The following is a 117,458-nucleotide window of genomic DNA, read 5'->3' as shown; positions in this document are numbered from 1 at the left end:
GGAGGACGAGCAGTTGGGTGGAGATGATCTCTATGTGATTTCCACGGTTTAGCCTGAAGAAGCATGGATCCGGTACATTCATTGCCAAGTAGCCATATGGTTTTACCATGTAGAAGAAAGACGAAGAAGAAGAAGAAGAAGAAGAAGAAACAATGAAAAGCTTCATTTATAATATAGAAACAATGAAAAGCTTCATTTATAACAAAATAGAAAAACCATAACTTAGGAAGAAGACCAAAACACCCTAAATCATGACTCATGAGTAAACTATTTTGGCTTTAACAAAAGAAATGTTAATTATGTAATTACATTTCTATATTGTGTGGCTTTAACAAAACAAATCATATAAACATGAAATTAAGAGGAGAAAAACATTTTTTGACCACATTGGTTCCTATTGAAACTCTACCTCAGGTCTTCTATTATCAAATAAGTTTAAGAGAGAAAGAGAGACAGAGTGGGCATCAATTTATATGTCCAGTAGTAGCTGCAAGGTGTGAGAGTTGAATACTGTAAGCTTCTTCTAGTTCTGCCAATACTTCAGCCATTGTTGGCCTTTGTGATGCATCTCTCTCCACAGACCTTGAAGCTACAGAAGCTGCCTTTTTCATGCTCTCTGAAGCAAAAGTTCCCTTCAGACATTCATCCACAATCTCAAAAGCACCTGCTTGTAAATATGGCTTGGCCTGCAGTAGAGCACAGCAAGGTCAGTGCCAAAGCTTTGCACTTTCAATCAAGATAATCTTAAAAGTTAATATGTTTTGAGCTACCAAAGCAATAGCAACACCTCAAACTGATAGCCATTTGCCACTACCTTTTACTATACACTAAAAATCAACACTAATATTTTTATCATAGAATCCTTGGATCCAAATAAAAGGCAGAGCTATGACTTCCCTGTTTCCTCTTTAAGAATGAAAATGAACCCCTTCAAGGCTTCAATTACTACAGAGTATCCATTAAGTGCTTTTCCCTAATGAATCTATAAAATTTATTTCATTATGCACAGAAGATATTTGAAGGATGCAGATTTTGAACCAATAGAAGATGATGATCTGAGAAAAGGGAGTACCCATAACACTAAGTTATATGAATCTGGAGTGCCAACATGACTCAATGGTTCACGGCCACAGATGAGCTCCAAAAGCACAACGCCGAAGCTATAAACATCGCTTTTCTCGGTTAACTGCTGAGTGGAATAATACCTGCACAAATAAATGATGAATGAGAACAAGACTGTTATGACTTCATTGAAAACTGAGTAGAGGGTGACTTTCAAATAATTACTCAGGGTCAAGATAGCCAGCAGTGCCCTTGACAACAGTGGTCACATGAGTTGCATCTGACCGAAGTACTTGCTTGGAGAGACCAAAATCGCAGACCCTGGCATTCATCTCTGAATCCAAAAGAATGTTGCCACACTTGACATCACGATGTATGATTCGTGGATTGCTTCCATTGTGCAAATAATCCAATCCTTTAAGAGGGAAAAGTTGAGGAAACAATTCATTAATATTGTATATTAATTATATCAGCTTGCAATGGAAAGATTATAATAGTTTGATGATGGAAAATTGACAAACCTTTTGCAGCATCAACAGCAATTTTTAATCTGCGCACCCAACTTAACATTACCCTTTTCTTGTTTGGACCTGGTGAAAATTGCTTACTTAAGAATTATTCGAAGAAGTAAGGTTCAAAGAATGACTTTTGGGTAAAAGAGGAGATAAATCAAAATTTGTTTTCTACAGGATACCATATAGAGCTTCAGTCAATGATCCACCAGGTAAATATTCATAAACTAAGATTTGCTGCTTTGATTCATAACAAAATCCTTCCAAGGATACAAGATTTTGATGGCGAACTTGGGATAGAAGATGAACCTGCTCCCCAATGACACAGAAAATCATCATCAGACTTCGATCAAACAACAAAAATTTAGCTGAGGGAGATCCAATAGATGCTCGTACAATCTCAAAGGGTTCCATTTTGTCTACTGAACTGATATGAAACACAAAAAGGAAAAAGAAAGTGGACTCACTAATACTTCAAAAATTTCTAAACACAAAGATCAGGAAAAGATGAAGAAGCCATAGAATCCACTAAAAGAAGACCAGATAATTTCCACAAAGAACAGAAGGTCATGTGATTATTTCTTTAGACAGTATAAGGAATTAAAATTTCAAAACAAATATATACTTGTTTGACTTCTTAGTTCTCCCCATGGACAGGTTTGGCAAGCCTGTGATCAAAATCAACTCTATAAAGTCATATGAGGTAGAAGGACAAGAAAAGAATAACTCGGTATTCTACAATAACAAGAATTCCCCATCCCTAAACAAAAAGGAATGGACATATCTCTTTGGTGCAATGTATTAAAGATTAAGTCCAAATTCTTCATATAGTTTAGGGAGGCTTAACAACATTAGTCAATAGTCTAGCATAAGATGCCTGGTAAGTGGAATTTAGAAATGCAACGGCATAACAGAAATCGCATGATAGACTTTGATATTTGGCAAGCAACAAATAAAGTAGCATAATAAACCATAGTTAAAGAAACCACTGGAACAGCTTCGGAATATCTAAGTTTCCCTAATAGCAGTTCATATAATCCTAATGAACTAATTGCTGAAACTTCTCTCAGCTAACTTGAATATGTTATATACAGAGGTTGTAAGATTCTCAATATTTAATCCACAAAACCACTTTATTTACTTTAGATTTTAAATAAGGTATTCTTTAAGCACAGACAAGTATTAACCCATCAAACTCCAATCCAACTTCCCAAGAGAAATGGTATTTTATAAATAAAATTTTGATACATACCAGGATGGTCAGTTAATAAATATAAGTTGAGATGTTCATCCAAATTTTGTTATACGAGTGTATATTTCTGAATGTAATCAAAAAGTCATTTTTTTTCTTCTTTTTTATCCTTTTGCAGGGAGAAAGGAAGAAACCACAGATTGATTTAGTACCCAAAACTGTGAAGCACCAAGTTTCCTTTAATCAAACATATGCAAGCATAAATGGTGTTTTCATGTCGAAGACAAGGATGATGAACATCACCATTAATGGTTTTAACTGTTAGATAATGATATCATCGCATTCTAAAGAGCATGTTGGTATACCTCGTTAATAAAGGACTCGGCCCCTAGCTGAGATTGGTCAAACCGCACTTTCACGGCAACTACTTTTCCGTCTAGGAGTTTTCCAAGGTACACAGAACCAAAACTACCACGACCGATAACCTCCTTGAAGTTGTTTGTAGCTACTTTGATCTCTTTGTAAGATAAGATTTTTGTTGCATTCCAGTTCCACATTGCAGTTTCTGTCCCTAAAAGTTACAGGAAGCAATTTCATGAGAATGAAGACAAACTGTTAAAAAGGGGGGGGGGGGAACCATTTTTGTCAGCAGCAAATCTTGCATACTTCTCATAGCTGTGGCTTCTGTTTCATTTCTCCTCCTCCTGTACACGAATACTGATAGTGCAATAAAGACAGCAGCAAACAAGACACTTCCAATTGTACCCATTACTATTGCCCTTCGATTATGGCCAGTATGCCTCTTTGGATTGAAAATTGTAACCTGTGGGACTTCAACCGAAGTATTGCCAACACATGTCGATGATGAGAAGGAAAGACACAAATTACCTGATGTTCTGCACAAATAGATGCATAAAGGTGTTGGAGTTTTGTAGCTGGAAATGGTATCTTTCTGTAAATGAGAATGATAAAAGCAACAACACATACCTTACTTCCAAACTTCCTCTGTTTAATGACTGTGGGAGGGGACCCATAAGTTTATTGTTTTCTAGATTTCTGCATATAAGAGTTTGTATACATCAAACACAATTAATTAATCAGTTGGACTCAGAAAACAGGACCAGTGCATCACCAGCTGAATTTGATAGGCCAACTTACAGTAGATGAAGATTCTTCAAACTTCCTAAGCTCTCCGGAACAAAACCTTCTAATCTATTACTTTGCAAGTCCCTTACATACAGAACAAATATAAAGCAACATTAGTAGCAGGTTCCATATCCATCTGTGGGTCCAGCACAGACATTTTGAGGATGAAAGCTATTATTACATAGCCTGAATCTAATATGTATAAATGCAAGAACATTTTAAGCTAGCTTCCATGAGAACTTACAGAGTCTGAAGACTAAACAATGTGTCAAAATCAGAGCTGAAGGACGTCAGCTTATTGAAACTCAGGTTCCTGCAATATTTATTCCATGTAATCTCAAAACTCACAAACAATGGATTTGAATTATGTAAGTTATCCAAGAAGAACCTTACAATGTTTGAAGGTTTTGCAGGCTATCCAAATTTTGTATCTCTCCACCAAGTGATGTATTGTGCAAATCCCTGAAGCAAGATTGACAGGGGAAAGAAACAATATACACTTAGAAAAAAGTTCTTTATAATTACTCAGTAGAGCAGAAAAAAAGTTATTTATAATTGCTGATTAGAGTGTTCTAAAGATCCTACAATGTCTTGAGATCCAGCAGGTCGGCAAATGTTGGAGTGATTGCCCTCAAGTTAATATCTGAAAGCTCCCTGTAAGAGAAGAAGCACAATAAATCCATAATAGGATTACCTGGGACAAAAAGATGAATGTAAATCATTCTAAATCTTACACTCACAATGATACAACCGTGCTTCCATCGCATCCAATGTGTTTCCATTCTGTAGGAGAGCATGGATCATCTTCCCATCCTAGATCTAAGCCAGTGGACTGTTGGATTACCTGGAGGGCTGAAACTGCAGAATGTATTTTAACAGATTATGAGTGAACTTTTCACCAGTAAGATTGATAATGCTTCTGTTATGAGATGCAGTAGAGACAAAGAAACTGCCATTCATATTCAGTACTTAATGCACCTGTAGTTGAAGAAACCTCCATGGGAATTTGGACAATGTCAAACACTTCTATTGCATTTACTTGTGGATAGAAACTGATATTTTGAAAAGTTATGTTCAAGCTTGTGATGCCCCTCAGCACAAAGAAGAGAACACTGGCTTCCCAATTCTTCACAGTATAGTTAGAACTAACAACATCCCCATTGATTAATATATCAAATGAGGGTGATACAGGCAGAATCCCAGCAAAATAAAGGACAATGTAAAAATCTCCTTGCGTATTAAGAGGAAAGTTATAAACCAAATCAGTCTTTCGTGCTACAACCCTTGCAGACTGAAGAACAACAAGAGGTGGGCTTTCCTCAATTTCTGATATATTTAAAGGAAGCTTAATGTTGAATTCGGATGATAGATGAGAAGGAGAGAAACCCAGATCAGCATCCCAAATGCGATCATAAGAATCAACAGGGTACCTGGTTTTATAAAGACAAAGAAATGTTAACAAACAGAAGATTCAGAGAACCTAAAAAAGAACAACAATGATAACTAACAGGGTTTTCATTACCTTATCGATCCATTCACATAACCACAATTGATTCTATAGCGCTTCCTTAGTGACGTATTTGAGAAGTCCTCCATTCGACTAGTGTAAGCTCCCTTAGGGAGTGAGCGGACTTCAAGTGAGGATATAACTGGAGCTCCCCCATTAGGACTAGAAATTAAACAGAATGAGAGATTGCTGAGACTGTTTTCTTTGGTAAATGTAACTGGCCATATAAACTCTTCAACCCAGGGATCATTGATAGTAAGATTTATACTAGCAGTGATGGCTGTCCCAAGTGAAACCATAAAGGAGGGAGGCTTCCCTAGTCCATCATAGTTCTTGTAGTAAAACTGTGACCTAACAAGCACCATGGATGACAAGTTCTCTACAGGCAATCTGTAACACTTGCGCACTTTTTGATTATCTGGGAAGAACCGCAAAGGGACTTGAGATGAAAATGAACCTTCAGTGAAATCAACTGTAGTGACATTTCCTGCATTCACATAAATATCGTCTGGAACCCATGAAATGTTGGAAGAATCAACAAAATTCCTGCTTCCTCCGCAACTTAAACTCAAGAAACCTGGTAGTACAAAATGAATAAAACAATTGTCAATCCACAGGAGGAGGATGCAAAGTTCATCTAGAAAAAACGAATAGATGAGGGTTATAGATCAAATGAGGTATCAATCATCAACCATTGAAGTAGATGAAAAAAGATAATTTTATGAAAAGGGTGGAGGGAATTGAATGAATTTGTATACCTACCATAACTGATACCCTGGACATTTCATTAAATCCAATTAGAAAAACTGCTAAAGTTCCAGTAAAGGAAGTATCAACCATCAAGCAAAAATCCAGATTTTCCGGTATGGTAAACTATCAATAACACTGTAAGTGAGTTTTTTCATTTTCATATTTTGAGACAGAAATCAGCCCAACAGGAGTTGGAGCTAAAGCAGAGCATACCTTCTTGATCACAATGAACAGCTCTCCAGAACTCACAAATGAGAACAAACCCAATACAAAAATAACGGAAATCCATCAAAGTTCACGTTTGATGGAACCCAGTAGTCTTCTAATCTTTGCCTCCTTAGCTTGAAGCCCGAACCGAATCGATGGGAGAGAGAGAGAGAGAGAAGAATTGAAGTAAATGAAAAAGTGACTAACAAAGATAAATGGCCTAGAGAAAGATTTTTTTCTGGTTTAGTGACTGAGAAAGCGATTGTTGCAATGAGTGAAGAAGCTGGCTGGCTCTCCTGTTTATGTAAATGTAGCGAGAAAGAAGAAGGTGATGATGAGTGATGTTGGAAGCTAATGATGTCGAGTTGGTTACCGTTGAGTAATTCAAAAAGCAGGTGAAGGTGGAGCAACTCAAACTGAATTGAACTTGAAGAGCTCTCATGGCTCTCTCTCTAGTGTAGACTGGGTCAAGCATAGTCGAAAGTTGATAGACCACAATCCACGGCTAAGGTCTCTTGAATGCGACAAACACCATCTGCTACCAAACTGCCACAAAAAGGAAATCTAAGTTTTCACTTTTCAGAGAAAATGATGAACAGTTGTTACCTATAGCCTAAATAATCCATAAGATATCCGGTCATTGGTCGAACCAGGCGGTTGTTCAATGATATCATGAACCGGGTTCAATTATGCAGCATGAGGATTTACACTGGTTCAACTAGGACTAGGAGTGTAAGTTTGGCTCTATTGATCCAAACAAGAGTTCTGATCATAAGAATAAGTCAAGGTTGGACTATTTTAGTTATTTTAGGTCCAGATTGTGTCAAGCTCGCATTAAAAGTGACTCAATTTAGTTCGAAAGAATTATCGTTTGTTTCGTATTTAGCTTGTGATCAACATCAGGGTAGGCTAGGACATTTAAGGCTAAGATTTGAAATTTTAAAGAATCCGACCTAATCCAACCCTGTCACAACCTAATACTTTACTATCAATGAAAGATAGGTTACACTTAGGAGTCTGGATCACTTATTTTAGCCTTAATTTTGGGCTAAGACTGTGTCACGTTCGTATAGAGACCACGTTTAGTAGTATCCTTATATGAAAAGCGACTCAATTCATATCGAAAGAATTATCATTTGTTTCGTATTTAACATATGGTCAACATCAGAGCAGATTAGGACATTTAATGTTAAGATTCAAAAATTTTAAAGAATCTGGCTTAATCCAACACTGTCACAACCTAATACTTCACCATCAATGAAAGAAAGGTTACTCTCAAGAGTTTGGATCAACTCCTCATGGCCACACACAGGGAAGTGATCAGGTTACTCTTAGGAGTCTAGATCAACTCCTCATGGCCGCACACAGGAAAGTGATCCAGACTCTACACTCAACTTGTCTTATATAAAGATTTATCAGATTATCCACACAATCCTTGGAAAAATTTTGAACCTTCCACCCCCCAGCAGTTCAACTTCACCATGCATTCGAGTCAAAACTGATGAAATCCAGCTATCCGGTTCAACCGGATTAAGAGAATGGGTTGGTTGAACACTTGAACCACAATTGTAACTCTTGGATTCTAATGTTTAGAAAGAGAAGAAGACATCACACATTTCCGCTTTCAATGGGAAACATGGTGTAATTAAAAAAGTTGAAGCTTTTTCAACCTTTACGTTGAAGTATTGGTTTGTAAATTAGAAAAAAAAGAGGCCATAACCATAAGATGCTTTGCTTGATGGGTCCACCGGTCATCAACCGTTATGGAAATGATGTAAAAGGTTTTCAATTTTGCTTAGCCCAGTTGGCTTTCAATTAATCATTCTCTTTGATCAATGTGGAGAGTAAAAAGAGTCTCCTCGGAGTTAAATTTATGCCTAAGACCCATCATGAATCATTCTTTTAAATAAAAAATTCCGTATGGTAAGCTTAGCTTGTCATCTACGTTTTTGCTTGGTGGGCACAGACTCAATAAATTAACCAAGCTGGTAATAGTTTTAGAGTTGGGATCTCCTCCAATCCATGAAGGTAGAAGTTTGTGTACTCTTACTTTACCACTCATTTAAGAGTAAGGTACATTTTTAATCCAACTTATTAATATTTAGAGATAGATTTCCTTTACCAAAAAAAAAGAAGAAGATAGATTTCACTCTTAAATGAGTGATAAAAGAATGTGAGGGGCATAGTCGTTTATTCTTACAAGTAGAATATCGGGATTCGTAGTTGTGGTTGTAAAATGCTAGAAGAACAGCCTTCTCCGCAACATTGATGCTACCAACGCGACAACCGAAAGTCCGCCCTCGTGACGTGTTTTGTCTCGGCCCTCGTGGCGTGTTTTGTCTCCGCCCTTGCGGCATGTAGGTCTCCGCCTTTGTGGCGTGTATCCATCCCTTAGCTTGGATGACCCTGTCTATTGCATGTACAACAGTTTGGTCAATTTCCGCTCCTTGGTTCGGTCCGAACCTTGTGTTGTCATGCATCTGTTGTATTTTCTTTTCTTTATGTGTATCTGTACTTTTCTTAATTTCTGAATGAAGAGTTCCTCTTACCAAAAAAAAAAAAAAAAAAAAAAAAAAAAGCCTAAAAGAAGAACTATGGTAACATGTTAAAGTGGACAAAATATCCAAACATGAGTATAAATCTAGTGTCAAAACACTACACTTTTGCACAAGTAGAGTATGGGGGGAACAGTTTTCTTGTGTAACCTTACGACAATAATTTTTGCTAAGAGATTGTTTTGATCATGCAAATATAAGAGTAAACATTAGTATAAAAAGCATGCTTATACATCTACATAATATTTTTCTGAAAAATCATCTCTGGTGCTAAATTCCCTACCAAAATCTCAAATAGTGTCAATGTTAAGGAAGTTTTAGTTTTTAAATCTTTACCTACAAGTAGGGATGTCAACGGTGCGGTTTGGGGTTGGGCTTAACGGTTTTTGGCTCATAAACACCCAGCCCAAACATGCAGGTTTCAGTTTGTGCGGTTTGTGTTCAGGCTAACTAATAGTTTTGGCTAATGATTATATTCAAGTTGATTAACGGTTTAATAATTTATGGTATACAAGAAAAAGAACAAAAATAAATTGTTGAGCATCCTGCAACAAGAGCCAAAATTTTATGGAAACAAAATTACTATTGATCAATTTCCATTAAAAAATGAAAAGTCATTCCTCATTGTAGAAATCAAGAACATACAAAAAGTAAGTAGTAACATAGAATTTGCAACCTCATTCCTTAGGCTCCACTAGATAGTCCTCCTGAAATAAATCTTCAACTCATAAACCCTTTTAAATTCTAACTTGTGCTATGATTGATTGTCTTGAAATTGTGTACTTATTTTGTGATAATGTTGTTTTTTTTTCTTCTTCCTTCTATGAAATCCATCTCTTTTTTGGGTTGGAATTTATTTTGATATGCAAAAGAAATACTTCTGAATTGGATAAATATTTATTTAATTTAAACAAACTTGGTACATTCAATTGGGCATTCATACTTAATCCTTATAATTGTCCCTTACGAGTAGTAGAATGACTTTTGAATTCATGCTCAATTTTTCTAATAGTCTATACCAACTACCTACTGGTAATATGATAATTCAAAGAATATTTAATGTAAAACTATAAAACGGGTTATAACGGGTTGTGGTTTGGCTTCGAGTTGGTGCAGGCTCTGTCACCCTCAGCCTAAACACAACCCATTAAGGTTTGGTTCGGGCTGGTTTGCGCTATGACGGGCCAGTGTGGTTCGGTTTTAACGGTTCAGACTACAAATTGACACCCCTACCCACAAGAGAGAAACTTTTTGTGAAATCCTCTAACAATTTTTAAAACTAAAGCTTCCATTTAGTTTGAATCTTGAAACTTTTTATAAACTTTTTTTTTTGGTAGTATTGAAACTTTATAAACTTGATCAACCCATATCCTTTGGATGTCAGGTGCCTTGGAGTGTAATCTATTAAGTGGCTTAACCAAAGCAATATCAAGAATGTCAATTTGGCACAATACCAAATAAGTTTATCTCATATACAATTATGTTGTTTCATTGGCTGAGATTGCATATTTGTCATTGTTGGCAACTAAAATACAGTGTGTTCTAAGAGTACATGACTTGTATTGAAGTGAAGCTCCCATAAAAGACTTTGGGCATTTGTTATATATTTTAGAGGGTGATAAACACTATTACAACAGTTTTGAGTGTTTGTGAGAATATTTACGTGTTTTGGGTAAAGCGAAGATTACTTAGAATAGTGGATTTCACAAATCATTGCACAAGGGTCACATTGGATGAATTTTTGAGTAGTCATCCAGTTGTTTTCTGGGTTCGACTTAAACTGAAGAAACGTAGTTCATGAAGTCTTCTTTCCAACTTACTTTTCGGATTGTGATTTTGAAATCAAACACGGGAGTTATGAGGTTTCCCGTGAGAGTGTGCGATATGGAAACAAATTTGGGCATTGTAGAAGAAATATCAAATTTAGCTACTGTGATGTAATCTACTCTCAGGGGTTTGAAAATAAATTTTAAGAGTTCAGGGGTCTTTGTGAAATAAGTTTTACATCTCAAGGAGGAAAGTGTAATTTTAAGATTGAATGATACAATCTATTGGTCATTAGAAGGACGTGGATGAAGATCCAATTTTGAGGGTCAAGATTGATGCGTATGGTTTTCAAGTGTCCAAGACGTAAAAGATTCCATCACGTGCTTTTTGGTTGGTCGGGAGCATGATAATATAGTTCACTGCAAAGTATAATGATCAACATGATCCTGTGTATCGTAGCTTAAAGGTAAGATTAGAAAATATTCCATTTGAAATAATCTGGTGAAGGGTACTCTAATCTTACATCACTTAAAGGATATGACGGCCTAGATCTCACCCGCCTTTTTAAAGTGGATATCAACGGCTGTGGGATTAGATTCTCTTTGGGACTCATCTAGAAGATGAAATCCAACGGTTCTTGTGCATCAATGTTCATTCTCTTTAAAAGCTCGAATTTGAGCGAAACATAAAAGGGTTTTTGGTGTTTTTGGCTTGTGAAGACTAAGAAAACGTGGAGGAGAAGCCAAAAAGCAATATGGGTATAGAGAATAAGCTTGGATGCGTATTTTGGTGAAAACGTTGAAGAAGAAGAGTGGCGGTGCATTGTCTGGTAGACCCAGCCACATTGTGGTGTGTGGTGGACGTGCCCTTGCATAATTGATAATTACAGGATTATCTTGACCAACATTGTCTTGAGTTTAAAGAAGTGTCATATCAAAGAGAATTTTAGAAGACACTGATTCACCCCCCCTCTCAGTGTCAATCTGGGAATAACATGCAACAATTACAATACCATATATAAAATGGTACAGGCATGATACTATTACTGAACCCATGATACTATTACTGAACCATATATATTTGCAGACGATGCTCTCAAGAGGTTGAAGAGAGAATTTGATGACCATGATGTCATTCTTGGCAGTTCAAAATGAAACAATCGTCAGCAAAGAAGAGGTGTAAGATTGAAGGTGCTGACCTTACAATCTTAACATATTTGGATTTTGCTTTAGTGTTGCGCATTTAATGCGCAACATTGAGCTGCGAATAATAAAAATAGATTACAGGCGTTGATTTTAAACATGTGAAATTTTAGTCTTTTAAATAGGTAAAACGGTTCGGCTCAAAATATTTTCAAACCAAACCGGCTAAAAACTAAACCGAACCGATCAGTTCAAAAGTTTCAAATCGAGGGAAACTAGGTCGTCTTCTTCATTCTATTGAGAAGCAATATGAGAGGAGAGAGAAAGAGAGAACCCGAGAGAGAGTGATGTGCGATCGTCTCCTTCATTCTCTTCCAACATTGACTTCAACGGAAGGTTTAGGGATTGAACACAGAGAGGAAATCCAGAGAGGTGGGTTTTGAAGGGGTTCTTCCATTAACGAAGGGCTTCATCCAAAGGGAAAGCTATTTTTCTTCAGATTCGTGTCTTCTCCTAACCTGTCGAAGGGCTTCCTGCAGTGGTATGTATCGAAGGGTTTTGAAGGGGTTCTTTCGCGCAAGCTTACCTTGCACAAGTATTCTGGGAATTTCTTTGAATGTTGAAAATTCTAGTTTGACATAAGATGGAAATGGTTTGTCATTTCGAAAAGTAGATGCACCCTTCCAAAGGAATAAGGGATCACTTTTCACTTCCACAGAGAAATTTCCTTTTGTGCTAACCAAGATATGTAGTTTGCTGTGCTGAATCTTTCATATCAATCTTTCCTGATGACATTCGATTGGCCCGCACTGGTTTCACCAGTTCCATTGGTTGATGGTAATGTGTCTTTGTGGAATCTTTCGTTTTCCCACTCTTAACTCCATGCATGCATAAGTTTTTATCTCTCTAATGGCTTTTGTATCTTAATCTTTTGTTGATTTTTATGGTTTACAGGGACTTGTCTTATAATAATCTTAGCGGTCCAGTGCCTGGGTTCCTTGCAAGAACAGTCAAGTAAATAATTGTTCACTCTTGACTTTTTCCTGGCAATCCTTTTTCCTTTTTTTTTTCTTCCAATGATTCTGAACTTGTTCCTGTTCTGTATTATTTCCTTCTTTGAACAGCATTGTGGGAAACCCTCAAATTTGCGCAACCGGCTCGGAAAGAGATTGCTATGGAACAATACCGATGCCACTTAGAATCCTTCACAGGATATGGAATTTTAGAATGCTAGCATCTTTAAAAAAAATCCTTACTCCCTTCCTGCCATTTGTATTTTGAACTTGAATGCTGCCTTTGTGAACACCTTTTCTGATGTTATAATGAACCATTGGTTGCACACATATTTTTCAATATTCAATTTCCTTGACAGTTCTTTTGTTCTTAAGAAAAGTTTTGTTACCTATTTGCTTTTCATTTTCACATTACTTCCCCTTTCATTTCAAAATAAGGAAATGCTATGATGTGGTCTCCCTTTTCTGTATGCTTCCATCATAATAGAGTATGTTGAAAAATCAGGGAGACAACTCTTCTCCTTCATATGTTTGAAAACTCTTTCCATCTTCATCAAATCTTCTGCCTTTACACATGCAGAAATTATGGCATTATAGAATGGACCCATTTGATGAAATTGGTGAAGGGAAAGGGTTACGATTTAATCTGAATATACCTCTACCTAATGGAACTGGTGATCGGGGATATGAGTACGCCCTGAATGGATTGATTGTCTCTCTACTGTTCAGAAAAAAAAAACACAAAAAAAAAAAAAAAAAAAAAAAAAAAAAAAAAAAAAAAAAGGGACCCGTGGGTGCGATCCGTCACAGGATCCATGGTTTTAGTCTATCAATAATAATAAATACAAATACATGAATCAAGAGCAAGAATAGTACAATAATCAATAAAAAGGTTACGGGAGTTCAAATACTCCAATAAATATCCAAGAACGAACGAAAGAAGGAAGATCAAGAATCAAAAGTAATATCGAGATCAGCGGAAGCAAAAAGAATAACTAAATAATCTTCATCTTCGGGAGGCTTCATGCTCTGCAAGTTCATGTATCACTTGTCTGTGCCACATCAGCTTCATACGAGAAGGCTCTTTCATATGAATCATCTCCAACTTCCGACATTGTGCAACCATCTCATACAGTTTATATAATACATACAATGAAAGGAATGAGTTCCAACGAACTCAGATAAGGAACAAACAATTCTCATATATATGTCAATACAATCCACGAATGCACATATGAAATGATATGGATGATATGCGAAATATGAATGCTACTAAGATCTAACTATGCAAGTCTCTAATCGGTGACATGCTTTAAGATATACACCAGCCCTCCTTTGGGTAAGTCTCATCACTCCGATCCGGCAAGGACCGGTTACCTCTGTAGGGATCCTGGGCAAAGGGGTAAGTCCACACTGGCTCTCAAACCATGGCTGGGGGTTAAGTCAACACTCTCTCACCACGACCATTGGCAATGAGTGCGGCGCATGTCGGGGTTTCTAATCCAATGCAAGGTCATAATGGTAACATACTATATGGAGTCCAGATACTTCCCCTATGGCACCAACCAACTCGGTTCAAGTATCCTTCGCAACCTAGGAGTGAGAACCCTCACGGATCGGCTACCGCTGTTGGACTCCACTCCTTAACCCTATGGTCATCCACATATTATTGGGGCGGATGCTCTCATGACTCCTCACGACACCCGGTCTGTTCCTTGGACGTCCATGAGCCCAACCCTAACATATGCAACCCTACCATTACATGATTAATAGTGGACCACTGAGTCTCCGCACGGACTGGTTACCGCTGTTGGATGAAACATAGTCACGTCACCATTGTCACGGGTCACCCGGCTTCAATTCCCCTGCCGAAAGGGTAGTAGCATGTGGGGTACCTAGCCATGCAATTCTAGACACTCCTAAGTATGTCATCCAAGTAATCATGATAGTCTTTGGAGACATCGGCAGCATGTGTCCCATTCCTGACCTTCTAATATCCCAAGCTAATATATCCCAAAGGAATACCCCTTCCATCACAACTACACTACAATCACTCTTTATCATACCATGAACAGTTGTGCAATATCATAAAAGATGAAGTACATCAAAGAACACCACTAACAGCAAGTATACAATAAGATTCACATGCTTTATACAATTACAGCAAGTTACATGATCAAAGAATAGTAAATAGAACAATTTGAATCATCATGTATATGTAATTGCATATAAATAAGAATGCATGTCCTTACACTGTAATTTAGTAGAAGTCCTCTAACTTGCAATCCAAAAACTATTATAAGACTTTTATTTGAAACAGAGAACACCTAGGCATAGGGTTACAAGAATGTATAAGAGTCAAGAGTCAAAACAATTCAAAAATCAAACCTACACAGTTACTGGAAACCAGCCGGTTGCTTGTGGCGGTTGCTTAAGTTAAGCGACCTCCACAAGCGACCGCCCCTGTTTCAGACAGGTTTCCAACTCCGAAATCGGACTTTTTATCATCCGATTTCAATCCGTTTTGGGATGATCTTAGTCCGAATTTCAAGCTTAATAGGTCTAGAACAAGGGGGTAACAAGAAACCCTAAAATTAACAAAGATTTATTACCCAAATCATTCCCCTTGATGGGATTCATCCATTAAACAAATGCGGGGATTCGTTTCTGGACAGGATCTCATCAAGAACATTGAAAAGGGAGATACAACAAATCAATTGGGTAATCACTAATAAAATGGGGGTGGGTTCATATCAATCGAGAGGTTAAAAAGAAGAGAATAGAAGATGGAGATTCATTACCTTAATCGAATCACCAAGAATAGAAGGAAAAAGGTTCCGGATCATTAACAAACACTTCGCCCACCTTTTAGCACGTTTCCATCGCCGCCTAATCGCCCAAAATAGCAATCCCGAACATAATAATGCGTTAATAGGGTGAGGGATGCTATTTATAACGAATAGGGGGCAAAATAGGGCATTTTCCCGCAAGCAGAACCGGGCGGTCGCTTGGTTTAATCAACCGCCACTAGCAACCGCCCCCAAGTATATTGCTATACAAGGGTGCTTTGCTCAGGGGGTTGAAACCCAAACACAACCTAGCCCTAAACAACACATGGGGGATGTCTTACCTTCATTCCGGATATCTCCAAACACCATTTGCCTTCAACCAGAGATCCAACTTCCTAGTAAGGCAGATTCTTCAACAAGAGAATCCAGATCCATGGGTTCTGGATATGGATCATGGACTCCTACCTGGACACTCCACAAAATTAATCCGACTAGACCTTCGGGTTCTCAGACCTGCAATACGGATTCCGGGTTAGAAAATGGGGGTTGTTACACTTATGTAGGAAGAGAAGTCTGATCCATACATCTTTATCATCAAGAAAAAAGTGCTTGGCCTGGAGTCTTATCAAACCTAACAGCCTATGAAAATTGCTGCACAATGTCATGTTATTGCTGCAAGATTTGGATAAAAATAATTTAGAGAAGGGGGAGGTTGCATGATTTCTTCACAAGTAAAATCTTTACCGATATTTGATCTGGGGAACATTCATCACCTAGAATATTGTTAATTCTTTTTGGCAGGGATGGGAGTAGCCTATCTTGGTGGTTGGTTGAAGCTAGGTTGTTTCTTAATTTTCTAAACTAAAGAGTATTCGAAGGCTAGCTTTGTAACGTGTAATGTGAATAAATGGACTCAACCATTTTATTCATGTGAAGTGTCTAAAGTTGTTGGGAGCAATTGTAATTTGAAATTATGGACTGAATGATATTATTATGCCGGTTAATGATTCACTATGCTGATTAATGATTTACATGGTTGATTTATTGTCTGCATATTTGTTTTACTGATGAGAGTAACTATGCTTCCATGGATGGTGTCCTTTATTGTAGAGCTCAATTTGAGCATCTCTCGTCTTGCTAATTATATTTTGTTTTATGTTAATAGGAAATTTTGAGAAGCCTAGGAACTAGTAATACATGATTATTTCATTAAAAGTTTTTTCATGAAGTTCATAGGCTTGGAGTTTTCTTACAACAACTTCTTTTGAGTTGGCCTTGATCTAACTCTATCTCAAGAATGGAGTTGCTGTAGTGACATCAGTCACATAAGAATTGGCTTTGAGTTGGTGAATCCAAATCTATATAGTTGCCCACTTATGTTATTAATTATAAGACAAGTAGTGTAGCTAGGGGATTCTCAGTAGTTTGATTGATGTGGTAATCGTTGTTTTTTGAGTTGAATATTTTCATATGCTTATCATTTGACTATATTATTTTTTTCTTTTTTTGTTTTTCCTTTCTTACAGTGACAAGGAAACTATGGTCAAAGCTTTACAAGATCAAGTTGCATCCAGTCAGAGTTCTAGCTAATGAAACCATAAAGTAACTATGCCTGCTAGAGCTATTCCATTTTTCACATGTGTGAAAGCTTTGTTGTCTAATGTGTACTGGGTTGAGAATCATTCCATCTCAAACCCACCCCTCGGGGAAAATTCTTGTGTAACTGTTGAAAAGTTAATTTGAATGTGTGCAAATTTCAATTGTAAAATAAACATCCAAAAAGAAAACATTCTCTCATTTCCTTGTATAAACATCCAGTTTTACTTTTTAGTTAGATAGCACTCATTTCATAATAAACCGATTTAATGAAGGAGAAAATGAAAGCATGTCCTTTGAATTGGATAACTGAATGGATTGAGAGCATTATGCTTAAATTTTCTGATGAACAACATGATTGAACCATGCCCTTTTAAAATGATGGATGTTCCACCTATATGGCATGGGACAGTTTTGAAATGGAATGGGTCATTTGTTAAAATCAACCATGCCTTTTAATATGATGGATGTTCCACACTTCTACCTAGATACATGCTTAAATTACATTAGACTTTTGATACGTATTCCAAGGCTAATGTAAAATACCTCTCATTCATAACGGACAACAATTGGTTGATGTATTCATTGATTTAGCAGACTGCATGTAGTGGCAAGATGCAGAGGACCTCACTCATGGATTTAGGACATATCAGAAGAGACACAAATGTATACAGCTACACATCAAATCACTAAGCCTAGATTTCCATTTTTTTTTTTTACTTGTGGCTAGATTTTCTATTTTACTTGCTTCTGTGGAGTTTGTTCATTGTTGTAGTTCATTTATTCACTGTCAAAACTGTTATTTAGTAATGTTGTAATGGCATTCATTCCCTTCCTCCTAGTCCCAATTATTCCACTTCTGGGCTTCAAATAAATTCCTCAAACAAATTGGAGACTTAATAATCATGTACATTTAAGCCAACTCTATATATAGAGAGCAAAGATTTGCTTAACAAAACTATAGACTCGTCATTACTAAAATAGAAATTAGACTTTGTTGATTCATAAATACTCTTGTAAAATATATAGGAAAAAGAATGAAACTAAGAAGCCATATATGGTAAATTCAACAACTTAAAAACGCTTGTTTGACATTCATAGATCCACTAAACCAGATGAAGAATCAAACAAAATCCTAGGACTGAACTCCCTCATTTCAGGCAGCGGCATCAACATCAGCTGCAGTTAGTCCCACAACCAAATCAACAAAAGCACCAACAATTTGGTAGTTGATCTGTTTATTATACTCTATTAACTCCATCTTTATATCATCCGGATCAAGATTCCAAAAATCCACATCATCATATACTGTTCCTGAAGCTTCGTTACACCTGCCAGAGAAATATCCCTTTCTCCCAGACCTACTGACTTCAGTCTTGTCATCAGAATACTTGCAACTAGCACCATTACCACTCGAAACCCCAGCACCTCTGGAATAAGCCATTTCTTGAGCAGCCTAAATCTCTTTTGCTTGTCTTGCATTCTGCAAGGAGAGCTTGGTGACTTCACCAGCCAGGTTTTTTAGTTCAACAGCAGCAGCGGATGCCAATTCTTTCGCATAACAGGCTTTCTCTGCCAGCTTTTGGTTCTATACATGCAATCCACTGTTCTCCCCCCATAAGTTGATCATGTTCCAGTCTTAGTTTTTCATTCACAATCTCCTGCTTAGAAGAATTAATAAAGCTAACTCAGCAACAAAACTGAGTGACAGTTAATTTATTTCTTTAAATTTGGCAGGAGGCAAGTGAGATTATGCAAAACATAATGGAAACAAAGACTGATACACCAAGATGTGAATAGCCATGTCATATTCTCAGTTATCCCTTGTTTACTGAAAAATGTGTTTTAGTTAAAATATAATGAATTTTTTTTTTGGTGGCAAAAAGAAGTCTGTTATGTATTAAAAAGTAAACAACTTCCACTTTTTGTTGTTGAGGAACATCAAATGAATATAGCTTTTCTACTAACAAGGTTGCACAAGTAGATGAGGTAGACAGAAAGCATGAGAATGTCAATATAGTGAATAACTACCAATTAAAATCGGGTTGGCAGAAGAAAAAATAAGCAAGACACGTTAATTGGAAATTCCTAAAACCAACACCAACACCTGATAAACAATCAATGTCCAGAGAGTAAGCCCTTCAATGTAACATAGTTGAGGTAATGCAAGACTGATGAGGTTAGAAGTATATCACATGGCTGAGTATCATATCGATGCTCAACAGTGTTAATCTAACTGTAAGAAAACATGCTTCAACATAATCAACAAAAGCACTTATAGTTCTTAACTGCAGTAAATAGGGTTAAGGAATCCAGGAACTTAACAGTATGGATTTTGCAATTTTCACAAGTTCAAGAAGCAAAAAGGTGGGGGAAGGCCAGGAGCATCTGGTGGTCTTTAAATTGATTGAGCAAACACTTTCCAACTTTACACACATTCTACTCTTTCAACTACAAAATATTCGATTGGTTCAGACTTCCAAAATTTATGGCAGAAGCTCAATGGGAAAAGCCAACAATCATGTTCTAGCTGCACAAGTAATACATACAGACAATAAAGGGAAATATTACTATTGTGAATTAAAACATCAGATTACACTAGCAGCCAAATTTTAGAACATCAGCAAATCCCAATAATCACCTGAGACTGTATCTTCCTTGTCAACTCACTAATGTAGTCTTCAGAGATGCATTGCTCAGAGGATAGTGATGGTTTATCACCCATGATAGAGTTCAATTGCTGCTGCAGGAGTTGCACTTTTTCTTGCAAATCCTTGTTCTCTAAACACTACTCAAAAAAAAAATCAATTTATATCCATGACAAAGGACAAGAACTGGAGAGATGACCCAACCCATTAATAATGCAGTATAGTTCAGCTGTATCTCTTTGAGCTAAAAAGAGAGAAAAGATTGTGCTTGTGTGTGTATTTTGCCACTTTTTTCTTCTTTTTTTAGGGGATGGAGGAATGTAGGTATTACCTTTTCCTGTAGCTGTTCCTGAAGGACACGATTGTCTGCTGACTTTATTTGTATCCAGATTCCAACTGAATTACTAATCTGAACAATACCACTAGCGAAAGTTGCTCCCACACAGCAACACCAGACTTAAAAGACTAATAATCAAGGCAAAAAAAAGTTTGTTATGTATTAAAAAGGAAACAACTTCCACTTTCTGTTGTTGAGGAACATCAAATGAATATAGCTTCTCTACTAACAAGGTTGCACAAGTAGATGAAGTATACAGAAAGCATGAGAATGCCAATATAGTGAATAACTACCAATTAAAATTGGGTTGACAGAGAAGAAAAAATAAGCAAGACACTTTAGGAGATAGAAGAAATGGTACTCTTGAGGATCCTTCTAACTCTCTAAACCTTTAATGAAAAGAACTTTGCAGCCACAAAAACCTTTGAGGAACCTTCTAACTCTGTAGGATCAGTAAAGGAGTCTCTGAATTCTAACTCTGTAGGATCAATAGTTCTTCACATTGCCCTGCGCGTTGATATTTGTGAGGACTTGTCTCTAGTTAGTTGGATACCTCCAATTTAGAAGAGATGATTACCAAGAATTGATTGGCTTGTTAGATTGATGGGGCTTTAAAAGAAATTAGGTAGATTCATAGTGCACAGAAGAAGCAGCATCATGCACTCAGATCAAGAAAGAAAACATCATGCACAAGATATAGGGCAAGCATTGACTACACATATATAATACACCACCTAGTATCTACACCTAATAAAAACATACACAATACATAGATATGCATGCATGGTTGATCAAGGTGCCTATATCTATGATGAGGTGAAAGCCCTAAACATTATTTCCCTCTACATGGACCAGTAGCAAGGGAGAGCATGTTGTTTCCATATCTGTCAAGTTTCAGTTGTTGCTGTATGTGGTTTACTATTTTTCACATTCTAACTTCCCACAAGATAAAAATTGAAGTTGAACAACTAATATGATGATGCATAGCACAACTGCACAACTGCACAATAGCATACTATTTCAGTACTTATTGGCATATAAATCAGCCATGAATTATTAGTTATCGACAACTAATGCCCCTGTTTTCCCTTGCTCATGAGCTAAACACAGGGTCAGTTTTAAATTTAAGGTTCCTTTAGTTTCATAAAAATATAAAAGCCCTTGCTCATGAGCTAAACACAGGCAAGCATTCAAGGTTTTACAGCTTACCAAGGAAGCGAAATGCAGAATTTCGTTTGCAGGATGGAGTGAAGAAGAAGAACAAAGAAAAGCCCTGTTTTTTCCCTTGATTTTGCTTGTTTGCAGGCTCAGAAATTTCCCCTTCGCATCTCTCTCTCAGAAATCTCTCTCCGGAAGAACAAGCAAAACGAAGGTTAGGCTCGAGCGAGAATGAAACAGAAGAGGGTAAGTTTCGCTTAGGAATGTTGAGCTCGTCGTCGTCGGAAAAACAATATCGAAAGTTTCTCTTTCTGTTTCGCAGGCTCTCTCTTTCTCCTTAATTCGTTCGTTGGAAAAACCCTTGTCGTCGTCGGAAAATTCCTTGTCGCAGCTCACTCGGAGATCTCTCTTTCTCTCTCCTCTCAGATTGCTTTTCGAACAATGAAGAAGACGACCTAGTTTCCCTCGATTTGAAACTTTTGAATTGAGCGGTTCGGTTTAGTTTTTAGCCGAATTGGTTTTAAAATATTTTGAGCCGAACCGGTTTACCTAATTAAAACACTAAACCTTCACATGTTTAAAATCAACGCCTGTAATATATTTTTATTTTTTGGCTCAATCTGAGCCGTTCGCAGCTCAGTGTTGCGCATTAAATGCGCAACACTGAAGCAAAAGTGAACATATTTAGAGAGACCGTTTTTTTGTGCAGCCTCTAGCAACATGGATACTGAACAGGCTGAAGGAATTGAAATGTTCTTTTAACCAGAAAATCTCTGAAGCATTAATAGAATTTCAATCCTTTTGAGGACATAAAATGATATAATGATGCTGTCTGAAACTTGGAGATTTTCATACAAGGCAGAACTATATACAAGTTGTCATCACAATTATTTCATGAAAGAAAGTTAAACAATACAACAACAGCAGCAATCTTTTTCTCAACTAAGTGGGGTCGACTACATGAATTCTTACTTCTAATCAGCTCTAAAATTTTGGCACATGAAAACCCTTAAGGGGTAAGAACCTCCCTTTGATAGTGTTATCAAGCCAATCTATGTGTCAGTTCTTAAGAGATTCTAATTTCTTTATTTTGATCACATATTCTGGTGTTTGATCACAACAATCCTGATTTCCTAGAGGAGTCTTCCAGCTAGTTCTCTAGTAGCCTAACCCTAAATTAGATCCACAAACTGATTATGATCTGAAACCTTAAGAGGGTGCTTTCTCTTTGTCTAAATTATTCTCCCACTTAAGGCTGTAAAAAGGATTGGATGACTTTAACATCAAACCACAAAAAAGCAATCAATACCTAGCTTGGATTGTTGCAACCAAACCAATGAGTAACTCTTTGGTCTGTGGGGCAACTGTTGTCCCATGGATCTTCTTAGGGCATTTTTGGTATCAATTTTCATTCTCTATTTTACCTATCGAAAAGAAATAAATACAAGAATCTATTTTTGGTGAAAATAAAAAATAATTTCGTAACTTTTGTCCAAAATAAGTTTAGTATATAAAAATGAAAATTGATAAAAGATGATAGTAAAAATTGGAGCAGCTTGTCTGGGTTTGGGAGTGAGAAAGAAAAGAATAAATAATAGAATTTTCATTAAAAAAAAATACATGTTTACTATTATACCCTCAATTTGCATTTGTGTTTTAAGTGGCTTGCGTAAAAAATGAGCGTAAGGAGATTTTTTTTACCCTAAATTCATAATAGACAAATAATCTAGGGTAAATATCACTTACCTCCCTTTTTACCTGGCAAATATATCAAACACCTCCCCTCTGTTAATTTTATCGGTTAAATTTAACTTTTATTGTTAAATATTTTTCTAAAACTTCAACCTATCCTTAGCTAAAAATATTTTTTTTAATTTAAACCCTAAATTACCATAATCACCCTAATAGTTAAAATACTAAATTACCTTCAATTAAAATAATTATTAAAAACCAAAACATCATAGTTAAACCCAAATTATATTTAATTATTAAAAGTCCAACATACATTTTTTTTTAATTTTATTAAACAATTAAAAAAAAAACGTACTACTACCAAGTAAAATTAAAAAATGCAATAATAAAAAAAAACAAGTAAGTTGATAAAATTAAACACGTATTACTATTTTGGGTTTTTTTAATTGTTTGATAATTTAAAAAAAAAAAGAGAGGGTATATTGGGCTTTTAATAATTAAAGACAATTTGAATTTTAACTATGGTGTTTTAGTTTTTAATAATTATTTTAATTGAGGATAATTTAGTATTTTAACTGCTTGGGTGATTACGATAATTTAGGTTAAAAACATATATATTTTTAGCCAAGGGCAGTTTGGAGTTTTAGATAAATATTTAACGGTAAAAGTTAAATTTAACTGAGAAAGTTAATAGAGGGGAGGTATTTGATATATTTGTCAAGTAAGAGGGGAGGTAAGTGATATTATCCAACTAAGAGGGGGTGTAAGTGCCATTTGTTCAGCTAAAAGGGGAGGTAAATGATATTTATTTTCAGGGTTTATCTATTCTTATAAACATAAATAGGATTTAAAATGGATGCCACATGTAAAAAAAAAAATCAGAAAATGAGAATGAGAATTAACGCCAAAAAAGGCTCTTAGATAACAATACACCAAGCAACTTTTGGAAGAGAGACAGAAGTTGCTTAGATCCTTGTTTGGTTTATTGTTGTTCTATCCTGAGTTTGTCTTGATCTTGAGTTAACTTTCTCTAACAATGTGGAAATCTTTTTAAGAATACATCTTGGATCGTGTTCAAGGTAGTTTGGAGACTTTTCAATTCTGCATTGACACCCCATATCAGACCCACTTCTTGGGCAGCAGTGGAGGTCAGACTCTTTTAAGATTTCCTGTGTTCCAGAGAAAAGAATTGATTCAGAGACCAAGATCTTTTTTTTATTGCAAAGAAAAACAACTATTTCTCTCTCTAATAATTAGATAAATGAAATTGAACTTGGAAAACTCTTCTTGTGCAACCAAAGTATTTTTCTGTGATGGTGAACTATAAATATATATTCCAAAAGCCACTTGCCTTTTTTCTAGTAATGTAGTTGACTTACTTAGCCCGTACCCTTTTTCCCTTTGGGTTTTAGCCCATACCACCTAATCACCACTGGAATCTCTCTGGTCATTCGAGAGATTAAATCCCACAATGCTCTTCTCCCTATCCAATCCAAGAATTTGCAAAGCGATTCCATTATCTACTGCTGCAACAGAAGAAAATCCGTGCCTTACAAGCACTGATGTGGGCCGGCTGATATATCTTGGCAAACCCCCACTTGGTAAAGCTGGTTTTCTAGGCGGTGTGGAATAGACGACGCCCTCATCGGGCCACTCTAGGCAGCTCCACTCCGGCGGTGGGGTTTTTCCCCACTCCGGGTAGCCCTGCTCCTAGGTCGCCCCTCCCGAGTAAGCCATCCGACAGGTCGGACCAATGATACAACCTCAGTTCCACACCACCTTAAAAACCGACTTACCAAGTGGGGGTTTGCCAAGGTATGTCAGCCCACATCAATGCTTGTAAGGCATCTATGTGGGACTAACCGTAACAAAGTTGTTGAAAAAATGAGAGAGAAGAACCTATAAATATGATAACAAGAACATGCACAAATTTTCTCTAAGCTCAACCCACCCCGGTTAACCTTGATCGCTTAGGGTTGGCCTTGATTAATCTTAAGAAGGTTGTGTTGCCCTAATTTACTCTAATGCAATCCCTTCTTATTTAAAGCATTAATTTAATAACTCAATATGCTGGACTCATTCTCTTATTTACAAACAATGGGTTTGAATATCGTTAACCCATTGTACATTGTAAACAAACCCAACCAACAAAAGGTATGATTAGTCTAAATGAAAACCAACAATATATCGAAAGTTGTGATCATGCATCTAAAATTATGAACAGAGATGAGAAAGGATTGTTAGTAACACGTTATTTCAAGAAACATTGAGAGAAAATGAGGAAAAAAGATGAACATACGATACTAATATAATTTCAATTATTTTAGATTCACACAAGATAGGGTTAGGCAGGGTTGGCCTGAGGATAAACCTAAACTTGACTCGACCATTTTAGGGCTGATCAATTTGTAACACAAGCCCATTTTTTAGGTTGAAAAATCAGATTGGGATCAATCCAAGATCAAGGCGAGTTTAGGCTAGTTTAGACCAACAAGGTTTTATTGACCCCCCATATTCAACATATGTATAATATATAATGTACTTAAATTTTTTTACAAAAAAAAAAAAAAAACTTATATTTTTTCAGGAGATTTTTATATAATTAATAATTAGATTTCTGTTTAGAATTTTCGTTTAGTGGTTTTCTCTAACAATAACCTGCAAAATGCTAAAAAAACAAGAAACCAGCCATGGTGATTGGGGTGGATACATGACTGTTGGTGGAATGCAAGACGAGGAGGTACGAAGATATCTATTATGTTTTAGCCCTGAATTCCCGGTTTTGGTGTCACAGAGCCAATCGAGTTTATATTGATTTTTGGTTCAGTCGGTAGTTCGGGTTAAATCTTGACACACTTGGCAGACGGATATTCAGGTCACAATACTTGAATCAGGTAAATTTTTTATTTTTTTGATGTGCATGTACAACCGTGCACTTTTGTATCAAATGATTGATTGAGATTAAAATCTTAAATCGTGGTGCGGTCCAGCTGGCCTCATATAAAAAAAAAAAATCTCAATAGTTTTGTATGTATTTTGTTTTTTCAGCCAATTATTTAATATATATGTATACTATTTTGTACAGGAGATGAGAAGATGTGATTTTGGTTTCAGTTCAACGGTTCGAGCTAAAATTTTGACACACGTCACACACCTACCAGAGGGGTATCCTGGTCATTATGACTGACTCCGATATTCTGTAATGCTGATTAACACGACGCACGGTTCGGGGAGCAGAGTGTGTTGTAGTGTATTTACCTTCGTAGCAGCCGGCGATGGCGCTTCGCAGTGTGACTTGTAGAAGGCTTTCTCTGTTATTCTCTTTGAGTTCACCCAAAAGTACCAAACTTCATCTCTTCTCATCTCTCTAAACGCTTTTTTGTTTTTGTTTTTGTTTTTCTTTATTCGAATGTTATGTGGTGCTTCTGTTAATGAAGTTTTCTGTTCATAGCTTCATGGGAACACATCGGAAGCGCATCGGCAGCTTTGTTCTCGACTGACATTGTTGGTGATACGCCCATTCTTGTGAGTTTTTTCTCTGCAAATACCTTTCTGTTTCGTTGTCGGGTTTCAATTGATTATTTTTCGTTTTTTTCCCCCTCTTGAGTAATTCTCATTTGTTCCCTGTTTCGTCGTTGCAGGTTCGAGATTACATCCGTTCAGCATTGTATGACCCAAAACATGGGTATTTTTCTCAAAGATCGGGTTCAGTTGGAGTGCTCGAGAAGAGTATCAGGTTCAATCAGCTCGAAGGTACTCAAATAGAATAGCTAGTGTTCCCCGACCCCTGTTATCACTTATTAATTTAATCTTTGCTGAATTCTGTTGAGGGCACGCCCTGTACTGTGGGATTACAATCTGATTATCAAGTTATGATTCCAACTTTTGAGATTGAAATCCAGTTCAGTTTCAGGGTGTGACATGCTTAACTAGTTGAGGGTCAAATAGGGTAGATGTTGATGGACTAGAATTTTTGGTTTGGTTTGATACAATTTGTCGTATATTTAGGCTCAATAGGTTGGCGCTTATGAATGTGTAAACTATGATTTGAAAATGTTGAGTCAGACCAGCATACCTTATCGATTGGCGTTTGTTGGTCATGGAATGATACAAGCGCTAATGATTTATTAGACCTTGCCCAGTAGGCAGGTTTTCGACCACAATGTATTTAAATTGGACTAATATTGGGACTGATCATCTGTCCATTCTGTTTGTCACCCTGTTGATATTTAAATATTTCAGGTCGGAAGGCTTACATGCAGCACTTGGATAAAATTTACAAGCAGAATGACATCGCATGGTTTACTCCTGTGGAGCTTTTCAAGGTGGCATTTTGATTATATGTAGCTTCTTATTGAGATGGTCTACAACAACAAATTCAGCCTTGTCCCAACTTAATGGGGTCAACTACCCCAATCAAAAAAAAAAAAAAAAAAAAAAAAAGTAAGGAAAACTAGGAACCATATAAAGAGATGGGGGAAAAGAGAGATGTGAACTGATATGAGCAGTGAATACTGGAAAAATGGCAATTGGAATACCCATTTCACACTGGTGACCATGCCTTTATACATATCTTTAATTCAATCCACATATTTACTTGACTCCCCTCTTAGAATGAAAAGTTATCTTTTCCTGAGTATAATAGGGGAACATTTTTTTTCCTGCTTTTTGTAAAACCAAGTTTGTTATAGTGTCTGTTGACTGGTTGGACTTTAAATATAGCTCTCGTATTTGTAGTTGTTCTCCCATTTTTCTTTTTACCCTGTACTTCTTTCCTCCTTTAGTTTGTACAGTCACTTGCAGGTTGTAACTTCAGTTTAATGTAATCAAGTAGTGTCAGATTTAGCTCCTTGAAAACATAATAAATTAATTAGCTTTAAAATGAAGTCTACAAGTTTATGCGCAATGCAGTTTCTACAAGGTATGTTTTGTTGAATTTTGCGTATTCTCTCATCTTTATCAATTTCCTCTTTGTTGCTAAAAGAACAGAGTTTTGTTAGCCTTACAGTCATCATATGGGGATTGGCCTCACATACCGATCAACAAATCCAATGGCTCTGAGGCCCACATAGGCAATGGAGTAACAGGAATAAAATGAAATAAGATATATTTCTGAAAATATAATTTGCCTTTAGTTGATTCCCCTGCAATGACCACTGTTTTAGAATTTTTGCAGGGAGGGGGTTTCAAATTATCCAAATGCCTATTTAAGCTGCCATGATGAGTTTACAACATATTTACAACTAGTCTTATCCTAACTCACAACATATGTACTAAAGAAGTTAAAATATTATTTTTCTCTTGGTCAAGATGAGTTCTTGTTCCTTGCTAACATTATTCTCATGTTATGGAGGACTTTTTTTATTTTTATGCAGCCTTGGTACGCACATGGGATTGCTGAGGCCATAATGCGCACTGCTGACTTTTCAGTTCCTCTAGTAGTAAGACTTCTATTTCTTCCTTGGGGAAGTTCTATTCCTGTTGGATGAGTAGTTATCACTGGATTCTTACTGACTGTTGGTTTTCAGCTATGTTCATATGTGGTGTAGTTTTTCCATTTTGTAAAAGATTTCTTACTTTTTATTAGTTTTCCTCTTGTGAGTAATTAGGTAATTTTGATGTTCTTCAAATGTAGTTCTTATCATTTTAACCGAAGTTTCAGCATTTCAGTTTATTCACCCAAAAAGAGAAGGTTTCAGCTTATCCAATCTTTTTGCTTTTATAAAGTCATAATGTTTTGTTGTTTATACAATTCACAAGCTCCTGTATTTGATTGTGTTTGCCACTCAGATTCCCTGTTATTCTTCCCAAGATGAGCGGATCTCCCTATCCCTTCCAGGATGATTTGATGTTCCTTCTATTTCATTATCTTTGGAGGCTTTGGATTTTTTTTCAATGGATATTCTTTTTCATTCTCATTAATAACATTTGGCATTTGTGGCTAAAGAAAAATCATTTTTTATTTTTGGAATCAGATATATGAAATTGGTGGTGGATCTGGAACTTGTGCCAAGTGCATTATGGATTACATAATGTTGAATGCGCCTGAGAGAGTTTACAAAAATATGAGTTACACGTATGTGAGTTTTTAACTTTATGTATCTACTAAAGAATACTTACTTTCATATGTTTAATCAGGCACTTTCTTTTCTTGTCCACATTGATGAAGAAGCTAAACATTAAATATTGTTTTAAAAAACTGATTGACTTGGTATCGACTTAGGGCAACATCCGCATCAAGTTTTTATATTGTTAGTTGCATTCCACTTGGAAATGCAGCTAATATTGTTGGACTGCATCCTTTTTCAATTTCATTTTCCCTTGTTTTTTTATCCGTTGCTGTTTTCTTTCTTATGGTCATTTTAGCGATTCTCTCTCTCCCCCCCTCCTTAGAGTGGAATTTTTTTTTAACTATCTTGAATAATCAGCAGTATATGGGTCAATTCTAATAACTCATTTGCTAAAAGATTTGGGGATTTGTGGAGAGCTTAATTGATTAGCTTAAATGGTATTGGAAATGCTTTTTTCTTGAACAAAATATTCAATGTCAGCTGATGGAAATTTGAATTAATTCTAAACACATTTGCTGGAATTTTTGGAAATTTGAGGAGCCTAACTGATTAACTTAAATAGTATTGCAATCACTTGGGAAATAAAGGGCTGTTGTGGGTGTGGAGTTGAAGATGAGAATAGTATGCAATATGACATTGGAACGTCTCAAATTCTTTTCACTAGTTGGGAAAAATGAAAATCATGAAAACTGCATCTTTTATTAGTTCAATCATAGTATATCAGGTAATAAGGAGTGGGCTATGGTGCAATGGTCGGTGGACTGCTACATCTTTTCGTGGAGGTTGTTTTATTTTGGAAGTGGTGGTATGAAATAACCATTGGCAGTAGGGTGCATCAATTACCTTAAACTTGTTGAGTAATTGTATTACAAATTACAACCACAAGAAATGAAATTGTAATACAATTGGAATTCAAGATCCTTGCCTGATTTAGAGAACTTAATGTTTGCTAGATAATTGTATTGCAAATTCTTACAATCACAAGAAACAAAATTGTAGTACAATTGGAATTTGAAGATCCTTAGTTGATTTGGAGAACTTGATGATGTAATTGAGCAAACCACCAATAAATGAGGTTGAGTCACACCTTGAGTGCTGTCTTTAAGGTAATTTATACACCCTATTGCACAGGGTTGTTTTGCACCACCACCTCCAAGATAAACAACCTCTTCTAGAAGATGTAGTAGTTTTTCTAATCCCTCTGAAAAGCCAAAAGTTACAGACACAATTAAAATAAACTCAAGAAAGAGAAGAAACTTTTGTAAGAAAGTAAGTAAACAAGAATACCGTGTGTGTTGTTGTATTCTAGTATGCAAGGAATCAAGTTGGATTTGTATAGGCTCAGGACCAAACTTTACACCCCTTGAGTTCCTTATGGTAATGAATTGGGGAAATCAATTATCTTGACCCACTTCCCCTGCTAAGTGGAGAATTGGTTGTCTTTAATTGGGCCAATTGATTTTTTTGATCCACTGCCCCCCCCCCCAACTAAGTGGAGAATCACTAATATTGTCTCACCTTCTCCACTAATGGGGAATCAATTACCTTGATCCAACTTCCTTACTATGTGGAGAATTAATTACCTTATTCACCTATGGTTATGAGTTGAAGCTAATCCATTCAATTGCTTTAACCTCCCCTGATGGTAATAGCCATGAATTCGAGCAAATTCCATCCAATAAACAAGGCCACCCCCATCACCCATGATCAAGACCATGAATGGTCTTTAGGGCTCCTATATTAATTTCAATTGATATTCATAATCCACCTGACCACTCATGATCAAACTTGCAAAGGGCCTAATTACCATTCCTAACTCATGGATCCCACATAGAAGCAAAGCAATTAAAATGAAGAAAAATGAAAAAAAGTAATTTTAAAATTTAATATAAAATTTGATTTTATTAATTTTGGATGCATTATCTAATGGTTTATACCATGTGTATGGTTCATTATTGTATGCATTTAAGATCCGATTCTTGCATTGGTAGTCTACCAAGCCACCCTTTTGCCTTTCTTTACAGGATCGTCATTTTTTTTCTTCTTTCTAACATGGGCTTAGTCATGGCAAATGCCACCCTGATTTGGGCTAGAGAAAACAACACCACTTGCCTCCACCTTTGAAGTTTTGACCTCCAAACTACTCAATTTTGTCAAACTCGCTGACAATTCTCATCTTACCCAAGTCTAGGATAAGATCTGTCACTGTCGGGACAATATTTGAGGGGTTTGTGATGTAACGCGGGGTCTGGGTTAGCCTTCCAGCATGCTCTCAATTAGAACCAGCAGCAAATTAGGGTTTAAAACCTTGCTGTTTGGGTTGAAACATCAATGGACAGCAGCTGTTTTTACTCAAAATACCATGCGGATGAGGCTAACTCCTTGCTGTACTTCAGTTTCAGATCTGGGAATGGGATTAAATTTAGGTATAAGGGGGCTTAGGGCTTGAGAGTGGTGATACCAAGGTGCTGCTACTGCTGTCTTGGAATTCCGGAGGTGAATATATATAAGTTAGGGCTTAAAAAGATACTGCTGTAGGGTTTCAATTGGGCTTGGGAAGGGGCTGTTGTTAGATGTTTTGTAATTTCAGGTCAAGTCCAATAAGTTTAGGTCAGTCCTAGATGGATATGTATCAGGATGTGTATGAAGCGTGCTAAAGGGTTTGGGTTCTTGGATTTGATTGGTACTAGGATTGAGTGTAGATTAAGGGGTGGGGATGCTAATCCTAAAAAGGTTTAGGTTTTGGTTGAGGGATTTGGAAGTTATGAGGGTTTCAGTGGAATTAGGGTTAGGGTTAGTCTAGGGTTTGAGTTGGTCCGATCAGGCTGAAACTGGGAGGGAAGGTCACTAGGGTTAGGGGAATGATGTTCCTAAAGTTTGGGACAGATCTAATGGTTAGATAGCTGTAGATCTGACCTTGAATTTTAGGTGTAGGAAAAAGTCCGAAATTTTAGAAAAATTCCAGAAAAGTAGAAAAGCGGTTATAAGGGATTTGGATTATGGCTTTAGAGTTGGGAGGGATGGGAGGGTAGGGAAGGGGATGGGGTTGTAGTTACTTGATCGGAAGGACACTTGAAGGCTGCTGGAAAATTTGAAAGTTATTGGACTGCCGCAAGTTTGAAAAGAAAAAGATGAAGATAATTGCCAAAAACTCTCAAATTCTGCCTGGCCCTCCCACGAAGACCATGACTCCATTACCTCAAATTCAGATTCTTTATTCAATTCAACGTACTCAATAATTGGGGAGGGGTGAGCTTTTATAGCTTTACAAGTTAAGCAATTTGACTAACGCTCAAACTAGGAACCTCATCCATAAAGGATTCCTATTGTAAAGGACATATCTACTCAATAACAAAAGGACTCAACTGATTAATAACAAAGGACTCTTAAAGAAACCCTAATTGGACGCTTACGTAAAGCCCCTTTAAGGAACCAAATTACTAACTTTGAGAAGGAGTCCTTTGTGCAAGTTGGGCTCTCACTCAGAGTCTTATCTAGATTGGGACTCTAGCATAATTCACAAAATACTAACCCCCCCCCCCCCCCCAAAAAAAAAAAAAAAAGGATCCATGATCCTTGGATCAAGGGGTTCCAACCTGACCTTCTTGAGCCTCAAAAGGGCTGAAAAATGACCAAAATACCCTTGGGTTATTTGACCAGCTTTGGATTGGGCCTTTTAGGTCTGGTTTTTGGCCCAATTTTTTTTTTTTTTTTTTGGGGGGGGGGGGGTTTCATCCTTGTTTGCATTAATTCTCCCCTTCTTGAAATCTTTCATCGCTTGATGAAGATGTTGACTATGTGCCCCTGGATCAATCCTTTGTAGGTCCATGGTGTATACTCGCCCTCCCATATTATAGTGGGGAGGTGGTAGCATATTTGTGGCTGCTTGCACCTTTCCTGGATAGAACTCTGGTGGGATAGGCTGCTGAGGATGAAGTCTGCAATTTTAGGGACCTTCTTGTCAAAAACCCAAGGAGGAAAGATGAAGTCAATGGGGATACTCTTGAAGTCTTTCCTTGTCACCACCTCTGCTTGTACCATAGCTATAGCCTTGAGAATCCTCGTAGTATCTCCTTCAAGAGAACTTTGAGACCTAAGGGAGGACCAATTTCACAAGGAATAGGGGCCTTGATGTCTGTGGGCAGCATCATTCAAACCTTAGTGTCATAGGGAATCTCCAATGGGGTGGGTACCTCATCAATTACATCTTTGATTGGTGTTGCTGATTTGGCCATGTCTCTGCTATGTCTCTGCATTGCGTGGGGGCTCCTTTGTCAATTGTTATGTCCTTGACATCAAGGACTTAAACCTCCGTCTTGTCTTCCACTATTTTAGCCTTAGGGTCATCATCAAACTCTGCTAGCATGGCTGTAGTTGGCATGGACAGCAGCTTAGTTCCTTTTGTCATCTCACTAAGACCTTGGCATTGGTCCAAGTGTGCTACCTTATCCATGGGATCTTCTAAGGCTGCCTCTAGATGTGGCCATGGGGCCTCTTTGTGAGTTGTTGGTTGGTGAATGGGTATACAACAACTTTTTCTTTGTGGTGCTCTCTAGCTAATTGATCTTTATCAAAGCAATCTTCTGGCTTGGTGGAGAAAGGTCTATCATTTGGATGAGGGAGTTTGGCCATGCCTGTGTGATCACTAATGGTGCTGTCCTCTAGTTGTGAAACCTCTTGGGTTGAATCTTTTGGCTTTGACTTCCCTGGAATGGAAGGGGCGTGTCTTCAGGCTAATTTTATGGAGTGAGTCCTTCGATTTCTTTGGATGTAGGGTTAGGACTATGTTGACATGCTTGGCTGGCCCATATCTTCTTGATCTCTACTAGTAGGTTTAATGGTAATAAGACATTTACATAATCATTGTGTACAAACTTATAGACATTCTCTCTCTCCCCATGATGGCTACATCATTGTCAGACAACCAAGGTCTCCCCAATACAATGTCATTTACCCTCATGGAAATTACATCACACCAAATCTCATCATAGTAAGCATGAAGATTGATTAGATCTAAACATCTATGAGAAGCTTCTGTCTTATCATCATTCAAAAGAGAGACACTATAGGGGTGGGGATGCTCTTCTAACAACATATTGTAAGAACATGCAGTTTCTCTAACAACATTGGCCTGTTCATGAGTTTTATCTTGAAGTGTTGGGCACATATATTGTAAGAATGATTTGTTGTGAAGCAAAGACCACAAGCCTTGTTGGATATTACCTACAACCTATTTTTCCACAAGAGTCGTTAGATTATCCTAGCATTGGTCAATTGAAGAAACACTTGCCTCATTAACCCTTCTAAGTGGATCATCCAGTTTAGTGCCAAATTGTTGAGTGTTGGCAGCCATATTAGAGATTAAAGTCCTCGCCTCTGTAGGAGTCTTGTGCACCAACGCACCTCTACTAGCAACATGAATCATATTCTTATCTATGGATAGCCCTTCGTAAAAAAATTGGATTGGAAGCTGCTTGGAAATTTGATGTTGGGGAGAACTAGCACACAACCGCTTGAATCTTTCCCAATAATCATGAAGAGTTTCTCTGTGATATTGTTGAATCCCACGTCTTTCCTTATAATGGAAGCACGCGAGGCAAGGAAAAACTTCTTAAGAAATTGCATGTTCATATTGAACTAGAAGGTAAGTAGTACAACCAATCCTTTTAGCCTATCAAGCAAAGAAAATGGTAAGGCTTATAACTTGATTTGTTCATCAGTCACACCTTGTGGCTTCATTACTGAATGTGCCACGTGGAACTCCTTGAGATGTGTATGAGGGTCTTCACCTGCAAGACCACGAAAGGTGGGAGTAAGTGAATCAAACCAGATTTTAATTCAAAAGCAACATTATTGTTTGGATATTCAATGCATGGTGGTTGTTGATTCAAAATTTCAAATTTGACATTGTTAGATCTTTTAAATTCCTTTCATTCAAATTATTATTAGCCATGGTTTCTCCTTTAGGCTCAAATAACTCAATTAAATCTAGTCTAGGAGATGAAGGAGATTATACTCCTTAAGAATGTTGTTTGGTTTCCTTCTTCAATCTACGGGATGTCATCTCAATCTCAATATTAAGTTGAAGTTCACCTGTACGAGTGGATCGAGGCATAAAAAGACAATCAAGAAGTTAATAAAAAAATAAAATGAAAGAAATATATCTAAAAGAACCAATCCTTTGCAACGTTGCCAAAATTTGGTGGGGTTTCAAATCTACCAAAAATAATTCTTCTCTGAACTGGAATTTGTGATAGTAGTGAATAGGGCCAAAAGCGTAGAGATTTGTGAAGATTTATTCCTAAGTAGAAATTGGTCGGTTTTGGTGTTGAGATACTAGAGAATTAATCAAGGAGCAAATTAAGTAACTAACCAGAAAATTTGGGAGAAAACCAATATGGTAAAACTTCCAATCAAGAACTAATTTTTGCATTGATTCCTTAAATTAATCATTGACTCAAAAGATGAATACTTTATTTTCGGGTAGATTGGTTATAGTCATTGAGGATCAATCCTCTAACAACCAATCTTGATTTATTACCCAACAAAGACACTAAGTTGATGCTACTACAGCTATCAGGTATTAATGAGTACCTTGCCTATACAGTTACATGATTTAACTCTGGTATAGAAAGGGCAACTTCTCTTCCAATCTTCCTCTTTAATGTCAGTCATAAGGAGTTTTGAGATAAGGTTTACAGAAGGGTTGTAGTCGATGCATCCTCCATCATATAGATCCTCTAGTTCCATTCCTTTGTTTTATCCTACTGTAGACTCATACAAAACTCTGGGAGTTGCTGGTTCTTCTAGCTCTGATACCAATTAATGTAACCCAGGGTCTGGGTTTGCCTTCTAGGATCGTCCCAACTAGAACCAGCAGAAACTTAGGGTTTAAGCCCTTGCTATTTGGGTTGAAACCTCAGTGGACAGCAGCTGTTTTTACTCAAAATATCCTGTGGATGTGGCTAACTCCTTGCTGTACTTCAGTTTCAGATCTTGGAATGGGTTTAGGTTTAGGTATAAGGGGGTTTAGGGCTTGGGAGGGGTGATACCAAGGTTTGGATGCTGCTGTTTTGGAATTCCAGAGCTGAATATATATGTTAGGGCCTAAAGAATGCAACTGCAGGGTTTCAATTGGACTTGGGAAGGGGCTGTTGTTAGATGTTTTATAATTTCATGTCATGTCTAACAAGTTTATGTCAGTCCTAGGTGGATTAGGATGTGTTTGAAGAGTCCTAAAGGGTTTGGGATTCTTCGATTTGATTGGGACTGATAAAGAGTTTAAGTAGAATAAGAGAAGATCATCTATATAAATAACCAACTTGAATTAGCATCTACCACAACCCTGCACGTATGACTAAGTTATCCAAAATGAAATGAATAGAAGGTTTGCTTCCTTACTCACCATCAATAGAAGATATCTTTTCTTTTCCTTTTTCTAGACAAATCTCTTAATACTTTATTTTTTTTAATGTAATTAAAGAATTTTAAACTACTATTTCTTGAACCTAAAATCCTAAATTTTTGCTTGAATTAGTTTTATTCTCTTTGCCCGCTGCCTTCTGTTGCAGGGGTCAAACCAAAGAATGTTGAATCCTGGGCAGTGCTACATTGCATGTGCCATGGTGCACTGCCAGTTTTGAAAGAACTGTAACCCTGATCTTTTCCCTTATTAGTCCTCAAAAAGGTTCAGTTTGTTGCAGAAATGCTAGACGTGCTTTTTAGCTATTAAAGTAATATTTTTCATTCTACCCTTGTTGCCATTTTTGATCAATGAGTTCTGTATTTCTTCAACATGTAGGTAAGTGAATTCTTATGGTCAATTTTCCTGTTCATTTTGAAGTGCTAGGAGATTCATTTATTTATTATTAATTTTTTTTTTTGGGGGGGGGGGGGGAAAGGAGGGTTGGTTGGGTTGGATTACATAGTAGTGGTGTTTCCACCAAAAGCTATATGTCATAGAGATCTATTACATTTATGATGGTTTCCAGAAAAAAATTCAAATTTTCTAACCAAGTGTTTACTAATTGTAGCTCAGTAGAAATTAGTTCTTCACTGGCAAAGAAACAGATGGAAACTGTTGGTGAAGTACGCAGTCACTTATCAAGGTATAGAGTTGAATGTCGTGATGCTACCGACCGAAATGGATGGGGTATGCTGACTTGAACTTTGTGCTTTCTCTTTTAGCTCTCCAAATCTATAATTGTTAATTATATAAACTTGAGCTTGCACCATTGAAAAGTTCTCAAACTTTCTCATCTTAGCTAATCAGATGCTTAGGATTAATCTAGTTCACCGAAGCTGAAAGTAAATCATGGGCTTACATTAGCTTTAAAGAATGGCAGGATCAAATCTTTTTGTTCTTTTGTTATGCCTCTTTTTTTTTTTTTGGGTTGTTTTTCAATATCAATTGATTTATTATTTTTTTCGTGATATAACATTTCTACCAATGAAGAAGACTGAGTGGACAAACCCTTTAGGAAAACTTTTTTTCCTTCTCTCTAACATTGTTGTTGAGGCGTCACCACGGAGTCCAAACTCATTGATCGCCTTGGGAACCTAGATGGCCGCCTTGCCATCTTGTTACAGTCCCTTCTCTTTTTACCCTCTCCAACACTGTGGTTGCCTGGTGTTCTCTACCTACTCCCTTCCCAACACCATTCTTGTGCATTTGTCCATATGCATTCAGGATCCCCTTTTTAGGCTCTGTTCTCCGTGGCCTTGCTTTGCTTCGAAGAAAGGGTGCCTATTGGCATTGGCCACTGGAAGCCTGGTGGAATACTGCAAACTTGTATAGTGGAGCATTGGCCTTCTCCTTTCTTTGTTGGACAAAGGCTATCATTTTGGAAAACCCAAAATGCCTTTTTTTGGTGAGTTCATTTATCTCATAATTGGATATGGATAATTAGAAGACCTTTGTTGGTCAGTTCCTTGATATGATCCCTAAAGTGGAATATTTCACGTCTACTCTAGAGGAAGCAGGTCTCCAGTTGGTGGTTTTGTCTATTTGGGTATTCTGATTTTTTAAGTTGACAACCTCATGCCTATTGGCCTCGAGGAAACAGGTGGTTCATTTGTGGTTTTGCTTGTTCAGATAGTCTGGAAAATGTTGACCATCTGCTTCTCAATTATGAGTCCACAATGGGCTTGTTCTCTCTTTTATGAATCTACTTGGCATCCTTTGCATCATGTTTTAAGTGATTTTCTTATGGCCACTCTGGCTTTCTTTCCTTAGGTTTGCACCATTGCAAAAGAAGGGGATTTCTTTTTCCATTTTGTTTTTGGGGTGGGGTGGGGGGTGGGGATTGACAGAAGAGATTCTCTAGATACTTCAATGATGTTAACTGTGTGAGCTGAATAATATTGAATAGCAGATTTTGCCCTTGCCCGAATCTACTTTTTGATTCTGGCAGAATTTTAAGCTCCAATAATGTTAATTGTGAGCTAAATAATATTGAATGGCAGATTTTTCCTTTGCCAGAATCTACTTTGTGATTCTAGCATCAAATTTTACATTTGGTTATTTGCTTGTCGTATTTTTAAAGTATTGGGTCACTGTATTTTAGTTTCAATGATTGCTTCCATTATTTCATCTTGAGCTTGGAAAGATTTCCAGTGTACAGTTCATAAAGTTCTCTGTGCACTTACTTAATAATTATTTAAATTTTAAAAATAATGGACCCCATGAATTATAGAAAGGGGGAAAAAAAAATCCTCTAGTCAGTACTGGAATTCCTACTGATCTAGGCTAGTTCATTCATGTTCGTGATATTTTTTTTCAAGTTCTTGGTCTTTTTTCATTAGATTATCAATTTAAACAAGTTTTGTTGCAAGTCTTTATTGATCTTATGACAGGCTGATTGCTCCTGTTGATCATGACAATTGCCCTTTAAAAATCAATCTTACCAGCCCCTAGATTTTGGGAGTATCTGACGTTTTCTCAAAAGTTCCCCATTATCCGGGCTCTTATCCCATTTTTAAAGTCAATTTCTGTTATTTGGACTTACTGTTTTGTCTCTGCTCCCCATTTGTTTAATTTTGTGATTTCATTCTTAGCCTAACTTCTCTATACCTTGAACATTTGAATCCTATGCACATCAATAAGGTTGATCCTTTCACGGCCTCACCTGCAGTGTGTTGTTTCTTGATGCATCCTGCCTTAAATGCCTAGTGGGTGCTTGACAATGTTACCGTGCCAAAACTCTCCTTATTTGTTCTCTGCTTGTTCAACTAATATCCTTTGTGGCCATTGAGTGGGACAACTGGTGGAATTATGAGCAATCAACACTAAAATCTGTGATAGATTCATGTAGAAAATTCGTTTATATTATTGTTTGACTTTTGAGGAGAAGTGTGATGTTATTTTGACTTTTGATATTGAGGCTTTTCATCGCATGCAAATTTTCTCTTCTCTGTAGCCTTATTTTGCTACATTTGATGTGTATGTGTTTATTTCGTGAATTATGCTGCAGTTCTTGTTTGTTATCCATTCATTATCTCAGAAACTGACAATGTGCTCATACTTCCGATTTTTAAACAGAAGATGTGAACCCACAGCCATGTTGGGTCATCATGCTCGAGGTACATGCTATGACCATTTATCTTCTTGTCTATCATAAGATGATTTTTCTTGTTCAAGCTTCCCCTCCATATAAGAAATTTCAATTTTATAACCCATTTGCCTATCTTTCGTGAACATCTGAAATATTTAGATACCAGTTGCAGGAGCCTTAAGCACTGGGTTGCTTCTTTTTCTCAACCCCACCCCCGCCCCTTTTATTTTTCCTACTTTTCTTACTTAAGCTAAATATCAGTAAGCTCTTTGGAATTGATTTGCATTCTTTCAACATGGCCTGTTGATATGGTTCTTATACTAAGATCAGAGGAAAAATAAATCTTGAAGCACATGGGTGCATGCCATTTCGTTGAATTAGCAGGCAAGCATTGGTGTTACCATTAGGTTGTGCCATTGCAACCTGTTAGTTGTGGGTTCAAAACTTGGAAACAGCCTGTCCTGTGAAACAGGGAGTTAAGGCTGAGGTCGTGCATATTTCCCGCCGGGGGGGGGGGGGGGGCTGCATTCAAGAACACTGAAGTGCCACTGCAAGAAGTTCTATGGTATATTACTTTGCAAGGTTACAATTTACAAAGCAGGCTTTGTCTGCTTAACTAGAGGAACACCATAGGCTTAGGTCTGCAATGGATGAGTAACAAAGCTTATGCTTTTTGTCTGCTTCAGTAGGGTAGCCCACCAAGATGCCATAGAAATGTATGCCTTATTGAAGGAGTGGCAGGGCAAGGGGCATTTCCTGTATCTGAGATGGAAGGCATATGCCTAAGTTATACGATTTAAATAGCAGTGCAATAGATCTATGTTGAAAGATGATTACTGCTGCTGGAAAGAAGAGTTTTACTGTAATGTACATTAAATTTTCCTTACTTCCATAAACCACTTTCTATTGCCTTAAATTTTCCTTACTTCCATAAGCCACTTTCTATTGCCCCTGGCTGATAAGGGATCCTTCCCAAGCGTAGCTTTATGTGCCAGGGCAGGAGCTATTTTGATCCAAAGGCCATGGCAAAAAAATAAAAGGTGACTTGTTACCAGAAACTGTTATGCTCTAGGAAAGCAGATAGATCAACTAGGCAGGGAACAGAAAAAGCAGCATAGGAAAGGCTTCACCCCTGGAGTAAAAAAAGAATCAGTTAGTAGTTATATCTAGTTCTCGGAGTCTTGGTGAAGCAGCAACTTGGTGGAGATCCATAATCAAAAGTTGAAGCAGAATGAATAACCAGCAGTAACCATTATCCAGAAATCTATAATTTTCAAATGAAAATCATGAGTGTAAGCAGAACATATACGACTGATTTATCAGGCCATCCTTGAGTAAGGTTTGAAATCTTGGTTTTGGCCAGCCTAGAAACAGAGATGAGGCTGAAATTTTGGCCATCTCGGCCAAAACCTTTTGCTAGAAAGTTTCAGTGGCCAGTTTCAGCCCTATTTAGATTTTTTTGGCATGTATGCTATTTAAAGCATAATTAACACAATGGAAGAGGTATTTTGCATAAAAAGTCAATGAAAGGTACTCATTTCATATCCTTCTAATTGAGACTTGAGAGACGTGCATCCATTCCAACAAATACAAAGAGTTGTTACTTGTAATGGAAGTAGTTTAAATGTTTCATATAGTCAAATGTAATGTTAAGCAACATGACAACCACAGACTAAAAAACCAAAAAGAAACATGTGCCAAGAATCCGAGACCTCCACTTGTACTAATATTTCAGTGTTTAAGTATAAAATAAAAAATAATTGGTATTTTATTTTATCAAATTTTAAATAGTTACAGCAAGTACTGAATAATTTGTTAGATGATTTAAATAGGAGTCTTTTACAGGGCACCCACTATTATTGGGGTGAAGCTAGTGTCCACCCTCTATTATGGCCAAAATTACATGGCACCCACTTGCTGAATTGCAAGTTACACACTGTTAGGCTTTTAACCTAGATTTTATCAAGTGAGGTGTGAAATGACCATAAGCCCTCTGGGTTTAAAATGACATAACTACTCCCAAGATGGAATTGAATCACCAAAAAAGTTGCAGACAGAACTAAGTCCTGTTATTCTAAGGTTATAGTCATCCATGCGTTAGGGTTTATCTTCTCGATGATGTAGCTTTTCAAAATTAGGGTTTCAACTTCCCTTCTCTCTATCGATCGATCAAATTTTATTCTCTTTCTTTTTCAGTTTTTCTAGTTCGTCAAAGAGCATCTCTATGATGCACTTGAGCTCTCACCCTTACCAAAATAAAATCATAAGTAAATCCTGAATGGAGGCGGAAACCTGAAACTTGAAGAACCTCGAGCTTACTCGTTGAATCTTTTCTTCGATTGTAGTCAGATATCAAGGGCTAAGGTCATGAACTCAGGATTGAGAGGAGGCCCCTAAGATCTCATATGATGCACTTGAGCTCTCAGCCTCTCACCAATGTACCTTCTACCGAAGCAAAAAACAACTTTTAATCCAGATTTAATGTTAGTGTTTCACTAGGAAAGGGGATAATCATAGAAAACTTCTTTCAATTGGAAGCCTACAAAATTTTCTTTGTTCTTATGTTTTGCTTTGTATATCCTATCATGAATCATTAACCCTAACTATAGTATGTTAATAAGAATAGGGGAGATGAGTAGAATTTCAGAAATCATTGAATTGAATGGGGGAATCCGATGATTTGTGTCCCAGGTACTCAGGATCAATCCTGATGCTTTTTCTGCAGATGTACATCTCTACCAAAACCCTCTGTTCAGTAGTCTCAGGGAAACTGGAAAATTTTAACGGAAAAGAAACGAAATTGGAATTGAAAATGGAAAAGTAAAGAAAAGAATTCTTTTTGTAGTTTAGGAAGAGAACCACGATCGATGTGGTGGGTTTTGAATTGCGACCTAGTCTTTTTTCCCCTCTTCTGTTGTTCTCAATTTCCAAAACCCAGAAGGAAATTGAACATTCATAGCCATTGCGTCGGTGGCAGAAAGAGGGAGGTGTTGTGAAACTCTTTAACTTTTTTCCCTTGTGAATTAATTGATTCGAAAGCCAAAAAGAAGATAAAGAAAGCAGAGATTGAATTTTCTGCAAGTTAACTGGCGGTGCTTTCTTGTTTCAATATTGGTTGAAGGACTCTCAAGTGTGATTTCCAACGGTTTAGGTGCCGGTTCAGGTTGCCAATTTTTGGCAGATAAAGGTGGGGGCGGTGGTCGTCGGGAGGAGGAGGGGGTGGGGTGCTTTCTGGCGGCAGCGGCAGCTGCCAGTTTCCGGCAAGGTGTGGGTTAGAAGCCCTTCACCCACCTAAGGGTTGGATATGGAGGGTATTAAATGGGGGTAGTTATGTCATTTTAAACCTAGAGGGCATTATGGCCATTTCACACCTCACTTAACATAATCTATGTTAATAGGCTAACAGTGGGTAACTTGTAATTTAGCAAGTGGGTGCCATGTAATTTAGGCCATAATAGTTTGTGGACACTAGTTTCACCCCAATAATAGTGGGTGCTGTGTAAAAAACTCTTTAAATAAATATTTAACTATAGAAAAATAAACTTGGCACCATCACACCTTAGATTGAGTATGGTGTCTCACATAGCTTAAATTCAATGCCATCTATCATGTGTAAATACTACTATTTTTTTTCCAGAGTACACCATATGGAAATTAATTTTTAAAACCAGAATATAAAAAAAAAATAGTAACACTAAAAAAAATAAAAAATAACAGCATACATACATAGTTCTTAGACTAAACATGTATTGATTTGAAAAGAATCAATCATGTTTTAAGCCATCAACAATAATAAAAAAAAAAAAAATAAATAAATAAAAATTGGGATGAATTCCCAATTACAGTTGGGTTACATCAAGGATAAATTTTAAGTTCATATTTATTCACACTTGTAATGGATAAATTAACCAAAGGCATTCAAGAAGAGGTCCCTTAGTGTATGCATTTTGCTAATGATATTGTGTTGATAGATGAGACTCAAGCGGGGATTAATACCAAGTTAGAATCATGGAGAGTAACTTTGGAATCAAGAGGCTTTAAATTAAGTAGAACGAAGACATAATATGTACTTTGTAACTTAAGTCATGATCAGGTAGACGATGAGGTGGTGAAACTTGACGATAAAGATATTCTTCAGGGTGACTCTTTTAGGTACCTAGGTTCAATGATAAATAAAAGGGGTGATATAGAGGATGATGTTTCCCAAATTAAAATAGGGTGGATGAAGTGGAGAGTTGCGTCTGTGGTCTTGTATGATCAACGTATTCCATTAAAGCTTAAAGGAGAATTCTATAGGACCGTTGTTCGACCAACTTTGATGTACGGTGCAGAGTGTTGGGCTGTTAAAAAGAATCATATATATAAACTCAGGGTAACAGAAATGAGGATGCTAAGATGGGTGAGTAGTAAAACTAGGAATGATTATATTAGAGTTGGTCTGGGAGTTGCTCCCATAAGTGATAAGCTTCGGGAAAGTCATTTGAGGTGGCACGGCGATGTTCAACGTAGACCTATAAATGCCTCGTACGGAGAAGTGATATAATCCAGATTAAAGGAACTAGAAGAGCTAGGGGTAGACCAAAGATAACCTTAAGAGAAGTGGTGAGAAAGAATATGCATAGCTTAGGCCTTATATCTAGCATGACCTCAAACAGAATTGATTGGAAGGCCTGATTGGAAGGCAAGAATCCATGTAGCTGACCTCATTTAGTAGGGACAAGGCTTATTGTTGTTGTTTAATCCCCAACAATCCAATAAAGGATATTTTTGTTGATAGAGGAGTTTAGTGATTTAAGAGAGAAATAAGGATTTGAAGCCAATTTTTTTTTTTAAAAAAAAGGGGTAGAAATTGACGAAACAAAAAGAGGTGGATTGAGACGGAATCTAGGAAACCTGCAGTTCTCGTCAAAACCAGCCCCTTTTAAGTTAGAAATGGACCGAAACTGGTCAAAATGGTCACATGGTTCCATCTCGGTTGAAATTAGAGATGGAGCTAGACCTAATGTTTTTCTTTGTAGCCCCAAATTTTGTCTCGGTTTTCCCCAGGCCTGAAATTTCGGCAAAATTTGTATAGTGTCCTTGAGAAATCAATACGTCAGAATTGTGTTGGAAATTGACGAGTCTTCAGAGCAGCAGCATCAGACAACTATACTGGGCAATCTATTGACAAGAGTAGTATATTTCACAATTGATGCAGCATTAGGTAGCTGCATACTGCAAGGTGATAACTGAAAGAAAAATACCAGAAAAAGGATAAAAAAACTGTGAAATTGATTACAGTCGGTTTACAGGTTAGAGAGGAAAAAGAAGAGGAAGAAACAAGTTATCCTAGAAGTGGAACAACCTGCGGCAAGCGAGTTCAAGACTCTACGCAGGCTCTCCCCTTATGTTTATAATATCTCTTCACTAGGATAAAGAAGGATACAAGGACAATAATACCTGCGGTAGGAGAGTTCAATACTTTGCCGCAAGTTCTCCCCTTATATCTATGATATCATCATTCTAGAATATAGAAGGATACAAAGCTAATAATGCTGCTGTACCCATGACACTTTACTAAACCCAGCCTCTGAGGCTGAATGGATAGAATACACCTAGAACTTAACAGTTAGCTAAGAGCAGGTTTCCTTTTTGTTACTTCTTCTAATTTGTAATATTTCTACAAGAAAGATCTTAAGTATAGGAGTAGTTTCTATTTTTGAAAATTTCAATTTTGTTATAGTTGCTTACTATTTGATAAGAAAGGGCTGGACAAAGGACATCTTTTGAATTTTTAGAATATATAACATGGCTTGTGCTTTGTTTGTTGTGCAAGAGTTGCTCTGTGAGAGAGTACCGCGAGATGTCATTCATGAGAGACCAAAATATGGTGAGTATGCCAATCTAAAGGAGGTTTGGGCATCCGCCGCATCCGTGATGTTAATTTAGACTGTCTCCTCAAACTCATCTGGAAAATTGCTTGTAAGCACAATTCCATATGGGTCTCCTGAATCTACTCTTATCTTCTCAAATCTAACTCCATCTAAACTACCCCGATCCATTCCACCTCTTCCTGGATCTAGGGAAAGCTTCTACCCCTTCGACCTTGGGCCCTTTCCGCAATCTCTATCCATATCTCTTTTGGATCCTCCACTTCTTTTTGGCTTGATCCCTGGCATCCGATGGGTATATTGTTCTCTCTTCTTGGTCTTGTGCTGTTTATGACTCCTACATCCCTATGGATATCCCTCTCTCTTCATTTATCACTAATGGCTCTTGGTCCGCTCCTCCCCATCCTAGTCTCACACAAGTCTGGAACTCCCCCCCCTTGTCCTCTACTTGTGACATTACCATTTGGAGCCCCTCCCATACCAAAGCCTTCACAATTGCCTCTGCTTGGAACCTCCTTAGGTCCTCGCCCCCCTCTATCCCATGGGCCCCTGTGGTTTGGTTCAAAAGCCATATCCCCGGCCACTCTCTTACCCTTTGGAGAGCTCTTAACCTTGCTCTACCAACCCAATCATTTCTCATTAGCCGCCACATCCCTGCTCACCCCAACTGCATCCTTTGTTGGAATGATATCGAGGACCTTGACCACCTTTTTTTCTCCTGCCCCTTCTCTTGCTCTATCTGGAGCTTGGCCCTTGCATCCATTTGGCCTAGATCAAGATGTTCCTTTGGTTTTGTTCGAGATTGGAATTGGCTCCTGAGAAACTTCTTTGGCTCCTTGATTTTTGACCTTGTGGGTAAGCTCGTTTTTGCCGCTACCGTTCATCATTTATGGTGGGAATAGAACATGAGAAGATGGACTTCCAAATCCAAATCCAATCCCGATCCCGAGATCTGATTTGGAATGCCATCTATTTGATGTTTCTTCTAGGCTTATATCTATCCCCCATCCCTAGTTATTGACTCTTCGAGGAAATAGGTTGATTGTTAGTTCCTGGAATCTAGTCTCCTCTTTCCAGTCACCCTCTTGACTGGTTGCTGCCCCCCCTCTTTTATATTCTCTCTCTCCCCCCTGTTGTCTCTTTTGCTTCTTGTTGGTCCATTTTAATATAATTATTTATTCATCCAAAAAAAAAAAAAATGGTGAGAAGCCGTCGGTCCAAGACCTTCCCTATCCTTGATGCTTTTGTCTTTAACTTGCTATCCTGTCCAGTAAAGGATCAGCATTCATCTATCATTGTCACATGCCATTTTTGGTTAATATCTTTCATTGCTGTGATGCTTGATCAACTGAATCCTCCTGTACTTCAATATGCCAATCTGTTCTTGAGTTTTCCAGTTGCAACAAGTTAGTTTGATAGCATCATCAAATATTTTCATCCTTTTGTTTTTAGGAGACCTAACAATCAGATGATGTTAATATTCAGTTATATTGCTCATCTCTTTTTCTGCACCCTTCAGTCAGTCTGGAGTTGTCCTATCCGTTGATTGGAAACTGCATCTAGTTTTGTCTTCCTTTTTTTGGGTGAATAAAAACCTAGTTTCGTGTTACTTTCTATTTTCTGTTCCTAATTATTTCTCTTGATCTTGCCATTGGTTGATTTTATTTTCTTCTGCATGTGATCCGCATATCAGAACCTTGCTTCATTGCTCCTACTTTGACATCACCCCATCTAGTGGTTAAATTTTAAGTAATTAATCCTGTCACTGTGTGTTTGCTTTCGTTGTGATCCTGATTTTTAGTAACATTTCTTACTTGAAGCAGGGAAAGTGCTTTGAACCTGGGCATTGCCTTGTGGAATTTGCAAGCGCCTATGGTTTTGTGCTTCTTTGTTTTGCTCCTTTATCGATTATCATTATAGATGTTAATAAGTGTATCCTGATAGTTCAAAAACAGCATATAAATTCTTGAATGCATAGGTAATTACTATTGTTTAATTGCCATTTTCTAGTTTCCAATTCATGGTGTAATATATGTTATATGATTCTTTTAATGCTTCTTGTTGATCTACGTTTATGCTTTCTTTCTTTTGATAAAAGTAGGCGAGGCACAAGATCTAAATGAAATCACAATATTAGTATGGAAGAGATAAGGAACCTACGAGCTAGCTTGACTGACCAAGTTGTTTAGTAAGATTATGATAGATGAATGGAGAAGCATCTTGGTCCCAATTCACAAAGATAAACGAGATACTCAAAGCTGTAATAACTATAGAAGAATAAAACTGATCAGTTGTACTATGAGATTAAGGTTAAGAGTAATTGAAACCCATTTGACAGGAAACCACTATTATGGAGAACCACTTTGGTTTTATGCTAGGAAGATCTATGATGGAAGCTATTTACCTTATTAGGAAGCTTATAGAAAAATATAGAGAGTGTAAGAAAGATCTTCATATGGTCGTTATTGACCTAGAAAAAACTTGTAATAGAATTCTTAGAGAGTTAATTTAGCAAATACCAGAGAAAGGAAATGTTTGACATGATAAAGGATATGCATGATGGTTTGGTGACAAGTGTAAGAATGATGGAGAATGGTGGGAGCACAAGGTGATGAATTCTTGATACAATTTGGTTACACCAAGGATCAACTTTAAACCTATATTTATTTTCACTTGTAATGGATGATTTAACCAAAAACATCCAGGATGAGGATCTTTGGTGTATACTTTTTGCTGATGATATTGTTTTGGTACATGAGACACAAGTAGGAATTTTACCGAGTTAGAACTATGGAGAACAGTTTTGGAGTGAAAAGTTTAAACTATGTTGAACAAAGACCAAAATATGTGGTTTGTAACTATGGTTGTCATCGCATGGATAACAAAGTGGTGATACTTGATGAGAAGTAGGTTCCATAGGCAATTGTTTTAGGTATCTCGGCCCAATCATAAGCAAAGGAGGTGATATAGAGGATGTTCCCCAAAGAATAAAAATAGGGTGGGTGAAATGGAGAGGTGCATCCGAGTTTGTTATGGACATGTTGCTTTAAAGCTCAAAGGAAAATTCTGTAGGGCTGTTGTACGACCAGGTATGATGTACGGTGTAGAGTGTTAAGAATCATATTGATAAATTCAGTGTAGTAGAAATGAGGATGCTAAGATGAAAAGTGGCAAATCCAGGAAGAATAAAGTAAGGACTGATCATATTAGAGCTGATCTAGGAGTAGCTTTGATAAACGATAAGCTACAAGAAAGTCATTTGAGGTGGCACGGATACATTCAAACGAGACATTTAATTGGCCCTATACAGAGGAGTGATTTAATCCAGATGAAAGTAACTATAACAGCTAGGGCCTAGGGGCAAACCTAAAACAATCCTAGAAGTGGTGAGAAAGGATGTGTGACTTAGGCTTTGTGTCTTGCATGACCTCAAATAGAGCTGATTGAAAGGCAAGGATCCATGTACCCCGTTTAGTTGGGATAGGGCTTGTTTTTATTGTTGTTATTATTTCATACTCGTATCTATAATTAGTCTTCTCATATCAGGTCAAAGGGCGTAACCCAGTGCCGAAGCTCCCACACTGTGGGGTCTGGGGAAGGACTTTCTAGGCAGCCTTACCCCTGCTGTTTTTTTTTGCAGAGAGGCTGATTCGAAATTATAACCTACTTCATTGATATGAACTCTCTCTCTATGCTTCCAGTTTTATTACTGGATCTTGGTTGCAATGATAAAAATGAACAGACGTGGATGCTAGCTGCAGGAGAAGCCCATTTGAACCCCAGTTAGCAAATTAGAGAAGAATGACAGAGGATCTTTTGATCATCCTGTTCTCTAGTCAACGGAAAAACCATTTTCTTCTCATAAAATATTCTGCAAGTCCCCACTTAACATTGTCTAACCCTTTGAAGAATTTCAACTTCGCTTGATGCCTGATACCTGACTGGAGCCTGGAGTTGGTATATCCATTATCTGCATTCAGTACTGCTACCACGAGGAGCACTTTAGAGTGGTTTTATTTTTTTTTGGGTGGGTGGGTGTGGGGGGCAAGGCAATTCGATATTACAATCAGCAGGTCTAGGACCTTTCCTAGTCTTACTGCCAGTAGCTTTCAAATAATCATATGTTGGATGCTTGATAAACTGATTGGTTAATATTCTCTTGATTCGCCAGCTCTTTCCTTCTTTCTGTACAGATTTGGTACTTATATGCATTGTAGACTAACTGCTTTCTCTCTCCTTAGGTGCTTGATAATCTTCCACATGACCTTGTATATTCCCAAGATCAAGTTTCTCCATGGATGGAAGTCTGGCTTGAGAAGCAACAAGATAGGTATGCAGTAATGTAATCAACATGACTGCTTTTGTTCTTTATAGTTTATTCCTTTCCTCCCCTGGATGTTAGATGTGCATGATGTTTGACTTTGCTACAAATTCTTTGAATTGCTTTTGTTTGTCTGCAAAATACTAAGATCAACTCAATGATGCAAGGCTTGAGATGATGCAATCGAACCTTGGATACTTCTTGAATTGAGTGTGCCAAAAGCTGATATTGCACTTTGACTTGGCTGATCCACTTTGCATATAGGTGTACTCTGTACCCAGTGTAAAAATCTACTGCTACCATCCTAGTTTGTAAAATTATGTTGTAGAAGTTTCATCAGACTCAAATTTTGCCAAAAAATTGCATTTTTATCCGACTTTTGCTAAGCCATTTTGGGTGTAGAACACTCAAAAGACATATAATTGAAATATCAACAAAAAGAGTGCATTTATAAAATCAAAATTTTGAAATGTGATTCTGTGAATTTTGATTTTTTTTTCTTTCATTTTGAAGTGTTGTCGCCTTCTGGTCATGAAAAAATTTCATTGAATTTTTGAACAATGGGGGCTGTATGGTCTAGGCTTTGGGGAGAGAGTTTTGTACACAACCTTACCCCTGCTTCACAGAGAGGCTGTTTCCTGATTCAATTTCATGCCACAGGTTGCAGTAGAGAAACCTTACCTATATGACAATGTCCACCTTTCCTTAAAAGAAGCTTTTAAAGATTCATGCTGTTTTAGGTTAAAAGGGGTTTTAGTGGAGCCTTTCTAGGGAAATTACAAACTTGGGGAAGTTATCCCATGCAGCTCAAACCAACTTGTGGTTACGGGGAAGTTCTGTTTAATTAGGCTTAGATGATGGGAACTGTTGCCAGAGGTGAGAGACATTTGTTGGGTCTTTGGCACTCTTTTTTAATCTATAGCTTTGAATTGTCTCCCTTCCTTGCAGGTTTCCTTCACTTTTTTTTTATTACTTATATGCTCCTAAAGTTTTTGGTTTTGAGGCTGGTTTCGACCTGGCCAAAAACCGAAATCTCGAGGTTTCGACCGAAATTTCTGTTGAAATCTGGTACTTTTCGAGCAAGGTTTCAACCCTGTGTTTCGGGGCTTATATGGCCTCCATTTCATCTGATTTCCTGCCTGGTACCTATTCAAGCATAATAAACATAATGGAAGTGGTAGTTTCCCCAAAAAACCACTGAAAAGTCATCATTCAAGTATGCTAACAAATGATTGATTCCAAGAAGTACAAATTGTATTGCATACAAGTATAAAATCATCAGCATACATGAATTGTTTGGTAGAATGTTTACATATACAACAAGTCAACAAAATACAATGCCAACTAGATCAAGTGATGGTGTCTCACATATATTAAGTTCTAGCCCATACACATGTATACATATGCATTTTTTTCAAATTACATAATTCGGTAAATAATTTTAAAATCAGATAATTTAAAAATTAGTAGCAATTAAAAAAAAAAGTTTAATAACAAACAAGCACAAATCATAGACCAAACATATATTAATTGCAGAGCAATTTAAGATCATCTAAGGCACAAACAAAACAAAATAAAAAAGTGGAAGTTTGGAATTGTTGGGTATGACTCATGCTTCACATTCTATTGCCGACGGACACAAGGGCCAGTAGAGGTGTTATATCACCTTGGGCCTATGAATAGCTGTTATGGCTTAAGAGGTGTTTGAAGGCAAATGAGAAGCAAAAGAGGTGTTTTTGAGGGCAAAGTGGTTGTGGAAATAGAGTGAAAATGTGGGTAGAAATCACCAATTACAAGAGAAATCAGCAAATATAGGTTGAAAGCTGCAAATCCAGGACCAAGATAGATGGTTTTATAAGGAACAATCAGTTTTGGTCAAAATTTTGAAAGTTTCAACAGAAACATTGTATTTCTCTGAAATCCTGCAGGTTTCATTTTGGTTTTGGAAAAATCCGTCAACCATTTTGATCGTAATTAGTACCATGTATGGTTCTAAAATTTAGTGGAGCCCTATTCATTTTTGTTTCCTATTGGAAAGCAAGGTTATTAAAGCGGCAAAGTGTCCAAAGCGATTAGGGCTCCTTCTTGGCAATTAGGCGACTAAGCGGCGCTTAGGCGGCAATAAAGTGACCAAAGTGGTTTAGTCAATATTTTTAATATAACTACTTTTTAATACAAATATTTTTTATAATAAACTAAAGTACTAAACAAACATTCAACAATCACATTCATAAAAATAAAAATAAAAAAAACATTCAAGAATCACAATTATGAAAAATTATCCAAAAAAAGATTAAAAACATAACTTCATCTCATCAAGCATCATTAGATTCATAACAATAATTATAAAGTATGTACTATATCAGTAATCAATGTGAAAAATGAAAATGAAAGTAGTAAATTTACATTCTTACTTACCTCTATGATAGTGTGACGCTAAATAAGTGTCTTGTACTCTTGTGCATAGATCAATAATCAGAATTGATGTATCAATTTTTCCCTTTTTTTAACCAAACAGTGCCGACATGATAAATTAATAGATCTCATTATTCCGATTTCCAAGTCATTGTTTATTTAATGATTCATTGATTATCAATGTTGAATATGGCTCATGCTTCACATTCTGTTGTCGATAGGCACTTTGGGCCTCGAAGTTCATTTGCAAATTGGGACTCGATTCCGAAATGGCTCACATATTTAAATTTATATACAGCATTGTAGAAAAAATTATGATTAAAAAATAATAATAATAATAATATGCACAAATTACAAAATGTAAAAAAAGCGGTTACTTTAGCATTTAGGCGGTAATATGACGCAAAATGGGCAAAACAGTAGTTCCTAAGCAAAAAAGCGGCAAGAAATCAGCCCGTTAGTTAAGCGGCAACAATTTAAGCGGTTCAAAAACCACTTTGCCGCCTAGGCGGCCGCTTTGATAACCATGCTGGAAAGAAAATTTCCAATAGGATGCTTTCTTTCAAGTGAAAGTGATTGACACAAGTAATGTAAGGGGTTCTGTACTTCTTTAATTTTCTTATTAGGGTATCTATACATATTGACTAAGGAATTATTATAGATTAGAAAAGAAACTTCCCTCATTTTTAAATTTCAATTTTCACATATAGCAACCACAGGGTCAATAAAAAAAATAAAATGAAGAGATGACTTCTGAACCTCTCCCCTATGTGATCTGTGACATCTATCATATTTATTGATCTCCTGGTAAAATTTTAATAGTCGGTGGGTCCTATCTAGAGCTAGTTTTGGTGAGACCAATCCAGTCCATACCTCATAGAGAATTAGTTGATCCACTTTACCCTCATCAAAACGATATTACTTCAAGCAATCTGAATTCCATAGCTGATACTTAAGTCCTTTTGATAAGTATTAAAGAAATTTACTAAGATGGAGAAACCATGAAAGCAGAACTCTGTTCTTTATATAGACCTAATTTCCTTTCCTTGATAGTCTACAGATCTCAGAAATATATAAGTCACTGGAAGATCCCCTAATTAAGCGTTGTGTTGAGATCATTGGCTTGGATGAGGACAAGCCTTCAGCTGCAAGAAGCATTTGGTCAAAAGTTTTCCCAAAACCACGACGATCTTGGTTACCAACTGGGTGCTTGGTATCGAATTTTAATTTAATTCATCAAGTTTTATATGATATCTTTTCATGTACTAATGATAGTCAATCTCCCATTTAATTTGCAGCGTCTACTGGAGGTCCTCAATTGGGCCTTACCAAAGATGTCCCTTATTGCCTCTGACTTCAGTTACCTACCTGATGTGAAAATAGATGGTCAAAGAGCTCCATTGGTTACTTCAAAGGTGTGCTTGTTGTGTTTTCGTTTTTATCATTGTAGCTTTATGGTTCTCAACCTTGTCTTTTTATTTATTTTTGGTGATAAAACTAAAGGCAGGAATTAAATGTACCTATGATGGGGAGGACTGAAGAGAGAAGAGGTTCACAGTGGGAGAGAAACTGTTCTCTACCATGAGTAGTATGTTTATTGATTGGAGGTGAAAAATCATACAGGTAACCCTGAAAAGTAAATGAGCAAATAATGTAATAGACTTAAATTTAACCCTATGGTAGATACTTCAGGCAATAGAAAGTGGGAATAGCAACATTATACTCCCTTCAAGTTGGAGCATAGACATTGCTCGATGCTCATACTCAGCTTGTAACAGCCTTGAAGAAACACAATTTGGAACAATGCCGTAAACAAATCACTTGGCTGATCAGCAGAGCCAACAATAGGAGTGGATATTAATTTCTTCATCATAACATCACACACAAATTGTAAGTGAACCTCAATATGCCTTGAGTGTCCATAATAACTTAATTATCAGCTAGGTTTATGGTGGCTGGATTATCACAATACATATTAATGGTTTCTGTAACCAGAAGGCTAAGCCCCTGGGCTTGTGCCCATTTAGTTTATAGCCCAATGAAGCATCTATTGTCTGGGCTGGCTGGGCTTACACACATCCTGATGCATGTCCAGTCAGCCATAGGGATGTGGGCGGCACTGCCCTGCTATGGGATGTCTCATTGGACACTCATTGGGCATTGCCCTCCAAGGAGAGTGATGTAAACCACAATTCTAGGGTTAGCCTTTGGGATCAATTCAAGTGAATCAGCAGTATATTTAGGGTTTTATAACCATGTGGTTTAGGTGAAGGGTTCGTTTGAATTGGTTTTTTGGTTTAGGAAGGAGGTCTATATTTTCTGGTATGACTTAGGGTCTGGGGTTTAGTGAATTCCAGATCTGAACCTTGCTGTAAATTAAAATTCAGAACTGAACTTTAATCTTAGGGTTAAAGAGAATTAAGGTTTCTGGGGGTGGCTGGTTGGGGTTAAGGTCGAAGGTAAAGGGAGGGTAGGGGATGGTAATTTCAAAAGAGAATGAGTTTTGGTTGAAGGATTTGAAAGATATGAATAAAAGGGGGTTAGGGTTCTCTAGGGTTTAGGTGAAGAAGATGAAGTGTAGGATTTTCTAAGGGTTTGGTTGAATGAAGGAGGCCGAAGTTAGGGTGGAAGGTGAAGGGAGGGGAAGGGTGTTGAATCCTAAAGGAGCTGGAAATTAGGTGAGGGGTTTGGGAGAAATAAGATTTGGTTTCAGGAAGAAGGTGGGGGAAAACTAGGGAAGCAATGCTGCCACAAGAGAGAAGAGAGGGGAAAAGGAAGAAAAGGGGCTGTGAATGATGAACTAGGGTTGGGGAATAGGAGGGGATTGGGAGAATAGGGGGAGGGGAGGTGGGATGAAGCTGCCGCAGGGGTAGGGAAAGGGGGATTTGCAATCAGAAGGAATTGGGGTTGGGTTGAAGGGAATTGTGTTTTGGGAGGGGAGCAGGCAAGAGAGATGGGGATGAAGAATAGATGAATAGGGGCTGGGTGGGGGATGCGAAACCCATGACTCCACTATGTCACCTTCTATCTCAAGTTTATTTTTTTTTTTTTTTTTTTTTTTGATATTGAATAAAAAACTTAATATTACTTAGGATTGCAAATACATATAGTAGTAGTATCTATTACAACTAGTGTCTTTTGATATCTAAGGAGGATGCATATGCTATATAAGTGAGCCATTGTTGGAGTGTGGTTTGAGTAAACTCCTTAAGGTTAGTATTCTTACTATTACAGATTATATTTACCAAAATTGGGACATAAGCTATCGGCCATTTATTGTGATTCAGTGGTGAGAGTAAATCAAGCAGTTCCTTTTCATTGCACCAAATCTCTTCTATTTGAATGTTGTAGAGTTGTGCTTGTCCATCCCATCCTTCATCCCATGTAAGAGAGCCTCAATTATCTTTCCCTTCCTAAGTCCTCCTGTACTGACATACTTCAGCTGTCCTTTCCAAAATAGTCCCACACTCCATCCTACACTGTTTAGTACTGTGTTATGTACCCCTACACACATCAACATTGGTAAAAGGCTTAAGTTAGTCACACTTTTACAAAAACGATTATTTGGTTTAGGAATCATTATTTGTGTCCCACTATGTGAGGCTCCTAGGAGCTCATTTGTGTTGCCGTTGAGGTTAGATCTCGGATCCAGCTTGAAATATTATTCAACACTCTTTTGGGGTTGGGGGTAAGCTTATTAAAGATTTTGTTGTTCTGTTCTTTCCAAACAAAATAGCAAGTGATTATAAAGACAAACACCATCCATCTTTTAGTTGACTTGTCAAACCTGAACTCTGACATGAAAGCTTTGCAAAGATCACTGATGGATGTATGTGTCAATCCTTCCGTCCTTAGGCCTAAAGGACCCGCTGCCCAAATTCGTTTCGTCCAGTCACATGACAGAAAAACATGCTGAAGAGATTCCACACACTTCCCACAAATCTCTCATATTGGAGACATCGGTGTCCATTGAGCGAGTGTTTCCTTGACTGGTAATCCTGCATTTATGAGTCACCAAAAGAATATCTTAAATTTGTGGTGTAGGGGTAATTTCCAAAAGAACTTCCACCGGGATGTGAGTGTATTAGGATGTGGTATCGCTCTTATTTGTGATAGAGCTTTTCCTACCAGTTTGACAAAAAAATCTCCATTACTTGAAATAAGGGATATCCATGTATCGGTTTCATTAGAAAGATTTAAGTTGGAAAGGTAAAAAAGTTGAGAGTTTTGAGGAAGAGGTAACTCCCTGTTGAGGTGATTGATTGAGGTTGTCACTTGTCACTTGAGCTATTGTTGAATTTCTCGCCCACATCCCAGTATCAGGCAGTTGATAATTTCGGTGTTTTGGATTTTTAATCCATGGGCCAAACCAAATTGATGTAGTCCTTCCATTTCCTACCTTCCTCCACACCATTTTTTCAATTTATGGTAATATTCCGCAAATGTTGTTCCATGCAAGGTTTGACATGTCGCTCCGTGTCGCCGTGTCGGACCGTGGTGACACGGGCGACACAGGCGACATGGGCGACATGTTGCCCGATTTTTGTAACTCATTTCTTCAGCTTCAGCCTTCAGGTCTCGGTGTAGTTCTGGAGTTATCAAACACATCAAAGCTCCTGTTCATCTCGTAAGATCTCCCTCTTTGTCTTAAACCCTCTTTCTCTCAAATCAAGATCGGTTATTCTTGCTTAAATAGAGGTGGTTTCAGGATATTTGCGGCTTCAATTCTATTTCTGAAGCTTCAGGATCAGTTCGTCGGAGATTAGGTTGTAGGCTGTAGCTTTCCTTTCTCCCGGACATCTTCGAACGAAATTTTTGGTTCAAAACTTCAGATCTGATTATTGTAGGCTTTGCAGCTCGATCTACTTTGGATGATCAAATACAACAATTGATTCTGCCTTTCTTTTACAGGTCTTCTTGATTTTCATCTCTGTACCTCCCAAAAACCAAAAAAGCGGAGGAAGGAAGAAAGGAAGGTGGGGTTTCGCAGCAGCGTTTCAGAGTCTGCAACTTTGCATGCTTGAGACTTGAGACTTGCGAGCAAGCAGTGGAAGAGAAAGAAAACGAGCGATTTCTCCAGATGCGGTTTCGACTTTCGATCCCTCTCTCTCTCTCTCTCTCTCTCTCGCCTGCGCGCGACTGCAAATCAAAGCTCTGCTTCACAGATGGGGTTTCGATCTCAAATCGCCTCTCTCTCTCTCGACTGCAATTCTGCAAAACTCTTCATAAATGGAGTTTCGATCTGGCTTGGGTGCCGAAGGTGGGGGTGGAGGTGGCTCTGGATTGGGTACCGGAGGTGGGGGTGGAGGTGGTTCTTGCCTGGGTTCCGGAGGTGGGGGGAGTCGTCGAAAAAGTTGACTATCGGCGACATATCGCCGACTTTTGGTAAAGTCGGTGTCGTTGGGGGTTTCAGTGTTGCCCCCTAGCGACACAACGAAAAATCGCCCTGTGTAGGCGATTTATCGCCGACACAAGGTACCATGGTTCCATGTCCATGACCCCTTTCTTGTCATAACCTTTGGATCGAACAGTGAAATGTTTGGGAAATATTTTGCTTTCAGAGTTTGTACCCACAAAGTTTCTGGATTCTTGAGCATTCTCCATGCCTGCTTGAGCAAAAGAGCCTTGCTGATATCCTCCATTTTCTTAAAGCCCAACCCTCCATTTTCTTTTTGTTGCCAACATCGTTCCGATGGGATCAGTGTAAGCTGTTTTTTCCTTGGTCGGATTCCCTAGCCAAAATTTTTGGCATAGCAAATCAATTTTTTTACACAGCATACTTGGGAATTTGAAACACAGCATGTGGTACAAGGATTGTGTTTGAAGAACGGATTGTAGCAAGACTCCTCTTTCTACAAATGATAAACTTGACACCTTCCACTTAGCCATTTTTTGCTTCATTTTGTTTATTATGAACTGAAGATTCTTTGCTTTAGATTGGCCATGAATCAGCTTGGTGCCTAGGTAAATTGAGTCATTTCTCATCTCATTGATTCCCAATGTTGATAAGATCACATTCTTTTCTTCAGAGAGTACATTTCTACAAGGTAGGGGCTATATTTATAGGCTCACATGAATGGACTCATACTAAGACTCAACAATAGGAGGTGGTTCAGAATAGGGGTTCTTCTTGGACGCAAATTGGAAAGCAAAACAAACTAGATCTCTTAACAAAGTACAAACATATAAGGACTTCTAATATAAGAAGGAATCTTTTTTAGGTTAGGACTCCAACTTAGAAACCAAAGCTCCAAAGCAAAGAAGAACTTCTACTCTACTTGGACTCCTACTCCACTAAGTATTCTTTACTTCACTCATCCTAGGATGAGTCAAATTACAAAATATGAGTAGGACTAGTCTCCAAGTAGGAATTGGACTACAATATAAGGAATCCATCTCTTAGGAGGACTCCTTACTAGGATTTTTTCATAACTTAACAAAGATTAACTCAAATAAAAAAATAAGATTAGAACGAATAAAAATTCTGGTTCTAATGGATCAAGTAGGGTTGGACCAGGGGCACCCAAAATGACCAAAAATACCCCTGTACTGGCCAAATTTTCCTGGGCTGTTGGCAGGGCTGCAGGGTACTTGCAACCTCCCTGGGCCTTCTCTGGATGGTCTTGGATCCGGTTCACGTTAGAAAGGAACCGGATCACTTGAATAATGGACTCTTTAACTAAAAAAATTTGGTTGCAATATATGTTATAGGTCAAGCCACTGTAGTCTATTTCTTACTCTGCCAAATTGCAAGGTTACTGTTGACAAAAATATGGTACCCAGTAGTTGATCATGATGACAGCTATCACAATATGCATCTGTTAGAGTTACTTTATTTTGTTTAGTGGTCCATGGATCTCTGTACCATGGTGTAGGATTCTACTAGGAGTCCAATTAGAGTTTGTATAGGAGTTAAATTAGAGTTTGTATTTATGTAAAAATTCTATTCCTTGTAATAGTCTACTTTCCACTTAATTATAAATAGAGGGCTTGAGATCATGGATCAATAAGCCATTCTACCAACATAGTGTTTCTCAACATGGCATCAGAGCCTAAGTTCGATTAGTGAAGAGAAAGAAAAAAAAAGAAGACCTACCTCAGCTGCTGCAACTGCTCCATCGAAACCCATCTTCTTCTGATTTTTTTCTGTCTTTCTTCTTCTTCTTAAAACCATCGCAGAAAGAAGACCTACCTCAGCCGTTGCAACTGCTCCATCGAAACCCATCTTCTTCTAATTTTTTTCTAGTCTTTCTTCTTCTTCTTAAAACCATCGCAGAAAGACGACCTACCTCAGCTGCTGCAACTGCTCCATCGAAACCCATCTTCTTCTGATTTTTTCTGTCTTTCTTCTTAAACCATCAAAACCGACTCTTCTCTTCCTTCCGCCTTCTACTTCTGAAGTTCCGCCATCGAAGTTCCGCTACAGTCACCTTCAGCCAAGATGTCTTCGATTTTTTCAGGTGTGAGGAGAAGATATCGATTGGTTATTGATTTATTTGGTTGGTTTTTGGGTTCAACTTTTGGTTCGGGTTTTTAGTTTGGTTAAGTTCTTGGTTCATTGTCCAAAATAGACTAGACCAGAACCATATTTTTCCTTTTTTGTCTCTGGTTCTATTAGCCAAAAACCAGTAGACCAAACCAGATTTTTTCTCTGGTTCTATTAGCCAAAAAAAAAAAGGGTATTTATAACATTTTTTTAGCTGGTTTGGCTATTGCATTTTGCGACGTTTTAGTTATTTTTCAAAAGGTGAAGACTGAAGAACTGCAGACAATTTTTTCAACATGGCAACTATCGATGGTACTACTGCTCCCATCAGCCCTGAACATTACCCCACTCTTCATCCTCTTTCGGTAAGATTTGATGGGACAAATTATTTGATTTGGTCCTAATCTGCTTACTTGACTATTGCTGGAAGAGGACTTGTTGGATACATTACGAGCACCACTATCAAACCTACTACCACAGGCGTTTCACAGGATAAATGGATTTTGAATGACTCTTATTATGTCATTTCTCTTGAATTCCATGATTCCAAATATTGCCCGTGGATATCATTTCTGTTGAATTCCATTATTCCAAATATTGCTCGTGGATATCTATTACTTGATACTGCTGCCCAAATCTGGAAGGCTACTACTGAAGCATATGGACGGTTGGGGAATGATGCACAGGTTTATGAGCTACGAAAGAAGCTTCATGAGACTACCCAAAAGGAACTGACTGTGGCCCACTATTATGCTAAGTTGCGATCTCTTTGGCAAGAGTTGGATCATTATGGGGATTATTACCCCACTAATCTAGATGATGTGGCGACTTATAAGAAGCACATTGATAAGATTCGAGTATATGAGTTCTTGGCAGGTTTGAACGTGGAGTAAGATCAGATCAGAGTGCAAGTCTTAAGTCGTTCTCCCTTTCCTACCCTAGAACAGTCTTATGCTCTTGTTCAGTGTGAGGAAAGTCGTCGATTAGCCATGCTTCATACTCCTATTATGGAAAAATCAGCTTTACAGTCTGTTCGCACTAAATCTGATCCGGTTAAGGAGATTGTCAAGTGTGAGCATTGTCACAAACCATATCATACCAAAGCAAATTGTTGGAAATTGCATGCAAAGCCTGCTGACTTTGAGCAAAAACGAGCACAAAAGAAGGGAAAACCAAAGGCTAATCTTTCAGAGACAGTTTCCACCACTCCCTCTGCAGACGTTGGTTTTTCACAGGAGGAGTTCGCTACTCTGCGACGTATTCTGTATTCTTCTGCTGCCGGTACAGCCTCAACCATTGCTTCCTCTACTACCCATACCAACTCCTACCTTGCTACTTCAGGTAAAACTCTTACAAGCTTTCAAGCTTCTTCAGTTTCTACTCCTTGGATCATTGATACAGGAGCCACAGATCATATGACAGGTTTATCCTCCTCTTTCTTACAATACTCTCCAACTTCTGGAAAGGATAAAGTTTGAATTGCTGATGGCTCCTATTCTTCCATTGCTGGAAAAGGGACCATTCAACACTCTCCATCACTATCTTTGTCTAAAGTTTTACATGTTCCCTCTTTCTCTATGAACTTGCTCTCTTTCAGTAGTCTTACACATGACTTGAATTGTGAAGTGAATTTTTTCCCATCTTACTGTGTCTTCCAGGATCTGGTCACGGGGAAGGAGATTGGACGTGGTAAACTAGACAATGGACTTTATTTGCTTGAGCCGATTGGAAAATCTGCATCTGCTTTGACTACATCTTCTAATCCGGTCCATTCAGTAATATCAAACCTTCATCAGTGGCACCGTAGGCTAGGTCACCCCCGTCTAGGAACTCTTAAGAAAATATTTTCTGATTTGGTTTCTTCTTGTAATGAGGATAATTTTTTTTGTGAAGCCTGCATTTTTGCAAAGCAGACTCGTTCTACTTATTTACCTTCTCTTCATAATAGAAAACCTATTCCTTTTATGCTAATTCAGACTAATGTGTGGGGTCCTTCCCGACGTGTGTCTATTACTGGCCATAGGTACTTTGTTACTTTTATTGATTGTCACTTTTATATTTTAAAAACAAAAAAATGAAGTTTTCCGATGTTTTCGTGATTTTCATAATATGATTAAAACTCAGTTCAATGCCACTATAAAGATCCTTCGCAGTGACAATGGCACAGAGTATATTGATGGTGAATTTCAAAGATATCTCTCTGACTCTGGCATAATACATCAGACCAGTTGCGTTGATATGGCTGCCCAAAATGGGGTTGCCGAAAGGAAAAATCAGCATCTCTTAGAGATAGCCCGTTCCATTATGATTGTTATGAATGTACCTGACCAGTACTGGAGTGATGCTATACTCACTGCTTCTTACCTTATGAATAGGATGCCCAGTAGGATACTTGGTTTTAAATGTCCTAATGAGATTCTTCAGGGAGCCTCTTCTTTTTTTATTTCCCCAAAGATTTTTGGACGTGTGTTATGCCAGAATCACAGCCCACCAGAGCAAGTTGGTTCTATGCGGCCTACGCTGCATATTTTGGGGTATTCGCTACCCCAGAAAGGGTACAAATGTTATCATCCTCCTTCTAGAAAAACCATTGTATCCATGGATGTATTTTTTCATGAGTTTTGCCCTTACTATACACCTCTCCAAGGGGAGAGTCCTAGAGGAGAGGTGTTCTTTCCGACTCTAGATCTTCTTATCACACACCAACACAACTTAAGAGTCCCAGAAGAGTTTTCTGACCAGGGAGAGACTTCGGACAGTATACCTGAGGACTCTAATCCTCCCCCTTCGATTTCTGAACCATGTGAAGAACCTAGCCAGGGGAAGACCACTCCTGTGAGACACACTGTTGGGGTCTTTCAAAACCAGATTGACCAGAATAAGGAGGTGCAAACTTATCAGAGGAAGAAATACAACCGGCTAAAGCAGGTGGAGAAAGGTGATACGCCACTTCAGTCTCCTGCTCCAGAATCAGATTCTACTGAGATATCTTCTTCTGATCTTCCTATTGCTGTTAGAAAAGGGTCAGATCTTGTACTCAACATCTCATAGCTAAATATGTTTCTTATAACTCTTTGTCTAACTCCTACCGTGCTTTTATATCCTCTCTGTCATCTGTGTTTGTTCCTAAAAGTTGGCAGGAAGCCTATGCTGATAAGAGATGGAAGACAACTATGGTAGAGGAAATGCAGGCAATAAAGAAAAATGACACTTGGGAGCTGGTTACACTTCCTCCAGGAAAAAAACCAGTGGGCTGCAAATGGGTATTTGTGGTTAAACAAAATATGGATGGATCAGTCAACAAGTTGAAAGCTAGATTAGTTGCAAAGGGGTTTACCCAGACCTATGAGATTGATTATCAGGAGACCTTTGCCCCTGTTGCGAAACTAAATACTGTCAGAGTTCTGTTGTCTGTAGTTGTGAACAAACACTGGAACTTGCACCAACTAGACGTAAAGAATGCCTTCTTACATGGGGAGTTAGCAAAAGAGGTCTATATGGAAATCCCACATGGTTTCTCCGATGACAATACTGCAGGGAAGTCTGTCGGTAGAAGAGGTCAATTTATGGGTTAAAACAGTCTCCTAGATGCTGGTTTAGATGCCTTCTGAAGGCAATGACTTCTATTGGGTACAAGCAAAGCAATGCTGATCATACATTGTTTGTCAAGAAGTCAGGTACTAACATCACACTTCTCATTGTTTATGTAGACGATATTGTCATCACAGGGAATGATGGTGCAGAAATTCAAAAGTTGAAAGACTTTCTTGGCAAAGAGTTTGAAATTAAAGATCTAGGGAAGTTACAAGTATTTTTAGGGATTGAGGTGGCTCGATCAAAGAAAGGTATATTCCTATCCCAAAGAAAGTATGTCTTAGATCTATTATCAGAAGTGGGAATGTTGGGGTGTAAAGCAGTTGATACCCCTATTGAAGCTGGAGCTAAACTTAAAGAAAAAGAGGGAGAACCAATGGACAAAGGGAGATACCAAAGGCTGGTAGGGAAGCTTATTTACATGTCCCACACCAGGTCAGACATCGCTTATGCTGTAGGGATAGTGAGCCAATTCATGCATGATCCAAATCCATATGAAGGCTGTTACCAGAATACTACAGTATTTGAAGGGAACTCCTGGAAAAGAAATACTTCTGTCACCCACTGATAATTTAAAAGTATAAACATACACTAATGCAGATTGGGCTGGATCTCCAGATAGGAAGTCAATTTCAGGTTATTGTACCTTTGTTGGAGGTAATCTATGGTTTGTGGAGTTTGTGAGCTACTATGGTTGAAAGGCTTGTTGCAAGATATTGGAGTTCAAGTTCCAAACCCTATGATGTTATATTGTGGCAACAAGGCTGCTATTAGTATTGTTAATAATCCAATGCAACATGATTGAACTAAGCACATTGAAATTGACAGGTTTTTTGTCAAAGGAAAGTTGGAACAATGGCTTATCTGCATGCCTTTTGTAAGATCTGGAGACCAAGTAGTAGATGTTTTCACTAAGGGTTTGAAAGAAAGAGATTTCCTTTCTATTGTAGGCAAGTTGGGTATGACTAATATCTATGCCTCAACTTGAGGGGGAGTGTAGGATTCTACTAGGAGTCCAATTAGAGTTTGTATAAGAGTTAAATTAGAGCTTGTATTCATGTAAAATTCTATTCCTTGTAATAGTCTACTTTCCACTTAATTATAAATAGAGGGCTTGAGATCATGGATCAATAAGCCATTCTACCAACATAGTGTTTCTCAACCATAGTTGTCAAGGCGTCGCCTAGGCGACGCCTTGGCGTCCTGACCGGATTATAAGGCCTGAGGCGATGGTCGCCTCAGGCAATGTGCATAAGGTGGGTGCCTCAGAGGTGAGGCGTCTCTGAGTCACGCCTCAGACGACTCGGACGCCATATTGCACTGGGCGATCGCCTTATTGGGTTTTAAAATTGTAAATTTTTTGATTCCAAATCAAAGGTGAAATTTAATTTGAAACGTAGATTCTGATTGGAAAGAATCTAATGGGTGAGTTGTTATATAGGTGTTACGTATTATTACATATTATCATTTGTAACATTAAATTAATTAAAAAAAAAAAAAAAAATAAAAAAAGGAAAAACGAGATTGAAATCAATCGAATCGGTCTCAAGACTCTCAACCCTATCTCGCTTTCTCTCTCAGTCTCTCTCTCGCTCTCTGCTACTCTCCCTCTGCAACTTTCTTCATCTCCGACTCCGACAGCGACCCCCGGCGACACCAGTGACACCGGCAACAACAAGCGTCATCACCGGCGACAGCCAGCGTCACCGGTTCCGACCTTTGAAGAGGATTTGGACTCTTGGACTCGTGCGACTCAGACTCTGTTTCTTCTTCTTTCTTCTGCAAGACTATAACTCCATCGTATCTCAGGCTCTCTGCCTTCTTCTTTCTTCTGCAACTCCTCCGGCGGTTGCAGGCTTGCAGCGGTCACTCTGGTCTCCATCTTAGGCGACGGTAAGTCGCCGAATACTTTTTTTTTTTTTTTTTTTCTTACTTCTGGTCACTCGATTCTTACTTCTGCTACTTTTTTTTTTTTTCTTTTTCCCCTCCTCATAGGCTCATACAAAGGCCACTTTAGTTGCAGCGATCAAATTGCAGCGGCTACATCACCATCTCAGGCGACGGTATGTCGCCGGAAATTTTTTTTTTCCTGCGATTGTAAGATTGTTACAGCTTGCTTTTTTCTTCCTTTTTTTTGGTTTGGTTGTTGCTTACTGCCTTGGTGTATGAGTGATTGACTGTATTATCACTGTATGATGTTTTTTTTCTTCTTTTTTCCTGCGATTGGCTCCCAAGCATGAATTTTTCAGAAGCTTGGTTGATGCACCATGTGCAAACCATTTGTTTTCAGCATCAAACAGTTGAGAATTTGAGATTGATGCTTTGTTTCCATCAGCTTTGCTTCGGTCAGTAAACCTTCTTGGCTTCTTCTTTATAGGCTCCCCTGGTTCACCCTTGCATGATTGCTTCTGCTTTACCTGAAACCCAAAACAAAAACACAAATTAACTTCCAGATTAATTCATACCAACATTTCTAAACATTTATAATTTGATGATCACAATAGAAACTAACCTCTGCAACAGGCTCCCCTGGTTCACTCAATATCCTGTTCCTGTATTCTGAATTTCTGATTTGCTTGTGATGGATCCTTCTATTAACAATTGCATCGGCTGATCAGCTTCATCACCATGTAGTAATTTTTTTAGTCATCATCTTCATCTTATATTTTCTGATTTTTCAGAATAGAAGCTTGGTATCATTATCAATTTCATTATTGTTTTTAATTTTGGCTAATTATATGTGTATCATGTTTATTTGTTGTAGATTTTACTAGTTATTTAAAATGACCTCAAGGCCCTCAAGTGATAATCAAGCGGCTGCTCTTAGTCAGCCTATTCCTAGTGGGGGTGAAGCCTATGATCCCTCAAAAGACCCAAAGAGAAAGGCCAAGTCAAATGACCCAGGGTGGAAATATGGGTATTGGCCAGATGTTGCTGACAGGAATACAGTCAGATGTAGTTTGTGCAACAAAAACTTTAAAGAAGGAATTAAAAGATTGAAGCAACATCTAGTGGGTGGATATGGGGATGTTGTGAAGTGCACCAAGACCACTGCAGCAATTGCCCAAGAGATGAATGCAGTGTTGGTGAAAAATAAAAAGAGAGCTATTGTTACTTTTGGATAATGAGGAGTATGATGACATTCAAATTGGAGAAGAACATCCTATTCCTGCCTCTAGGCCCTCTAGTGGAGGAACTACATTACCTAGTGTGGGGTCTGAGGTTGAGGTGTGCTCCAAGATACCAAGCTCTGGGACTGCATCAAAGAGACTGAAAAGTGCCCTTAATAAGGCACCAGTAAGGGGTCCCATTGATATGCATGTTAGACGCACTCCTGAAGAACTTGTTGAAGAAAAGAGGGCTAAGGGTGCTACTCAAACAACCATCTTGAATAGAATGAGATCCCCTGAAGAAAAGAAGCGAGTGGATAACCACATTGCTGATTGGATGTATCAGTGTGGCATTCCATTCAATGCAGTTAAAGCTAAAAGCTTTGAGGTGATGGTTGAGTCTATTGCACAATATGGTTCTGGGTATAAGCCCCCAAGTTACCATGAAATCAGGGTGCCTTTGTTGAAGAGTGCAAAAGAAAGAACAATGGAGATAAGGAAAAAGTATGAAAAGTATTGGAGGAAGTATGGATGCACACTCATGTCTGATGGGTGGACTGACAAAAAGGGTAGGCATCTCATCAATTTTCTTGTCAATTGTCCAGAGGGAACATTCTTCCTTGGTTCTGTGGATGCATCTAGCCAGGTGCAAGATGCAAACATGCTCTTTCAGTTATTGGATAGCAAAGTTGAAGAAATTGGGGAAGACCATGTACTTCAAGTGGTGACTGATAATGCCTCAAATTACAAAGCAGCAGGGGTATTATTAATGGAGAAGAGGACTAGATTATATTGGACTCCTTGTGCAGCCCATTGTCTTGATTTGATGCTAGAGGACATTGGAAATTTGAAACAATATAAGAAAGTGATAATTCAGGGGAAGAGAATTACCACTTTCATTTATAGGCACACAAGATTGCTGGAGGCCTTGAGACAGAAGACAAATGGCAGAGATCTTGTGAGGGCTGCAGTGACTAGGTTTGCCACTTCATTCTTGACATTGCAAAGCTTGTTGAAACACAAGGATGATTTAAGGCACTTATTCATTTCTGAGGAGTGGACAAATTCCAATTTGTCCAAGACAGAAGCAGGGAAGAAAGTAGCTGAAACAACTTTTTCTACAGCATTTTGGCATGGTGTGGAGGATTGTATTAGAGCATCACAACCTCTTATGATTGTATTGAGGATTGTGGATGTTGATGAAAGACCCGCACTGCCTGAAGTGTTTGTAGCCATGCAAGAGGCCAAGAAAAAAATAAAGGACAATTTTGGAGGCAAAGAACGACTTTGGAAGAAAGTCATACAAATCATTGATAGGCGATGGGAGTGCCAGATGGAGAGACCTCTATATGGTGCAGCCTATTTCTTGAATCCTGGGAAGTTCTACAACTTAGATGATGTAGATGATTATGGGTTGATCACTTCTCTCCAAACTTCTTTCAATGAAGTTGTTGGAAGAATAGTGCCTGATGCATATCAACAAGATAAGATATTGTCCCAGGTAAATGACTACAAGGAAGCTAGAGGTCCTTTCTCCATAGCTATGGCTATCGAGAGCGTACAACTATGAGTCCTCGTAAGTTTTTACTTGTATATTTTATTTTTAGGTATACTTATTTGGTTTGTAACTCTACCTATTATGTTAATCTTTTTTTTTTTTTTTTTTTAATACTATAGTTACATGGTGGGATACACATGGAGGAATTGTTCTTGAGCTTACAAAGATTGCACGGAGGATACTAAGCCTTTGTTGTTCTTCCTCTGGTTGTGAAAGGAATTGGAGCACATTTGAGTTTGTAAGTATTAAATGATTCAAGTATTTAAAACACTTTTAAATTTAAATTTAGAAGAATGACTTGGGATTCTTTTCAATTGCTTATGAATTCAGATTCACACCAAGAAGAGGAATAGGCTGGAACATGAAAGGTTGAATGATCTAGCTTTTGTTCAGTACAATCGTCGTCTTCAAGAAAGGTTCGATGAAAGGCGATTAAAGATTAGAAATTATGATCCACTACTCCTTGATGAGCTTGACTGGAGCAGTGAGTGGATGGTTAATCAGCCTGATGATTTAGTCCATCCTAAGGGTGATCTTACTTGGAGCACTATTGATAGAGCTATAGGGGCATCTTCATCACTTGAGGGCCAAAATAGACCGAGGAGAGGTCAACCAAGTGGATCAACATCTGGTGGAGACTGTGGAGTTAATATATGTTATTCACGTCGCAACCGCAGGTCTTTGGAGAGGGTGGTTGAGGAAGAGGAACATGACTTTGAGTCTGATGGAGACACGGAAGAAGAGGAAGACTTGCATGATGATGAGAACATTGCAGATGATTTTGGTTTGAGGTCTACCTCTTTGGAGCAACAACAAGTTCGAGAAGATCTCCCACTTGCTACCAATTTAATTGATGATGATTATGACTAGCTGACTTATACTTTTCTATTGGGAATTTTGGATATGAATTATGGATTTTTATTGGGAATTTTGGATATGGGTGTGTTGGTACATTTGGGCTTTGGATTTTAGATTTTAGATATAAGTGGGACTGTTTGCTTAAATATTTAAAACTTTCTATTTAGATATAATATGCTTTGTTTCATTTTCTTCTTTTACTTGTGAGGATATTTGGCTACAGCTCAACAATGTAGAAGAGGTGGAGTTGTAGGTGATGGTGGAGGTGGAGCCATGGAGTTGTAGGTGGTGCTAGTGTTGGTGACATTTAATGAAGGTATGTTGTCTAGTGTTTATTTGTTTTGTTCATGCATCTATGTGTTTACTATTTAGTATTTAGTTACATTTTATCGTATCTTGATTCTTGTTAATGATAGTATGATACTTGAAATTTATTTAGGACCTACTATGTGTTGTTTGTAGTATGTTGGATGACTTGAGGTAGGCTAAATGGTTAATATTAGTTTTTTTATTATATATAAGATATGTTTATAATGAATTAGTGTATGAGATGTACATTAAAACGCCTCGACCGCCTCAAAAGCGCCTCGGAGGGCGCCTCATCGACTCATCGCCCCAACTAGCTAAAACCGCCTCGCATCGCCTTGTCGCCGTGACAACTATGTTCTCAACACATGGCATTGTATTGTCTAAGTAGTTTGAATGATCGTTATTTTCTCCTTTGGCTTTATTCTTCTATCATGTTTATTGTATGGTCTGATTATCTAATCATCCTGCACTAATATAGATAAAATTGGCTGGGGCAATGGATAAATTTTCATTTACTCACCTCCGCCTTCATATCTATTAACTTTTTAACATATTCCTTTTATTTGGTTTGTGCTCCCAAGTTCTGATTTATTACATGGTATCAGAGCTGTCATAATAACTTAGTGGTCTTCCATCATCCTGCTTTTGATTGGTCCTTGCTGTCAATCTCTTCTCTGGCGTGCAGCCACCTTTTGCTGCAGTTTTTTCTGTGCAGAGCCTGTTAACATCATGAGAGCTGGATCTGATCATGCTGTTTCTACATATGACTACCATATGCTGTTGGTTTCTCTGCCTGGATCAATGTATTTTCCATACTAGACTAGGATATTGATTTCTGGATGGTCAGGGAAAGGCTCGGTTGGTAGTATATCCAACCAACAGCCTTGTGATTCCCGCTACTGCTATTCCATTCTTGGATTTGTTCTCAAGTTCTTAAATCTGTCATACTCTGTACCTGCATTGACTCTGGGTTTGCCCATGTAATAATGCTATTCTCATACTAGAATTGCTGGATTCGAGGTGATCTAGAGGTCTGATTCAAGTTCTGATCTTGTAAAACCACTAAAGATATTCTATCATCACTATGGTATCAGTTTCTGAATCTGCTTTGTGAATGATGCAATTCTATCCCAAGTGACATTTGGTTATTGCTATGCATGAGGCTAGTCAATCACCGTTACTTACATATTGTTAAACCTGAAACCAATAGCATAGATTAGGCTTCTATTGAATATGTTAAATCTGTTGATCATTCATTCCATTCCAAGTTTTGACTAATTTTGGGTTCCTAGTTTCACTAGGAGTTGTCCATGTAGCAGATCCAGCAACTGGATTTAGCTGAGATTTCAGCAACATTATACCATTAAAAGGGGCACTTGTCCAGTGTTTCTTGCTTTATGATTTGTTGGCTTGATCTATTGCAACTTTTCTTGAACCTGGAATTTTATTCTCGGTATCTGATCTTGAAGGTAGTGGCTTGGTGCTCTTTATTCTCTGCATCTGATTTGGTGCTCATTAAGGACTCAATGTCTCTGTATTATCTTCTCGGCAAGCTTCTTATTTCGGAAATATATTAAATGAAACTGCGCTGAAAGGAATGACTCACCCTGGCTTACTTATTACCATTCAACTTTCTTATTCCATTTGTTACCTGCTTGCACTTTTCCTTTCTGTTTTCAATTTAACTAGGTATTTGCTTAAACAACTACATCATCTCAGTAGTTTATTTGAATGCAGAGGGTGAAGTTATGACCCGGATAATGAGCTAGCACATCCTGATGTAATTACATAAATTGGAGTAGTTTATTAGTCTCAGCTGCTACTTTAAATTAAGACTACTAGCAAGATATGGTAAACATTGTTAAAGTGCACATACATACAGGAATGTCATAGTTTAGATTATCCCAACTTTATTTAGTCAAATATCTCCCTACTTATTTAACCAAATATCAGCTCAAGGAAAACCCACAATGATAAAGGTCGTTTTTACCTCTTCTTTTTAGTTTTGTTAAGATTTAGTCTCATGTTTCATTCATCACATCTCTTCTTTATGCTGCAGAAAGGTGGCAGCAGTCTAGACCATAGCAGCTACCTGGATGCTAAGGTATGAATTTTCTTTTGAAGACCAGTAATGCAGAAAATTTCTGATCCAGTTAACATCCCTCTGTTTGATTGTCCATCATTAAAACAAATTTAAAATTTAGATGCTTTACCAAGTTCCAGTGTAGTTCTTATTGTCTCTGATTATCAATTCATTTTCTTCATTGCGTCTTGTGGTTAATCTTGGTATTGGATGTGCATTAGATAGGGGCATAAGTCATGAAAGCAGAGGAAAATTCTTCATTCATCAGATCTTATTATCAAGCTTCTAATTTATCACGCATTTGGATTGTCCCACATATCCAGTTATACAGTCATTCAAGTTTGTCTATACTATGAACTTCACTGCTAGTAGCATCAATTATATTTGTTACACTTTTTGTCATGAGCTATAACTCCTGTTGCCCTTTTTTCAGCAGTTAGTATGCCATGTCACAATCAGTGTACACATTGTTGTTGCTTCAATTCCTGCCAAAGGCCAAAGATTTATAGCTTTGCTTTGTTTAACAATCTTTTTTTTTTCCGAGTTTTTCTGCATATCAAATTTAAAAATACATGATCTGAACACAGAGTTCAACGTCCTTTACCTGATGCTTTTCTAGACTTCGTCATTTCTACTGGAACGGTGGTTACTGATTTTGTCGATAGGTCATTTTTCTTCTTTGACCAAGACTGAAGAACAGGGGGCTCCTTTTTATTCCCCTCCCCAGTTAGTGTGCCATGTCACAATCAATATACAAACATGACTGGTTTACGTTTAGTCAAAAAGCTCTTTTTTCTATTAGAAAATTACATTAATGCAACAATCTGATTTCAATTGGTAATAAAAATGGCAACTGCAATTTGATAACTATATTTTTCAAGGTTGGTCTTATACCTTCGTAGAAACATGGCACATTTTGAGTACATAATATTCTTGCAGGAGTGGCCTCTAAGATGTCCATGTTGATTCCCTTGCAGGGTGATGCTGACATCTTCTTCCCCACAGACTTCTATATCTTGGAGCAAATTGACCACTACTGCTCTGGATGGAAGAGTTTGCACAAGGATGACTCATCCAAGAACAAGAAAGGGAGGAAAAGACGGACAATCACAGTGAGTTTTATCCTCATTCATTAATTTTTCTGGTTGACCTTTCTAAGACATGCTGAAAGGCCCAGATTTTTGTGTCAATATAAATTTGACATGTCACTTTGGTGCATCAATGAGGTGTAGTATCAATTCATCCAGTATTCCAGTGTACAAAGTGCCAACTGTCAGAGTAGAAAAAAAAAAAAAAAAAAAAAATTGGATATTGATCATCTGACTTCAACTCCCTAGTTCCTCACACCAATTATGTCATCCACTCATTTCACTGACATGAATCTTGTATTTTCGTCCAGTGAGTTAAGTTCTCGTGGCTTTTCACTTTGAATGAAACCCTTGTGGCCACCCATATTTGTTTTGTATCTTTCCAATGTCTCTGTGGCACTACATCTTATGGTGCAGTGAAGAGCCGTCATTTCAAATCATCATGCAGTCCTAATCAATGTCATCTAATCTTATCACTTTTTTGGGTTGCACTTTATGGTTTACATTAATGCATTAGTTTCCAAAATTTTTTTCTTACTGTTCCAGAGTGCAACCCATCCATGGTGCTCTCTTTTGGAACAGATCCATGGGGTCTCGTGTGCAGCTAAATCTTAACTATGCTTTGAATCCTTCTCTTTTGGAATGTGTGGCGCTAGTAGAACTTTTCTTCTTGCTATCTGCAGTCTTCAGGAAGAAATTTTCTTTACTCAGTATATTCTGTGTAATTGTTCAAATTGATCTCCCTTGTGCAGCTCAATACAGATGCATTCATGGAAGAATTTGGTCTGCCTTCAAAGACAAGGACTAAGGATGGGTACAACCCACTACTTGATGACTTCAAGAATACCAAGTTCTACTTGAGTGTGCCAACACATAATACCAAATAGAGATCAGATTATTGACACCCCAGAGCATTATTATGTTGTCCACAACCAATGAATTATGGAGAAGCAGGTTAAAAAGGTTATGGTTTACAGAGATAATTGAGCTTACAAGTGAAATGGCGATCTTATTACTTGTCAGACCTTGCTTATTGCGGCCTACAAATTTTGTTGTATTTATTTCATGTATCATTTAGAACCACAGAATGACCTGCCAACTTTTGTAGGAAGATCATTGGCTTTTCTTCCAATTCAGAGTGCAGATTTAGAAGGCTTATACATCATGAAGCTTCAGCAATGATGAATTTTGCAAAGAACATTTTTTTTCTTCTTTCAATAAATTGGAAATGCCAAATCAGGATTCGATTTGTGAGCGTGAACATGTATGAATACAAGCATACTTAACAAGGAGTTATTATTGTTATTGTGATTATTTTTCTTTCACATTTTACTCTTTCACATGTTATGGTGGATTTTGGGGGGGGGGGGGGGTGTTGAGGGGAGCAAGGGGCGTGAAAGGAGATAAGAGTCCGGATCAGCTCCCTGCTAGGAGAACAATGTGCTTCCCAGATGAAAACAATGTATTTCCCCAATGCTTCACCATCATACAATAATGGTGGGGGGTCGTGTAAGACTTTTTTTTTTTTTTTTTTTTTTCACTTTTTATTCTTTTACATGTTATGGTGGATTTTGGGGATAGGGGGTGTTGTGGGGAAACAAGCGGTGTGAAAGGAGAGTCTAAATCAGCTCCTTGCCAAAGAGAACAATGTGTTTTCACGATGCTTTCCCATCATAAAAAAGTGGTGGGGCCATGTGGGACCCACTAGGGTCTCACATATGGTTTATTTTATTAATATTTATGTGTCGATCTCACTACTATTATGTGGTGAGGAAAGTGTGAGGTAACTACAATGTTCTTCTCTAACAAGGAGGTGATCCAAACAAACAAGAGATGGTGGTTCATATTATATATAATCGGCTATAAGGCACTAATTTTGTTTTTTGGTTTTTTCCCCCTTCTTTGATAGCATGTTTATTATTATATTTTTTTTTTTGTAACAAAGGCGCTTTATATATAGGGAAATTGGGGATGAGAATATTATATATGCCACCGACAAGGGTTAAACCCACAACTTATACAATGAGAGGTGAAGTTCTCAACCACTCCACTAACCCTTCATTGGCTTAATAGCATGTTCTGATTCAATAATGAAGTGGGAAGCCTCTCAATTGTATTAATTCGATGCAGAATTTGATAAATGGAACACCTGCTCCAGTGGTAGAGTACCTGTTGGGGGAGTTTTGGAAACTTTAGTGCAGCTAGGGCACTCAAATTCTTGAAACCGGGGAGGAGCACCCCCGGGAATTTATTAAGTGAAAGGAACTGCAGAATACTAACCTGACCCATTGCAATTCGAGCATTACACCAGAATGGCTCATCTCGGTACACATGTCCTGGTAGGGGTGTCAATTTGCAGCCCAAATTGAACCTTAATGGGTTGTGTTTGGGCTGACGGTGGTAGAGCCCACACCAATTTGAACCCAAACCACAACCCGTTATATAGTTTAACATTAAATATTGTTTGAATCATCATATTACCACTAGGTAGTTGGTATAGACTATCAGAAAAATTGAGCATGAATTTAAAGATCAAATAGTCATTCTACTACTTATAAGAGACCATTAGAAAAGTATGAATGTTCAATTGAATGTACAAAGTTTCTTTAAATTAAGTAAATATTTATCAAATATGAAAACGTTGATTAAGTATGATTATATTTATCGAGAGGTATTTCTTTAGCATATCAACTAAATACCAACCCAAAAAAGAGGGATTTCATAGAAGGGAAAAATAAAAAAAGAATCAACATTCTCACAAAACAAGAACTCAATTTCAAGACAATCAATTATAGAACAAGTTACAATTTAAAAGGGTTTTTTGTTTAAAGATTTGTTTCATGACTATCTGATGGAGCCTAAGAAATGAGCTTGTAGTTTCTATGTTACTACTTATTATTTGAATTCTTGATTTCTATAAGGTGAATGAGATTTTTATAACATAAATTGACTTTTTATTTTTTAATGAAAATTGATCAATAACAATTTTGTTTTCCATAGAATTTGACTCTTGTTATAAGATGTTCGACTATTTATTTTTATTATTTTTCTTGTATATTATAAATCATTAGCCCAAACCGTTTGTCAACCCGAGTAAAAACCGTCAAACCGTTAATTAGTCCGAACCCAAACCGCACCAAACCAAAACCGGCCCAAAACAGTTATTTTACTAACAAGTCTGTTTGAGCCGGAGTGTTTTTGAGCCCCAAACCATTAAACCCAGCCCGAAACCGTATTAACATCCCCATGTCTTGGTGTCTACTATCGGTGAACAGAATGGCCTATCTAGTCTCGTTTGAACTACTAGTTTTCAAAAAGCCTTATTAGTGTATAGGAAAGAAGAAGCCGGACCTTTGTTCATAGCAAGAGTTCGTGTAGATGGCTATACTTGCCCATTCCCAATGCATGGAGGCAGGAAATTTTGAAATTAAACGATGGGTCAGTGGACACAACTACCATCTTCTATGCATGACTCCCATACATAGGAATCTACATATTTAAGAATGTGTGCACATGAATCTGACCCTCTTTGAGGTTGTACGTCAAGTGCTTCGAGGAGTAGAGCCAGACTAAATACAAACGGCTGCAACAAATCTAAAACATTTCATCATGAAGCAACATGAAGTGGCTATGTCGTTGCATCCACCGAGAACTTACAGGGAAAATTTTCACTCAAAGAGATCAAATAAACCATCTAGCTCTCGTTCATGTAAAGGACACTGAAGATGCTTACCACAAAAAGACAGTGAAGATTGAAAAATTCTGAAACGCATCTTATCTTAATACCAAAAAGCATCAAAATATCATGACATTCTACCGAAGCATAGTGCCAAAACTTAACATAAAATTCAATAACATCCCAAATACTCTGCAAAATTCTCATGTGAAAACACTTAATATTTAACGGAAGCAAGAACATCTAATTGAGCTCCGAGCTTCTCTTCAACCGCCTTCTCAGCCTTGACCCTCAATTTTGTCAACTGCTTCCTCCTTTCGTATGCTACTTGGGCTCTCTCCTTTCTCTTCTTCTCGAGATCCTGAAAGCAACAAGAATCACAAACGATGAAGAAACAACATTGTGCTTAAGATGTTTATCTTAAAATTATTAATTTTAATTGCATAGTGCTACAAACTTTTAAGAAACCATAAAAATTTAGCCAGGACACATTTAACAGATCAGCACGTTCAATTTGCTCTGCTTTCTAATTATGCAGGATCCCAATCTTGTTTGAAATGATAATTCACCAAGCATAGAAGGAACACCATTCAGATTTACTAAATCATGGGGCAATTTCAAGAAAAATAAGAAAACCCTGTTCAAATTGGAATAATGATTTTCCTGCCATGGAAGAAGAACTGAGAACTTTAAAAATTACTCAAAAATATTTTGGAACTATGAACTTCAAATTGTACAAAAAAAAGCCCAAAAGAGGTCATTGGGATATACGTCCAAACAACGAGACCATGCCTTATTCAAGTAGGCAAATGGATAAAGAGGAAAACATTAACAGTTAACCCACAGCACTACAAACTTCTAAGAAACCATAAAAATTTAGCCACGACACATTTAACAGATCAGCAGGTTCAACTTGCTCTGCTCTCTAATTATGCAGGATCCCAATCTTGTTTGAAATGATAATTCACCAAGCATCGAAGGAAACACCATTCAGGTTTACTAAATCATGGGGCAATTTCAAGAAAAATAGGAAACCCTGTTCACATTGGAATAATGATTTTCCTTCCATGAAAGAAGAACTGAGAACTTTAAAAATTACTCAAAAATATTTTGGAACTATGAACTTCAAATTGTACAAAAAAAAAAGAAGCCCAAAAGAGGTCATTGGGATACACGTCCAAACAACGAGACCATGCTTTATTCAAGTAGGCAAATGGATAAAGAGGAAAACATTAACAGTTAACCCACAGCAATAGAAAAAGTTCATAACACACAAATGACTTATCTGAAAACCTAACTACATAGAATAAAGGACAGGAATTATCTAAGCCAAGAAGACCAATAAAAAAATTGAATAACAAGAACAGCAAAAAATAAAAATAACCAAAACCGTGCCAACTTGCAGAGTTTTAACTACTTGCAACAAAACATTTTGCTAAGTAAAAAAGTATTTACTGAAAGGTGGGCCATAATGGCTCAATTTGTAACACAAAACATGCCAATTTGAACCCATACTCACAACCTCAAAGCAAATGCAACCAGGCTTGAACATGGTGGGAACAAATACTAAATGGGTTGGACATACTAAGACAAGCCACGAATCTAAAACCTTATAGGGTAACCAGTAGGGAAAAAAACCCATGGAAGGGTTCAAAGCAAGACTTGCTTATAGAGATTAACAGAAACTACTCAATCAAACCTTTGATATATCACTGCATATCCATTTAGGTCACTAGATCTGCTACTGCACTTCCTGACTTAGATAAGCTATATATGTTTCACAATGATAAAACGAAAACTTCAAATCATGAATAATCATTCATCCAACTCAAAACTGACCATGAGAAAAAGAATCATTTTCTTTCTCTCTCTTTTTTTTTTTTGGGGGGGGGGGGGGTGTTACCGTAGCCATAATAAGAACGCTGATGCAATGCCATCTTAGATTATTTAATACAGTCCAATTGAAGTATCAAAAAAAACACACACAAAAGAGCAGCTAAAACGAACCTTAATAGTGTCATAATGGTTCCATCCAACCTCAGACGACAGGCGACCCATCAAACAGTATTTGTGGCCAGGCTGGAGCCTCAAAACCCTGATTTTACAAAAACCAATTGTGATCTACCCAGACTATGAAAATAAAACTCAATCGAATCAACCAAAAACAATAAAGCAAACAATGAGTAAACTCACTTGAGAGCGTCGGGGATAACCATCCTCTTAATCTTGTCATAAGGAGGGGGAACACCCTCATATGCCTTCAAACGAGCAAGGGCTGCAGCTCCACGCTTGGTTTTGTGAGGAATCATCCTACGTCAAACCAAATAGAATGAGAAAACAGAGACGAAAGGAAAAACGATTTTTTTATGGGAATTTGGACATCGAATGAAGAAAAGAAACAAATGAGAGCATACCCACGAATGGTCCTCCAGAGAATCTTAGAAGGAGCACGGAAATGAATAGGGCCATGAGAAGGCTTGGTGTTCATCCTCTTCCTGAGGAAACGAAGATATTTCATCTTCTGACGAACGAGACCGCCTGAAAGGCAGATCTCTTCGCAGCGGACAACTACTACCTTCTGGCCATTGAGAAGCTCCTTTGCGAGGATCGAAGCTAGGCGACCAAGCATGTGGTGGCGAGCATCCACCACCACTCTTCGAGCGCAGATCCCTGAGCCTGAGACCATCTTGTTCCTCTTCCTCTGTCACTGGTTTCTCTTTCTCTCCCTCCCTCTCAATTCGGCACTTCAGAGAGATTGGCTTACTAGGGTTTATTTGTTTATATTCTGGTTCGTTTTTCCAGTTTAGATCTGTTTTTCGAATATATTACATCTATGCCATTTTGCTAGGGTTTCGCAACAGGGTTTGGCAGCCGCAAAGCCACGCCTGGCTAACCCGACTCCAGCAGTATTTTGGCCGGTTCAGAACTAAAAGGAACCAATGTGGTCTTTTTATTAACACACTAATAGTCTCCAACATCAAAAGAGGCAATGCCACATATTTTGTGTGGGACCCACTGGTGGTTTATCTTCAGTTTTTTTTTTTTATATTCAAATGTGGATCCCATATAAAATGTGTAACAAAAAAGTGTCAAGTGCTCTTCTTGCCCCGGGGATGGAGCTTCAGTGATGTGCAATTAATACGTAACACTGAACTACGTACAGGTCAAGAGATGGCTGGAGATTGTGTCTTGCAAGGTTTACCCTCGTCTCGCTGTTGACACTCCTATTTGGTTGCCTTCCACTGATAGTGTGTTCTCCCTTAGCAGTGCGTATGAAAAGCCATTCGGCGATGTGGTGAGAAAGTTTCTTGGAACAACATTGTTTGGTTTTCCTCAGCTCAACTTAGGTTTGCCTTTGAGCCTTTCGGCGATGGTCTAGATCAACGTCTTCCTTCCACAACATCCCTCCCCCCTCTTACATACACTTCAACTGTACTAATGTTGGGAACTCGTCTTGCGGCGATTAATTTCCCCTCTGCCCCTATGACCGAGTAGACCCCTTTCCTGGGGGGATGGCTTTCGGGGTTGCCTTGTGCTGTCTGTCGTAAGGGAGTGACTGAAGGATCTCTCATCTAGGGCCCAAATGCTGCTACGTTGCTTGCTCCAGCCCAGGTTGGTTCCAAGGAAAATATGAGTTATTAACCCACCAACTGCCCACTGTTTGAGCAGTGAGTGATTTAATTCCCACTTACCATTTCTTCTCTAGTCTTGTCTCACTTTATTACCATTTTAAAATCTATATTGAGACTGTCTCCCACGAACTGAATTTATCCCCAACCATCACCTTACATCTTTTTGGCTTCATCCATACTTTAACTTTGGTTGTGCTTTGCTACTAAAAAAGCGACCGTAACTTTCCTTTTTTGGTTACTTTACTTTGTTTTTGACTCTGCTCAACTCTTTCGTCCCTGTCAATCAACTTTGAGCCTTTCACCTCTGTGCGTGTTAGTATCATGCAGGGTTGAAGCCGCTCTTCCCCCAGAACTCCGGCAAGCAGATACTCACAGCCTGGCCCCGGCGCCCCTGTTGGGTTTGGTCAGGGCACCTTGTCTAAAGCTGGAGGTCAAGGATCGGCTTCTGGATGGAAACCAATCAGAGGACACTCTGAACCACGTTTTCGTGAGGCTCTAGCTGACACCCCCATCGATAGAATCCTTTACGGATATGCCATCGGTTCCCCTCCTCTTACTGGTGCGACATTGGGAGGAAGCATTTCAGAACTTTGGAGAGATCTGGGTGCTCTATCGGTCATTCCTTCTGGACGTGATAACATCAAGATAATCTTCTCCTCCACTGAAGCTTGCAGCAAAATCATCACTTTAGCTCCATGGTGGGTAGGTGACTACCTTATTCACCTCTCCATGGCCCCATTCCTAGACAATCGGAAGAAATCTAAACTCCCACCTATTGCGGTTTGGGCTCAACTCGAGACATCCAACCTTGACTGCATGTATGTAGACCAGCTCTTCAACGTAGCGTCCAAGCTTGGCTGTGTTTTGGATGCTCAACTCAATTACTCTAAACTTGGGCTTCCGCCTAACTCTGCTCGACTGAAGATCCATTGGAACATCAACTCTCCCGTTAAACTCACGGTGCCGATTAAAACTTGAATGGTGAAAGTTTCACTCTCAATGTTCTGTATGAAGTCTTGTTTATCTGTTCAAGTTGTGGGAAGATTTCTCATGAAGCTGAATTCTGTTCTCTTTATGAAAACTATGGCTGTACACCACCACCTTCTAGCCTAGGGCTTGTCCCACCCGAACTATATTTCCAAGCTCTTACAAACCCAATCAGAAGCTTCATGAAAAGTGTGTCGAAAGCTTTCAACAACAACAACAATGGCACCTCCTCATCCAATAAGCTCACCCCTAATAGCCCTGACTGGATGCATACTGCTTTTGAAGGAGTTCCCACGTTAATGTCGGATGACGACCTTCTCAAAAATCTCCTCAATAGCCCCACCAAAAGCCTTGATTCCTTCCAACAAGAGCTAAGAAATTTGTGTCACATGTATGATACACCACATCACATGGCCCCACCAAATACCCAGCTTTCTAACCACTTGGCTCCCACTACAAACCAATTGTCCACTTTGGTACCCAATAACTTTGACTATGTTCAAGAAAACCAAACTACTAACCCTGGTAAGGTTAAGCCACTGTTAAATAGATCTGTTTCTAGTCTAGAAAGGCACAACCCCCTCTCTCTCAAAGGGATGAACCACCAAATGAAGCAACCTGCTACTGAAAATGAAGGAAGTGTCTCTGAAAAATGTCTTCAAAAGGCAGCAGTGGTTTAACCAGCTTTGGGAAACAGTAGCCATGTTGCTGTTGTTCAAGGGCTGAGTGGTAATGCTTCTGAAAAAATTGTGGCAACCACCCTCTTGATTTCCCCTACAAGTGAAGAAGAAACCCGGCACTTGGTTATGTAACACGCATCTGTGGAAAACATGACTTCTGAGGTGCATGCAAAAAGTGCGCAACAAGGTAAAGAAAAAGGCAAGAAGGTGGTTGAGGGAGACGATTTTTTGACAAAAATCAACAAGACTAAAAATGCTAGAAAATCCTCTACCACTGAGGCAAATTCTACTGAGAATCGGGCACCAGATGCTCTAATGAATGGCTCGGCCTTCCACTCTGAATTGGAATGCATTAATCTCCTAAAGGATCTGGCAGTTCTGTCCTTATTGAAACAACTGAAAGAGAAAGGGTCTGAAAACAAATTGGGGCAGCAGGTCTTCAACATACAATCTGTCAAAATTTTCAATGGGCGAATTGAAGCCAAAGCTTCCGATGAACCGGCTGGCGATGCACTGCCTAATAAGGACTCCGGGACAGGCAATGGAGGATCTGATGCAGTAGTTGAAGGGGAAGAGCGTTGCTGGCCAAGCGGGAAACGAACCCGCCAATCCCCACCTGAAGCTGACCAAGCCACACCACGGGACTCATTTCGGTTTGCTCTTTACTCTCTGCTTGTTAGAACTTCTAAACCAATAGCCCACTTTGCCATATTCTGGGAAGAAATGAAAGCATGTTACATCAGCATATTTGGGCAGCCTATGAATGATCCTTTTTTTCCTCCTACAAGACAGACATAAAATGTGACATCGGCGCCAAACGCCCCCCAAGTCTTCCCCTACCACCACTATAGTCATTTCTTTGATCTTTGCATAGTTTATTTTATTTCTATTTGGGCCGTTATTTTCCTTTGGTACAATAAACTATCTACAAAACCTAGGAACCGATTCTCAACATAAATTTAATTTTGCTTTCTTGTCTGAGTAATGGTTAAGGTCTTGACTATTCTGTTTCATCTATTATGGAGTTTCTATATCTATTGGAAGTTATTTAAATCAGCTTGTTCATCTTTTTGTAACCATTACTAGTGCTTATTTCTGCCCCCCATTATCAAGCCAAAACCGTCTCCTTTCTTAGGCCCTTCTTCAAAATGAACTTCCTATCCTAGAACATTAGGGGTGTCAATGGAAAATTCTCGCTTCAAAGTCTGAAGAAAACTTTGGTCAAAATAAAACCACAGATTGCGTTCATTTGTGATACTAAATGCAGCAATCACCAAAACCTGATAGAATCAAACAACTCTATTTTTAAGGACTTCTCCCTCGTCGGGTACTCAAATAGTACTGGATCTAAAGGACTTAAGTGAGGAATCATGGTGATTGCACAAAAAAGCATATCTGTTTCACTTGTAAATGTGGATGCTCACATTTTGGCCATCTCAGGAGATAGCCCCTCTCCCTGGGTTGGGATTTTTGTCTATGCACTACCTACTTACCTTGAAAGGGTAGTGTTCTGGGAAAACCTTGACCTCTTCCTTGTCACCCTTGACAAGCCGTTCTTCATTGCTGGCGACTACAATGAGGTGATCAATGTGGGGAACAAATTCGGAGGATCTTTCAAGCATACCCTAGCTCGAGCATCTTTCCTAAAAATGATCAACTCCCACTCCCTGCTAGAGATTAAGGCACCATGATCCTATTTCACTTGGACTAATTGCCAAAAACCCCCTAACCTCATCAAGGAAAAATTAGACCATTTGTTTTCTAGCCCCAGTTGGGTAGCACTCTTTCCATCAACCCATATCCAAAGACTCCCAATTGCCTACTCTGACCATAATCCTCTGGTCTTAAAGGCAATGAAGTACAAACCTGGTGGGAGAAAGCTATTCCACTACCAAATAGCCTGGCATCTACATCCCAATTTCTCAAAGGAGGTCACTGACAATTGGAGTGCTAACAGTGGTCAACCTTTGGTAGGGAACCTGGCAAACCTTTCTAGATACCTGTCATTCTAGAACACCTCTTCTTTTGGGAAGGTCAACGAGCTCTTTGATTGTCTGACCACGGAAATTGATGTTTTAGAGCCTGCCCTTTCCCTGATCAAAATATGACCAGAGAAAAAAGAGAACTCCTGTCCTGGGCCCTTGATGCTGAGGAATTTTTCTGGTTTCAAAAATCAAGAAGCAACTACATTGAGGCTGGGGATAGGAACACCAGGTACTACCATCTCAACTCAAAAATTAACAACCATGTTAGAAAGATTGTCTCTATCTGCCATGATGGAATCATCTTAACCGACCCTAACCTTGTTGCATTGGCCTTTGCCAAACACATGAAAACCTTGTTCTCCACATCCAAACCACTAGATACCTCCTTCATCCAATGCCTTTTCCCCCCCTCGCCGACACCAGGAATGTTAAGTCACCTAACCAGGGCCCCTCCCTTGATGAGATAAAAAAGGTAGTGTTCTCCCTTGGCCCTTACAAGGCCCCCGGATGTGATGGCTTTAATGCATTCTTCTTTTAAAAACACTGGGACATTGTCAACCAAGACTTGCTCCACTTTGTGAACTAGTTCTTCTATGATGGGACCCTACATCAAGGCACAAACCATACCCTGCTGTGCTTCATCCCGAAGAAAGAGAATGCACAAGATGTCTCGGATTTCAGACCTATAAGTTTATGCAATGTCACTTACAAAATCCTTGCTATAACCCTAGCCATGAGATTGAAACCCATCCTCAAACACATCATCTCCCCTTTACAAGGAGCCTTTGTACAAAAAAGACAAATTACAGAGAATATTTTCCTTGCCCAAGAAATCTTTCATTTCATGAAAAAGACCAGGGGTAAGAACGGATATGTGGCTCTAAAGTTGGACATGTCAAAGGCTTATGACTGGGTCAAATGGAATGTCATTAGTAAGCTTTTCTCTTTCCTGGGGTTTAACCAAAGCTGGTGTGATTTGGTCTCAAAACTCATGACCTCGGCAACATTCTCTGTGAAACTCAATGGTTGCCCCTACAGCTGGTTCTCCAGCACGAGGGGAATTAGACAAGGGTGCCCCCTCAGCCCCTACTTATGCCTACTTATTATGGAAATTCTGTCCAGAATCCTTAATGAGTATCGAACCCTCAACATGTTCAAAGGGATCAAGATCACAAGAGAAGCCCCAGAAATCTCCCACTTGTTCTTTGCAGACGATACCTTCTTATTCTGTAGAGCAGAGAAAGAAGATGTACTAACCCTTAAGGTAACACTGGAACTATTCACTGACATCACAGGACAAGAGATCAATCTGGAAAAGAGCGGAGCCTTCTTTAGCAGAAATGTGTCTCATGACAAGAAAACCCAAATCCTCTCTATCCTGGGAATCAAGGAAATGAGCAAGGAAGCTACCTATTTAGGAACAAACTTGTTCCTAGGAAAATATAAGAATGAAAATCTTAATTTCATTCTTACCAAGATCAGGGGCCATTTCTCATCTTGGAAAGCTTCTACCCTCTCGTTTACAGGAAGGGAAGTTCTCATAAAGTCTGTGCTGCAACCTCTCTCCATCTATCACATGCAATGCTTTAGATTCCCGAAAGCAATTTGCAAACAAATTGACTCCCTATGCCAAAAATTCTGACTGGGGAACCCAACAAAAAATAAGCAGCTGACCCTAATTTCTTGGGACAAATGTTGCAAGCCAAAGCATCTTGGGGGTATGGGTTTCAAAAAATCTGAAGACATCAACAAAGCTCTACTCCTAAAGCAAGGCTGGAAACTCCTCAAAGAACCATCCTCACTCTGGGCCATCACTCTGAAGGCGAAGTACTTTCCCAAAACAAGTTTGTTCACCCCCAAGATAAAACATCGAAGTGGCTCTTGGCCATGGCAAAGCATCCACAAGTATCATCCCAGAATTGAAGGAAATGGTTACCAGAAAAGTAGGGAATGGGGTTAACACTTCTTTCTGGTATGACCCCTGGCTCCCAGATGCTAGGATTGTCAATGAAAAGTATCCTCAATCCAATATCTGGATGCATAACACCACTGTGGCACAAATGGCACAATACATCTCAATAAACAGGGGTATCTCTCAAACTTCAATCTCCCTCTCTCCCCACTCTAGCACTTTACTCTCAATTTGTCACAGGATGGCTGGGCATCTCGCATTTCCACCAACGGTGATTTTACATCCAAACTAGCAGGGAAGGAATTAGTGAAGCTCAAATATGCCACAATGAACAATGAATTTACAAATTGGCTGAAATTTTTCTGGAAGCTGCCAATGCATCCGAAACTCAAAACATTCTTTTGGCGTCTCCTGAATGCAGGGCTACCAGTTAGAGCTACACTTTCTCAATGGACAGAAATGTACGACATTTGTGAACTGTGTAGCGATAAGACGGAGACTCTTTGGCACACCTTCATCTAGTGTGAATGGACTAAGAGAGTTTGGGCAGCGGGACCGCTAGGATTGCGTACGGAACATCTAACTCAAAGATCCATCTTGCACTTGTGCAATGAACTCCTTGCGAGTTTTCAACATGATGCAAATAAAAAACAGTGTTTCTTTTCAGCCTATGGACAGAAAGAAACAAGGCAACCATGAAAAAATTAAAACCCAACCCCCTGAGATTAATTAAGAATGTTGATAATTGGCTCCTTGATATGAAAATATCACCGTTCATGGCTGAAGACCAAGAAAATATAGGCCAAACGAATAAAATTGGGTGCTTAAAACCACATTCTAATTTCGTTATTCTTCTTTGTGCAGGGATATATAACAAATCACTAGACATAGCAGGTTGGAGCGCGGGAATTAAGGAACAAGGAAAGATCTTGGTTGCAATGACAGGGTACCTGAAAAAGAGCAACTCGGAGGAAGCAATAATAAAGGCAATAAGGGAAGGCATGGAACACACAAATCATATCCAGGAATGTTGGGTTAACGAGGAGGCAACTCGTTCCCTATTCCATAATCCTCCCCAAAGACAATGGCCTATACATTTAATCTCTGATTTGGTAGAAATTAAAACTAGACTGGCTAATGTAGTTGTTTGTAACCATAAGTCCACATCCCTGCTAGATTCCTTTAACTATCTTGCAAATAGATCTATTGATACTCATGACACGTACAATACAAGTAAAATGAGACTCATACCAGATGAGGATCTTTGTAACTTGATTATTCAGTAATGCAACGTGTTTTTATTTGACCAAAAAAAAAAAGGTTTGCCTTTATCACCTTGCTGGATTTCCTTGAGAGATTTACCATAAAAAACTGCATGGTTGCATGGGGTGGCGTCATTGATTCTTCATGTTCTTTCTGTGGTATTCATGAAGAAAGCCATGACCATTTATTCTTTAAATTCCCATATACGATGCACCTATGGTGTGATTTCCTTACTCTAAATGGTCTTAGATTTCATGGGCGGATTTCTGGCCAGGAGGAGCGCAATTGGATAATTTCCAAATTCAAAGGGAATTCTCTCATACAGCAGGTTCAGAAATTCAGCTTGAGTGCTTTGATTTATTGGGTTTGGGAAGAGAGAAACTCGAGGATATTCAATGGAACCACTGTATGTCCTAAGAAAGTGCTGCATCAAGTGGTTGCCGATACCAGAAAAAAGATTCTCTTTTCCACAACGGTCGATTCTTGATGATGCCATCTCTAGAAGCTTCTTCCATCGATGGAAAATCAAGGTTAGTTTTAATTTTAAAAAGGCTCTTGCAATGTCTTGGAAGAAGCCGCCTCTTGGGTGGACATCAATTTGTTGTGATAGTCCCGTGAAGAATGAGATGGGCGGCTATGGCACTATAGGCAGAGATTCGCAAGGTCGATGTATTTTTCCTATTTCCGGTTGCTTGGTGGAGGGTAGGGGTGTCAACGGTGCGGTTTGGAGTGGTTTCGGTTTGGTGCGATTTAAAAGATAACAATTTCGGTGCGGTTTCGGTTTGGGTTGACTAACAGTTTGGCCTAATGGTTTGGATTCAGTTTGGCTAATGGTTTGGACTAAATTAAAAATCAATATTGAAATTTATTTTTATTTTTTCCTCAACTTCAAATCCTAGTTTCTCACACACAAAACTACGAAAGATAGAGGATGAAGACTCCAAATAGATCCAATGATAAGTGATGGCATTAGCTTGATCCAAACCACTTAAGAGTTTTTTTTTCTTGGTAAAGACTTAAGAGTTAAGAGTTATCAATTAAGACTTTTAAATTTTAAAATAATAAAACTAAATGAAATTTGAAAATTAAAAAGTTAACGATTAAGATTAAGAATTAAGAGTTCTCAATTAAGACTTTTAAATTTTAAAATAATAAAACTAAATGAAATTTGAAAATTAAAAAGTTAACAATTAAGATTAAGACTTAAGAGTCAAGAGTTATCAATTAAGACTTTTAAATTTTAAAATAATAAAACTAAATGAAATTTGAAAATTAAAAAGTTAAAAGTTAAAACTTAAACCCTTAAAGGTGTTAACACTCAACTTTCAACTACTCAAACTCGAGTCTCAACGTCTCAAACACCGAAATTCATGGATCATTAATTACATTTAAACAATACAAAAAAAATTAATTACATTTAATATTTTAATTTTATTTATGTAAAAGACTAACGGGCTGATGGGCCGCACACGGGCTGAGCCGGGCCAGCCCGAAACCGTTCAGGCTGAGGACCCTCAGCCCAATTACGGTCCATTAAGGATTGTTCGGGCCAGTTCGGGTTATAACAGGCCGGTTCGGTCCGGTTTTAACGGTTCGGGTTGAAAATTGACACCCCTAGTGGAGGGTGATATTCTTTTGATGGAGCTATAGGCTATCAGAAAGGGGCTTCTACAAGCTATCCAGCTACACATTCCCCGTGTGATTATCTGTTCAGACTCTGCTACAGCAGTGGCGATGGTGTTGAGGAAGTCCTCAGTTCCGTGGAAGGCGGTAGACATTGTGGAAGACATCAGAGTGATGGCGTTGCAATTTCAAGGGTGTTCATTCAAGCATAATTTTCGGGAGGTCAATACTTGTGCTAATTTTTTGGCTGGATTTCTTTCCATGCGGGGGGAGGTGGTCTTTGATTGTAACCTTCTTTCGCCTAGGTTGGCTAAGCTTGTTTATAGTAACGCCTCTGGCAGAACTTATTACCGTCTGTAATCTCATGTATAGTCTCTTTTTTTATTAATATTATCAGCTACTTCAAAAAAAAGAAAGAAGAAAACTATACCTACCTATAACAAAAATGATGGTCGAGATTTCGACTTCAACCACTCGGTTCGATCTTGGCCATACACATTTTAGTGTTGCACATTAAATGCGCAGCACTGAAGTTGAACCTCCCAATAGGGAGTGCTGTAGACTTAAATATCAAATGGTTTCAAGTTCAAGAAGAGAGGAAGCTATTGGATTTCTTTTTTTTATTTCTTTATTTTAACTGATGTTTGTGTGCTCCTCGACTTCCTTAAGGGTACGGGGTCTCACCCTAATCCTAAGGAGATTTAAACTCTTGACTTCATACTTTGAATTGAAGCCTTTACCAACTAAGTTAACTGCTTGAGCTGATGAATATTTTCAACATGGCACTTGAACAAATTAAAATGGCTAAAAATAAAACTTTAACACTTTCTTCTTTTTTTATTTTATTTTTGGTACATAAAACTTAACATTGAGTTATAAACTCCATTCAACTTTTTATTTTTTATATGTAAAACTCCTTCAACTTAAGGCGTCAACGTTGCCAACCTGAACTTCACCTAAAGCCTAAAGGTTAACCCCAATCCATCTTTAAGGTTGAAAATCTTGTCCAAAGCCTACTAGACTTCGAACTACTAGCTAGGGCCCAAAATTTTGCCGCTAACTAAATGTTAACTAAATTTTGTTGATGTATAAATGGACCAAGCACCAGGGTGCAAGTTTAGTCCTAGTGGCTCTGACTTGCATTGGCCCATCTTGAGCTTGAACAAGGCTACAACTCAAGATTTTAGTCTAAAGGACAAGTCAAGGCCAAAGACTGGCTTCGAATTAGGGTTTGTCCCACCTGAACCATTCCTAATTTTGGCCTCAATCCCAAATAGGCACAAAATTAACTTTCAAAGAGATGGAAGAATGAATTGTAGCCAAAATATTATTTTGTTTTTAAGTTAATGCTATTTACACTTGTATTATTATTGACCCTAATATTATTCACCTCTCTTTGTGAGAGTACCTATCCAGCTCAACTCTCTTAAAAAAGGACCTATCCAGCTGACATTCTTAAAGGAAAGTGCCTCTCTAATGGCATCTCCACGATTTCACCTAGCAGTCCCAAGTCATATAGAATTATTAATATTAATTAATACATATCTATATAACCATGATTGGGTCACAACAAGGTTTAGGCTTGATTCAAGTCGTACAAGGTTCGATCATTAATCCAAAGTAATATTGCATAGGTCCTTACTATATATAAACGATACAATTAGCTTCTCTCGACCCGATGTGGGGACTAAATAAAAACCATAGGATAAAAGACACGATTAAAACATATATTTATATAAAAATATAAAATAATATTAATTAAGTTTTGAACATATTTACAATAGAAGACATCCCTAGGCAGCTTTCCACTTCATTTGCCCCTTTTTGATGGTTGTATGGTCAAATTCTAGTCCCTCTCTTTTCTTTTGTTGGAACATAAGGCAAATGCTGACATCAAGAATTATTTTCTTCATTTTTCAAGATTCATATGCGACAACCCTTAGTAGAGCTAATGACATAGTTAGCATATACATATGATTCATTAATAGAATAAAATTATTTGAAAAGTAAAATATCATAATCTATTAGGAATTGTATTACAAATTCTATAGATACAATAACGGAATTACAATATAATTGAAAATTGAAGATTCTTAGTGATATGGAGGAAATGTGATCGAACCCGGTTCATACTTGGTTTGACCCTCGACCCCGGTTGAGATGGAGGGAATCGACTCGCTTCCAAGCGAGCCGGGTCCAGGAGATAGCTTGCTGAGGAAGAAAACTAAATCAGCCACAGGCACGCCCTAATCCGACTAATGGATTAGGTTAATTACCCCAATGATGGCAGACTCAACTTGGCGGCTGTCACTTATCGCTATTGAAGGGATAATCATCGGATAACCGTGAGGTTGTCTCAGGAGTCCTCTACTAGTTTAAACTAGTAGAAGTCTATCGCTCAACGGATCTAACTGTTAGAATCCAACGACTATCCGAAGAAGGCTCAAATGCATCCAACGAAGAAGATTCGAAGGTACACTCTATATAAACCTTACTTACCTACGAGGTAAAGGAGGAACCCAGATCCATACACACACTTGTGGACGTAAACACTCATATGCTTACGATCTAGATCATATTCCATTTATTCATTCCTTAGCTCTGTGCGTCTAGCAGAGCCGTTTGTGATTAAGTTCATCGACTGACTTAGCCTTCGGAGGTGGACTCCTGACCCCAGCGGTCGGGCCACATCTGACGCTTTCGTTTTGCAGGTCAATTTAAGGAGATCTAAGGGCTGAGCAGATTTTGGACGCATCATTTGGATCCGTCTGTGGGAAAGATTTAGAAAGCTATGGTGACTAGATCGGCAGCAGCCGCAGCAGCAGCCGCTGCACAACGTGATACTGGTGTTCAAATTCCTGGAGAAAATAATCCAGATATTCCCTAGGGAAGTTTACCACCTCTTGAAGTAGATGGTGGTCAAGGAGGGCACGATCCTCCGGAGACATTCCAAGATCAATTGAATCAAGTAAAGATTCAACTTTTGGAGGTAAGTCAAGCACTTCGCGTGCTAACCAGACGGGTGGTATTACCACAAGAACCTGATCATCGCGATTCAGGGAGGCGTGTATTACCACGGGATCAAAGATTGACTGAAGATTGGAATATCGATCAGAACTTTCACGAAGGTGACCGAGGGCCTAGGAGAGTTGAAGATCTACTTAGGCGGGACGATCGGTTTGACAGACCACAGGAAAGTACAACCGATTCAAATACAAGGTTGGATACGGGGGTGAAGACTCACTCACCAACTGTTAGACGAACCGTTCATGATGATCGAGCAGTTCGCGATGAGCGGAATGTTTGTGACGAGCGGGCAGTTCGTGATGATCGAATAGCTCGTGGTGATCGAGTTGTTTGAGGTCGTGATCGTGTTGCAGAAGATCATTCAACTCATATTGGTCAGGAATTGGCCAATATCAATTAGAAACTAGGACAAGTGGCTAGAGGAAGGATAACTGATGATATTTATTCGTTTATTCGAAAGACCCCTTTTGCCGAGCCAATTGCGGGAAGGCTCTTGAGCCAAAGCAGAAGCCAAAGCAGAATGTTCGAGATCGAGTTGGAAAGCCTTAGGCATGGCGGCAGAGATCTCTCGGTAAAAGTGAGTATACTCCATTAAATACTCCTCGGGCTGATATTTTGAATGTCATTAAGAAGCGAAATATTTTGAAGTGGCCACCAAAAATTCCTTTAAAGCCTGGAGAGCAGCAGGATCGAGAAAAATATTATCGTTTCCACAAGGATTACGGTCATTATACTAATGATTGTCGTTATTTAAAGGCAGATATTGAGAGATTGATATCTCAGGGACATTTGTCCAATTTTGTTAATAAGAGAAGAGAGGAGCCACATGAAGTTGGCCCCAAAAGGAATCGTTCGGTTAGTTCAGAACGACCGAGGGAGGCTCCGAAGTCTAAAAAAGGAAAGGAGGTGATTGATGCTATTCGGTCACCGATCCTTACAATTTTCGGAGGCCCAGAACCCGAATCACTCCGGAGGTTAAAGACAAAATCTAAATTTGTTGGGACCGGAGAGACGCAGAAGCGTAAGAGGCCACATGGTGAAGATACTATCACCTTTGACGAGGAGGATGAAAGAGGCGTTTGTCTACCTCATGATGATGCCATAGTCATCAAGGTAGAGATCGCGCGCCGGGAGGTACATAGAGTTTTAGTTGATACAGGGTTTGCAGCTGACCTAATATCTTATGAAGTGTATCAAAAGCTAAAGGTGGATGAAGACTTGATGGAGCCATCATCCACACATTTATATGGTTTTGCAAGATCGTCTGCAATAGCAGAAGGATCTGTCTAGTTGTATTTATCTATTGGGAGTTTTCCCAAGGAGACTACCGTCCGAATCAATTTTTTGGTGGTTCGGGAACTTCCAGCTTACAATGTTATCCTGGGACGACCATCTTTGTCCAAGTTAGGTGCTATTGTTTCAACGAAGCACCTGAAGATAAAATTCCCGACTGACATGGGAATTGGTCAAGTTTCCTCTGACCAGAGGATCTCTCGGCAATGTTATGTTGCCTATTTGAAGGACAAGGAGGGCCCGAAGAAAGTGACTGCCCTACCAATAGAAGTTCGAGATGATCGGGAAGAAGTAGAAATGCAAAGGCCCGAACCGGTAGAAAAGCTGGAGCAAATCCAGTTGTTCACAGATAATACAGAAAGGATTACCTATATCGGATCTGAACAATTGAGGAGTTCAAAGAAGAGTTGAAGTTTTTTCTTCAACAAAATAGTGATGTATTCGCATGGTCTGCCGAAGACATGCCAGGAATCGATCGGACTGTCGCAGAGCATAAACTCTGGATAGATCCAAAGGTGAAACCAGTTATTTAGAAAAGGAGAAATTTCTCCATTGAAAAGTACGAAGCTGTTCGGGGAGAAGTCGAAAAACTGAAGAGTTCTGGTTTCATAGAACCAATTGAATGCCCAATCTGGTTGGCCAACGTAGTGATGGTCAAAAAGTCGAATGGGAAGTGGAGGATGTGTACAGACTACACAGACCTCAACAAGGCTTGCCCTAAAGATTGCTATCCGTTGCCACGGATTGACCTCTTGATGGATGCGAGTGCAGGATATGAAACTTTGAGTTTCATGGATGCCTACTCAGGGTATAATCAGATCCTCATGAATAAGGAGGATGAGAAGTTTACAGCTTTCATGACTGATCGTGAAAGCTTCTATTATAAAGTCATGCCATTTGGCCTGAAAAATGCAGGAGCTACATATCAGAGGGCCGTCAACAAGATATTCAAAGACCTAATCGGAAAGATTGTTGAGGCTTATGTTGGAGACATGTTGGTAAAGAGCATTACAAGGGCAAATCATATCGCAGATTTAACAGAGGTATTTTCAGTATTACGAAAATACCAGATGAAGCTGAATCCGGAGAAGTGTGCCTTTGGAGTCTCGTCAGGCAAATTTTTGGGCTTCATGGTATCACAAAGGGGTATTGAGGCTAATCCAGCCAAAATACAGGCTCTAATTGACATGGAAGCTCCAAAAACTATTCGAGATGTACAATGCTTAACGGGGAGAATTGCCGTTCTAAATCGTTTCATCTCAAAATCTGGAGAAAAGTGTCTACCATTTTTCAAAGCACTCAAAGATCTGAGGGGCATAAAGGAAGCAAATTGGACTGAAGAGTGCCAGAAGGCTTTCGAGGAATTGAAGGAAACACTGGGATAGCCACCACTTTTGTCCCGACCAGAGAAGGGGGAAATCTTACAGCTATATTTAGCAGCATCCCTTTCAGCGGTCAGTGCAGTACTTGTTCGGGAGAAGGATAAGAAATAGTGGCTGATTTATTATGTTAGCCACGTGTTACTTGATGCGGAGACACGATATTCACAGATTGAGAAGCAGGCTTTAGCTCTCATGACGGCAGCCAGGAAGCTACGTCTGTACTTTCAGGCTCATTCAATAGAGGTATTTACAACTTTCCCTCTTAGTAAAGTTCTTTATAAACCTGATTTATCTGGAAGAATGGTGGCCTGGTCGGTTGAACTCAGTGAGTTCCAAGTAAGCTTTAAGCCCAGAACGGCAATCAAAGCTCAGGCGTTAGTCGATTTTGTAGTAGAGACTACTGCACCAGTGGAGAACATTGTTGAAGATCCCATTATACCAACCATTTGGGAGGCATATGTGGACTGTTCGAGCAATAAGGACGGAGCAGGAGCTGGAATTCTTTTGAAAAGTCCAGCGGGATTTGTCATTCGATATGCACTGAGATTTGCGTTTGAAGCAAGCAATAATGAGGCAGAATATGAAGCCCTGATAGCTGGACTTAGGTTGTCAAAAGCATTGGCAATTACAGATGTAACTATTTATAGTGACTCTCAACTTATTGTCAACCAAGTTCAGGGGGAGTATGGTATAAAAGATCTCGCTTGTAGAAGTACCAAGAGATTGTGCAGGCATTTCAAAAAGAATTCAGGAATTTGAAGGTATGTCAGATTCCAAGGATAGAAAACACAGTGGCAGATGAGCTATCTCGATTAGCTAATGCCAAAGAAAAAAATTTAGACCCATCGGTCTACATTGAAGAGATAACATTTCCAAGTTATCTTGAGAAAGAAGTTTCTTATATTGAAGCAGAGCGTTGCTGGATGGATCCAATAGTTGAATATCTGAGAGGTGATAAACTACTAGAAGATCCGAAAGAAGCCAGATTGGTCAAAATACGATCAGCGAGATTCATTATGCAAAATGGAAGGTTGTACAAAAGATCTTATTCTGGACCCCTTCTGAGGTGTTTGGGTCCCGAAGGAGCGGAGTCGGCTCTAGCCAAAGTACATGAAGGAATTTGTGGGGCTCACATGGGCGGACGAGCCCTAGCACACAAGATTCTAAGACTTGGGTTATATTGGCCTAAGATCCAACAGGCTTCTATGGAGTATGTTCGTCAGTGTAGTAATTGTCAGATCCATGCTACAATATCAAAATGCCCAGCGGAAGCCATGACTTCAATTCTAGATCCCATCCCTTTTGCGATGTGGGGAATTGATATAATGGGCAAATTCACTAAGGCATCGAGCGGACGGGAATATCTGATAGTAGCAATTGACTACTTCACAAAATGGGTTGAGGCCAGTGCCCTGGCAACAATCACTGAGAAAAAAGTGGAGAAATTTGTGCTTGAGCCAATCATATATCGCTTTGGGATTCCAAAGATAATCATCACTGATCACGGCACTCAATTTGATTGCCCACAATTTGAGCAATTTTGTGGAACTTACATGATCTAGCATCGTATGTCCTCAGTGGCATACCCCCAGAGCAATGGACAAGTAGAAGTTACTAACCGAACGCTGCTTGAGGGGATAAAGAGAAGACTTGAGGCTGATAAAGGCTTATGGGTCGAAGAGCTGCATAATGTACTATGGGCCTACCGAACTACGGTTCGAACACCCACAGGAGAAACTCCATTTAGGTTAGCCTATGGATCCGAAGCATTGGCACCTGTGGAGATAATGGCGGGAACATTGCGGGACAGAGAGTTCGAAGAAAAAGCGAACGAGCAAGGACTGCTTGATAGCCTTGATTTGTTGGACGAGGTTCGTGCAAAGGCAATAGCACGAACTCAACATTATCAACGAAGGATAGCGTTACACTACAATACCCGAGTAAAGAATCGTCGCTATTTAGCAAGAGATTTGGTGTTAAGAAATACCTTAGCTTAAGATCCACGCCATCAAAGAAAATTGGACCCTTCCTGGGAAGGACCTTATATGGTTGTAAAACCAGTCGGTTCAGGAGCGTACAAGCTGAAGAACATCACCACCCATAAAGAGTTGGATCGTTCGTGGAATGCCAGGCATCTCAAGAAATTTTATCCTTGATGATTTCAATTTTGTTCGTGATGTAATCAATTTCAACTCAATCAATGCAATTATTGGTTTCCAACAATTATCTTTTGATTGGGGGACATCATACACCACATTCAAGAACAGATCCAACTACAAGGCATCGGTTTAAAACCCGAGTGAGTTCCTTCTCAAACTTATTGTATTTCTCCGGAAATCCTTAAGTAAAGGCACCGGATGAAAATCCATGTGGGTCCTTCAACACTTATTGAATTTTTTCGGAATTTCTTAAGTCAAGGCATCGGTTTAAAACCCGAGTGAGTTCCTTCTCAGACTTATTGTATTTCTCCGGAAATCTTTAAGTAAAGGCATTGTTCTGAACAACTAATACCTAGTACAACAACGACTCAAGTGACTGGCAAAGTTCAAGATGAAGTTAATTTCTTATTTCTTCAAAAGACCGGAAGGAGCCAACCTTTACATCAAACATACACATGAGATTACAAGAGTTGGGATGCAATCTTCGGTCAAAAAAGAAAGTCATCATCGGTGATCATTAAGAAATCAAACAAGATCAGAACAGCTTTGCCAGAACAAACACAAGAGTCGAGCAGCAACACGGATTCAAGAAGAAAAGAGGAGGAACGGGGATTACAAAAGCATTACAGTATGAACAAAATCCTCCGCAATTTCATACTCTTTGTCTAGCTTGACCAGAAGAAGTATGGTCCTCGATCAAACTTGCATTCAGGCCGAGCTCTTCATAACTGAGTCCTTCCAGGGGAGAATAAACAGGAGAATCCTCGAGATAATGCATAATATCCGGATCAGAAGGCGAAGGGTCGATCTTATCTTTGGTCCAGTCAGGAAAAGGAAGACCCAGATTGGCAAACACTTCAGGATGACAAACAGCGCTGTAGGGAGTCGTATCAAAATGAGGATCTTTCTTTAGTATTGATTCCCATACTTCGTTCTTGCCATCCCGGTACGTCTACAAGTTATAAGCATTCAGCATGTCAACAAAGGGCTTACTGTGTAAATACTTGAAGATGCAGGCTCTGCGAACGTCAGTTGGAAGGGATTCGGGCAAAGGAATGACAGCTTGCCTTTGAGGTAACGCTTCAGAACCCTGAGCCCCTGACTTTCCCGCTTCTCGCTCCAGTCGCCGAATCTTCTCCCTGGCATCATCCAAGTATGAACGGAGACGCTAGATCACCGAGTTCTTTTCTCCTGCAACCTCCCAAGCTAATTTCCTAAGGCGAGCAATCTCAGCGTCTTTGGCTTCGGAGTCTTCCCGAAGCCTGGAAACTTCATTACTCAGTTTACTGAGTCTAGAGGCTGCTTCCACTTGGTTGTGGAAGTTCCCAGTAAGACTCCTGCAAACAACTTCTGAGTTTGTTAGGAGCAAAAGAATAATCTTCTGCATCAAAAGGAAACGGAAGAGAAACTTACATCACCAGTGACTTCATAAAGTCATCGTTTGGAAGTTTGGAAAGAACTCTGCTCTGGCTAGACATTTGAGCAATAGTGCACCACTCCAACGCTTTGTTAAACTCGTTTGACACTAATTTAGACCTCCTCGAAGGAGGAGAAGGATGAACTACATCAAGAGAAGGGTGAGTTGCATCCTCCACCAACCGACGACGCTTCCTAGTGGCAAAATCCTCCGGCTCCAAAGAAGGAGAGGAAGAGGATGCCAAACAAGCTCTAGAGTTGGAAATAGAAGCAACACCTGCTAGGGCCGCGCCTTCATCAGATGCCAACATAGTTGCCTCTGATGTCCGAAGAGTCTCCTTCGGAGAAGCCCGACTGGTATCTCCGGCAGGGACATCAGCAGCACCATCAGCAACGGAGTGATCAAGATCTTCCTGGGAAGACTGAGCGATCTCTTCAGGTGGAGGGAGCATAGGAGAGGCATCAGTAGAAACTGTGGGAATCTGACCTGAAGATTCACCAACAGCAGTCTCCTTACGCTTAGAGGATTCACTAGATGAAATCACCTTATTGGCCAAAACCCCCGTCGATGCTGGAACAGTTTTCTTGCAGGACTTCGTTCTAATAAAGTTCGGATGGATTCTGGGAGGCACTGCAAGTACAAAAAAAGCCGTATTAGTACGAAAATCCAACAACATAAGGAAAAAGGGAAAACCCTAGTCCTCTGTCAGATATGAACTACTCAAAATACCCATTAAGTAAACCCCAAGTATTACTATTGTGGAGTTTACTCAGGGGGAAGGAGAGGGCAAAAAAAGCTCACTTGTTCAGAAAATATTGTTGGAGTACGAGGAATATGGATGCAGAGCAGGAAGACGGAATGTCGTTTTTGCAAATCTAACTTGCAGATAGCAGGATAAAGGGAGAGTACCCTCGAAGGACTTAAATAGCCTCAGGAAGTAAGATGATGGTTGAGAGCCTAAGGCAACCAAAGGCCCAGATCAAAGAAATGCTTTGAATTCCTCAACAAGCAAGATCAATGGTCAAAAGGAAGCCACATGGAAATAGACACCTGATACGAGAATACCTCCAACCGTCGCACCACCATTTAAATAATGGTTGCGTTACCAATTCATTGAAAAAAGTGAATGGTATATAAATGAAGGGAAACGTGTGGACTTTGCAATAAATGAAGGAGTAATGGGGAATAGAGGCTAAAGCATCTTTCCCGAACGTCTCTTCATGATATCTTTACAAAGATCATCCCCTGTCAAGGTATACGAAGTTAAGTGATAAGTTTTACCATTTATATTTGATTTTCAAAACAAGCTTTCGGATAGGAGATGAGGAAATATTGAGGCAAACATGGAAAAAGTCTCTATTCATTAATGAGGAGGATCAATCTTTACAAAAAAAAAGAGAGTAACTCCCTACGCTTCTTCCTCATTATTGCCCGAAGAGTCCTGCACAGGAGAGCCTTTCTCAGGATCGTCATTCTCAGGGTCCTTTGAAGAGCCTTCCTCAGGATTGTCGTTATCAGGGTCCTTTTCAACGGCAACCTGTGACTTTTCTTCTTGGAGGGGTGGTTCGTTAGCAAGATATTCCTCATATTTTGGGTCGGCTGGAAAAGGATCATCCTCTTCCAAAGACAAGTTAGGGAAGTCCAATTTAAGCTTCTTGAAGACCTCTCTATGACACACCTCACGAAAGGGAGTTGTATCGAACAAAGGGATAGATTTGAGGATCTTTTCCCAAATGTCATTCTGCCCCAAGCGGTAAGCTTGGATGTTGAAGGCACCCAGCAGGTTAGAGAAAGGTACGCTGTTCAGGTACTTCCGAACACAATCCTTTCGAAGCTCCGGCTTGATATGCTCGGGTTTGCTAGGGACTGTCATCTTCAGTATATTTTCGTTCTCTATGGACTTGAGCTCAAGTTTGTCACCGAACAACGTGGCAGCTGCTTTCTGCTTCTTAGCCTCGTGCTCGGCAGCAACATCGCGGGCCTTTGAAGAGTCGAGGGCCTTTTTCAAGGAGCTCATCTCCTCATCATGCTTCATCTGCAGCTGTAACAACCCCCATATTTCTAACCCGAGATCCGTATTCCAGGTCCGAGAACCCGAAGGTCTAGTCGGGTGAACTTGTGGAGTGTCCAGATTGAAGTCCATGATCCATACCCTGAACCCATGGATCTCGATCCTTTATCTGAAGAGCCTGCCTTGGTTGGATTTTGGAATTCTGGAAGTCAAGTGCTGTTCGGAGATGTTCGGAATGAAGGTAAGATCTCCCCCATCTCTTCTTTAGGGCTAGGCTGGCCTTGGGTATCGACCCCCTAGCAAAAGCACCCTTGTATGGCAAATTACATGGGGGTGGTTGCTAGTGGCGGTCGATTAAACCAAGCGACCGCCCGGTCTGTTTTTCGGGATTTTGCCCTATTTTGCCCCCTGACTTCTATAAAAGGCAACCCTCGTCTAATTAACGAATACTTTATTCGTGGTTGCTTATTTGGGAGGTTAGACGGCTTCGGGGAAGTTCCGAAAGAGACTTTGGAGTGCTGGCAGTGACTTGGAGATCAGTCCTTTCCTTCTCTGACTCTCTGGCGTGAGGTAATGAATTGTCCTTTATTCTTTACTCTCTTTGTCCGTTAAATTAGTATTAACCCATCCCCTCGTCTTTGTGGTCACCCCCTTGGATATTTTTAACTCTCTTTTTAATCTACTTGAGATGAATTAACCGTAAACAAAACCTTGTTTTTGTGAGAAGGTTAATCCAGTCAAGGGAGAGTTCTGGGTAATCTATTGATGGTAATGGTTAGTTTTCCCTCACCCTTTTGGCTTAGGGAGTATTAGATTCGAGACTTAGGTCAAGATTACTTGAAATCCGGATTGAAAATGAGTAATCAGAGGCCTGAGTTTCGGATTGAAACTCACTGTTTTTGGGGAGGTCACTAGTGGCGGTCGCTCAACCTAAGCGACCGGCCCAAGCGACCGGCTGGTAAACAGAGACCAAATGGTTTTTTGTTCTGATTCAAATTGATTCATTTAACTTATATGTTATTGTAACCCTGTATATAGGTAAACACTGTTTGAAAGAAAAGTCATATAATTGTTATCGGATTTCATTTTACGGACAATCTTATTATATGCAGGTAAGGACAATTCATCCTATCTCTTAAATAGACTTATAATATGTTAATCTAGTGTATATTTGAAATCATATTTCTTTATATATGCTGCTGTTTATATGTCTTATATAGAAATCATATTACTTTACTGCTGTTTGTCTTACTTATATACATATTGTGTTGATTATGGATGTTATGTATTGATGGTAGTTGGTATATGGTTCTGATGGATGAGGTATCTATTTTGGGATATCTTAGCTAGGGATATCAGAAGGCTGTGGAATGGGACACATGCCTGCTGATGTCTCCAGACCTGTCTTTACTATTTGATGGCATTGTTTAGGTAGAGTCTAGATTTGCATGGTTAGGTACCCCACATGCTACTACCCTTTCGGTAGGGGGATTGAAACCGAGTGACCCGTGATGACAGTGATGTGACATTGTGGTCCACTGTTAGTCATATAAATGGTAGGGTTGCATATGTTAGGGTAGGGTTCATGGATGTCCAAGGATCGGACCGGGTGTCGTGAGGAATCATGAGAGCATCCGCCCCAATAATATGTGGATGACCATAGGGTTAAGGAGTGGAGTCCAACAGCGGTAGTCAGTCCGTGAGGATTCTTTCTCCTAGGTTGCAAAGGATATTGAACCGAGTTGGTTGGTGCCATAGGGGATGTATCTGGATTTCATGTACACATGTAACTAGTATGACCTTGCATTGGATTAGAAACCCCGACATGCGCTAGTACTCATTACCAATGGTCGTGGTAAGAGAGTGTTGACTTAACCCCCAGCCATGGAATTGAGAGCCAGGTGTGGACTTTCCCCTTTTTCCCAGGATCCCTACAGAGTTAGCTAGTCCTTACCAGATCAGTGTGATGAGACTTACCCAAAGGAGGGCTGGTGTATAACTTAAAGCATGTCAACTATTAGAGACCTGCATAGTTAGAAATCATAGTATCATTCATATTTTGCATTCATTCATATTATTCATGTATCTTGGCATTGTTGGATAATTGATGGGATTGTGATTGTTTCTTACTGAGTTCTCTAGAACTCACGTCTTTATTTTGTATTGTTTATTAGTCGCACCAGAAGAAGGAACTTTACACGAAGATGGATTGGTTTCCTATGAAGGAACCATCCCGTATGAAGAAGATGTGGCACCGTCAGTGGGAGATGGAAATGGCATGTGCGGGAGCTCCTGTAGCTGCATGGAGTGCGCTTATCGCACCTATTGATGATCAAAGACGGAGGGTGGTCAAAAAGTTCGCTCGGCGAATAGAGTTGAATTGGAGAACACCTTACCTTGAGATCCATGAAAAACACTTTTTAGATTTAGAAAAGGAAACTGGGAAGAAATTGATATAACCTTTTTGTTTACTTCCGCTGAAACCTTTATTCATTTTATTCATTATTTCTTTCCTTTATTATTGTTATTGGAGTATTTGGACTCCTGTAATTCATTTAATTCAGTTATTGAATAGTCTTTGCTCTTGATTATTTTTATTTGTCTTAAATATTGTTGATAGACTAAAACCTTGGATCTTGTGACGGATCGCACCCACGGGTTGTCGGGCGGGTAACCGAGACCGACGGGTGGGGTGTGACAGCAGCTCCTTGGCAGCTGCCATCAGCCGGTCTATTTCAGAATTGGCCTTAGCCAAATTCTCTTCACAGGTCTGCAACAAGGAGCCGTTACGACCAACCCGGCTCAATGCTTCCATGTGCTGATAAAAACTCAGCACAACATTCTTGGGGACGAGGAGATTATCAGAAAAAATCATAAGAGATTATGAAAAACAATTAGAGAAAGATTAGGAAGGCCGGTACCTGGTGGACTGACTAACAAGAGTATCATCGTTCAGGGCCTCAAAGTCCTGACGGTCAACGGGCAGAAGACTGAGGGAACTCCATTCTGCGGCTTTCTCAGGGTCCTGTGTCACCTTATCAGTCTACTTCAGTGTCCACTGAGGCATGAAGACCTCCTCACCATCTTCAGTATTTTTGGATTTTTTATGGGAGGAAGCATCAACTGTATCATGCTTCCTTTTGGTTCGAGCGGCGGAGGAGATATTTGGCCTCTCCACCATTGGCTTTTTCCCTTTTCCCGAAGCGTCAACCATGGGCTTTAAGTTCCTGATACCCTTGTAAGAACGGTCGGGAGAGGGAACAGAAACCTCTTGTCCGGCAGTTAAGGCTCTGGGCGACTGTTGCTCAGCTGTCACAACGGCCTTGGCAACCTTTGCCCGAAGATGCTCAGGGTTCATTCTTGGTGGCACTGCAAAGAAGATCAAGAATCAGAATTGCAAAAAGACATATCACTCTTATAAATTTGAAGGATGATGGTTAAGAAGCTCACAATGAATCAATCCCCAATACTGAAGGATGGAGTTGTACTCCACCTCAAGTCCATGTATCTCCTGATACCATGGAATTGATTTGATCTTCTTGACAGCCGTCTCGTCTTCTTTAGATAAAGGAAGGACCCGGTTACTTTCAGAGTATGAAGTATACTGTTTCCAGATGGTCGGGAAATTGAGATCTGACTGAGGCGCTCGACAGAAAAAGTATCGTTCGCACCATCCTTTGTGATTGGAAGGGCAGGTTCCTTTGGCGAGAATGCTGCTTCTCCAGTCAAGCTCAGCCTTATTACGCTTGGAGAGCACAACCCAGCCAGGAGGATGGGAAATAGAGAGAAGATGAAAGTGCACAAAAAGAGCAAGAGTAGGCATAAGGCCAAGTTCAAAGCATAAACCCAAGAAGCCGACGATGAGACGCCAGCTATTGGGAAGGAGCATTCCAGGGCAAATGTCCCAGTGATTTAGGATGGCTGCAAACAAAGGATTGAAAAAGGGAAAACGGACTCCGCTTTCCAGTGCATCTATGTATAGGGAAAATTCGCCGGAAGGATCGAATCAACCCTCTCATCAGGGTTGGGAACCCTAAGATGATAAGAAGAAGGAAAATCAAAACCTTGGATTGCCGAAAGAAGGGTTTTCTCCTTATAAGAGGAGGGAACAGAACCAGGTCCACCTTTAGACCTGGAGGTTTGTTTTGACTGTCCAGAAGACTCGGCGGTCACTCTAGGAGTCTTGGAAGATCCAGACTCAGGAAAGGCAGAAGAAGTTTCATCCTTTCTTTCTAATCTTTTATGGGAAACTTCTGCGAATTCACGCCAGAGAGCAGTTAGGGTTTTATTATCACTATCCGACTGCTCAGAAGGAAGGGAAGCAAAGGCCTCGTTACCACTACTATTACTGACGCTGGGCACCAGGGAAGAAGAAACCCTATTATCCTCCATTACTAGCTTCAGTAAGGTACAAAAAAAAACTGGAGACAGGGATTTTTAACTTTGCAAATGGATCAGTAAACTTACTGATTCAGTGAGGCAGAAGCTTGAGAACGAGAAGGCGCGAAGCAGACGACGAAGTTTCAAAATTCTAGACAAGAAGAATGAAACCTACGAAGACAACGAACCGCTTTTAAGTACTTTCACGAGTGTTCGAGGACGTGAACGATCGAGATTGATTCAGCATCGACGATCGGGATTTAGAGTCGTTTTGAAAGTTTGAACTCACGAATCCAAAACAGACGTTCGGAAACCGTCGCTTGGGTTACGTGAGCCACGATCATTCGATTGCAATAAGACACGTGGCATTGCCCTCGCAACGCTTGAGGAAAAGTGACCACCGCATTAAATGTGATACGACATTTAGTGGGATACGCAGAGACTATTGCCTGACGAAGAACCGAGTTAAAAACCAAGCACTCGGGATTGACCGAACGCTTGGTCTGGGGGGCTCGTGATATGGAGGAAATGTGATCAAACCCGGTTCATACTTGGTTTGACCCTCGACCCCGGTCAAGACGGAGGGAATCGACTCGCTTCCGAGCGAGCCGGGTCTAGGAGATAGCTTGCTGAGGAAGAAAACTAAATCAGCCACAGGCACAATCTGACTAATGGATTAGGTTAATTACCCTAATGATGGCAGACTCAACTTGGCGGCTGTCACTTATCGCTATTGAAGGGATAATCATCGGATAACTGTGAGGTTGTCTCAGGAGTCCTCTACTAGTTCAAACTAGTAGAAGTCTATCGCTCAACGGATCTAACTGTTAGAATCCAACGACTATCCGAAGAAGGCTCAAATGCATCCAACGAAGAAGATTCGAAGGTACACTCTATATAAACCTTACTTACCTACGAGGTAAAGGAGGAACCCAGATCCATACACACACTTGTGGACGTAAACACTCATATGCTTACGATCTAGATCATATTCCAGTTATTCATTCCTTAGCTCTGTGCGTCTAGCCGAGCCGTTTGTGATTAAGTTCATCGACTGACTTAGCCTTCAGAGGTGGACTCCCAACCCCAGCGGTCGGGCCACATCTGACGCTTTCGTTTTGCAGGTCAATTCAAGGAGATCTAAGGGCTGAGCAGATTTTGGACGCATCACTTAGTAATGCGGAGAACTTGATGTTGCAATTGAACGAACCACCAATGAACGCGATTGAGTCACACCTTGGGTGTTGCCTTTAAGGTAATTGATGCACTTTATTACCAATGATTCTTCTCACCATCATATCCAAGATAAATCAATCTCCAACTAGAAGATGAGGTAGTTCTTTTAATCCCTTCAAGTAGCCAAAAGTTATAGCATAACACTAAAACAAACTCAAAGAAAGAAATGAGCTTTGTAAATAATAAGAAACCAATAATGCAAGTGTGAGGAGTGTATATATTGCACACAATATGTAAGGAAAGGGTTGAATTTATATAGGCTCAAACCACAATTTACACCTCTTGAGATTCTCAAGGTAATGAATTTGCATTGAATCATAATGACTCACCTCCCTCACAAAGGGGAGAATCAATTACGTACTAATGGAGAGTCAATGGATTTGTCCCTTCTCCACTAATGGGAATAATTACTTTGACCTAACATCCCCATTAAATGGAGAATTAATTATTATATTCACCTATTTTCCATGAATTGGATTTAATCAATTTAATAGCCTTAACCCCACTCATGGTAATCGCTAGGGGTGTCAATTTGTAGTCTGAGTCGTTAAAATCGAACCGAACCAGCCCGTTATAACCTGAACAGCCCGGACTTGAACCTTAATTGGCTGTGTTTGGGCTGAGGGTGGCAGAGCCCGTACCAACCCGAATCCAAACCGCAACCCGTTATAAACCGTTTTTACAACCCGCTTTATAGTTTTACATTAAATATTGTTTGAGTCATCATATTACCATTAGGTAGTTGGTATAGACTATCAGAAAAAATGAGTATGAATTCAAAGATCAAATAGTCTTCTATTTCTTGTAAAGGACAATTAGGAGGATTAAGCATGAATGCCCAATTGAATGTACCAAGTTTGTTTAAATTAAGTAAATATTTATCTAATCCAAAGGTATTTCTTTGCATATCAAGCTAAATACCAACGGAAAAAAAATAGACAGATTTCATAGAAGGGGAAAAAAAATCAACATTCTCACAAAACAAGAACCCAATTTTAAAACAATCAATCATAGCACAAGTTGGAATGTAAAAATGTTTTTAGTTTGAAGATTTGTTTTAGGAGGACTATCAAGTGGAGCCTAGGGAATGAACTTGTAGTTTCTATGTTACTACTTACTATTTGAGTTCTTGATTTCTATAAAATGGGTGTAATTTTTACAATGTAGAATGACTTTTCATTATTTTATGGAAATTGATTAATAACAATTTTGCTTTCCATTGAATTTTTGCTCTTGTTGCATGATATTCAACTATTTCATTCTTGCATACTATTAATAACAGTCGTGCTTCTATCATTTCCTAGGCCCCTTGAAAACTTTTGCATTTCATGCATCCGTAGTATAATTACATCTTGTAAATTCTACTTCTTGTACTTATTTCTCATATATATATATATATATATGTTTAATCCAAAATCCTAACAATCTTAAAGCATTAGTTATTCCTCAATAAAAAATTTCCTCAAGTTGGTCCAAGTGGTAAGCAGCTTGGTCCGCTTAAGCAAGGTTCCGGTATCGAAACCTTGTGGATGAAAAAAATCCCCGTTGGGAGACTCACCCACCACAGTCAGGTGTGCGACCCGGGTGCCGGATTAGTCAGGGCAAAGCCTTGGAAACCGGGGTTGGCAAAAAAAAAAAAAAAAAAATCCTCAAGTTGATATGACGAGAGGTGATTGACTCAATTCATGGGTACTACATTGAAACTCCCTTATCAGTAAATTCTAGGAAATCCTACCGTATAGGTATATTGACAATAATTATTAATCTTGTTCGTTTAGTTTTGATGAATGATTTGATCCTGATTGCTTCTTTTTAGTATTCGAAAGAAAGAAAGAAATTAGAAAAGGTGGATAAAACCGAGTAATAAAAAAAAAAAAAAAAAAAAAAAAAAATATATATATATATATATATATATATATATATATATATATATATATATATATATATATATATATATATATATATATATATATATATATATATATATATATATATATATATATATATATATATATATATATATATATATATATGTTATGAAATAAAGAAGATATTGAATACAAAGAAGAAAGACAAGATGAGTTCAATTAGAACTAATTCATTCAGTTGAGTGCATTACATATTTATAGTAGAAGGAGCATCTACTCTGATATGGAAATACAATATATGATTCTTGCACACAATAAGATATTTTTGATATGGAAAGATAGATTGCCGCCCAAGATAGAAGGTGCATAGAATGGAAATATTGACTGCCAATATTGTGTAATGAGATGGTTGTGATCTTCACCAATATTGCATCCTAAGGTAATTGAGATTTTCAATTGGAAGTACAATCTCTTTGGGTAATGGACATCCATAATAAATATTATTTATAACACTCCCCCTTGGATGTTCATCAATAGATAATGTACCTCGTTAAAACCTTACTAAGAAAAACCCTGTGGGAAAAAATCTTAGTGAAGGAAAAAGAGTATACAAATCTAAATAATACGTATTGGTAGCTGCCTCATTAAAAACCTTACCAGGAAAACCCAGTGGGACAAAACCTTGGTTAAGGGAAAAAGAGTGCAGCACGTATTTTACTCCCCCTGATGATAACATCATTGAGTATCTTTGAATACGTACATTCCATTATCATATACCAACTTCTCAACATTTGAAGTAGGCAACGCCTCAATAAATAAACCTGTCAAGTTATCACTTGAACGAATTCAATGAACATATATTTCACCATTTCATTGAAGATCAAGAGTGAAGAAGAATTTCGGTGAAATATGCTTCTTTCTATCTTCTTTGATGTATCATCCCTTCAATTGAGCTTTGCATGCAGCATAATCTTCATATAATATTGTTGAAATTCCTTCTTCTAGTAGAAGACTGCATGCTTCATGAATGTGTTGTATCATTGATCTTAACTAAATATAAAATAGCTAACATTCACTTGAAAATAAATAGCATGTTTGAGATCTAGTTTTATGTAGATTAGATAAATATCCTGCATCTGCAAAACTAGTAAGTTGATATCCACATTCATAAAATAATATCATGTCAATAATTTCTCGAATATACTGAAATATATGTTTTATAACATTTCAGTGTCTTCGTATTGGAGAATAAATAAATCTTGTTAATACACTTATAGAAAATGCCACATCCGACTGTGTATTATCAGCAAGATACATTAATGCCCCAATTGCACTAAGATATGGTACTTCAAGATCAAGAAATTCTCCACTATTTTATTGGGGTCGAAATGAATCTTTCTTTATATTGAGCGATTTCACAACCATTGGGGTACTCAATGGATGTATTTAATCTAGATAAAATTTCTTCAAAATATTCTCTATATAAGTTGATTGATGAACGAATATTTCATTCGTCAAATGCTCAATTTACAAATCAAGACAAAACATTGTCTTTTCAAGATTTTCATTTCAACTTTCTTAAAATAATCTACTGCTTTTGGAAACTCTTCAGGAGTTTCGATGATATTTAAATCATCATCATATATACTTACTAAAATTAGATCCATATCCTTTAATAAAGGCACAATAATAAATTGGATTATTTTTATGCTTTTCATTTAGTAAATATCCACTAAGGAGATTACCATATATGCCTTGATAATCTTTGAAGCCTTAACTTCCTAGGAATTTTTATATGCTTCAGTCATTTTGAATCCTTCAGGGATTTTCATATATATTTCACACTCGAGTGAGCCATAGGCTGTAATAATATCCATTAGACGCATGTCAAAATTTTCATATACTGCTAGATTAATTAGATATCTGAAGGTGATTGCATCCACCACAAGAGAACATGTTTCCATGTAATTAATGCCAAGCATCTGCGAAAATTCTTGTGCCATAATTCATGCTTTATATATCACTATTTCATTATTCTTCTCATTTCATTTTTCATTATTTTTCTCATTTCGAAATGAATCTTTCTTTATATTGAGCGATCTCACAACCATTGGGGTACTCAATGGATGTATTTAATCTAGATAAAATTTCTTCAAAATATTCTCTATATAAGTTGATTGATGAACGAATATTTCATTCGTCAAATGCTCAATTTATAAATCAAGACAAAACATTGTCTTTTCAAGATTTTCATTTCAACTTTCTTAAAATAATCTACTGCTTTTGGAAACTCTTCAGGAGTTTCTATGATATTTAAATCATCATCATATATACTTACTAAAATTAGATCCATATCCTTTAATAAAGGCACAATAATAAATTGGATCATTTTTATGCTTTTCATTTAGTAAATATCCACTAAGGAGATTACCATATATGCCTTGATAATCTTTGAAGCCTTAACTTCCTAGGAATTTTTATATGCTTCAGTCATTTTGAATCCTTCAGGGATTTTCATATATATTTCACACTCGAGTGAGCCATAGGCTGTAATAATATCCATTAGACGCATGTCAAAATTTTCATATACTGCTAGATTAATTAGATATCTGAAGGTGATTGCATCCACCACAAGAGAACATGTTTCCATGTAATCAATGCCAAGCATCTGCGAAAATTCTTTTGCCATAATTCATGCTTTATATATCACTATTTCATTATTTTTCTCATTTCATTTTTCACAGAAAACTCAATTGTGCCCCACTGGCTTTATACCTTCAGATGTTGGACTACAGGTCCAAAAACTTTAATTTTCAAGCGAATTCAATTCTTCTTGAATTGCGTCTCTACATTTTGGCCAATCATTTCTTGATTTATATTCATCAACAAATTCATGTTCAAGATCCTCGTCTTGATGTATTATTTCAACAATAACATAATATGCAAAAATGTTGTCGACAACTTTATCTTTTCGGTTCCATCTTTTTCCTGCAATGACATAACTAATCGAGATTTCTTCATTATTTTCAGGTACCTGAACCTCTTCTGGGGTTTTATAGAAAGTTATGTCTTCAGGATCTTCATAATCAATTGTCTCCATATTATGACCATCTTGATCATTTGCTCCTTTCCTTTTCTAGGATTTTATCCTTGGAACCGATTGATCTTCCACGTTTTAAATGTGGTTTAATTTCATTTGCACTGATAGATTGTCCTGCTGGGACATCAATTCTAATTGGAGTATTTACAGCTGGAATATGAGATTTAGTAACTCTTAGCAGGTCAGCAAATCTGGCAGTTGATTTATAATATTTATTGCATTATCCTTTGAACTTCAAGTTCACAGTGTTTAGTGCGAGGATCTAATGAGATAATGATAATGCATACAATCAATCTCTTTTTCCAACTGTTTATTCTCTCCCCCTCATGTTGGAAAAACTAATTCATCAAAATAATACTTAGCAAGTATTGCATTAAATAAATCTCCTATCCTTAGAAATATATTGAATTATATAAGGAGATTTATATCCAACATATATTCCCAACTTTATTTTGGGACTCATCTTTGTGCGCTGTGGTGGAGTAATTGGAACGTAAGCCGTACATCCAAAAATTTTAAGATGAGAAATATTTGGCTTCTGACCATAAGCCAATTGTAATAGGGAGAATTTATGACAACCTTTTGGCCTGATGCGTACAAATGATGCTTTGTTCTCATAAACAATGGTTTAGCAATTAATTGGAGACAATTAATAAATAATTTTACCAAACCATTTTGGATATAAACATGAGTAACAGGCTATTCAACTGTGATCTCAGTTGTTATACAATAATCATAAAGCCTGAGATGTAAATTCACCAGCATTATCAAGACAAACTGTCTTTATCTTATAATTCATAAATTATGCTCTTAATCTCATTATTTGAGCAAACAATCTCGTAAACACCAAATTGCGAGTTCATAATGAACATACATGTGACCACTTTATAAATGCATCTATTAAAATCATATATTATCTGAATGGTCCACATGATGGGTGAATGAGCCAATACATTTCACCCTCTATACGTTTAAAAAACGTAGAATGTTCAATCTCAACTTTAGCTGGTGAATATGTAATAATAAATATTTCTTTAGAACAAACAATACAAGAAAATTCACTTAATTGAAGAATCTTCTGGTTCTTCAATGGATGACAATTGAATTTTCAATAATTTTTCGCATCATACTTGATCCGGTATGGTCCAACCGGTCATGCCAAATAATAAAATTATTGGAATCAATGTTCATTTGATTTACCCAAGCATGTGTTTCAACCATGCGATATTCGTGTAGTACAAATTGGGAGAAATATCTAATAACTTTGTATAGATATTTACTTATACCATTATTTGTAGTATCAATCTAATAATAATTTTGGCAAATAGCTTTGAAACTTAATAAGTTTCTTTGAGACTTACTATAAAATAATGAATTATTTATAACCAATTTTATCTCCCAGATAATAATAGATTAGCTCTTCCGGAGCTTCCAATCGATGTTGTACTACCGATTTTATATGAACATTGGCTTCCGCATTATCAAATAAGAGAAATATGTATATTTTTCTCTCAGTATAATATGCGTCACAACATATAAGAGAATATTCACATTCTTCATCAAAATGAAACAAAATATATTAAAAGATATATAGAAAGTCAATAAAAAAAAATTATAGAAGAAAAAGATTAAATTTAAGATAAACTAACATATGAGATGAGATTTGAAAAGAAAAGAATTACATAATCAAATCTTCAACTATTATCTTCAAAGAAGTTTGCAGCATCTAGATTTGTAATATCTGTGAGGCCATCAAAATCATTCCTTTTATAGGCAAAAATTGCTCAAGTATCATGATTTTGGAAAATCTAATTTATCTCCACATTATTTTTATTTCTTTAATTAAGGCTTGACAAAGCTTAATTAAATATTGTGGAATATGATAGATACATGTCTAATGGCTTTCATACCACATTGGTAATAAATATTATCTTCACTCCTTGAATTGTTATATTGAGAATCCTTATTATTTTCTTATTTATTTCCATAATAATGACGGTAATTATTTCATCTTTTGTCTCATCCTCTTCCACAGTCATGACCATAATTTTAATTTTGCCTTCTTTCAGGCATATCATGAATTGTTGCATTCACTTCAGGGAATAGAACATAACCAATAAGACGAGCTTCATGACTTTTCATTAATAGTCCATTATTTTACTCAGCCACAAATAGGCATGATATCATTCAGAGTATTTCTTAAAACTCCTTTTACAATATTACTATTGTAACAACAAATCTGAAACTTGAAAATTTGCTGGGATATTTTCATGAATAATATTTTCTCCTTATAATTTCAAAAGAGAATTAATTTCAAAAACTACAGAACTGTATTTATTTACAGTTTCAAATCTTGCAACTTCATGTGCATCTGCAGAACTGTATTCATTTACAGTTTTAAATCTTGCAACTTCAAGTGCATCTCAGAAACTGTACTTATTTACAGTTTCAAATCTTGAAACTTCATGTGCATCTGTAAAACTGTATTCATTTACAATTTCAAATCTTGCAACTTCAGGTGCATTTAACAATATTTGTGGTGCAAAGCTAGCAACCACTATATACAATAAATAAAACCACAATAGTTAAAGTAACATAATATCTTATTATTGATTGATTCTTAGATTCAATAAAACACATATCTTTTTATCATGATGCACTTACATTTCAAGATGGACAAGGTAAACTCCATTGTTTACAAAAACGTGCGAGGAGGACGATCATTCTTTTCACTTTGGAATAGAAAACATAATGATACATAGTCTGCTGTCTTTCTTCTCAAAATGCAATACTTCGAGCGGATTCATTCTTCAAGCGGAATCGTGCTGATAACGTGTTATGAAATAAAGAAGATATTGAATACAAAGAAGAAAGACAAGATGAGTTCAATCAGAACTAATTCATTCAGTTGAGTGCATTACATATTTATAGTAGAAGGAGCATCTACTCTGATATGGAAATACAATATATGATTCTTGCACACAATAAGATATTCTTGATATGGAAAGATAGATTGCCGCCCAAGATAGAAGGTGCATAGAATGGAAATATTGACTGCCAATATTGTGTAATGAGATGGTTGTGATCTTCACCAATATTGCATCCTGAGGTAATTGAGATCTTCAATTGGAAGTACAATCTCTTTGGGTAATGGACATCCATAATAAATATTATTTATAACAATATATATATTTTTGAGATTTTTTCATTGGTTTCTCGAAGAACTCTTTGAACATCGTATGCAAAGGTTTTATCTTATGTGAAATACCATCCTCAGAAAAATAACAGACCAATTTCAGACTTTCAGTAACACTCATCAGGCCCAGCTGTGTCCTAGTCACTGAGGGAATTCTGGGGATTTCTAGTACCACAGGATCTAATTTTCATTCAGAGTTTGACAAGGGTCGACCAAACCATCTGAAAAGGCTTTTGAAACTCACTGTAGTTTGAGGTGGATCTGGTCACTGAGATCATTGGCACTGTTCAGTTTGGAGCCGCACTTGGTCTTATTGCCCATTGAAGTAAAATTTCTCCGACTGCTTTTAGAGCTAGATATTTTCACAGAAGCTCCAATTTAATTCCTCTATGAGTGAAAAATTCCTGAGAAGTTTCAGTGACATTCTCTGGTGATCTTCAAGCTCAGTGGTGGAGTGAACCTGCTGTACATGTGGCTATTACCATCCAGAATGAGAGTAGATGTGGATGAATTGTCATCTGAAATTCTATTTGAAACACTTGTTAATGCGTTTCTGACTTTTGGTAGGCTGGTTCAAGAATGTATTCGGCTCAGTTTTGGAAATGCTTCCTCTATTTCACTTTTGAAATCATCCCAATTCTTCTTTTCTGACGTCTTTGACTCTTTTTTTTTAAAAGATGGTTGTGGAATTCAATCGTGATTAAGCCTTATCTTCCCTCGTCTTTTGGTTGGCGGCAGAATCATAGAGACCCAAAAAAAAAGAAGGTAAAATTCTTTCTAGAAATAGCGAGTGGAGATGAGATAGATTGTAAATGACCTTGTGTAGGTCGATTCATCATCATATTGTCGTCTTGATTTTGAGATTTTCTATGGTGAAGAGAATCGGTATGAATGTTTCCACCATTCATGTTGCTTATAGAACCCAGGTGCAAGTATTTTATGTGGCGCTATGGTAGCGATAATAAAGAAACTCAGCTTAGGCTCAAGTGGTGCGACTAGACTAAGATCTGTATGGTGTTGGAAGAGACATGTGTTCTATTGTATATAGAATGCTCTACCATAGCATGTATATTATACTACGTGTGCTTAGTGAACATTAGAAATGAGATGATGGATCCCTACTCTTTTCATTGTGTGAGTCCTAAACTTTATGGTCCATTAGTGTCCTTAGTGACTTTTGACGACATCATGAAACGAGGGGTTGATGTGGCTACTTTAGGGTGAAAGGCGCATTACCGGGAAAGAAGTCAATCCCAAGTGTAGTGATGGTCAAGGGCAAAATGAAAGGTTTGATTCAACTGCTACCTAAAAATGTTTGTTGGTGCTAGCTGTATTAGTTACAGTAGCGAACATTTTAAGGACAAGAATGTGATCTCTCAGAGGGATCGAGATACCTTTTGTTTGGTGAGTTTGAATAAATCTAGGACACTGTGGTATACTAATGTTTATTTGATGTGTTTCTTCGAGTGATGCTGCCATTTTGGCCTTCTGGGAAGGTTTCTAGTTTGGGGCTCACGAATGCAGGTATATCACCAGTCGTATGACCTGTTACCAGTATGACTTGTGGAGGTTAGTGTCTGGGACACAAGTGGTCCATGTATCTGGGATACATAGTAGAGAAATCGAAATGTGTATATCTAGGATATACATGTGTGTCTGGGACACATTGTAATAGAGAGATCGATACTTGCCCTTGTGCAAGTGGGAGATGTTGGGAATTTTAATTTTTCCCAAGGGCAATTATGGAATTGCATTATTAGGCGGTTACAATATATGAGGTTATATTTAGTAACCATTGTCCACTCACACAAAAGTGAGATACAGGATTTTGTAACCGCCATCCTTGGACTTGTAATTATGCAGTCAATTGCACTCTATTAGAACCAAGGTAGAGGATTCAAAATTAGAAAATAGTTCATAGCGAAAGTAACCCATTCTGCCTGCTTTAGAATTAAGAACTGATTTTTCTTTTCTTTTTCCCATGATTGCATAAGAGCAATGGCTAGGTTATTTGATTACTGAATAGGATTTTCAACAACCCTTCTTGGTGGGATTTCTCTATTTGCAAAGAATAAGTTTAGAAGACATAAAGAGAAGACAGAAAAAAAACTACATGCTAAAAATGTTTTTCAAGAACCAATCTGATGCATCTGAAAATTGTTCAACCGTTGAAGACTTGCAAAACAAACGTCAGATGTGGGCCGATTCGTCAATTGGGGAAACTACCTCGATGGTTAAGTCAATTAGAATACCACCAAAAAGCTTTGGCCATACACATAGCATAATTGAAAGATGAATTAGAGGGAAACAATTCAGTTACCTCCTCAAGTGTTTTGTCATCAACTTATATAGGTCCTACCCTTTTACTCTCGTCTGTTTGATTGTTTGGCAAATCTTATCCTTAGCCTAATGACTGTGGGTTAGTTATGGTTTCCCATTTAAACATGATCGCCTATCCCGAGTGGATCATGTTTCCTTCCTTAGTGATCATATTCCTTCGTGCCCAAGTAAGCCTTGGACCGTTTGTTTGCATCGGTTTTTAGTTTGGCGAGAACTGATCACTTCCACACCAACTCGACCAATACCGGTTCAACCTGGTTGGATCATCTTTACTTTCTATGCTCATCACAATCTAACGTGGTCTGATTTGTTGTGCTAGAGCAAAATATCCGACCAAATCCTAGAGAGGATCGTTGCGAAGGGATAAGTACGGAGGCAAGGGATGTGAGAGACTACAAACCCCTTGGTTCCTTTGCACAAAGAGTCACAAACCCTAACGCCTTCCTTAGATGTACTAATGGGGAGATAAAGGGAGGAGAGAGAAATTGAGTGATCTCAAGTGGTTGTGCATAATGAATTTAACTCTATGGTCAGATATATGTTAGACAGGTTTAACTTTAGGGTCTTCATACTTACTTGAATCTATTTCTAACTAAAAAAAACTTAATTGTATTGTTAAGCATTGCAGACGATCTGCACAGAAAACTTTCTTTATCCTAAAGAGGCTGTTGAGATGGAGAATGTTCTGATCAACTGCCATAATAAGTTGGAACTATCTTTTAATTCACCCTGGGCAATCTGTTTTCACCACCAAAATTTTCAAACCAAACCACTCCAAAGTCCAATTAAAGATCCACAAAGAAAACCAGAATCGCATTTAACTCCACTTGAATATGCTGAATCTGGGAGACTGATAATTGCATCAAGCTGAATCACTGTTCATTTCCAAACTTCTTTTCTGCTGATCATTGCCAATTTTCTTAGATCAGAGCCAAGAAAGTAGCAGACCTGTAAAAACACATGAAACAAATGACACCAATTGACATCCTTGTGGTAATGATGGAATCTGTTAATCAAAACCACCAAAAAAATTAGGTTCAACCTGGAACACCTACTTGTTCTTGATCTTGCTCAGGTGGTTGATGGCTTCCCCAAAAAAATGCATGATAGAAAAATATCCAACACAAATTGACGTCATTGTGGTATTTATGGAAATCTGTGATTCCTGATGACCATACCATATCAAAAAACTGGTACAAGAAACTTCAGATCCGTTAGCCCTAATAAACATTATATAGAGGAAATAAGATTCATTTAAAAAAAATGATGAATGCCACAGAGCATGATCTCTCTTAAACTTGTGATGGGTCTCAGAGAAAAGGATGCAAAGAGGGTTGGCCTTGGAGACAGACAGGGCTATAGGTATTCTCAAAGTATTCAGTAAAGAAAATCAAATAAACACACAAAAAAAAAAGCACCTGCAAGCAGAGAAGAGGAGAGCATAGAAGAGGAGCCATATATTAAGGCAGACTATATACAATAACTTAGTTGTCTATGGTGTGATACAAAGGGCCATGAGTTATTTAACAACCACAACTCACAAACAATAGTTGCTTGAAATCCAAACCATGACCATCCAGCTCTGAAAAATAGATTTCCCACTATTACTAGCACTATCAAGCTAGACTAAAGACCAAGTTACTCTCAATCTCCCAACTTGATTGCTTACCTTTTTTTACAATCTGTCCCTTTGCCCAACATTTTAGTTGAGGCTCTTGCTGGTCTTGAAATTCAAACCACCTAGTCATTCCTTACAAAAGACAATTAACTTCTCCAGTTCGGCCTTACACCTAAAAATCGCAGAACAAATTAGTCATTCATCATTACATGTAACACAGTCATGTTTATGCAAACCAAAAATCATGGATCACAAGCATTGGGATTTATCTTAGGTACCTTAGA

At 38.3% G+C, this 117,458-nt stretch overlaps 4 protein-coding genes across 5 annotated transcripts; 2 read left to right on the top strand and 2 right to left on the bottom strand.

Moving 5' to 3' along the window:
* Window positions 1–250: 250 nt before the first annotated feature.
* LOC149022970 (putative LRR receptor-like serine/threonine-protein kinase At5g48740) lies at window positions 251–6,826 on the bottom strand. The gene is made up of 16 exons (XM_089150858.1): window positions 6,383–6,826; window positions 5,435–5,996; window positions 4,891–5,342; window positions 4,653–4,770; window positions 4,498–4,566; window positions 4,306–4,374; window positions 4,157–4,225; window positions 3,925–3,996; window positions 3,754–3,822; window positions 3,433–3,662; window positions 3,132–3,337; window positions 1,757–1,883; window positions 1,584–1,652; window positions 1,288–1,477; window positions 1,073–1,205; window positions 251–686 (listed from the first exon to the last, which is right to left on the bottom strand). Exons 1-16 carry the CDS (start codon window positions 6,456–6,458, stop codon window positions 465–467), a joined length of 2,733 nt encoding a protein of 910 aa, XP_089006984.1. The 5' UTR covers window positions 6,459–6,826; the 3' UTR covers window positions 251–464.
* A 19,476-nt stretch (window positions 6,827–26,302) lies between these two features.
* Window positions 26,303–73,684, top strand: LOC149022968 (NADH dehydrogenase ubiquinone complex I, assembly factor-like protein (DUF185)). 2 transcript variants are annotated; one of them, XM_089150857.1, is made up of 14 exons: window positions 26,303–26,412; window positions 26,525–26,598; window positions 26,715–26,826; window positions 27,316–27,398; window positions 28,449–28,514; window positions 29,049–29,149; window positions 37,178–37,296; window positions 39,688–39,725; window positions 49,809–49,897; window positions 53,357–53,516; window positions 53,602–53,718; window positions 71,278–71,322; window positions 72,279–72,413; window positions 73,142–73,684. In XM_089150857.1, the coding sequence occupies exons 1-14, from the start codon at window positions 26,349–26,351 to the stop codon at window positions 73,274–73,276; spliced, it is 1,338 nt and encodes a 445-aa protein (XP_089006983.1). In that variant the 5' UTR covers window positions 26,303–26,348; the 3' UTR covers window positions 73,277–73,684. The 2 variants fall into 2 exon arrangements, with proteins under 2 accessions (XP_089006983.1, XP_089006982.1); XM_089150856.1 differs by having other exon boundaries at window positions 39,685–39,725.
* Window positions 66,167–69,253, top strand: LOC149022969 (uncharacterized). The gene is made up of 4 exons (XM_089150963.1): window positions 66,167–66,465; window positions 66,563–68,019; window positions 68,171–68,289; window positions 68,382–69,253. The coding sequence occupies exons 1-4, from the start codon at window positions 66,167–66,169 to the stop codon at window positions 68,919–68,921; spliced, it is 2,415 nt and encodes an 804-aa protein (XP_089007089.1). The 3' UTR covers window positions 68,922–69,253.
* Window positions 73,685–76,149: 2,465 nt separating the features above from the next.
* LOC149022967 (large ribosomal subunit protein uL13w) lies at window positions 76,150–78,830 on the bottom strand. The gene is made up of 4 exons (XM_089150855.1): window positions 78,480–78,830; window positions 78,259–78,375; window positions 78,073–78,160; window positions 76,150–76,426 (listed from the first exon to the last, which is right to left on the bottom strand). Exons 1-4 carry the CDS (start codon window positions 78,749–78,751, stop codon window positions 76,283–76,285), a joined length of 621 nt encoding a protein of 206 aa, XP_089006981.1. The 5' UTR covers window positions 78,752–78,830; the 3' UTR covers window positions 76,150–76,282.
* Window positions 78,831–117,458: the final 38,628 nt, after the last annotated feature.

Source organism: Hakea prostrata, chromosome 3 (assembly GCF_041222555.1).
Source record: "Hakea prostrata isolate BN-2017 chromosome 3, UWA_Hpros_2, whole genome shotgun sequence".
Classification (NCBI taxonomy): domain Eukaryota; kingdom Viridiplantae; phylum Streptophyta; class Magnoliopsida; order Proteales; family Proteaceae; genus Hakea; species Hakea prostrata.
The sequence above is the reverse complement of the archived record's forward strand: the minus strand, read 5'-3'. Positions and strand labels throughout refer to the sequence as shown.

Bases quoted from the DNA above. Each gene is read 5' to 3' on its own strand.
- LOC149022970 (XM_089150858.1), bottom strand. From the start codon at position 6,458: ATGGATTTCCGTTATTTTTGTATTGGGTTTGTTCTCATTTGTGAGTTC. The intron at 3,338-3,432 runs GTATGCAAGATT...TGTAACTTTTAG, and splicing joins AGAAGCCACAGCTATGAGAA to GGACAGAAACTGCAATGTGG. The intron at 1,206-1,287 runs GTAATTATTTGA...TTATTTGTGCAG, and splicing joins GCTGGCTATCTTGACCCTGA to GTATTATTCCACTCAGCAGT.
- LOC149022968 (XM_089150856.1), top strand. From the start codon at position 26,349: ATGGCGCTTCGCAGTGTGACTTGTAGAAGGCTTTCTCTGTTATTCTCT. The intron at 27,399-28,448 runs GTGGCATTTTGA...ATTTTTATGCAG, and splicing joins CTCCTGTGGAGCTTTTCAAG to CCTTGGTACGCACATGGGAT. The intron at 28,515-29,048 runs GTAAGACTTCTA...TTTTGGAATCAG, and splicing joins ACTTTTCAGTTCCTCTAGTA to ATATATGAAATTGGTGGTGG.
- LOC149022969 (XM_089150963.1), top strand. From the start codon at position 66,167: ATGACCTCAAGGCCCTCAAGTGATAATCAAGCGGCTGCTCTTAGTCAG. The intron at 68,020-68,170 runs GTCCTTTCTCCA...TTAATACTATAG, and splicing joins TGACTACAAGGAAGCTAGAG to TTACATGGTGGGATACACAT. The intron at 68,290-68,381 runs GTAAGTATTAAA...TTATGAATTCAG, and splicing joins ATTGGAGCACATTTGAGTTT to ATTCACACCAAGAAGAGGAA.
- LOC149022967 (XM_089150855.1), bottom strand. From the start codon at position 78,751: ATGGTCTCAGGCTCAGGGATCTGCGCTCGAAGAGTGGTGGTGGATGCT. The intron at 78,376-78,479 runs GTATGCTCTCAT...GGTTTGACGTAG, and splicing joins CTCTGGAGGACCATTCGTGG to GATGATTCCTCACAAAACCA. The intron at 78,161-78,258 runs GTGAGTTTACTC...TTGTAAAATCAG, and splicing joins GTTATCCCCGACGCTCTCAA to GGTTTTGAGGCTCCAGCCTG.